This window comes from Diadema antillarum, unplaced genomic scaffold, assembly GCF_040938485.1.
Source record: "Diadema antillarum isolate AM-2024a unplaced genomic scaffold, OU_Dant_1.0 seq00000886_RagTag, whole genome shotgun sequence".
In the NCBI taxonomy this organism is placed as follows: domain Eukaryota; kingdom Metazoa; phylum Echinodermata; class Echinoidea; order Diadematoida; family Diadematidae; genus Diadema; species Diadema antillarum.
In genome coordinates this window covers 125179-235836 of record NW_027271750.1, presented here as the reverse complement: position 1 = coordinate 235836, position 110658 = coordinate 125179, and the positions used below count along the sequence as shown (strand labels likewise).

The 110658-nt window shown below is 39.1% G+C and overlaps 4 protein-coding genes and 1 non-coding gene across 5 annotated transcripts in view; 2 read left to right on the top strand and 3 right to left on the bottom strand.

Annotated features, from left to right (window-relative positions):
• Positions 1-22991: 22991 nt before the first annotated feature.
• On the bottom strand, positions 22992-46202 carry LOC139740816 (low-density lipoprotein receptor-related protein 12-like). The gene is made up of 11 exons (XM_071651388.1): positions 46074-46202; positions 44814-44870; positions 43828-43984; positions 33528-33736; positions 31156-31299; positions 29644-30014; positions 28397-28559; positions 27489-27605; positions 25638-25736; positions 24787-24933; positions 22992-24199 (listed from the first exon to the last, which is right to left on the bottom strand). Exons 1-11 carry the CDS (start codon positions 46141-46143, stop codon positions 22992-22994), a joined length of 2742 nt encoding a protein of 913 aa, XP_071507489.1. The 5' UTR covers positions 46144-46202.
• Positions 46203-51948: 5746 nt separating this feature from the next.
• Positions 51949-52026, bottom strand: Trnat-cgu (transfer RNA threonine (anticodon CGU)). Its single transcript has one exon. It is a non-coding gene; the product is annotated as a tRNA-Thr (tRNA).
• Positions 52027-54064: 2038 nt separating this feature from the next.
• Positions 54065-78338, top strand: LOC139740815 (engulfment and cell motility protein 1-like). Its single transcript, XM_071651387.1, has 20 exons — positions 54065-54137; positions 55398-55581; positions 57549-57710; positions 58671-58840; positions 59506-59605; positions 60365-60453; positions 61542-61610; positions 62085-62163; positions 63180-63230; positions 63604-63723; positions 64728-64829; positions 67739-67843; positions 69065-69173; positions 70118-70254; positions 70909-71138; positions 71946-72061; positions 73584-73688; positions 75762-75826; positions 77209-77286; positions 78141-78338. The coding sequence occupies exons 2-20, from the start codon at positions 55456-55458 to the stop codon at positions 78336-78338; spliced, it is 2211 nt and encodes a 736-aa protein (XP_071507488.1). The 5' UTR covers positions 54065-54137; positions 55398-55455.
• A 27162-nt stretch (positions 78339-105500) lies between these two features.
• LOC139740827 (V(D)J recombination-activating protein 1-like) lies at positions 105501-109948 on the top strand. The gene is made up of 3 exons (XM_071651399.1): positions 105501-105983; positions 106611-107121; positions 108091-109948. Exons 1-3 carry the CDS (start codon positions 105805-105807, stop codon positions 109876-109878), a joined length of 2478 nt encoding a protein of 825 aa, XP_071507500.1. The 5' UTR covers positions 105501-105804; the 3' UTR covers positions 109879-109948.
• Positions 109923-110658, bottom strand: part of LOC139740814 (uncharacterized) — a 3861-nt gene continuing 3125 nt past the window's right edge. The window contains exon 3 of the mRNA XM_071651386.1: positions 109923-110658. This exon is cut by the window's right edge and continues 179 nt beyond it. Coding sequence (XP_071507487.1) covers positions 110002-110658 — 657 coding nt within the window. The 3' untranslated portion in view covers positions 109923-110001.

Below are 110658 nucleotides of genomic sequence, written 5' to 3'. Positions count from 1 at the left end.
TAATCATTACAGTGAATCACTGCTCTGAAGTTCGATGAGAAGCATATAATTTCTTCTTCGTATTTCTTGTATAAAGGAGGAAATTAGGTAAAGATAATAACATATATTTGCCGTAATGACACGACATCATCAAATCACCATAAATGTCTCTGTTCAAATTTTCACATTCAAAATAAAATCTATTTCTTTCACAAAACTTTGATCAAAACAAGCCAAGATACAAAAACTGATACAAAATTAATGACTTACAGAATACAAAGATACAAACACACTTGAAAGAGAGAGTAAGAGACGAAATAGAATTATATCAACTGTAGGGGGCAAACAAAGGCCAAAATCCTTTAAATAGTAATTTTTATTCTAAAAAGATTTATAAAATGATTCTTACTAAGCAATTACAAATAACATGAAAGACAACACATACTGGTAAAAGAAGAAAAAATTGCAGCAAAACAAACGGGTGACTAAATAACATACAACTGAGTTGATTTTACATCTAAATTCTATTAAAGTATGGCTCAAAGAGAGGCATGATTTTAATATCAACCCAAAACCATTCCCTAAATTTCAGAGTATTTCAGAGTATATGCGTTGCTTACGACACAATTTAATGTCATATCTAGAGATAATTGAAATGTGAAAAAAACACACGTTACCTTACATTTCATAATTCAAATAACACATACAGAATCGCCAAATCTAGAGCATTTGGAGCATAGGTCCTATACTTTCCTTTACAAAAATTCCCCAAGATACGGCCGTACGCATCTTGTGAAACTTCTTGTGTTTTTTTTTCAAACAATTTGATTCGACCAAATTTATAATATGTGCTGATTATTTTTTTCTAATCATAATTCAGTTGTCTGTTATCGTTTAACATCAAATAAATTTCAAGCAAATATACAATTTCATTAGGTTAGCAATGACATTGAACATAAGCTGTCAAACCATGCACTTGTTTACTGCCACGAATTTGAAAAATAATCACTTTCATAGTACATTTCTTTTTCATTTTTTTTTCAATCGCAGAAATCAATCATCTGTATAATGTAGCTGTTCGTAAACAAATCCGGGTACAGAATCTTTAAATAGGCCAATTATAAATATTATTAAATTTTGTGGCATTGTTTTCTCAGTTTCACTATTTGATTCTTAAAAATTTGTGCATGATTTTGTCGGTACTTCTCAAACTATTTCCTAGATGTAAAAAGTTTGACAATCTTCAAAAGAGAAATTTCACTTGCGAATCATTATCTAGAGGTGTCCATAGGTACAACTTTCCCTTATGAGAGAACGGTCATGATTACTAAGTCTAACCAAGGAGGTTCGAGAAATGGAGTCACAACAGTTTTATTCGCTTTGATCCCATGCTCGAAGCCGCCACTCAAAAATATCTGAAGTATGAGTCAAACTGGATCTGCCGCTCAGATGCGAAGACAATTGACTCGTGTCTCATTGCATAATCACCAGCCACTTTCCAAGGAAGATATGTCTTTGTGATGGTAATTATTTTTCGCTATCCCTACTTACAAACGATTGGCGGTAGACAATGGTAAAGGCACGGGGGTGCGCGAATAGAAATTGCTCAAATATTGCTGAAATAGATATCAAAATTACTCGAGAGTACGTGCTTGTACGCTAATCTGACATATTAATTTATAAAGAACTATACTCGAAGATGATACCATATTAGTTTCATTTGGCGGAAATAAGGAGAAAAGTGATAAAACCGGCTTTCCATGAGGGTAAAATTTCAAACACTTTCACAAAATACAGCTCAGATTTACACTTTTGCACATATTTTCGAACGGAATTGACTTTTGTTTTATATGCTTTATCATTAGGTGAAATTTCATTGCATTTGATATATAAACGAGCAGCATATACCCGATATTATTTTAGCGTTAAAATGATGAATCTTCAGATTGTTCAGAAAGATGGTTAGCGTTAAAAATGAATCTTCAGATTGCTCAGAAAGATGGCGCCTTCAAGCATCGAACATCAAAGGCACAAATGCACCTGTAGAATTTTTGTGTCCATCCATAGAAAACTGACAGCTGATTGAATAATTATAGTCTGTTGTAACTCCATCTCTCGAACCTCCTTGGTCTAACCTTATGATGCAAATCACAGAGCTGATTATATTTCGGCAGTGACTGGATGCCAAAAAACGACTATTCGTTAGAAGAGTTCGCTGCTGTCGGACTTGCCGTCGCTGGCGTGTTTGAACATATCTCTGACGGCCGCGCGAAATTTCGTGCTACGTAATGTGTAAATAATGGGATTTACGCAGGAGTTGTAAAAACCAAGGGTAGTCAAACCCTCATAGATGGGTGTGTTGACGACATCAGTCAACTGTATCTTCTGAAATCCGGTCAGTACGAAATAAATGTAGAGCGGACTCCAGCAGAGAACGAAAAAACCCATAACTACAAGCATCATTCTTACAAGGCGCGTCTTGGCAACGTGATGGAACGACGGCAGCGTCGTGTTGGTGCTCGCGATCGTCTTGAAGCGCCTCGACTGCCGGTGGAGGATGTTCACAATGGCCAACTGTGTCGTCACCAGGACCACGACTGGGATGAAGACACGGGTGGCGCCGAGGAACAAGGGAATGAAGACGACCAATGTCGAGTTTGAGTACGATAGAATACATTCGTTCGTCTGTTCGCCGACCATGAAGACGAACCTCGATGGAATCGGAACCACGAATCCGATGAGCCAGGCAACGCAGACGACCCCATTGACGCGCCGCTTGGTCACCATGCTATGAAAATGTATTGGATGTGCGATGGCAATGTATCGTTCAATGGATATGGCGACGAGGGTGTAGATGGAGGCAGTCACGCAGACCCACATGAAATACATACTGAAGATCAGCCGGCAGTACACCCAACCCCACGGCCCATTTGCAGGCACCGTTCTCGCCAGGGGCACTGGTAGCATGAACAGGGAAGTGAGGAAGTCCGCCACAGCGAGGGCATTGATGAGGAGGTCGGTCGAGCGTTTTTTGTGCCGCCGCTTGTGAATGACTACAATGACGAGTAGGTTGCCTACAATTCCCACCACAGCGGACACGGTTTCAACGACGTTCCACACGCTCCACGGAATAGGCGCCCAAGAGAACTTGGTGTCCCCAAATGTTTCACCCGTCGAAGACACTGTGAATGAAATGAATGGCGATGATGGTTTAACTCTAGCTACACATATTATGTGCCGAATATTATCTACACTACGTACATACATGCACACGCAATCAAAATAACCTTCATAAATACTTATAGTACCTTTACACGATTTGTTTTTATTATGTAATGAATCTCCGTTACGAAAGTCAAGTCAAAGCCTTGAAGCTTTAACATGCACCACTTTCAGAAGCCATATAATGTCAGGTTTTTTATTCTCTTTTCCATCAAATTGTAATGATGAGAAGGATAATCTCACCAAGCATTCAAGTTTGTTTGTTTTTTCATTGGCAGGCTGCTTTCAAACTAATAATGCACTACTAGGCTTTCGACTGCAATCGAGGGAATAAACAGCCACATAGCACTCCGGAGCCTCAACAGAATAGGAGGCATTGGGTCGCAAGAGTCAAAGATTAAGAGAAGGTCTCATTAATCATCAGTGTTTTACCTAAAAATTGAAAAGCACAACGGTTGTCCAATGTGGTTGTTCATATTTGAAGGTGCATTTTCACTGGTTACACAAGAGATATTCATACAAAAAAAATGGTTAGCATTTCTTTAGAGTACAAAAACGTTCTAAAGCAATATCATCAAAACAGTTCGTAGATGGCAACTTCCTTCTGTTTTCTACCAGTGAAATGAAAAAAAAAGCAAAACAGGAAGCAGTCATGTTTCGGATGAGCAAATGAAAAGTGTTGCCATATGACGTTCCAAAAGTATGGCAATTATTAAATACGTGTAAAAGGAAACGACATACTTTGTCCAATTCAGATTTGAAAATATTCCGAGGCGAAAGAAGAAGAAGAAGAGGAGGAGGAAGAGGAAGAAGAAGATTTGAATGAAAACATTGACCACAGGTATCTGGTGCAGTGGGCTCGTAAAGGTCAAGTGTGCGGAGCATTTTTAATCTAGGTGAAGGGGGGGGGGGGGGGAGTGGTAAACTCCGGGCAATCTTTGGTTCGAAAGATCATGGACCCCATCATGATAATGATGATAATAACAAGGTCTTATCTACCCAGGGTAGCCTCTTCAGTGTTGCCTCTGCTCTACCTGAGGGCCCTGCCATTATCATTATCCTAGCCTATCCTGGATTACCGTGGGTTGCACGGTACCCACTTATACACTTGAGTCGAGATGGACAAGGTGGGTAAAAACATCTTGTCCAAGGACGTTAGCACTGGGCGGGAATCGAACTCGGGTCCTCCGATTGGGAGTCCCAGGAGTCTTATCCACCCAGCCATTACAGCGCACCCAGCGCGTAGGTTCCATACGGTAAGATGCAAGTGTTTTGTTTTTATTCGTCTGCGCTTTCTGCGGCGTAGAGTGCAAAATAAAAAAAAAAAAACACACAAACGAAAAAAAACAAAACACACACACACACACACACACACACACACACACACAAAGAACTAGTGGACGACTGTTCAATGATCAGGGGTACGTGAACGGGATTTCAGGATATGACGTCATTAAGTCTCCGTCCACAAAGTCCACTAAATCTACAATTCCAGGAGAGTGCCCGATTAGCGTTTGAGCCAGGAATTTAGTGATGCAGTGAATTTCGCTTGATAATAATTATGTTTGGGAATTATTTATATTTCAATTTAATGCCCTGACATAATTCAAATTTCGACGGGTTAACAGCGATCACTGTGAGAGCATTTTAGGCCCCTAATAAAGTGTTATCACTAAAATAGTGGCTTTTGTATCACCTCTTCACAAACAGTATTATATTATGGTATCAAGAACAAAGTTCAATGGACAAGCCCTTTGGAGCACGAAGACCTTTCATTGATCATCAGAATTACACTTTCCACTTTATACAGGAGAGAAGACTTTACTATACAATGACATCGTAATGTGCAACATGTTATTAGCATTTTTTATTTTTTTTTAATAATTGCTATTAGTATTATCATTATCATCTCTTATACACATTCATTCATGTTCTGCCTACTGATACTTGATGCTATGTACTCACTGTAAAACGGGATAGATGGATTTTTATAATTATTTCAAATATAATTTTGACAACACAGTAGTAAGGAGGTGTAACCTATTAACCTTGGTGTTCTTAGCACTGTGGTTGTAATTTTGATTGATGACTTTGCAAACACGTCGTAAAAAGGGCTAATGCGGTATTTATCGTGCAGGAGAGTGAGGTGAGAGTGCATCGAAGACTCGGAAGAAATATATCTAATTGTCTAAATATAGCGGCACCAGACGAAAGTTAACATAAGCTTTCACAATCATCGGCAGGCACAAAAGGGAGAGTGAAATGCGATAATACAGTGCTAATACATCATAAAACAAGGCAAATATTTTCACCGGTTGTTATGGACTTCAAACATGCTCTTATACGGGTATATAAAGGGAAGGAAATTGTCCTCGTCACAAAAAAAAAAAAAAAATATCAGCTCAAAGTTAATTCTGCACGCTATGCATGTTATTGTAAGGATAATCATGTGTGTGTGTGTATGTGTGTGTGTGTGTGTGTGCGCGCGTGTGTTTTGTCTCGAGAATTCATCGACGTATATGATCACCGTTTCTGCCTGAACACCTAATTTCATCTGAATAACTGATAATGCAGTTGATTTCTCACACACTTTTAGATTTGGTGTTATGGATAAACTCCTTTATGTCGATAGCACTATATGATCATGTAGATAGTTATGTCAAAACGGTTTACTTACTGTGAAACAAAAACAACAACAATGAAAAATGTTGCAAAATTTGTGTATACGCATTTTCATACAAAAACAAATAAGAATATAGCTACAAGTATATCAAGTACATTACGTGAAGTGTTAAATGCAAAACCGATATATCCATTTCATCAACTTGAAGAATTTGAGATTGAAGCTGCTGAAAAACGAAGAAAAAAAAAAAAAAAACTAGTTATGAAATGAGTGTAATATCGAAAAAGATTGAATTTTAGTCTATGTGATGGTACCTTACATAAAACTTTGAAAAAGCAATACTTATGAAATGCGTTTCGCATGTAATAATGTGCTCCATAAAGTGAAGACATTTTATGGAAAAGCTGTTGAAGACAATACAAGCGAACATGTGCGGAAAAAAAAAATGAAGAATAGACGAAGCATACTTGACATCTTAAATATTTTGACTTTGATTAGATGTAAAAAGTGAAATATATTGCAGTATAATATGCAATTTGCACAGTATAAAGAGCTTGAAGTTTCACATCGAAGAGAATATATAACATGGAATCAGTATATATCGTCCTCCTCAGAGATGCCTTTTTCATCTCTTGTATAGATTCGTTATTATGACTTCATGTTTGAACGTTTATTATTGTGAGCAACAGTTTCGTGCAATATCACTACATTGTACAATTGTATTCCCTTTACACTGAATTTGAATCAAATGTATGCAGAAATCTCTTCAAGATTATATGTACTGCTTGATATTTCAGTAACACCTGAGGAAAAGCTCTGGAATGTGGATGATCAGGATATTATGTTAGGTGAGGAATAACAAAATGAAATCCGAAACGTCTAATGGATTTTTGCTTCATTGACTACAGTGGATAAGTAAGTAGGTGACTGCGCATTGCTTTAATGTACTAGTATAATGCATAAGCACGAGTGAAACTTTGTCGCCCGACTACAGTTGCGCAGTGATATTTATGTAGCAATTCAATTCAACGTGCTTATTCATCCAACTACTTGCAGACGTAGATTAAATATGAAAACACCGCACAAAGTCATATTATGGCTGGATACGGTGCTCTCGGATCCGGTAATAACAAAAGCAAAATGGCACGTTTGTAAAATGTGACAAAGAACATACATATAACATTCATAACGCATGGCAAACATCATGGTTCGACATTGAAAAGACACCCAACGTCTGTACTTCGTCGTACAATGAAAAAAAAAATGCTTCACGTCTGTACTTCGTCGTAATACAAAGATGTCACCCCATGTCTATACTCCTAAAGAAGAGCATACAAAAAGAGCCAGTTACACACACACACACACACGCGCGCGCGCTCGCGCGCGCATACACACATACACAATACAGATAAAAGCGCATAAAGTCATAATAATGAGCTATTACACTGTAAAAACATCGGTGTTAGATTTAACACCACGGATGTTAAAATCTAACACCGATCAAACTTCAATAAAGGACCACACCCACAGGTGTTAAAAATGCACTGTGATGGTGTTGAAAAGTGTTCACCTGACACTTCGTGATGTTAATTTGACACTGTACCTGGTGTTATTTTGACACTGTACTGGTGTTAATTCAAAAATGACACCACATGGTGTTGATTTGATATTTGTTGATGTTAATATCAATGGTTTAACGCCCGTCCAGCTTCAATAAGAGACCACACCAGCTGGTGTTACTTTGGTGTAAATTTATTTTCAAATTTTTTCAAAAAGTTAGTATTTTAATGTAAAATTCTTGATCGTCTTGTTTAAATTAAAAATCAACAAGAAGTGCAGATACTAAGAAACTCTTCAAAAAACAGTTTAAAATTTGGAAATGACACCCGGAGGTGTTAATTTAACACCATAAATGAGCACCGAAAATCTAACACCAGTTCGGTGTTCACTATTTAACACCGGACTTTTTGCAGTGTAGAAGAAAAAAAAATGACAATGAGAAGACACTTCGGTCAATAATGAACAAAGGGCATGGAATGTAACGAAGACCAACAATATTACTCAAAACAATATTATATGGCTTAAATCACGGTTCATTTGAAAAAAAAAAAAAAAAGATGAGATGAAGTTGAATTAGCATCTGGAGTGTGCTGTTTCTAACACAATAACTAAATTGCCTGAATTGTACTATTACATTGCTTGCCCTCTGGAAGAACAGTGATTATAGTGAAGAAGACACGCAGAGTAAATATAACACATTGTTGCAAATTCGTCGAAGCAGTTTTGATTCCTTCAGCCATGCTCAGAAGACTGTTGAAAACTTAAAGAGACTGCTGAAAAAAAAAATATATATATGCTTGGCTCACAAATGGTAATTGCCCAAGAAATATTTACCTGGAGGGAACAGACTCGTGGAGCTCAATACATCACTCTCATTGGACGTAAACTGAGTCTGAGTGGACAGGAGAAACGAGCTCTGGTTCTCACTCTGGAACACAGTACCCAACATTACGGCTTGGTTATTGGTCGTCATGGTATCAGTGCTGGTAACTCCTGTCCTCTCAAAGTCTTCCTCATCAGCGGTGGACGGTGATGCCCGAACGAGGTTTCCAGGACAACGCCGCAAGCTCACAAGGACCAGCGTCACCATAGCTCTGGTGAGGAGTCGCACCGACAGGTGGTTTACTTCTGGGCGCATGATTCTTTGCTAAACTACAACAAAATACAGTAAGTATTATGAGTAATCTGCATATTGGAGGAGAAAAACCCACCCCACCCTCCACACACTACTTTAAGCCTACACACTCTGTAGTTGAGATCAATGCCGCTTATTATGATTAGAGTTGGACCTACTGTGGGCATGATGTTGACGCAGTATTAGGCATATCTCTCTCTGAGACATATTATTTGAAGGAAATTGCATCCAAAGTGATGCACGATTTACATCGCATGATCGCTCCTGAAAAAAGATCGGGAAATTTAAAATCTAAATTTCAGCAATATACTTGAAGGACCACTTCATGCATTTTTTAAAATCCACAATTGCGTTCAACTGCATCTCGAAACGGCTGCCTTAACCAATGCACATGACGTCCCTCCACTGTTTAACACTTATTACATTATGCGCGAAATGTTCGTAATTCCACATTCTCATATGGGAAGAAAGTCTTTCGCTACTGTTATTTCAAACCTACCTTATGCCCGCGGAATGATCTTTTCGCAAAGTCAGAAAAACCTGCAGGATCTGAGTGTAAACAAAATACTACGGTTGAGATTTCACAATCACCTAAGATAATTATGATATATGCTATGATATGAAGTCTTGTTCCACTTGCCGGTTGGACGCCCTGTCAGCAGACGATGATTTTCAAAGGGGTCCAGTACATATCAAATACATACATGCAATTTATCTACATAGATAAAGACAATGTATTATACAAAGTATACAAAGCAAATGCAAAGTAAGAAATTAACGCATAAATCAAATAAAACGCATCGCAATCATTGTCAAAGCCAAAGGCCCTCCTCCCTCAAAAAATAACAAGCCATGTCATGTTCACTATGAATTATGGCTTAAACATTTCTGTCCATTTTCATCCTTTTATGTTGCTCATCTATAGGGTGGTTTGATCAAAGAAAAAAAAAACTTCAAGAAATGCCATTCTTTGCAATTGATGAAAACAAAGGACACACAGAAATGGTATAGTTTCTGTGCAGGCAAGATCTCGGTCACGTGACGGAGAAGCGCTTTTTTTTTTGAGCCTCTTAAAGGTCGCCATAATACAGGCTGCCATGTGAAATGACTCAATAACATTCAACTCTCCTATATAGCCTTTCAGTATGATATATAACAATTATCATATCTTATTTGTTGTTTTAATTTACTCAATGTACAGTCAAGCTTGTCTATCGGTCATAGATTGACTCTCCAATATCAACAGCGGTCAATAAAAAGGAGCAGAAACAATAATTATCCAAAAGACGGACCATATTACTTGTCGTTCCCACCACATATGACGCAAAGTGTCATGATCTAACAGTCAGACTTTGTAGGACTCACGCAAGTTCGAACAAACAGACATCAGCCATGGATTTTTACGTGGTGACAGAAAAAAAAAAAAACACTCATTACAGAAACGCATATATAATTATGTGGATGGATAACACAAATTATTCCATACTGTATACATGCGCGCTCACATATACCCAAATATTTACTATGTACCAAGACGGACAAACGATATTGCAAAACTTAGCATTGCAACTTACCACCATGTCGTCCTCGTAACAATTACAGATTCTATAGGTTTGAAAGACTACGTCAAAAGATAAATCGTTGAACTGTATACATACCCGAGACGTTGCCTGAAATTTTACCAACCTCGTGCTGTAGCAGAGTCAAAGGCTCTGATAGAAAGAGCTTTAAACATCTACTGACTCTGACAGAGACGAGAGGTGAAAATGATATTCTGACCATGACGAGTGGTAAAGAATGCTTTCTACATCCCACCATCACGACGTTAACCATAATTTATCTGTTTACTTATTGTCTGTCCTTGCGCGCGCACAGGCTATGTGAGGGAAAAGGGAGAAAAGCGTGCTCTTTTGCAAAGAATATTTTTATCTCTAAGAGTGACGTCATCTTCGACAGCCTATCGGTGAAAAAGAAGAAGATATTACAAATCTGGACACAGGAATACACTCTAACCTGTACAAAAGAAAAACATTAATGAAGATAATTTCTTTGTAATTTTTTTTTTCGGCTCTATTTTTCTGGGTTTTCACTCATTTTTGCCAGCCACACCCTTCCTAACTTCTCCAATTTGATTCGGTACTGTATGTGGCAGCGACTAGGAAATCTGGTTGCCGATTCATTTCTGCATCTCGAACATCAATATAGTCATTCTGATCAGAGTGAGACTTAGCGATATCGAATGACATAATTCAACAAAGTGCAATTTTGTACCAAAAAATTATTTCAATAAGGATTGTAAAATGTGGCAAACTGTTCTGACATCGTATTATCAATAAAGACAGGATTGCACAGCATTTACTGTTCAAGAAAGAGAAAGGGGACAACCGTCATGGCCATTGGTTTTGAGAGTAATTAGATTCCGGAAGAATTATTTTCTGAAGTCACTAAAACATACGTTGCTAGGGTAACGAGGAATCTTGGTATGCGCATTATACGTGGCTATCTCCATACATGATGTAATATATTCTCGTTATAATGTTATATTTTCTTATTTTGATTCGTTCTATCTTCTTGCTCTCTTTTCCCCTATACGTCCCCCTCCTTCCTTCCAACGTCCTCATAGTTGCATGGTGTTTGTTTCACAAGACTCTATAGCATTCTCATTTTTATAGGGACCTGTTCAATACAAACTTTGCTTTTTAATAGGTACCTCACATTCTATGATTCTAATTATGGTCGTATCTCTTGGTTACGACGTTATATCCTGTACTGCCCATCGACTGTATTGTTATATGCATGTGTGATATTATGTAGAACAACAATTAATCGAATCAAATAATCGGAAAGATAAAAAAAGTGTATAATTGACTTGAAAATGAAATGCGAGTATTATTTGCATGTGTGAACAACTCCATCTCCTGACTCATAATAACTTTGCTTTCTTCATCCCACCCCCTTTCTAAAACGAAAGATAACAAGGGGTGTAAAGTTGGAATACCTGGAATACATATTGTGAGTTTATAACAGGCGTGTGAACAGCTCCATCTCCTCGTTCATTATCATTTCACTCTCTCCATCTCCCCTACTCTATTTTTCTCCGTCTCTGTCTTTCTCTCTTTCTCATTCTCTCTTTATTTTGTTATCTGGCTCGTGCCTTGTAGGGACACTTTCCATTAAAAAAAAGATAAACCCCCGAGATGAGTATCACGCGAGTTTGCATAAGACCTGTCGCAAGCAGCTGCTAACCGATATAATTTCAGCTTGTAGGCTAATATTGCCCGCGATGGTGGTATCAAGTAGATTAGGAAGCAGCAGCAATTGCATACCTCAGAAAATGCATGCAATGAATCAAAATAATCAATGAATAAAAATTAGAATAAGTTGGATAACTCGTAAACCACTACTTCTACAAGGCTTTTCCACGTATCTATGTCGCCATGGGATTATTTCGAGAGAAGTATATCGTGGTTAATCACCCCGGAAATCCCGGAAGATGCCCATTGTATATGTAAAAATGTATCGAGTCTCAACAAAGGCAAATAGCGCGTACGTTGTGTTGTGATATATACTCTAAAGCAAATTAGGAAATCTAAACAAATATACATGTATCGCTAATTCTAACAGATGTAAGTTTGGCTATAATGTTTCTTTAACAAACTGTAGAAATCGCAATTGATAAGGATATAAGGTCTGTATACCATTGGCACTATTCTTCTTCCTTCCCTTGTGAATTCGTGTTATTTGACACAAAACAAGTTGTAGGCGATGAATGAATTATCTTGAGATCTACTTATTTGGAAATTGTTTTGTTTGTTTTTGTTTCGTGTTTTTGTTTTTGTTTTGTTTTTGTTTTTTCAAACCAGGTAATTATCAATTCCATCATAACTTTGTTCTTCTTTCGTTGCATGTGCGGTACATGTATGTATAGTTTTGGATTTAGGTGAATCTAAATACACTCAGCAAAAAAAGAAAGTAAACACTTTTTCCAGTTAATATTTTTCATAGAAGGCTTTGATAAAAATCAATGTGTCATATACCATATCAAAGATTATTTAATTGGCTGTCAACCTGGTAGGTTTAAACAAAGGGAAATTTTACGCATGAGTGAACACATTCGTTTTTGTCCTCAAAGGCAGAAAAGTAAAAATTGCAGAATTGGACATATTGAAATTCATTTGCAAATGCCCTCCAAGATAGCAATGATAACAAAAGACCAACTTAACGCAATGAGAGACATGAATGAAACAGCAGAAATAAGTTTCCGTTCCCTTGTTTGCCTTTATATTCAAAACAAAAACATGGTGGGGAAACTGAACCGGGTGGAACATAAGCACTTTCCATCAATTTAAACTTTAAATGACATAGGGAGAAAGCCGTAAAGGTGATAAAATCGACAGAATTTCTTCATTTTACCTTTCAATTAAGGAATTTCAGAAAGCATGAGACAAATTCAAGAACCAAATATTATTCAAATTTTCTTAATTTGGAATAACGTTTCAAATTTAACTTTCTTTGTTACCATAATTTTTCTTCTCTTATGTCATTTAATTTTGGATTTGACAGAAGATTGTTCATTTTCCTCCATTATTTTTGCCTTTCTTTATCTTTGGAGGGTTACAAAGACATTATAGAGATCATAGGTTGATTTTTGCAATTTTATTTGCATTTCTATTGTGTTGCAATTTGTCTTTTGTTCTCATTATCACATGGAAGAGCAAATACGCTTGAATAACAACTTGTCCATTTTGCAATTTTTACTTTTGTGCCTTGGAAGAGAAAAACGAATGTGTTTACTCATGCGTAAAGTTAACCTTTTCATTGACCTACGAGGTTGATAGCTAATTTTGATTACCTTTAAGATGGTATATAAAACACCATTTTTAGCCAGACAGTCTATGAGAAAAAAAAACTTGAAAAAGTGTTTACTTTCTTTTTTGCTGAGTGTACTACTACTACTACTACTACTACTACTACTACTACTACTACTACATGTACTACTACTACTACAACTACTACTATTACTACTACTACTACTACTACAACTACTACTACTACTACTACTACTACTAAAACGGGCAGTTTAAAGAGTTTACTGTTATAGATGGCGTGATTCGTGTGGTAGATTTCATATTTCAATCAAGGAAAAGAAATCATGAAAGATTTAAGCCAAACGGGCGGGTGTTTTACTGAAGACATTAGTCCATCGTATTTATGAAATGTCAGAAGTATTGTTGCACATGCATTTCTTATTGTTTTTCCAAGTGCCTTAATGCCAGTTTCAATATCATAGTCATCTGATTCACATACGTAATTCAGTAATCTAGGAAGCATGTTTGTGTAAGACACATACTGTTGTCTTTTTTTTTTTTCAGTGGGGTTGCATCTGTACTCATAAAACACATTAATTCTTCTTGTTATTCGATCATAAAAGATATTTGGTTATCCATGAAAGTGTTGGAATTTGTATATATTTATGTTTTGTTTTGTTTTCAATTGCACAATTAATTATGATCGGGCACGTGAGAATGCAGGCCTACAGACCTGGAAGGAGGAAAGAAAGTGAAATACATGCACATAAACATGAAAAAAAAAAACAACAACAACTACACACACACAGACAAAAAAAAGTCTTTTAAAATTTATCTCAATCAAAGTTGTTTTATTGGTACAGAAATTTCCAAAACTTTCTATTTCCGTAGACCATCACACTGATACATCACAATATTCTACAGCAAATATATAAATATATACTCTCTTTTTATCCTCTGGTGAAAGGAACCAAAATCCCATAGTTTCATCCATGTGTACAAACTTTATAGCTATGCAAAGCAACTCGGTAAAATGATGGACCTAAAACAAAGCAAATCTTTAGCAATCACGCGAGCTTTACACAAATGAGATAAGAAAACACGTACAATGTCATATTCCATTTGATCAGAATACATTATGGAACATGAAGTAGAGAGCTCTTCAAGAATAAACAGCATCTCAACAAACTCCTCATTCGTTCACTCAGAGTTGTGCAAATAACATAAAATCATACAATGTCAAGAAAATGCCATTGGCACCTGATATATATCTTGCGGAAATTGGAATTCTTGTTTGATAGTCAATATAATAGTGCTCTTACTCTCCAGTTCTGCTGCACAGATATCCTGGACGATGTATATCACTTGAATTGGGAACAAACACATTTTTAGCAATCTTTATTGGTAATCTTTAAGTGTCTGTGTGTAAAACTCTGTAGGACCTACATTCTACTACATCACATTCGACTACATCGCTTGGATCTTTTTTCTTATCTTTCTGCTTTTCAATGGGGTCACTTTTATCACTTCATAACCATGGAAATGGATTCATGAAGATAGTTGGCCATAAAGGGACATAAGAAGTGTGTCAAAGTTTGGGTCTCCTAACATTTATTATACAGAAAAGCCCTAGCACCCAATCACTGCAAACGGATGCCTGGATGAAAGTGGTGATAGAAAAAAAAAAAAGAAAAAAAGAAAAAAATGTTAGCATACAAAACGGTTAAGCAGATTTTGATAACTGAATAACGCTGAGATATGGGTTTCAAACAATTGTGAATACATGCTATGCTCTCAACTGTGTAGCTTGGTATTGCTGTTAAATCACATTTTCAAAATGTTGTACACAAATCTCACATTATTAATTCTGTGAAAAAAAACACAAAAAAAAATGTTCATTAAAGGCTGCATCTAAGGCTTGAACAATCTACTAAGGGCAAGAAACACTGCTGAAGACTAAAACAAAAGAGTCAAGGAATCCACTGCTAAGTCTCTGTAACACTGACCTGGAAACTTGTTTCAGGAAAATAACTCCACCACAGAAGTGTTTATGCGTGCATTCGATGTTTAGGCTGTGTATCTTGCCCACTAAGTGCATTCTTCTTTCTCCAAAGCAGTGTTAGTGATGAGCCAATCTCATGATGTGCTCTCACTCATCAATGTTTACCCCAATATCAGGGGGGTAATCTGTTGAATTCTTTGGGTTGAAATTGTGACTCTGTAAGGGTGGGGTGGACTTGCATAGATCGTAAGTAAGTCATGCAAGCCTCAGAAAGAAACGTATATGAGAGTTGATCACAAAGTACACGCTGGTGTAGTTTTCACCTTCATCGTATTCAAACCAAGTGGGTAGTCCACGACTTAACTAAAAAAAGAAGAAGAAATTGTCAACATTTCTGAGAATTTGAAAATAGGACTAAAAAAAAATAAATCCATGTAATATGACTATTTAATGACAAAAAAGGTAGGTAGGTTTCTGACGAGACCAATTCTACACTTGATTCATTGAGAAAAAAACAATTGTGACTTGTACATCTTGTGTATCACAAATGAATACTCATACTTCAAGCAACGTCAAATCCTGTTAGATCCCCCCCTCAAAAAAAAAAAATAAAAAAATAAATAAATAAATAAAACATGAAAAATTAATAATAATGCCTGAGCATGGAACCACTTTACACCAAGACATTGTATTCTAAATTAAGTACTGCCAAAGAATTTTGGAGAATGAAAATCACTTTTATTCTTCTCTGGACAGAATGTATAAAAGCAATATGTCATTTCAAAATCACTTTTCTTCTTCTCTGGACAAAATGTATAAAAACAACATGTCATTTCAACCTTTGCCATGAATTGCAGTATTTTGAATTCATTACCCCACTTACTACATTGTACTACTGCATTTATTCAGTAATCATGTGTAAGGAAATACTATACAAAAAATAAGAGATACTCAAATCTTGCAAACGTCAAGATTTCTACTTCAATTTTTTTTTCAACAATCAACCCACTTCACACCTTGATGGCTAGTAGATCTTGGGAGAATCTAGAGGAAAAGATGAGGACATTTTTGAGAGGTAGGATATATTCAGATATATATTATGCTTTGTAATAGAAGTGCATAAGCAATATCAATACTGAATTTGGGGGGATAAAACAAAACAAAAAAAGTGTGGAGAAGATGTACTGACATTTGCATGGCCTCCTTGGCCTCTGCTGAGTACTTTGACTAAAGCGTTCATAACTCGTATATTTTATCAAAGATAATGTCACAAGTGAACGGAACAATATAAATCCATTGTCACCCCCTGTCATCTGCACAATATGAAATCAGCTATGTACATTACACTATACATGCAAATATAATAGAATTACGGATGGATAGTACTGTTGATCACATATGGCTGGGACGTAGCGTGGAGGCCTCTCCATTGGACCTCGAGTTCATATGAAAGCAAATTTCCATGTATTTCATCACCAGCACCACTTTGAGGACTTTGACACCAAGTAGACAGCAACATTTTCTGTTTTTCTGGATTTCCAATGACCAGGGGTCCATTTCATGAAGTCATCACGTAAAAGTCTTTACATAAATCTCAGAATGGCCAAGGTCGCTCATATGTAGCTATGAGAGACTTTCAAAGAGAAATAAAGTCCATTTAATGAAGTCTCTCATATTAGTGAGTCTCTCATAAGACTCTCATGAAACGGACCCCAGGATGTTTTAACATCGTCCATGCAAGTTACCTCCGTGACAACAATATCACTGCCACATCATGACATTTGCATTAGGAGGATATCAAGAGCAAAGTGGTAACCACACGTTAGGTACAGGTCACAAAAAGAATAAGCAGAATCCTATAGATCAGGAAGTTGTATATGCAAGAATATGCAATTATATTAATGATTAGAGTAAATATACAATGTATGCATGTATAGGTAATGTAAACAAAAACTGTAATTTAATAAAGATAGAGGAATCTGATAGGTCACAGCATCACACTTGTAACTGAGAAGATGTAATATGAATCATGACTGGAGTACACTTTCTTAGGAGAAGCAGCATTTAAATACAATTTGAATTTTCATTGGGGGGGGGGGGGGGAATGAGGTGGGGTAATAATATACAATGTGAGCTCTGGTTAGACAGTGTAAAAAGTGTTGTTGCTTTTTTCAGTACACATAACAAGTTATGTTCAATAGTTTAAAAGCATATATGTAAACATAAATTTTGAAAGTGAAGATGAATGTCAAATCCCATACTGCATACTCCTTACAACACTTTCTGCATCAGCTTTTAGACATTAGAAAGGTCGCTGCCAAGCACTATACAACCTTGCAATGTACAATGAGTGTCCACTGGTGTGTTTTAATCTGAGGCAGCTTTAGTGAGTAACACGGCCTAGGACATTGTTCGACAAAAAAAAAAGTTAGATGAAAGGACACCTGGGCCCTGTTTCACTATTAACATGGGAGCTACATATATCGAGCCAAGCAATGAACCAAAAGTTAGGATAGATTCAGATCAGGGCCCTGTTTTATGAAGAGTTAAAATTGATTATATAGCTGATTTCAACTGTAAGTCTATGGCAGCCTGTGTCGTAAGGAAATTTAAAATTGATTTTATCTTTTGATAAAACGGGGCCCAGACCTAGTTGAGGATACATAGACATTTACAATGTATTCTAGAATGAGTCAACGTGGGCACAAAAAAAAATTGTTCCCAAATACAGGGCTCCACACTAACTTTTATTTTTGGTGGCCCAAAGGCAAACATACGACCTTTTTTGGTGGCCCGATCAGGCCACCAAATTCTTCATTTCTGAAATTTTGGTGGCCCGACGTGCATTTTTGGTGGCCCGGGACCACCGGGCCACCGTTAGTGTTGAGCCCTGCCAAATGGATTAGTGAAACAGTTCCTAACTTCTGAAGACTGACTGATCCCAAGATTGTCTGCAAGATCAGTTGAATTGAACTTAGGATTGACTTTAGAGCTAAGTGCAACAGCCCCCAGCTAATACTATAAGCTCCTCATTCTGTATTTCTCATCGCTTGGAAATGCACTCTAGTGGTTGTGGAAGTCAAACATATGTTTCAAGCATATCGTGTTTGAAAATGTGAATTCCCTTTCCATGTTGAAACATTCCTCCATCATAAAAGCATGATGATCAATATCCCAACCATCCTCCAATTTAAAAAAAACTAGAAATGTCGCTATGGCGACTGGTATGCCTCCGCCATAATGCATGATTCTCCTAATGGGTCTATAGTACATGTGGACAATGTGTGATTACATTTTCACAAAATTGGCAAAATATCAAAATGACATGTTTGTCACAAATGTATTGAATGTTTACCTTCCTTGACCTACACGTGTATGTTTAATTGGATGAATTGGAGGAGAGCATGTATTTGGGGATTTAAGAACTTTAACTTGACTTTGACCCTTTCATAAGTTTATGCACCGAGTAATTTTCAAGGTATGGAGAAAAAGTGCCATTTCTGTATTGAACAGTAAATTGTTATCATTTTCATCTGGCCTTTGATTTATAAGAGAATCACTGTCAGGCAGAACATACATAAATATGTATTAAGTTTCAAGATAACTTGAGCCACTTCCGAGATATGGAGAAAGAAGTAAGTTCAGCACTTTCACTTTGACCTTTTGACCTTTGACCTTCTTGGCAAAAAAAAAAATCCCAGATAATTTCTATTGGGTTATACATGCATACATCAAGTTAAACAAAATAATCCTGCTGGCATTGCATAAATATAAGGAAAATAGTAAAATTTTGAAGTATTGCCTTGACCTTTGACCCCTGACCTTTTACCCAATGAACCCTGAATTCCCTAGATAACCACTGCCAGTCAGTACATGCATATACTATGTTTCATGAAGATACCTTGAACAATTTCCAAGATACAGAGAAAAAAGTAAAATTTTAACACTTTACTTGACCTTTTGACCTTTGACCTTTTGACCTCATGACCCCAAACTTTCACCAGAGAATCTTAATTGGGTAATACATGTATACACTAAGTTTCAAGAAAATATCTTTAGGCATTGCATAGATATGGGGGAAATAGTGAAATTTTAATCATTTGACCTTGACCTTTTGACCTTTGACCTTGAGCATGTGCACCCAAAAGTTGATAGGCACAACTTCACCCCCTAATACACATACATGCCAAGTTTCATGAGGATACCTCAAAAGGTTTTGGTAGTTACCCTGTCCACAAAATTCATTACGGACGGACGGAAGGACGGACGGACGGCAGGACAGACGGACGGACGGACGGACGGACAACCCGAAAACATAATGCCTCCGGCACCACTTCGTGGCGGAGGCATAAAAAATCATCACCATGTTTCTATACAAGTGTAATTTGTGTGCAATCTTTAACACTACACAAAGCTGTGGAGATACTACATGTAGTGCTGTATGAGAGAGTCTTAACAACTTCTTTCCTCCACAAACCCAACAGATAGCCAAGCATTTTGTGTCGTCATCTTGTCATATTAACCCCCACACTTCCCTCCATCGACATCCCCTAGTAGGAAAAAATGTACAAAAAAGGCTTATACTATCAATAAAGCAATATTCACTCAAGGCAACATCTCTCACTACCTTATTGCTTAAGAATTATGAGCACAAACATTCATCGATTGCATCCTAACATTGACATCCCCCCTTCTCATCGTATAGTAACAGCACAGAGTCTTAATTTGCTCTTTACACAATTAGGTAAAGTATCACAATCATTGGCAGAACATGTCTGTAAAAGTGTAACAAACACAATCTACTACCTTTTGTTTCCTTGGAATTCTTCATATGAATGCCTCCTGCAACCCCTCTGCCAGTTGGAAAGGCACTTTGCACGCTCTAATCACAACTGCACTGCACCTCACATAGACTACCCGCAGATTGCAGTGTGCACACTCTACAACATGTAGGGGAGGGGGCAATCCCCTTTACGGGGGGGGGGGGGGGGGGGGGGGGGGGGGGGGGGGGCACTTAGGAGTGGGTGGGTGACGATGTATCTGGGGGGGCATTTCATCAAGTGTTTTGTGAGATAACTTTTCCTGACAAACTGTCATAAGCTACAGAAATACTTGCATCTGATTGGCTGACAGCAAATTTGTCAGAAAAAATATCTGACCAAACATTTGAATGATGAAATGCCCCCAGGAATCCACTCTGCATGGCGCATTACATCCAGTGCCGATATCTTACTGATCCACATGACCAGTAAAGACATACAATCTAAGATCACAGTGTTTCTATCAATCAAGGTGGCTGGAAAATGAGTTTGGAAGGGGGGGGGGTGGGGCAGGGAGGAGGCACCTGAGCAACTTTGTTTCACTTACACGGCCACCTGACACCTGTTTTTGACACCTCTACCTTGCATGAAATATAAAACTCTCTTTCCTTCCCAGAAGTCATTGCTATATACTGATGACTTCTATGCGAGGCTAAACATACAAAAAGTCTACAGTTGTAAAAAATTCATGGATTTATGTGTGGCTGTCTCATTTTTACATTGTCAATGCATAAGTACTTCTGGTATGAACTGGATATAAAATAGATCTTATTACAACACACTCACACATTTCAAAGTGAGGATTCTGGGTTAAGCTCAGATTAAAGAGAAATATAACTACTTCGTGACAGCACCTGCAAAAGAATGTACTCTATTATCATAAAAAGCACCAATGCATTCAAACTCCGCTGACTTTGATGCTGTTTCCACAAAATTTGCTGCTTGGCACCCTTCTCTGGAAGGGTGTTCCATGTTTATTATTTATGAAAGTCTATGTGAAAGTGCTTGATTTTAAAAGCAGCTGTGGGACATATCACCCTACATAAATACAAAAATAACTTCTGGGTAGAATTAAGATTTGCATTTTATAATATTTGCAGGGAAGTTTCAGATACAAGTGTTGGCTGAAATAGTGGGTCAGAGAAAGTTTCTCCTTGCTGCAAATTACCAACGTGGCATCAAAGCAAATGGTAGAGTCCCACAGTTTCACTTTGCTGTTATTCCATCCGCTACTTCGATAAATGCTCTGCATTTTCTCTGAAGTTTGGGTGAGACATTCCCGCGAGGTTCCAAGGGGGGACTTGTTTTGTTATTGTTAAATGGCCAAGATGCATCAGAGAATACAGCAAGATAAAAATTCTTTCTATTGCATAAGGAGGCAACCAGTGGATATGAGCCCATCCCACTTGTACAAGCTTATAATATAACATTATGACAGTGTCAAATGCTTTAACAAACAAACAAACTGATGTTTTACACCACATATTATAAAGCATTACACATTTTCTTGCGCAAAAGAAATTATACTCGTGGACAGCTATAGAAAACATTCTTCATACCCAAAACGGTACCAAACATACATACTATACATAATTTGAAAAGTTTTCTAGTACTCAAGTTAAAATGATATCCTGCTGAAAATGCATACTATGACATCATTTACACTTTATCACAAATAATAATCAGCGTGTTATCGAAAGATATACATAAAAACTTCTCTCACACTAATGACTCTTGGCAGCAAGGCATGTATGCCTCCACTTATGCAGGGGTTTTCAAAAAGACAGATACGTCTAAGTGTGCTGCAAAAATGAACATATGAAAGAAATCTCTCCATCTACTCTGTGATTGTCACTCCTTGTCTTTATGGCCTTTTCATTCCAAAGACAGAAAACATACCGACAAAGACTGGACACCTTGTGAGTTCCCTTAGCATGATGAACAAATGAGAAAGGCAGGAGGGGGATAGGAAAGGGGAGAGATATTGGCTACCAATATATGAAATCTTCTTATATTGCTCATTCTTGGTTGCCGCTAGTCTAAACAACATTCCCCCCCCCCCCAAAAAAAAAACAAAAACAAAAACAAAAACAAAAACAAAAACAAAAAACAAAAAACAAAAAACAAAAAACAGGGGTGGGGTCAGATGAGTATGACAATACACAGGTTAGTCTTGAATAACACCAACAAACATCGAAAGCTTTTGACGTAAAGCCTGCCCTGTGATCAGACTGTTCCACAGTGAGAAAGCACAAAGCCATGCACTTTAACATAATGACTCAAACATTTTTTCAAGACTCTTATTTTCACAAAGGAGTGTGGACAACATGCTTTTCTGGAGTCAACACCTCTTTGACAAACAGGTCTTCAACTGTTACAAGATGTCTGCAAATGTACAACATGTCCATTTGAGTTTCACTCTGACGGCTAATCACAAGGCAAACTTTGGACCACCCACATGTGTGTAGAAGACAACAAGACAGCAGGATTCGAAAAAAGATGCAGTGAGTATGCTCAGAATGAATGTTGCGCCCAATCCACAAAATTGTGAGTGAAAAAAAATCCAAGTATCAGCAAACTTAATTGATGGGTGGAAAGAAATGCAGAAGAATATGGACTTATACACATGTTGGATACACACATAATCAATTTGTGAGAACTTTTCATGATCCATGCACACTCCTTCCACACTATGAATTATTCTGTACTTGAAAGCACTAGTATATATCTGAAACTATTCGCAAAATGGTTCAATCTTTATGAAAGCATTGTCTCTGTCCTGTATGAAAATAAGTTTGAGGTTCATCTCCTTCCTAGTTTCACATCACACATTATCCGTGTTCTACGATAGCAGAGCCGCATCATCATCCTCAAAGAGGCCAGAGCCACTAAATTCAACGGAGTCTGAGTCTGACAGATTTAGTGGAGCATCGTCCTCACTGCTTGCTCTTGCACGGGTAGCCTGCTCCTCGGAGGTGTGGATCATCGCAGCCTCCTCAGCTGCCTGCTCCTCATTGCTATCTGGGACTTGCTGGCTATCACCATTGCTACTGCTCACTGGCTCAGTGACCTCACTTGGGGACGGTGATGAAAAGACCGCATCTTCAGAGCACTCATGCCCCTCGTTCTCCTCCGCCGAGCCCTCGAGTGGCTCGTCGTTCTCCTGGTTTGCGACCTCCTGACTGGTGCTGGCATTTGCATCTGAGGTTGTCTCAGGCTCACCATCCCCTCGAGTCTGGTTCTCTCTGCCGCGATTTATCCTCTCCATGATGTTCTGCAAGCCACTGCTGGATCGCCTCCTGGTCTCGCCCTCCCCATTCCGCTGACTTGCATCCCCCCTCTGCTGCTCCGTTACCCTATCCACAAGGTTCTGCATCCCACCCGCCAGCCGGATGCGGCGTATATTTGTCGCTGCCCGGATGATGTCCAAGTCCCGCTGCTCCAGCTCTGCCTCAGCATTGGTGTCCGAGTCTGTGTCAGTGGTGCAGCTGCTGGCGGTGTCGCCGACTGGATTCGGCTGGCGCAGCTCCGCGATCTCTGTGTACGGAGATGAGTTGTCTTCACTCACAGGAGCCACTTGTGTCTCCTGCTGCAAGTCTCTGCCTTGCCCTTGACTGGCCACTGCACTATTATCAGCAGATACTGTGTCTTGTGCGGTATTTCCTCGATCGGCACGGCTTTCATGAGGCTGTGGCTGGCTTTCTGGCAAAAGCTGAGAGACATTACTCGAAGGTTGACCTGGAGGATGAGAGTTTGTCCTCCTGGCATCCCTCGCCTGCCTCGCCTGGGCGGCTGCTTGCAAACTCTCTATGAAAGCCCTCTGGGCCTCGTCGAAGTGAGGTGACGACATTGTGGCAGTGTAGGAAGGCGGGGCCTCCCGCCTCATCAGCTCGTCCTCAATCTCACGCAGGGGCGATGTGTGGGTCGGAGGATGGGGGTCGCTGTGATAGAGCTGGTAGAGCTTACAGGTGCAGCTCAGGGCAGCCACCAGGAGCAACCCACAGACTATGGAACCAACAACTGCTGCAGTGATGACTTTGGTTGACATAGCTACAGAAAGACAAACAAACAAAACAGATATCAGTACAAAGCGATCACACAGAGATCAGATGCACTGTGTATCTCACATACACTGCACTTTTCCCACAGGACATGTTACTATGAAAGCCTCTTTTAAGTTGCGGAGCATCACATCCCTGAATGAGATTATGTCATCCATGAATATGTGCATTACAGTCAAGTATATGACCTACTGCAGTCAGGACTTTTCCACAATATTGTTGCGTTGTTCATTTATCCGTAGTCTAAATCATGGAGGATGGGCTGAACTCAGACACTCCAGGTTTACAAACCTAAAAGTTTTCCCCCAAAGCGAGTTATTGTGACGGTACTTATTGAGCACGATTCAGCATCTCGCTCACTTAATTTGCATATGTTGTTTGCTACCTGTATCACTATGACATGAAAAGACATGCAACTTTGACATTCCACAACTGCCTGGTTTCAGGTCCAATATTACTGGAACTCACACCATTCTGTCACTTCAATTTTACTCTATCTGTAAAGGTATGCTTAAACACAGTGTTGCGTTGCTCTCTATATTAGTGCTTTCAAGACAGGACAAATTCACTACTCACGGCAGCCCTGTTCGTCAGAGCCATCCTCACAGTCCACGTTAGTGTCGCAAATCCAGCTCTCCTGAATACACCTGCCTCTGCGGCAGAGGAAGAGCCCTACGTGGGAGTTGCACAGAGTCGCTGAGCAGTTCATCTCGTCATAGTTTTCTGCACAGCAATGGGAAAACATGCAGAAAGTGCTGTCAATCAACAAACTTTCCTTCCTTAAACCATACACAAACAGTGTGCAGTCATTCTCACATGCCAAAGCTGTATCTGGCAAGCATTCTTTAATGTGATTAAAATCTTAAATATATACGATCATAAATCCATGGGTAGGCTATGGTTTTTTTTATCAAAGTTGATAAAATGATTTTCAAACAGTTTAGACCTTTATTGCTAGTCAAATCTATATCATATGATTACTAAAAACGAAACTTGAGTTTTAAACCATGTTGTTCAAGTTTTGATCTTTATAATTTCATGCAGCAAATTCTGTAAATTAAGAAATGTTCGTGTGCATTTTAATTTCATGAATTTCGCGAGCCCCAAGATTCTCGAAAAACAAAATGCATGTGAAAGTTCTTGTCTACACTGTATGCATTGAACGCCATTGGCAATTGGCGAAAATTTCATGCCACCAAAAAGGCCGTCGGTTCCAATTTGCAAAAATTTCATGCCACTAATATATCATGTTTGACAGATGCTAACCTACCATTTGCAATTTAATTACTGGTACTCTTACTAAAATCTACTGTAGCATAATTCACTGGTCATCAATAAGGTGGACTAAATAGAACATTCGCATTTGTTTCAAAGTGTTCATGCGCATGTGTATGCATATGTGTGTCATTAAAAGGCTGAGTATTTACCACTGCACTGTGACTGCCCGTTGCACCGGTCATTTTTGGAGTAACACTTGATGACCTGGTCGTGTGGGTTGCATGGTATCTTGTCGGCAGGGCAGTTACCTTGTGAGGAATGTGGCAAAGAGACGACAAATCCAAATCATGAGAGATACACATTGATGGGTGACACAAACAGCAGACTGAGACTAGATACCATGAATGAAGTTACACACTGCACTTTGCCTGATTGGAAATCTTAAGACACCTCCTATAGACCTAATCAAAACCACCATGGAAGGCCTTCAAAATAAAAGGGAATCGACAATCTAGCTGTAACAAAACTAAACTTCCTGACATTACGTTGGGTGATATCTGACGAGCACGCTCACCCACACAAGAGCTATAAATATTTATCTGCAATTTTTTCATAGCATGAGAAGAATGGTTTTCCTTTGCAAAAAGCAAGCTTATTGAAACTTCACCAGCATTTAGAAAAAAAAAAAAAACTCAAAAACTTACAGAATGCAAAATGAATGATCTCTCTTGTCTATATGAGCAAGATTCACAAGAGCTACAAAGCAGGTGAAAGAATCAGAGATTATACTCAGATAACCTCCAAGAAACATTCATACATCAGTCCTTTGTTGCTTTAGTATTTCTTCATGCATCTTAACATCCTAATACAGCTCAGTTGGCAGAGTTCTGACAAGTTCAAGACTCAAGCCATGGCAAATTTAAACATCATCTTTAAGTTGTTACATGAAAACTGAATTCACAAGAAATTGCAAGCACTGTCTTCCAAGCTGATACTTTGACTTAAAAGAGACCTTCAGATTGATTTTTAGACTTCTGCATTTGAACATCTATAGATTGGTTAAAGTAAATAAATACTGGGTACCAGAATTGAAGAACTTACAGTGATTGGGATGAGGAATATGAATGTTTTCAAAATTCATAACAAATGACAATGAACAAGGACGATGACATGGCAGCTTCACATAAGAATGCATAATTGGATGCTCAAGGAAACAAACCAAAGCATACACAAATTCCGCACAGGTGAACGAAAGCAAGCAGTGCTAGTTACATACAGACTGTGATCCTTGACCTCAAGGATAGCCATCTTCGAGGATAAGCTCGTAATTAAGCACCATGTAGACGCACCCATTGACAGCTAACTTGGAAGTTAACTCAAAGATAGCTATCCACAAGATCTCTCAGGATTAGTGCTCTGTCAACGAGCCGGGGGGGGGGGGGGGGGGGGGGGTTCCCACTCATAGTTAAGCATCGTGTGGACAGAACTTGTTGATAAGAAGTAAGACTCACTCAGAGTTACGGGAAGCAGTGAGCCTACCCTTTAGGGCCCCATTTCATAAATAGCAACTCTTGCTGGAATGCAACTTTCCATAGCAACAGCCAATCAGGAAGCTGGATTCTTGTCATTACCATGACAACTGCCATTCCAGCAAGAGTTGCTTTCATATCAACTTTTTATGAAATAAAGCCCAGGATAGCTACCTTTTAAGACAAGCGTCATCACTGTACTCAGTGATCATGTGTCGTATTTAGGGGGCCAGAGCTTATCTTCAAAGTCTTGTAGCTATCCTCGAACTTAAGGATCACCGTCTGAACGCAACTATCATAATGGAATTACATTGCTGCATTTCTGGAATAGGTGAGCCTCCTATGTCATCATCCTTGTTCAGTGTATAATGTCTTGGGGGCTTCAGAGTACTGGCTTATCTGCTCAAGGACCACAAAAAAAATTCACCACTCTACACATGGCACTATTGACGTATGTGTACTACATGATGGGAAATTATATAAATTGCCTGGAATGCCCCTTTAATGCACAAAGAATCTGTGGGTACTCACTGCATCCCATCTCATCCTCCCCTCGCAGACAGGTCAGAATGCCGTCACAGTGCTGGTCTGGAGCATAGCAGTTCAGATCATCATCTGCACAGAGCCGCTGCTCGCCAATGCAGTGACCTATCACAAGTCAACAAAGCACAACATATTGAGGACGGGAAGAGGCCGAAGGATTCAACTGGGCAAGACTTCTGTTAAAGCGGAAATTTGTAAACTTTAAGGCATTTTGCGCACATGAAACTAGCGTGAAAATAAAAGCACACAAATATTTTGCTTGTTGAATATGAAATACTATTTCCTTTTTTGATCCAACGGAATTAAAAAACAGCTGACCGTGCATACCAAATCATTCATTCCCTATCCACCAATTTACATCACTACTGGACATTCCTAGCTGACAAAATGGCTGGAAATGGCAGGTTTTCTTGGCAAGAGTACAGTGACCCCTGATCTTAACATTTCGCCAGTACAATTTTACAGAAGTAATTGCCTATTCATTTCTACTTTTAATGCCAAATTATACTACTACTGGACATTTCTACATGAAGTGGAAGCTGAAATGTTAATTTTGCCAAAGTTCTGTGACCTTTGACCTCTGACCTTGAGGGATTTTTGCCCTAAATCCAATCAGCCCATCTACATTTCATGTAGCATACCGTATTTGGGAGGAGAACCACAAAATTCATAACTGTGGTTTCTCCACAATCACAATAACGAGCTGTGGGATGGATGGATGAACAACCTAAAAACATTATGCCTCCTGCGCCCTTCAGGTATAGAGCTAAAGAAAAGACGAGCAGAATTGGAAAGACACAAATACAGAAACCACAGAAGGAAACAGGAACAAAGCAAGACATCAACAACTACCTTTTTTGGCATTATATGTCTCTAACAATCACTACGTATCTCACCTTTGGTCTGGTAGGTTGCATTAAAGCCTGTGTTAGGGGCAGAACCGTCGGTGATGAAGACAATGTGAAGGCGGTTGCCTGTGCCCTCTATGACAGCAGGGGGGTAGTGTGTGCTGGTGCTATCAGTGCTGGATTTGTAACCGTAGTACGTGCCAATGAGGTCCTGCAGTATCAAAGAGAAAGGACAGTCAGATATTTACACTGCAGGGCATGGGTCTCACACTGATGTAAATTGAACTGAAATGAATTTATGATTTGGGTGAAATGGCTGCTGAGGAAAAAAACGGATGTTCATTTTAAAGCAAGTAACCACATAATCAACAGTTGCAGGTCTCTTCCACAGGACTATGCAATGAAGAGAAAAGCCTTGCCTATGGACACAACAGCTGCCGCCACAGGACTCCAACTCGGAACTTTACGATTGATAATGTTCATAAATTTCTGTGTATATGACACTTGTTTAAAAGGTTCAACCAAACTTTGAGAGTTCAAACACACACAAAAAGTTGCAAACATTTCAGCCAAAATCTCTTGTGTGTTTGCACACAAGAGGTAAGTATGCCAACTGCATGCATCCCACACAGCACACATTTTCCTAATCTTTCCCCTTTCCGTTTATACTTTCATTGGTGAGAAGTGGTTACTTTCAAAGTAACCACTTCCGAGTACCACTCATGATGTACGATAACAGGAAACTGACAAACTGATAGGAATAACAAAGTACAGATTTCCATGTAATGAATAAATTGACCACAATAAATCTAAACATAATTGAGCAATTTATGAAGTCTTCACATACAAAATGTACATGATTCTCATCAGGTGTATTACAAGGCATGATTTGAAATTGTGAAGAGTTAGACACTCCCATAGCATGTTGTGCAGCTGCCTGAGAGGACCTGTTGACCTGAGAAGCTACACACTCAATACTGCACATCATTTGAGTGGTCATACACACCCACCCATCCCCCCCCCCCCCCACACACACACATACACTACATACAGGGATGTGCTGGCAGTATGAGAAGTGTCGCATTACCAACTTGGAAGGAAGATGTAATTGAGCGGCAGCTCACATTCATGCACTGACAATCCAGCATTGTGGCGTAAAAATGACCCCCCAAAACTCAGATAGGAACAGTTTTGCATCATCGGCTATACATCACTGGAATCAAACTCCTGTCTACTAAAATGATTTCCTGAAAAATCAGTCAATCAGGAAACAAAATTTCACACTTTCCACTCACAGCATTGTCGGAGCTGCCATCATACACAGAGACATAGTCAGTGTGGTAACCCTGCTCTAGGTCGAACCTGACGAAGCGCAGTTGAACGATGTTGCCCGCGGAGACCACGATGGTCCACCTGCACTCCAGGTCGTTGGGATAGGACTCCGGGAAATTCGGGGAGGTGAAGAAGCCGATGTCGTTGCTGAGCTGGTGATCGCACACGGTCTCGCAGTCGTGCTCGTCCTTGCCGCTCAGGCAGTCCTGGCTGCCGTCGCACTTCTTGTCCTCGGGCAGGCACTGGTGATGCCTGGTCTGGTCAAGGCAGGACATGGTATGTGGTGGACAATCAGCCGCCGTCGTGGAGCCTGTAGCTGGACTCTGTGACGGCTCTAAAGATTGGAATTAGAAAAAGAACAAGAACATCAGCACCTGAAGCTCTCTCAAGGGCACAATATAACATCTACCGGTAGGCACAGAGTGTGTACTTTGATAGCCCTTTAAAGGTAGGGAATCCCATTTGCATGCCTTAAATGAAGAGTTGTATAAATACAGTGGTATGTTGAAGAGAGTATCATTTTAGAAACTCCCACAAAGTACTGAAAGTGGAAGGTAACATTTAGTACATTTTTATTGACCGTTACATTTTGAATTGAATTTTTTTCGGGGCTCACCGTAAATTCCAGTACATTACTAGGCTACCTTTGCAGACCCATGCACTGCATGTGTGTCCATCATGTATATTTTGTGAAGAAAGTTCATCAAAACTTACAAACATTTTTATATACATTCTTGCCACACACTCTATATGCTATTACATCAGCTCTTATACTTTTAGATTTGTATTTATAGATAAAAAATACAGAAGACTGCAACAAAAAGGCTCAAGTGTGGCTGACACACAGAACTACTGAGTAGTTGAGTTTTGTGCATTATTCAAATTGTAGATAACTGTTGACTTCCAAATTTCTCAGCAGTGGCCTAAACAAGTCCCCTGAGGTTCATATTTAATGTTTTGCTGCATTTTGGGAGGTCTGTAAAAGGTATTCCCTACCTTTAATACAAAGTGCTCTACTTCCTAATTACCAATCTAGGTATGTATGTGTTAACCAAACACATTCAGTAGTCCTCAATATACATGTACAACTGTTTGTTGTTGTTGTTGTTGTTTGTTCCTCAAAGGCATAGGAAAGACACAGAAATGATCATGCTTTCAAAACACTGTAGAATTTCATCATTTCATGTTGTGTTGCATTAAAAAAAAATAGTAAGTGCTTCTATCTAATAAAGAGCTTTCCTTGGCTCTGGTGGGGTGAGTGATCGCTGTTGCCATGGCAACACAGTTGACACTCACAAAAAGAGTGTCTTGCATAATTACACATTACATTGATCGCATGTGCCCAATTTCAACTAAATTGCATTAAAACTGAGAGAGCAATATAATGCACAACAAAGTGTTAAGATTTTTATGATATTAGCCGTTATAGAAATCATGGCAACTCATTAATTGAAACTGACAAAAAAATGCCCTACCTTGATGACACTCCATGACAGATTCGTCACTTCGATCACCACATTCATCTTGACCATTGCACAGCCACTTGCGGGGGATACATTTCTCTATAGTTCGACACAAGAACTGGGTTTCGATGTCGCAGGATTCCGCAGGAAAGACACCTGTGGAATTTAATAGTAGCAGAAAGAAAACAACATAACAGACATTTACAATGTATGCCTTTATGTACATTGAAAAAAAAAAGTTTGTTTGTTTGTTTGTTTGGTTTTTTTTTGATGGGCCTTTCCACCATTTCATGACACTTATGTGTGCTGAATAATTACATCCAAGACTGTCAGTCCACTGCCTCTCAATCCAAGCATCAAGCGATGCTGCCATTCTATGGCAATTTCCAGGCATGTGAAGGCCAACCAAAATGCAGTTTGAACTTCCTCATGAGAACATAAATATTATAGGTTGCAAGAATGGAGAGAAAATGCACCAAGGTGCCATAATGGGCATCACAACATCTTTTAATTTGCTTTGTGTCATGTAACACACTGAAAAATATACATAAAGAATAGAGATACATAATGTGTACAGTGTACCTACAATGTCGAGTTTTGTATCACATAACACCTTGTACGAACACATGATTTGCAAACATCAACGGCAGAACATCAATGGTACTGGTACTATGCTAGTGAAGGGTGCTATCAGGGGTTTTCCCCTTTCTTTTTTTACATTTCACAAACTGCACAAAAGTGATCACACAAGATTTTTTTTCCTTCCTGCTCTCCCGATATATGCACAGGACTGCCGATTCAATACACATTGGGTAGCTGCCATAGCTTATTGAACTCCTCATACATGTAGCACAAGATTTCCACAACATGCAATGAAGATAAATTGGCAGCAGACTTTCATATTATATAAATAGTGCATGCTCTATGATGCGCTATACTGGATTAGAGAACGACAGAATGCGGCCTCGGTGAAACAAAACTGCACTCGGGATAATTTAGTATTTGGAGTTCTATAGTCCAGTACTGGTGCATCAATAGAACATGCACTAATTATTATAGTAAATAGGTCCCTCGATCTACATGTATTTCCGTAGGTCTAGGCCCTAATTTAGATCTAACAAGACTCACCGTACCGCCGGCACTGCACTTGTTGCACGCAGAGTTAACAACCGCAACCTACCGTAGTTTACGTACAAACTGTACACAGCGTGCGACGCTAGTACAGCCATGTATGCATATTACACATCACAGAGCAGACTCGGTTATAAACTCCTACATTCTGCATCCTGCTGGCAGAGCTCTACGCGCGCATGACGTTGAAATGCTTGGCCTTGTCTTACTACGTCCATTGGCCGCCTAGCTCCCTAGGCCTTGCGCGAATCTCTTCGTACATAAAGCGTAGGCACGCACTGTAAGCGTTATAGTGGCACGGTCGTGCCACTATACCAAATTTTTGCACGATCACGTGATACTATCCAACCAATCGCATCGCAAATTTCACTCTACCTATTTACTATATAACAATAAAGCACATTCATGAATAGTATTATAAGCACAAGCACACAAAGATAAAAACCTACAATCTGGTACTTCATATATACTTAACATTACACGACATTCTGTAATGTCTATCTCCCCACCATTCTATTAAAGGAGACCTCTAGATAATTTGTAAACTTTTGAATTCAAAACTCTATAAATCTGTTACATTAGGGACAAAATTTCAGAATTGATTTGTACACTTTGTAGAATTTCATTGACTCTTTTGACTCCTCTTGGGGTTCAAGAGTACAAACGGACATGGAATATGAATACAACAACGTTGTGAATATAATCCTTGTAAATCATACATACTGACACCGAGATTTAAAAGATGATATAGTGCATCTAAGTACAAACATGTGAAAGTTAAAAAAGAGAATGTTTTCAAAATTCATTACAAATCACAATGATGCTGATACAGCAGTTCCATACACAAGTGCATGATCGGGTGCTCAAGTAAACAGCACAAAATAAAACATGCATAAATTCTACACAGATGAACTTGTTGAGCAAATTGTATTGTAATGGAATAACAACACTGTATTACAGGAAGGTGCAAACCTCCTAGGTCATCATCCTCGTTCAGTATTATGTTTTGGTTTGTCAGAGTACAGGGGCTGGTTTATCTGCTCAGGGACCACAATGAATTCCACAAATCTGTACATGGTGCTATTGATTTATGCACTACCTGATGTGAAATTATATAGATTGCTGATTATCTGGAATGCCGCTTTAAACAATTGCACTGATGGTTGTTGCCTGCTCTGATGACTCTCCTTTCATTCAGAACAAGCATTTTCTTCTGATCAAGCCCACCATAAAACAAGAAAACACACTCTCACCTTTAAAGTATGTTAGCTGGAAGCCTTTGCGTGTGTTTGAACTGTCCGACTCGAAACTGATGCGGAGACGCTTGTTCTCCGACAGAGTTGAAATGTAGGGGGTAGGCAGAGAATCGCCACAGTATGCCTTGGACTGCTTGTCCGTTATCGTTAAAACATCGGCTGTGCACTCTGTACCATCTTGCCCTTCAATGTCGAACGACGTGAAGCTGGACAAAACAAAGCAGATACAGATAGAATTGATGAATCAAGTTATTTGATTCTTTCCATCATATTCACAGATTTATGAATTTGACAATTTTGACCAAATATGGATCCAATGATGTACCGTACACAGTGAGCACTTTGCCATACATGTACATCACAGATTCCTGTGGGATATAGACACAAACATGAGACAAACTGTGGTACTTGGCACTCAACAAAAGGGTTTGAAATAAAAAAAAATAAAAAAAAAAAATAGAAAAGCACTCTGAGAGCGCAGACCTCCGCCAAGCAGTTACTTTCCACCCATGGTCTTGCTCTTCCCAAAGAGATTTTTCTCCTCTCCACCAATGGAGAAAAGCTTTTTGGGTTCTTCCATAGAGATCAGTCATTTCCACCCATAAGTATACATGCTGAAAAATCGCCCGATTTCCCAGTATAGAAGCCTTTGTTACGTCATAAACCTTCAGCTGCGTGGCGCGCGTCTCGCCCTAGCAGAAAACTAGAGCACGCACTTTAGTGCGCGTTTGAAAACCTCAAAATGCGCAGCTTGAACTCCCTAGTTCATTGACTCTACCTGTCAAAATATAAAAAATCCTTCATAAAATCCCCCCAAAATTCTCGGATCACTACCAAAATTTAATTCTTTGTTACTTGTGTCATTCTCAACCTTTCCTGTAAGTTTCATCAAAATCCGTTCACTACTTTTGGAGTTATTTTGCACACGGACAAACATACAAACTAATTAACAGTGTAACAAACAAACCAATAGTAACGAAAACATAACCTCCTCCCTTGGCGGAGGTAATAATAAATTTCTTGTGGTATCAACATTAGGAGATGAATCACAAACATGTTTTGGGCAGAGAAATATAAATCTTGCATCAATAGATAATGCGAGTTTACCAGGTACTGTAAAACGAGGAATTTTCGCGTGCACTTTAATTTCGCGAATTTCGCGAGCGCTAAGATTCGCGAAATTAAAATGCACGCGAAAGTTCTTGTTTACACTATATGCACTGAACGCCAGTGGCACTTCGCGAAAATTTCATGCCACGAAAAAGGCTGTCAGCTCCAATTTGCGAAAATTTCATGCCGCGAATATATCATGTTTTACAGTAATTGTTTTGCATGCATGAGAAATAAAAAACTGGATACATTTGCATGTAATATCTCAAGCAATTTGATTTCTAATTCAGAAGAGCAAAGCAGGGCAGAGACTTGCTGGGGGTACTTTCCCTCAAAAGTATGAATGCTGCATTTATACATGTACCACACCACCAAAAATTGCAAGTGTACAGATCATGCCCCATGGCAAGATTTTTGTTGTACTACATAATACAAGGCTGTGCAGGGAACTACATGTATAATGTATTCTTCAGTGCATTTGTTCCAGATTCAGTTTCGATGATCCATTTATAGAATATGTTTATTTCTATTGAGGTACATGTAATATGAAAGCATTGAAGTGTGGTAGCCAGTTGTTTAAAAAAAACATTAAAAAAGACACACAAAAAAAAACTGGTGGGCGTGAGTTCACATTAAATTAGGAGATCATGTGACTCGTGTGTGATGATACAGCAGTTGCGATTCACATTTCCCCACATCTACATATAAGTATACTTTTTGCATGCCAAACATAATGAATAATAAAGCATCAACAGCCCTGTTGTAATTCTGAAACTATACCCTACATGAGGCACTGGGTCACAATAACGCTCGAATTGCTATGCTACCAGCAAATAGATTCCTGTCTAATTATTCAACTGAGGCATTTGAGATACATACGAATAGCTTATAAAGTGACATGTTTTGCATCATTGAATTACAAATTCTCTGTAATACTGTTACCGCACTGGCATCTTTACACACACTCCATTTTAACAGAGCCTTATTACCGCAACAACGTCCAGGTAGCATCCACGCAACTGTTTTTTTTTACCATGCCTATTAAAACGGTCCCTTTAAAGTTGAACACTGCTCGGACATTGTCGCAGTAACTTCTGCAAAATTGTCTACCAAAATGGTACCCCCGCTCTCTCCTGCAGTTTTCCTGCCAGAGGCAGAGATATTCGTTCTCTGAACATTGTCAGGGTAAGGTTTATTAAAGCAGCCCTGGCATAAGACACTCAAGCAGCATCTATTACATTGTACACTTGGCTGCATTTTGCCTTGTCTCTGTGGTGCATGTGCAGAAGTTAACAACTTTTTAAAGGACAAGTTCACCTTCATAAACATAAGGATTGAGAGAATGTAGCAATATTAGTAGAACACATCATTGAAAGTTTGAGGAAAATCAGACAATCCGTTCAAAAGTTATGAATTTTTGAAGTTTTTGTGCAGTACCCGCTGGATGAGAAGACTACTGAAGTGTATGAATAACTTAGATGTCACATGCGTACAACAATATAAGGAAAATATAAATAGAATTTCACAAAATTCCATCTTTTGAAAAAAGTACACATTCCCCTCCCTCGTTACCGACAAATGTTATGGGTAATATTATTCCCCCTGCCTTTAGAAAGAGGCAAGTCAAGTGCTCTTTTATTATGCGAAAAAAGTGAAAATATGTTAAATTTTCTTTTACATTTTCTTTATACTGTTGTACGCATATGACTCACAAGCTGTAGTAGTCTCCTCATCCAGCGGTTCCAACACAAAAATTTAAAAAATTCATAACTTTTGCATCGATTGTCCAATTTTCCTCAAACTTTCACTGATGTGCTCTACTTTTATTGTTGCATTTTCTCAATCCTTATGTTTATGAAGGTGAACTTGCCCTTTAACAACTTTTTAAGATGGTTACTCCTCAGAGTCTCTAATACAGGAAATATTTCAGTTCAAATATAAATCAAATCTTTAAGCCAGTTTCTAGGACAAGGGCAATTTGAACTCTAGAAAAATTAAAGAACTACCCAAATTACTCTACTGTTCATGAAGAAGCAGGCTAATCCAATCTGTCACTTTTTTAGTCCTATTCTCAACACATTGTAAGGTGTGACACAATCGCATTAACAGCATGAAACTTTCTGTGGAATTTTGATGTGTTCTCCTTAAATTCTTATGTAAATACTGGAACAAAAAAAAAAAATGATATTGCATTTTTTAATACATGAAATCCTCATCTGTCCAATTACCATGGGTACTTGTGATGTTTTACAATACACTGGCCTCATAAATTCGAATGACTGATGAATACTGGATGAAAAATATTAAATCAATGAATAAACATGTACATAAATGAAATCTACATGTATACAATCAAACTGAAAGGGGATTTGTGAACTTCCATTGTTCCATTTCAGCTCTATCTTCTCGCTAACTCCTCCTATCTCTGACCTATCATGACCTGCAAGTTATGTACTCTTATTCCAACAGTACATGTAACCTCTCTGTGTACGTGTCACTGTGTACATGTAATTGGATGATATATGTCTAGTGTTAAAACTGCAATCTCTTGCATACCCTTGCTTAGTGCTCTTTGTTTATAGACCTTATCAAAGGCTTTAAAGTGCTTCTCAGAAGTCCAGGTCATTTATGTAATGATTCTCACACATTGTACTTATTCCCAGTTTCTGTATTTTGTTTTGATTCGGTTTCAATTACCTGTGATGTTAACAAATAGACTTGATCACCATTGGGCCTCCCTCGTGCTTGATGCCAAAGTTGTCAAAACCTGGCTCTATACAGATAAAGTGAGATCACAAGCCCATACTTGACCAATCATATTCAAAGATCAGTTGCATTTCCATACATCCACAACCCCACTCAAATAGAAATGTACACACACAGACATCATGTGTTTCTTCAAAAAATGTGCATGAAACTGACCACTTTACTGTCAGATTTATTCTTCCTCCCTATGGGCAATTCCGCGGTTAGTAACGTTACATTTGAACAAATTCAGATATTTATTTTTACTACTAAATTACCATTTATTCATTTCAAGTCAAAATTATGTCAAAAACATGTTCATCCTTCCCAGGTTTATGATACAGAAAAGAATGAATACAATCCATGAAATATTAGAATTGCTATGGCAACTTAAAGGGCAGGTCAGTAACGTTACGAAAAAAAGGACATGACAAAAAAATCAATGTCTTGTAACAAAAAGTGTGCAAAAATTCAAGTCACTTCAAACAAAGTGTTGCATTAATTTTAATTATTGCATCATGACAAATGTTCACACAAATTTTTTTAGCAGTTCGACCAATTATTTTTTAGCCAGACCCCAAAAGCATGGTTAGTAACGTTACGGTTAGTAACGTTACATTTGTCCGGAGTAATTCCGCAGGTCATTTCACCCTTTTGTAATTGACAAAATGTCACATGACTTCTGGAGTATTCAAATGTATTCATCTTTTACCCATTAGCAAAACTTTGAGGAAAAAATTTCAAAGGAACCCACTGTAATTTGCATTTAAGTGAATTTCAGCATCCCCAGTCCCACATGTACATTTTAAATGATGGTTTTAGATCTCGCGAAATCAATAAATACGAAAAATAAAATGTACTGAATTTGAAAGACCTTAATGATTGGTGAACACCCATGGCATTAGTTGGTACCTAAATTAAAGAGTAAGATAAAGAGGCACATTTCTTTTATCCATGTCATGTCCACCTAACTGCGGAATTGCCCCTATGTAGCTTGTGCAGCATCAACCACACAGAACTGCACAGGCTGTCCATCTGGCCCTCGCCCAGTCGGTCAACGTTCGCTGCCTCTCCAATGAGAAAAATCTGGACCAGTCAGAGCTTTTGGGCCAACATACAATATCAAATACAGTTCGACCTTGATTATCCTGCCTCCTTTTATCCGGAAATCTCTATTATCTGGATGCGTTCACGCAGTGAAGGACTTTTTTTTTTCATCCAAAAATTGAGAAAAAACAGTGACTTTAAACTCCATTAAAATTTCTACAAAACTCACAGGATTTACCTACAATATTCCCAACAGAACTAACATAAAGATATACTTTATTTTTGTGAAGAAGGGACGACAATTTTGCACAGGCTAGCACAGATTACACCACCGTTGCGGGGTGCGCTACCTGCCTAGCTGCCAGTGCACTGGGACGGCAGCTTGGACAGCAGCTATATACAATTAACATTGTGTCTCCCATATCCGGCCAATTCGCTTATAAATGCGGATGAGCGCCGGTCCTGACATGGCCGGATAATCGAGGTCGAACTGTAGTTGGAATTCTACCTACAGAGTACAGCTGAAACTCCTACACATCCCTGTAACAAAAGCTATGAACTTGAATACATGAGATACACCTTCCAAAATGTTCAGCACATTACAATCTCACAGACTGTATTTGAATAAAATGCACATGAAAGAAGTATAGCCTTTGGCCCCATGGAAAGGACAGAATCAAACACTACAGAGGAAATACAGCACTGAAAGACTACTTAATTGTCTTTAGAACAACTAGTATACAAATATACACAAGTAGTCAATCTTTGAAAAGACTGAAACAGAAAGAAAACAGTCTGAAGGGTATGACATATATATATTCCATTTTTATACAAATCAACTATGCATGACACAGCCTTTTTTTTTCCTTTTGTGACAGAGCTTTATAGTCTTCATGTTTCATTTGTGTTTTGCCAATGCTGGCATGGCACTGGACTTTGATCCATACAGCCCACATAACCCATACAAATGAAGTTGAATCTACATGTATGGCGTGTCACAACAATGAAATTGCTGGAGTGTTACTTCCCTGACATGTGAGTCAAGCCTACAAAATCCTGTATTACAATAATACAAAGAATCTATGTCTGGATCAGCAACCACTAAAAGTGAGAAACTGAGAAATAAATTGATACAAGAAGACATCATAATAGACAGGCAGATGTACACTATGAGGTGGGGGGATGAGGGTTTCCTGTATTCATGTTCTTTCCTCTGATGGTAGACTATACTATGCACAAAACTTTGGAGAAAACATTGTACACAAACAGAGTGCATAAATTTGCGCACTCCTGTGCTTGGGGCACTGCATAATTGTTCACAGAAAAATGGTCCCACACCAAGCCATTTTAGGCAAGTTCTCTCCAACAGCATAGCACTTAACTACCACTTGCACACGACACGGGACAGAATGGCTGCATCCATCTACAGCTCAAATTTTTGTCGGGAATTACCCTGACAAATATATACTGTTTATGATAGAATGAAACTTCAACTGTTCTACACACTGAGTACTTGTATGGGACCTGCACAGAAGTATCACATACGTGTGTATAATACTCGTACCGGTAACTTTTCATGGCATGCAATAAAGGCTCATGAAATTAAACACTAATAAGAAACAAAAGAAGGAGATGATCTGTCACAGGACAATATCAAAAGTGTGTCTCTGCCATAGCTGTGTATCATATCTAGACTGATGACAGACAAGACGCGTGCGCTGTGGCTCTATGCTGACATGGCATATCTCTGTCCCATACTCATAACCAATCCTAATTCACTCTGTCATAACACCAACTGCGTATACTGTCTACTGTTGTCCCTTTATTCAAACAAACTCAGCTTTAATACTGTAATATCTTTTGAGTAGGATAGGGGGCGTGAGTCTGCTATCTACTCCAGTGCCACCCAGTGCATAGATGTTTCAAACTGATACTGTTGTCAAAGGACTTGTAAATAAAGTAAACTTCTGGACCCTCTTACCACCTCATGTGTTTGTTTAGCTCTGATCTGTCAGTATTTAAATAGCCAAATACTGCCTCCTGCACTATTTACCTTGTTGAATGTTGTAATATCTGGACAACCCACTTAATTTTGTTTGAACAAAAATACTATACATGTTCATTGATACACACTATTTGTAAAAACAAAACAAAACAAAGCAAAACAACAACTACTGAAGACCTAAAATGTATGCAGAACAAAAGTTAGATATACTTGTACACTCTTAAAACACAACTTAAATGATGAGAAAACTAAAACTATGAGAAACAAAGAGATCCTCAGGTTTAGCATTCACGAGAGCAGTGCACTTTGCCTTCTTGGCACTCCACCTACATATATATGTTAAGGCAAACTTATTGCAAAAATTTAGAGATTTGGGAATTGCTGCATGCCCCTTGGGCAACACCTTCTTAACTTAAGACATTTGGGCCCTCACCACCATTGATACAAAAAAAAAAAAAAAACCCTAACAACAACAACAAAAACAAAAAATTAAATAAAAACAAAACTATAATCCCCTCCTCCCTTTTGAAGATTCCAGATAAGCTTGGTCAATATCTATCAACCAATTTTTAAGAAGAAGAAAATGCGTAAAAAAAAAAAAAAATGAAAATGAACTAATTTTGGGTATTTGGGCAAAGCCACCACTTGTACAAAATATAATCCCCTTCCCCCATTGATGATTCCTGTCAAATTTGGTCAAACTCCAGCCACATTTCTTCAAGATGAAAATGTCAAAAATCATGACCAAAATTTGATAATGTGGGGTATTTGGTCTGGGCCTATGATGATTCCAACCAATCTCAGTCAAAAGCCAGATGTCACTTTTCCCAAGAACAATGAAAGTGAAACATAATGCACACAGGAAATGATAAACAATCGCCAACAGGTCACCTGAGCCACTTCAGGCTCAGTGATAGGGTGCAATTAAGACCCCGTTTACAGTGCGGGGCTGGGCCGAGCCGTGGCCGAGCCGCGGCTGAGCCCAACCTCAATTGCAAGGTCCAGCCCCGCAATTTTGTCCGTTTACACTGCCGGCTTGGCCGCGCTTTTGATTTAAACCTTTCAATATTTTGTCGTAGTGGCGCTCTGCTTGTAAACAAATGCAATTTGGTATTGTCTGGTTTTCAGACCCTTTGCCAACTGAATTCCGTGGCGACGAAGTCGCTGTTCAGGCAAAGGCCTTTGCCGAAGGAAAAAATCCTTTGCAGGACAAAACCAAATGCGCGGCCAATTTTGGCCTCGCATTTGGCCTTTTGTGCATTTACACTGAAATGAAGGTTGGCTCGGCCGCGGCCGAGCCTCGCACTGTAAACGGGGTCTAACTCTGCGATAAGACGCAAAAGCTTTTAGATTCATAATGGTCATCAAAGCACTGTGTGAAGCAAAGGAGAAAACATCTCAACAGTTCACCTCCGCGTATCTCCCTTACTTTACCATCAAATCCCTTGAAACTTCACACATAACCAATATGGATATTTCATCCTCCATATGAATTTTTGGCAAAAATGTTGATGTATCTGCTAGTCCGTATAGCCCAGACTCACAACCTGCGAAATTTTGTGTTTGCGCAATTAGTAGTTAGGTCATAATCAGAACAGACAGACAACTGAGTTTATGAGAAAATACTGGATATGCACACCTAGATTTTCCGTCTATGCATGCATTCTCTGTTAATTAGCTCACGCTCAGCCATTCAGTGTTGTCAGGTTTAGTGATTGGGTTCTGTCAGGGAGTTGAGAAGAACTCGGCAATGTGTCAACTGTTGCATGCATTTATGCCATGGATTTTACGTGTGCATAGCACGAAGATTTGATAGGTCACGATTGACCGTAATCTTGATTTTTTTCCCTGACATACATGTAACTGTGCGACACAAATTACAGAAAAGACATTTGGAACAGGGAATGGACATACTACAAGTCATTCATTTTGGAGCAATAAAGAAAATGTGAGAAAATAATGCTTTTCTTACCGACGAAATTTTTCTTTTTTTGTAAGCTAATTTTCAACATTATTTTCACAGATATATCCCCAATAAGACCCAAAATAACTAACATTGCGAGTTAATGAATTGTTTCTCCTTCAATTTGTTGTATAGATTATATCATTTGATGTTCTGAGGTGAGGGTATTGTGATTGTCCTGTAATACTTCTCTTACAGTTTTGCCTACACAAGTTGTTTACTTTATGCAAATTAGTCAGTGAGGGCAAAAGCTTTTGGAGAGTTAATTGCACCATATCGCCGAGCCTGAACTGGCTCTTGTGAGCTAAATAACAAAGTACTGTAACCTGTAAGTTGAATTGACAAAATCCAAGAACACATGTTCAGTGTTGTGCACTATCCTAAATAATTTGAATGTATTTGTCCCCTTTTCCCTCTTGCAAAGGTGAGAAACTAAGGTAACAAAAGACAGACTTTAAAATAAGTAGCATTAAAAGCCTTCCCAGACCACAACAAAGGACTTATATACCATTATTGGAAACATAACAAACCACTATTTATTTTGTGTGTGATTTTGTTATGTTTACTGATGCTATATAAGCAACAACTAAATAAACACTTAAAGAAGAAACCAACAAAAACAAAACCAGACCACAAATCGCTTCCGTGTTACACTCACAATGTATGGTAAGCCATGGTGAAATAAATGCATCAGACAGATTTGTGGATAGTTTTTACTGGTTTCAAGAGAAGAATTGCACCAAATAAACTTGTTCAGCAAGATGCAGAATAGCTGGGAAATTTACAGTCTGTAGTCTCAAGTAAAATTTTGTTGCACAAATTCAACAGTGTTGGACGCAAAGCATCATCAATTCTGAATTATGAGGACTAGAAATTTGATGACCTTATGGCACAGTGTAAAGTCTTTGCCACAGTATATGTGTGATGAATACAGCAACAAATATACTGTAAAACACGATATATTTGCGGCACAAAATTTTCGTGAATTGGAGCCCACAGCCTTTTGTGTGGCAAGAAATTTTCACGAACTGCCTCTGGCGTTCAATGCATATAATGTAGACAAGAAATTTCGTGTACATTTTAATTTTGCGAATCTTGGCGCTAGCGAATTTCGTGAAATTAAAATGCACGTGAACATTCCTTTTACAGTACCTAGGTATGCTGGAACAGCAGTTAGAAATAAGGTGTCATTTTCAAAATTCAGTTTGTGATTTTCATATGGTTATTTTCATTTCATGCAAACCTTAATTACTCATGCGATACTTTAGTTTCTTTTTTATTTCTTAATTCATGATTCCAATATAAAAGTGAAGCACTGTGTTTGTCTATTTGTTTGTTTGTTTGTTTGTCTATGCACCTCTTTAAGTCAAAGCTGTACTTTTCAGCTGATGGCACTATGGCCAGGATATATGAGAAAGGTACAGTACCTTATGGTTATCATCTCATTCGACTCATGATAGATATGCCATTTGCAGTTGATATCGTTCGGGTAGGAGTCAGGGAAGTTCGGACTGCTGATTTGACCCTCCTTCTCGTAGCGGCCATCAGTGGAACACAGGGTTTCAACTGAAGGCTGGCCAGGCACTGAAAAAACAATCAAACAATACAAACAGGTCAGGTGTACAGTGCAAACATAACATTATGAAGACGATAGATGACCTTGCATTGATCAAGACACACATACAGTAGCTGACTCATGGCAAAAAAACCCAACAGTAATAATAACATTATTATCATTAACAATAATAATAATAATAGTAATAGTAATTGTATAGTAGTAGTAGTAGTAGTAGTAGTAGTAGTAGTAATAATAATAATAATAATAATAACAATAACAATAATAAACACAATAATAATGATGAGAGACAGATATCATTCAGAGGGGTGAAGGTTCATGTGCGAGTTTCTTCACTTTGTCTCCCTCTACAAATTAAATTTGTTAAGATCGCAACTGCTGATCAGTAAATAAACAAACATGTTGGAAAAAAAGGAACCAGTGGACTCGAACCCGTCATCTACTGCTGCTACTGACATGTTTGTTAATTTACAGATCAGCAGTTGCGATCTTAACAAATTTAATTTGTAGCTCGTAGGGAGACAATGTGAAGAAACTTGCACCTGAATAATAATGATGTCACTAATAGGATGATATGGATCTAAGCAGTAAAACAGACATCTGTCAGCACCAGAAACAACATAAAATCAAATGTACATACTATTGTTGTGAGAAGAGGGAAAAAAGTTAAAGAGACATCACCTACACTGTACACAAGATCTGAACATTGTCAGCTTTGTTAATTTCTATTCCCTGGACCACTAAAGGTTTCCTTTGTGGTCAAAACAATACAAGCATGTGACAGGACGGTGTGCGTACTGAAACTTGAACTGATAAGCTAAAGAAGGTCAAACTCACCTGACAGGCAAAGAATTGATGTAATAAGGAGCTGGCACACAATCATCTGATACAGTCCTGTTGATAGAGCACAACAATAAAGTTAATCCTGTACATGAATCGAACATTCTATTTTCAAGAATGACTCACAGACCAAGAGTTGTACTGTATTATGCTTGAAACTCACTTCATTGTCTGTTTATATCTGAAATGCTAGAAATGCTTCTGATCAACAATTCGCAGCAGTTCAATTGTCTAGATGTGAATTTTTTGTCATTAATATTAATTTAATCAAAGTTCAGGGAGACTCCAGATGCACACTGGCTTGCCTTCCTAGGGGACAGAAAAAGAATCAAAAGGCGAGCTGGTATTTATGATGGAATCTGCAATTACTAGCAATGAAGCCTGCTTTGGTCCAAGGACTTCATTTCTCTAACCCTCTAAAATTTAAGTTTTGGTAACTTGAAAATAATTTTTGAGACACTGTCAAATGCCTCTTTTTTTCTTTTTGTAAAAGTGGAGACATACATGGAAATAAACACATATGTATGAAAATTAAGCTAAGGGTAGTACTGGAGTAACCAGCAAGAAATAACATCAAGATTAGCTGGATCAGGAATTCTAGACAGAAGTTAACATTAAGTACAAGTAAAATCTTGTCAGAAGCCACAAGCTCTAAACCTGCAAACATCAATGTTTATACATGGGACAATGCAAAATGTACAAGTGCAGAATATCCTATGGAGTTGTGTGTGTGATTACACACACGATAAAGTGGAGGTCATTGATGGCTCACATATTGTAACATCTGTGTTTATACAAGTAGTCCTCAGTTTACAAAGTTGTAAGTTTGTATAGAATTTACATAAAAATGATTGCTATATTTATCTTTGTGGTGGAGTAAATTGTTCCAGAATCCATGTACTGTACTTTCTCTTCTTCTTCCACTACTGTACAGTTTCTTTGTAGAGTATTGCTGAACATGAATTGGCGAGGCCAGAACCACAAAAACAGTCATGACCATCGCACTGGGTGCAGTATAAAGAACAAACTACAGTGCAAGTAAAAAGCATCTCAACTGGAGAGCTAACGAAGGATGAGTGGTACTAGGCAGCTCCAGAAACAGTCAATAGATGGAGCTGAAACCACTATTGCGGGTAGAGAATTCCACAGGCAGATGGTGCTGGGAGAAAAAGCTGTAAATAAAATATTTCAATTCTTCTCTTTTTTAGACTCGACTCTACTACTACTAGATAGACTCTACTAAACACTATTACTTACGTGTACAACACTGGCCGCAACCTCTCACAGAGATGGGTAATCGAAAGCTGTCCATGAAAATGGCCATCATTCTGGAGGGCTTGTGAAGTTAGTAACTGGTTGCTGGAAATAAGATAAACTACGACAATGGTGGCACTGCTAGTATCACACCTCTTGGAAGTTCTTGAAGCTATCACTCCGTTGTTGTCGAGGGGCAGCGAGCTGTAACACTTTGCTTGCGGAAAACCTTTCGTAAGCACCGTGCTGAAGCCTCTTCAATTCAGCCAATTCTAATTCTAGTTAATGCCAGTTAATATTCACAAGTGAAACTGCCAATTGTGCATGTAATTCTCAACACCGATGCAATGGAGAGCAGTATCGCAGCTGTAGGCCTACCAGTACTGTAGTTGAAATGGACATGGACCCACACTTGAGCTGCATGTTCAGAACAGAACTTGACAGAGGAGTCCAGACACCACAGCTATTTCAAACGAGGTCATATCATGCAATCGATTGCCCACTCAATTCCAGTTCATGTAAAAGTAAAACCATAATTTAAAGCTTTGTTTTTGTTGTGTGTTCATACCACCGAAACATTCGGTCATTTAATTTGTCTACTTAATAATCACATGCATAAGGCTTGCGCTAGATTGAGTCGACAAAAATTACTAAATTTACATAAATTTATCTCCCTAACATTAGACCAGAAAACAGCTTGCTTACAAATGTCAAATCATTGACATTAACCTGCAAGACAGTGCAATTCTAAGTCAAACTCAAAGAACAACGGCAATTAATGTGCTGTTGTGAAGTAACCAAACAAAGGTAACGTTTCAAGTTGTTATAAAATGAAAGTACGGACGGTGTCACGGGATCTATCTGATCAAATGAAGAAGTTCCACCATTCAACAAATTTTATGGTCCGAGTCTGTCATTCGGCTGTTCGCTCGAGAAGGTGATGCCCTGATGGGTAGTAAAACGGTCCTTCTCCTTGCTCTTGCGACGGCGGTAGGTTGCCCGACGACATAGATACTAGTTACTACTTAGTAGTGCATGACTGACGTACATAATCAGGGGGAGGATGTCCGGATTCTGGTGGAAGACATCAAACTCCGGTAAAAATGTCAGCAATCGCCGCAGAGTAGCATAAGGTAGTTTGCATGAGAAGAAAATTATACTGTTTTTCCATGTACGCAACAGTCTATTGAAAAATCAGAACCACACATACACAAACACAGGCAAAAACAGCTCTTTCCCACACAGATGCACGTACTAATTCGCCTGAGTCAATCATAACCTGTGTGTGTATCCTAACGGTACTATCCTATCCCCACGCTCGCCGAAAATACACATCGGTAAATTGTGCATTGTATAACACGTAGGTTACGCTACGCGCTGATGGTATGGTGGCAGTGTGAGATCGTCCTGTATCCACCACACACATACATAGGTCACCATTTCTCCGTCAGCCGAACCTTGCCAATATCGTCATTACATAAAAATGTGACGTCATTCAATTCTTTTCGACTCGGAACACAAGCGCAACCTGCTTGAGCGAGCATCCAACCATGAACTCTTTGCCGACTTTGGTTCTTTTGTGAAACACTATTTGAGTATTCCCAAATGATTTGGTTCTATCGAAATTTTGAGATTAAAATCAAAATCTTTCTTCTAACTATGAGGACCAGTGGCGTATCTAGGGGGGGGGGGGGGGCAAGGGGGGCACGTGCCCCGGGCGCCACTCCTTGGGGGCGCAAAAAAAAAGAAGAAGAAAGAAAAAAGAAAAAAGGAAGAAGAAAGGAAAAAAGAAAAAAAAAAGAAGTAGAAGAAGAAGAAGAAGAAGAAGAAACAACTCACCGGAAGGGGGGGGGGGGGGGGAGGAAGAATGGTGTGTGTGTGGGGGGGGGGGGGGCAGAAAACCAAATCAAAAAAAAGATAAAAACAATACATAATGATGTCTCGGACAAAATGACAATGTTTATTGTGTTCACACAAGAATTCCATGTTATGTAAGCTGAAATACAACAATTTTCGGCTCGCTCGCTGCGCTCGCTCTCTAAATTTTATATAGAAGAAGAAGGTGAGAACAAAATGTGATGATGGCGAGGGCCAAAATGACAATGTCTATTGTGTTCACACATGTCATTTTATGTTTAGGAGGCAAAATGTTTCACGGAGCAGCGGCTGCAATTTCTTTCGTTCTGAAGCGATCGCCAATTGGATCAAAAGAAGGCGGCAACGGTTTCGAAAATACGGGGGGGGGGGCGCCAAAAAAATCAAACAAGATAAGAACAAAACGTAATGATGACGTGGAAATATACAAATTTTGGCTCACTCACTCGTACTAATTTAGAGTATTTCTTCAAGTCCTCAGTTTGTTGGTAAAAATCGTTATCTATAAGGCCGTCACTATATCTTGATTAGAATTGTAAGATTTGATAAACAAAAAATGACAAGAGTTCCATGTTTTGTAAGCTGAAATACAAAAATTTTCGGCTCGCTCGCTGCGCTCGCTCGCCAAAATTTATCAAAACAAAAAGGAGATAAAAACAAAACGTAATGATGACGCGGAAATAAAAAATTTCGGCTCACTCACTCGTACTAATTTAGAGTATTTTTTCAAGTCTTCAGTTTGTTGGTAAAAATCGTTATCTATAAGGCCGTCACTATATCTTGATTATAGAATTGTAAGATTTGATAAGCAAAAAATGACAAGAGTTCCATGTTTTGTAAGCTGAAATACAAAAATTTTCGGCTCGCTCGCTGCGCTCGCCCGCCAAAATTTATCAAAACAGAAAGGAGATAAGAACAAAACGTCATGATGACGCGGAAATATACAAATTTCGGCTCACTCGCGCGTACATGGGGGACATTTTCATGAAGCAATTTGTCAGATATCTCGTCTGACAAACAGTTAAAAGCTACTGAAATCCTTGCTTCTGATTGGCTGAGAGCAAATTTTGTCCGACAAGTTGTCGGACAAAATGCTTCATGAAATGCCCCCCCTGATTTAGAATATTTTTTAAAGTACTCAGTTTCTTGGTATAGATAAATCGTTATCTATAAGGCCGTCACTATCTTAATTAGAATTGTAAAATTTGATAAGCAAGAAATGACAAGAATTCCATGTTTTGTCAGCTGAAATACGAAAATTTTCGGCTCGCTCGCTGCGCTCGCTCGCCAAAATTTATCAAAATTCATTACATTTAAATCACTTTCAAAAGACCCCTTGTAAGGGCTTGAAAAGCATATCATGTGGACTTTGCTTAAAGTCCCTACCGGGACCGGGTTGGGGTTGAACACTTAGTCTTTTTCAGAAATTAGGGACGCAATTTTCGCGCTTGCCCCGGGCGCCGTTTTCCCTAGATACGCCACTGATGAGGACTGGTTTCAAAGGGCTCTTTTTTGTGAAGTATCTTTTGAATCCTCCTCACCCCTATTGCGATCAAGGAATTTCGCAAAGGGGAGGCGCCAAGAAGGGGGGGGGGGGGGGGAGGAGGAGGCGCCCCCCCATTTTTCCCCTTTTCCTTTTTGTTTTAAATAGCACAAATTTTACAAAGGGGTGGTGGCACAAAACTCGAATTTTCAAGTTGGGGGGGGGGGGGGGGGGTGCCTCATGTGCCCGCCTTGAATCCGCCACTACAATACACTAGAAGGAAACATTAACTACTTTCTGATGAAAATATCCCTCGCCTTTGGCTAGAAGGTTTAACAACTGTTAAATTATACATAACAGTATATTGCCTGGATGCGACATACTTGAATAAAAAAGTATATATGTTAAGCACTGTTGTCTTGGATATAAAGTCTTTAAAATTACATTTAGTGTTGCTTTATATAATCTTGGCATTGCCTTGTTTCTTTTTGTTCAATTAAAAAAAAATTGAAAATCTTCAATTCGGTGCATCCCACAGGGCATGCATCCACTGAACCAGTAATTGCAGGCTATCCCTATGTAACCCCATAAATAATTGCAAGGATCAGTTAAAAAACAACAACAACAACAACAAAACTGAATAAGTTTTTCATTACAGTCAGGCCTTCTGAGCAGAGGTTTCTAACTCTGCACGAAAAGAATTAAATCCCAGTTATATTACTTGCACGAATTATGAATGCAGAAATATTAGTCAGAATATAAAGTAAATGAAGTATGAGGAATATTGGACTCTCAGTTCTAAAGTTGGATCTTTGCAGTTTTGGTACTATCATCGCTGGAAAAGAAGTCGTCTGTACAGCAAATATCACAATTGGACAACGATATAAAGAAAACTTCAAACTAATTCAACATTATATCTTATAACTAGCATATGAAAGAGCACTTGCTCCCTCATTCAGATGACAAGAGGGAAGTCAATGATATTATTGTGTCAGTAACAGGTGAAAGGAATTTTCCACTTTGTAGTGTCGTGTTGTCCAACTGTGACATACTAATACGAGTTTATAGTTGTAGACTTCTTATCCAGCGGCGGCTGTATACCGAAATTTTGAAAATTCATAACCTTTGAACGGAATTCAATGTTCGATTTTTCTCAAACTTCACTGATAAGTATAACTGTTTTACTGATAATATATGCAGTCACTCAATCTTCACATGAATTCAGATTTAATTCTCCTCAGAAAAGACACCTTTGATTATACAGTACATCTTTTTTTTTCTGTACATCTTTTTCTGACTCTACTCACAGCACGACACTGTACTCAACTTAAAATAAATTACCACTGCTATAGCGAAGAAAATTTTCTGATCCCATGCAAGGCCTCTGAGGCAGTAGTTTTATTTCTGAATGCAGAGCACAGCGAATTTTAACTTTGCGCGAACGTAGAAAAACCTTTGATCGCAAGTTTTATCTCTGCATACGCACAACAACTGCATCATGGGTCATAGGCCTAATTTTCTCTGTTCATATTCAACTCATACAAACCATGTCTTGAATATGAAGACAGGAAATGGATAATGGTTACTAGGATAGCCTGATGTGTGGGAGCGACTAGTTATCGACAAAAATGTGGCCATGTTGAGGTTATGGGCCATGAAAGATGAGAAGAAACCCTAAACACAAACCTGCAGTCGTGCAGGCTGGTCTGTTAATTTGACCACTTTCATTGACAGATCTCATAAAGTCAGTGAGACATTGCTCCTTTAAGATAATATTCAAACTTGGAAAAATTGCAATTTGTCATTCTGCTGTTATGTGCTCAGTCATGCATGACATTTGTCAACATCATTAGTGTCAATGAAAAGAGGAAGAGTTCCCCTATCCTCACAACCAACATTGCGCTCTCCATATTATAGCAGACAACCCTGAAACAGTATCCCTCCAAAGTTGGATTGCCTTTTTCTTTTATACGCATCTGTATAACCGCTAAAAACTAACTCCGTGAAAAGAATAAAAACAAACAAACACCAACGTCATATGGGCAGTCAGATTCCTTGCAAACAGATGCTGCACTATGTTATGATGTATCAGGCCTTATAGTCTTCATGTGGACGCTGTTTTCCGGCATTTTCTTTTTCTAAACTGCAATAAATCTTGTGTTTTCTCCATTTCAGTGTGACCCCCAGCTTTCTCTTTGTCTTTTCTTGCTGATATTAAAGCGCTAAGATGAAACCACCGATTTAGTTTTGGTGTGCTTGCAGATCTAATATATTATATATATATATATATATATATATATATATATATATATATATATATATATATATATATTATATATATATATATACATATACATAAATTATATACATATATATACATATATATATGTCTTTATATATATATATATATATATATATATATATATGTATATATATGTATGTATATTTAAATTGAAACAAGAAAGGGAAAACTGACCAGAAACAAATAATAAATGGCGAGAACTTTGAACAAAGAAAATGGGTTTTCATCGGGATTCGAACCCGAGACCCACCTCCGGATTACGAGACCGGTGCTCTACTGACTGAGCTATTGAAAGCCCTAGATCGGTGTTCGTCCCAAACCCTTAACTCTCTTTGCTCGGGTGGTCAGAAGCTATAGTGTGTGTATGAGTGCCACACACACACACACACACATTAACCTGACATAGACCCAAAGGACGTAAATCAACTTTGGAATAAATGCGAGGGATTGTATGTATATATATATATATATATATATATATATATATATATATATATATATATATATATATAGTGTGTGTGTGTGTGTGTGTGTGTGTGTGTGTGTGTGTGTGTGTGTGTGTGTGAAAGGCGTGTTTTCAGTTGTTAAACCCCTGGGCCGTCGCATCTTATAGTAGTGTGTAGGTGAGAGAAAGGATGAAACGATAGACGTATATATAGCTTTAATCCTCACAGTTTGATTTTTAATCTCAAGTTTTCGGGCCCTACCCTTTATCAAGACTGAGGATCAAAGAAATCGGACAAAATAATGATATATATATGGTAATGGTATATATATATATATAGATATAAATAACAGCAATAAATAGTTTCTGCTCGGAGTCATAAGAAAGTATAGATTCACAACAGTAGGTCAATATAAACTCCGTTGAAGACGTAAATTTGACGAATTTTCGCCCATAGGGCTTTGTCAAGTCAATACATTTGACACTTTATTTTGAAGCAGATCAAAATAAAAGACGCGTCGTCACTGTGATGGTAGCGCGTCCATAACAAGATGCGCACAAACACAAAAAGCGCACAAGGGCGCACATAGACAAATATCGCACAAGGTAGGACGTCACAAAGAAAACTAGGAAGGTAAGGAAAATACAAGAAGCGTACAAAATAGGACGTCACAAAGAACAAAGAGAAAGCACGTCACAAAGCAAGGAGGTAGAAAATTGCAGATGAGAGAGAGAGAGAAAGAGAGAGAGGGAGAAGGAAACGAAGATAAAAAAAGAAGGATTATTCCCTAACGGAGAAAGAACGGAAAGAAACATTCAGTCCATTGGGGTGAAGGCAGCCGAGGCGATAGATTAGTTGCTCTTCTCGTAGTTTGCGGATTTCGTCTGGGCCATTATGACAGGTCGTCATTACACCGATCTTCAGGTGGTTAATGGTGTGCCCGGGCCGGTTGAAGTGCTGGGCCACTGGAAGTCCCGGTGTATTGAGCTTTACTGATCGGAGGTGTTCGGTTGCGCGGTCTGCTAGTCTCCGTTTCGTCTCACCTATGTAGATCTTGTGGCAGGCTGTACAAGTGATCGCGTAGACCACATTCTCAACGGTACAGGTGAACCGATCGCGAATATATATATATATATATATACCATCACAGACGAGCATTACAGTAGGTCTATATCGAGTTGAGATGACTCGCAGGCTGTAGATGCTTCTTCAGTTCATTAACCAAAACATTTGATTGATTGAAGGATTATTGTTTTATTGTTTTTGTGGAAACCACTGCAAAAGATATGACCATCGTCTGCACGTTCTGCGTATAGAATTGTTGCTATCTACAGTATAATATACTGATCACTGTTCCTCAAAGTAAATATGTAAACGTTTGTAACCACTTTTGCAGCTTTCTTATTTCAATTCCGACTCTTCAATTCTGTTTGATTGAAATCTATCAACTCAGATAGAACACGGAGTGCCCTTTCACATCAAATTTTCCAAAAAGTTCAAAAATTAGAACATAGAACACTTCACAGATTTATCAGTAAAACATGTTTGTCTTTATGTAGATCAATGGCCACTTCAAGATGGGGTTCAAGATGACTCTTGAGATCATGTGAGGATCATGTGAGGATCTTCTTTCTACCTGTTGCCTGTATAGGCCTATAGGTCTGGCGGTTTGTGAAGTAATTTTTGTAAATCTTGCAAACTTTCAATGCAGTTGCAAAACTTCGGACCGAAGGTCACCAGTGCATTTCAATGATGATGATGATGATGATGATGATGATGATGATGATGATGATGATGATGCAGCTGCAGCAGCTCATACTCGATAGCTAGCGCCAGCTGGTGCTGCTGTATACGATCTTTGCTATTGTACAGTGTATGTTGTGCACTCGCTTTTTATCAGCTAGCGCGCTAGGTATCATCTGTGGAGAAAAAAAAGACAACTTCCGCGTTTCGTAGGACGGGTAAGTCAGTCAGTCTGTCATTATTTTGATGACAGAGCATTGAGGGATTGATAACTTCCTGTGGCAAATTGTAATGTAAGATTCTACTGCAGAAATTCTCACTGGACTATAGAATCCAAGTGTTATGTTTTCGTATGTGTCCACTGAGTTGAAACTGTCAGAGAAAATACACACCTAGCTTGGTGCAGTCCCACACGTGTGTATTGATGTTAGTGATGCCCCTTTTCGATACTGGGTATGTGGCGGCTTTCGAGAAAACATTACAACACCAACATTGAACAATAAGAAGCCTACCAAACTTTCTTAAATTCAACACAAATAAAATCAGATGAAGAATGTTAGCCCGAGATTTCCAGGGGCAAATTTTTGCCTTTTCTTTCCCTGTTATGACTAGGTTCTAGACTAGATCTAACCAAGTTACTACCTCGGTATGTCACTTTCGTTTAATTTTAATTTATCAGCAACCCCAACCCGTAAATTTACTGGTTACACTTACAGCGCCCCGCGCCGGGGTTAGGGTCTAGTTAGCATGATGTTGACGTGATGTAGACTGTCTACTAATATCTAAGCTATTTCATAAAAGATTCTAGTCAGGAAAAGGCTAAGTATTATTGTTTAGTGCAGTGAACCTGGCCTGTGGGACTTGCCAAAAAATTGAATTGATGACGGGAGGTCTTGAAATTATAAATTCTAAATGCAATTTCATATCTAAGCATATATTTCACAGTGCTCGAGTGATGCTGGACAAAACTGCATTGACAAAATGACACACAAAAAATCTTTTTCAATAGGCCTATGTGTGGGACATTGATAATTAAAGCACATGAATTTGTAGTTAAGTTTTTACATCAAACTATGGTGTTAAATAGGATAGGAAGTATTCTTGTTTTCTGCTTAGATGTGGGATTGGCCGGGCATCATTGGCTTGCTGAGTATTAATTTCATGTATTTTAAAAAAAATTCACGAATTACGAATAACAGTGCAGTAGCACCCAACTCATGACATATTCAGCATATATTGTAATTATATAGTATCTGACGGCCACTCCTATTAGTATTACCCACTGTCCCAAATTGGCATTAAAATGGACCTCTGCTTATTTTTCCAAATAAGAAATGTGATACTTTCCTCAATTATTGGTTATTTGTTTTATTTTTGAGGTACAAGGGGAAACTGGGTTTATTAGACATGCCAATTCTCATAAGTTGTTCTGTTGTTCTTGTTTTGTGTGACATTATTCATTTGTTCGATCGTTGCAGCTTTGTCCACAGGAGAGGAAATTAGTGCTTAGAAAGACAGAGACGAGAGCGCAAGAAAATGACCATGCAGGCGCAGCCAGTGACCCTGACTCTGATTGACCCCAACCAGAGGGCCGATCCAAACATCATACGTCTGGCCATTGTCATGGATGGGAAGAGTGGCACGCTGTATTGTTTAGATCAGGTAAGACAATGATGTTAGTTAATCTGTAGCGTTGCTGCCCATTCAAGCCAGATGATGACAACTTTCCAGTGTTACCAGAATTCCACATGATGGTTGCCTACTTCTGCACTCCATACCTTGATCCACCTTCCCCCCCCCCCCCCCCCCCCCCTAAAAAAGAAAAAAGAAAAGAAAAAAGAATAATGCTGGAATAATGAAATACATAAAATCCAGCATGCAGAAATGCATTTCAACATGTAATGCCTGTGGCTGTATTACAAGGCAGCCAGAGTAGAATGTGTACATGAATTCTGCTATGAAATTTCAAAAATTTCCAATGCATTTCACTAATTGTATGTTATGTTAGACCCCGTTTACAGTGCAGGGTTGGGCCAAGCCCAGGCCGAGCCCAGGCTGAGCCCAGCCTCAATTGCGGTACTCGGCCCCGCAATTCTGTCCGTTTACAGTGGTGGGCTCGGCCCGGGCTTTTTATTCAAACCTTTCAATATTTTGTTGTAGTGGCGCTCTGCTTGTACACAATGACTATTGTTGGGAGTGCGCCGGTTGCATTTGGTACTGCATTTGGCCCAGTTTGTGTTTACAGTGAGAGAAGGCCGGGCCGAGCCCAGGCCAAGCCCAGGCCAAGCCGTGGCCGAGACTACCTCCAGAACTTGGCCAAATGCGCGGCCGATTTTGGTACCACATTTGGCCTTTTACAGTGAAATGAATTCCGGGCTTAACTGTGGCCGAGCCCATCCCTTACACTCACTGTAAACGGGGTGTTAGTATAGAAATGATTGGACAAATAGGCCTTTTTTGTGATGTTTTCAAATTCATGGATGTTTCATTCCTGAGAACATAGAGATGAACTATTCCATTGACCTGCCCTTATTATTAAAATAAAATTCAAAGCTTTCAGATTGTCCAGAATAACGTCTGTTTATAAGGTATGCATAAAATTTGAATATGTTCTGAAAAATCACCTATTTCTGCAAGCTATGAATACTATTACTAAAGAGCTAGTCTGGCTTCTGGATTGTCACATTTATAATTCAAATCCCCACATTTTAGATACCAGATACTGGTTGCCTGATGCTTGTTTGTAGATGCCTAAGCCCATCAGGCGACTGCTATGAAAGTCTTTAGTTCTTTTTCTTTTTTCATTAGAGTGCAGGCTTCATTCTTGAAGATAGATACACTGTTTTTGTGTGGGTAGGTGTTGGCTAGTTCCCCGGGTTAGCACCCTGCTCTTTGCGATGAACGATGTGGAATGCATGTCCCCTCACCCTCACACTGAAAGAAGTGGCAAATCTCAAAGTTTCCTGCAAATTCTGAACACAGAATGCCCTCTTTAGCTCGCACTTCATGATAAAGGAAGCATCTCAGACAAGCTTGGCTTTTGAAGTGGTCTCATCAGAAACACGTACATTGCAGTTGATATTCAGTCTGACCATTTCTGGTCTTGTTCCTACTTCTGCATTTCCATGTACATGTACTCTATACACCATTATATTCCTCCTTGAATGTAAAATTTGCGTAAATTGGGACTTGCAGTGAGGGACTGAGAAATAAGTATCATCCCTGTTTGGATTCCACTTTGGATTCTGATATACAGTGCTTTTGTGATACAGGGAGCAGTATTTTTGCAAGTTGTCTATTTTGTAAACCTGAGTTGACTTGCAAAATATGCCAAAAATTGCCAAAAAACAAAACAATGCAAAAAAAACAACAACAACGAACCAAACAAAAACCAACCAACCAAACAAACAAACAAACAAAGAAACGAACAAAGATAAAGCATTGCCAAAATACAAGGCATATATATGTGTATCTGTGTATGCACATCTATCTCTTTGGTCTTCCAGACCATCAGTATGTTGCTGTTTCTCCCTGTCCATCTATCTCCCCGATGTAGATATTTTACACTATGTCATCTCATCCCTAGTCATGTATCTGTATCCACCATTATGTGTTGTAATTTCTACCAGAGCAAGCCCCTGAAGGAGATTATTGAGGAAGTGTGCTCCACGTATAACATCAGCACCGCCATCTCGGACTACGCGCTGCAGGGCGAGGGCGAGAAATACATCACAGAGACGAACCGCAAGGACCTTCAAAATGGAGAAATGCTCAAACTCACAGACTCACCGGTGAGAATATTCTTTTCCTGTCTTTCTCTACATGCAAACATTTCCTTGTAATGTCAAGGGTGTGGTCATGTGCTGTGTTTGTGTTTGACGTGCTTGAAACTATACTTCACATCAATAAGAGGTATACAAGTCCTGTTCTACTAATGCCCCAGTTGTTTGTGGTATGTCTTGTTGCTAATTTTTGTTTAAATTTCGTATTTAAAAACATTGAACTAAAAAACAAATTTACAAGTAAAAGGCATACAGGAAACATTGACAATAATGAAACAGCATTGGAGTAACACAATGGAACCTGTCTTTAGCAGCCACCTTAGGGAGATGAAGTAAGTGGCTGTTGTAGACAAGTGGCTGCTATAGACAGGGTCTTTAACATGCCTTTTCTTTGGGGAAGTATTTATTTAGTGGCTGTATATGGCAGATGGCCACTGTAGACTGATTTGCCACTAAGGCTGGTTCAACTGTGCATGAGCAGTGCATAGTCCTAGACAAGACGACTCAACACAACACCCAGTACAACAAGATGTTACAACACAATACTAACACACAGTGCCTCCTTGTAATTGAAGTCAAGTCTTTTGCCTTCAATAGCACTGTTAGTTAAGTCTTATTTGCTGTTATGAACCATCGCCATATAATACCACTGTACCAATGTGTCCAAACACGCTTTGTAGTGAGTGTTGTTCTTGATGGAGAGAAAGCATGCATGAGGCTTGCTGGACAATGTGCAAAATTGTTGGTCTTTCCAGTAGGCAGATAAAATCATCAGTAAAAAGTTGCTTCGACTGCATATCACATTGACATATGAAGGAGAAGATACCACTGTACATTAACTCTATACTACTGGTATATGTATGTTCATTCTTTGTGACCAACACTCTGCCCTTTTGGGCAGGTCACGAAATGCGTCTCACTGTTACCACTTTCTTCCATGTTGTTGTGTGCGTGTGTGTGCTCGTATAGAACAAGGCGGCGCTCGATATCTACAACAAGCTGCAGTCCAACACCCCAGAGGACATCAAGCCGGCCCTCGTCCGACTCTCAACAGCCTCCACTGACCTGACGTTCGCCATCGAGTTCATCCAGAATCACGGCATCGACCTCCTGGTCAAGATGGTGGAGGAAGGTTCCCAGTAAGTTCTGTTTTTACGTCGTCAACCTTGGTGAAATTTGCTCAATTTGTTGCTTTCAGCCAACCTTAAAGGGAAACCCCACACTTTGCCTGAGTTTTCTTTAACAAGAAAATATAATGTCAAAGAACAAAATGTCAAATGATAAAGTGTCAACATTTTTTTCTGCCAAACAGTATTATGTTAGTCGTAGCAACATAAACAAATTGTGTGAGGTGATGTTGTCATAACTAAACAACTCCTCCACTATTTTGGAAATAAAAGTATAGGAAAATTCATTCATTTTGTTAGCGAATCAGCAAGTATAGCCTCCTTCCCCTTTAAGAAGTCGTAATTGTCCATACATTGAAACAATCAATGTGAGGGATGTAATTTGGTGGAAAAGGCATTGAAATTTTTGTAAATTACCTATTTCCCATTTGGATGAAACTTTTGCAGTTCTGTCTGCCTGTTTGTACTTGATCAATAACAGTCATACATGCTCACTGTGTGGAATAGCACTGTGCGGAATAGCACTCCGGAAACAAAATTTCCGGACGCTAGTTTCCGTGTGAGGATCTAGCCTCTAGAATCTCCAGAGATGCCTGAGCACATTGCCAGTGATAATGTCCTCTCTTGTCAGAAGCTAATGCCGGAACCCCATTTTGATTTTCTATTGATGATAACAGGAGCGGGGATCAGCTAGCCCTGACGCTCCAGTCATTCATTGAGCTGATGGATCACAATGTCATTTCCTGGGATACACTCTCGCCTAACTTTGTGAAGAAGGTAAGTACCAGCTGTTGTATGAGGTGTCTTTAATACAGTGAGCTTGTGATGCTTACAGCAGTTTAAGGTTCTTTGTAAAGCATCATAGCACATTATGTTGTCATGAGCATTTTAATGAAACCTTACAACTGTGGTTATTTTTTTTTTCATTTAATCTTTATTGTTATTATCAATACCAGGTAAATCCAGAATGTTAAAATGAATTATGTACTTTCTCTTGTATCTTATCCCTACCCCTTGGAAAGAAAAATACTTGTTTACCAACGATTGATTAATGTGTTTGTTCAATTTATAAGAATCTTGCCCCTTTCCCTGGAAAAGAAAAATACTTCTTTACCAGCTATTGATTAATGTGTTTATACAATATATAAGAATGCAAAATATTAATGAGCTATGATATTGTTTAATGAACTGTTAAAGTACAGGGATATTTTCTTGCATGCATTTATGGTATCGGTTCTAAAAGCATTTTATGTGTGTTGTGGAGTGTACCTAGATGACCTAAACAGTGCAAAGAACCAAATCTACAGACATTCAAGGACAGAGTTTCAGTATTAAGTTTTCATTGTCCTCTCCTTAAGATGCTTCACAATCAGAAAAAAAACAAATGTGAAATAACAATACTCCATAATGTGCTTTGTGCTTAAAATGTTTCTAATTCAAAGCCAAACAAACCCATATATGTTGGGCTCTCTCTGTAGAATGCAAATTGACTGTGAATCTGTTAAAATAATTTTCCGTGCTTTCTTGTTTGCCTAGATTGCTTCATTTATGAATAAATCAGGTAGTGCTGATGCTCAGGTGACACAGAGGGCGCTCAACATCTTGGAGAGCAGCGTCCTCAACAGGTATGCTGTATGACAGAAAGGAGGAATGGCTTGTGGAACACACACACAAACACACACACACACACACACACACACACACACACACACACACACACACACACACACACACACACACACACACACACACACACACACACACACACACACACAAGTTTATGAAGCCATCACAATGAATTAAATCACTTCATAATTACTTCATGTGTGTATTTATGCAAATGGCCTTTTCTTTTTATTGGTTAGTTAGCCCTTCACTCTTTCTCAAGGTGACATACCATATAAACTGTTATTTTCATGTGGGTTCGTGAATTTCACGAATCACTGTTGGACCGCGAATTTAATAACACGCGAAATGTCGCCATACGCTAGGAAAATAATGCACTTTCATGATAGCCTCGATGTCAAATCGCGAAAACAACATCTCGCGAAAATGTATGTGACCTCCTCATTCGTGAAAATACCTGTACGCGAAAATAACAGCTTATGCAGCAGTGCATAAGCTTGCTTAACGGAACATCCAATAGAACACTAGATAGGCAGAGAATACATCAACAAACTTTTTACATTGTATATTAATATTGCCAAATACTAGGCTTTTGTGAGCACTTTGTTGCTGTGAGGCAGATTTCTGGCAAAACACCATTCATTCGAATTATATAAATTATCTTTACGTCACAGATGCTTACTTCAGTGAATTTAAAAATCAACATGCCTGTTTAATAGTACAAATGACCTTTTATTTTTGCTTGTGTGCTAAGTGAAACTACAAACTCGCATATTAAACTTGGTGTTCTTAACATTGCTGAACAGGAGTTGTATAATATGTTTGTGTCAATGAGATTCAAAGTGAAAAAAGAGTGTTTGGTTTCATCAGAATACAATGCAGCTATTACTCTTGGGTGGAATGCAAGGTGTTAAGGGGACATTTACAATATGTGCCGAATCATGTTATTTGGCAGGAACAAGATTTAAGGATCAGTCACATTTGAGCAATGGTAGCCCAAGCAGCCATATTACTGTGTATGCAAGATCTACCTCAATACATGTAGTTGTGAGATTTACTGTGAAAACACTTCTTTTTTCCCTTGCAGTGTAAAGCTCTACAATGTGATTGCCAATGAGATTACATTCCACAACATGGCCCCACACCTAGAAAACAGGTTTGGTTCCATTTCTTGTCATAATTTATCCATTTATTCCTATTTATATGATGGTGAAGATGATAATGATGACGGTAGCAGTGGAAATGATGACGGACAATACGATGATGATGGAATGTTAATACCATTGATAGTATCTTATATTATCATTATTAATATCATTATTGTATTATTATTATTATTATTATTATTATTATTATTATTATTATTGTTGTTGTTGTTGTTGTTGTTATTATTATTATTACATGTATTATTATTATTAGTAGTAGTAGAAGTAGTAGTAGTAGTAATAGTATAGAAGTAGTAGTAGAAGTATTTGTTATCATTAAGTAGGAGAGACAAGAGAAAATGTGCTGTAAAGAATATGTAGGCAATTGTGAAAGAATGTTTCATATTTTAATTTAGAAATGCAGGTTGGTGTATGGGCATCTTTAAGCAATGACCTTTTTGTCCTGTCTTTTTTCTTTGTTGTAGCCAAAACCAGGGAATTCAGCAGAATTGCCTGGCTCTGATGAATGCCCTGTGCCTCAAAGCACCAGAGGACAAAAAGAAGGTAACCATGGCAACAGAGGAATAATGTCTTGTCCTGTATTCATGGCTGTAAGAAAAGCTCAACACACCTTTTCATGTGAAATTGTGCAGGACTTGCAGTGGGGTCATTTCACACGTTTCATGTTGTAATTGCAAGACATTTTGGTTATTGTAAATTATATATTTTTTGTCCTGACCATCTTATGGCTATCAAATTTGCATCAAGGAGAGGTCTTTGTATCTCACCTCAGCCAAAGACTCCAATGAGCTGTGTAATTATGTCACTGTCCAAAGCTCCTTCAATATCATACACAATTATTTCTTCCATATTGTTTTTAAATCCTTTTAAAAGACTCCAGTGTAGACATCTCTGTGATTTGGTGGGAAATTGGATCTGAGGTTGCTTTTGTGTGAAATTAAAGTGTGTGTGATTCTCTGATAATTTGCTGTTGTGGCTGAAAGTAAGGAATCCTGCAGTAATACACCCTTGTTGAGATCCCCTTGTTCAGTCATTGTGCACTTAGACTTGATCTACATGTATGTGCATAAAGTTCAGAAGTCAGTTATGTGAAATTCTTCTGCAGGCACACTCTATTTCAATCCTTGAATCAGTGTTTTGATAGTGGTAAAACAAACAAGCAAACATATCGTAAAATATGTGCTGGTTTACTTTTCAGAGTAGTAACACGTTTTTCTGCACGACTGTATCAGATTGGTGAACATCTCTGTTGAGATGTGTGTTTTTTGCATCCATGTTTATCCTCAAGGAAATGTATACCATGGGCCATTAACTTCAGAGGCTCCTGTGACTACATGTGTTTGAGAGGTTTTTGTTAGTTTGCTTGTTATTCCTGTAAGTGTATGTGTGTGTGTTTCCATCTAGATCAGTTTTGCAAACATGATCATTCTTTCACATTCACCCTCCCTCTTTCTCACTGTAGCTATTGTCCCACTCTCCTTGCCCATATGCCTACAAAGTTGCATTTATTGCATATAGTTCTTGTTGCTGACACTTTAATTTTTTTTCTTTCTCTGCAGCGCTTTGAGGAAGCTCTGTCAGCCAAGAATATCAGGGTTGTGATCATGGAGGTAACATATTGTCTCAAATAGTGAAATAACTCAGTTATTTTGCATAATTTCACTTTCAATCTGTGACACGCATTTAAAATCATCTGCAATTGCAAAGTGATGCACTAGTATTTCATTACCATACTTATTTCATATGATTACTTCATGATATGTTAGTAGAGCAAAGGCAAGCTATGATTCAACAACAGAACTCTCCATTCTATTTCTTCAACAAGTTGTGAGAATCTTAAATTAAACTGTATGAACGTATTATGGACTTCTTCGTATGTGTCTTTAAGTGCGATGTTATGCTGTTGTTATGAATATCACAGTAAATGTTTTATTCTTAATCTTTTTTGTTTGTTTGTGTGTGTCTGCTTTTTTGACCTACCAGAAAATAATTCGATCACAGAACATCGGAACCGAGATGACCCATCAGCTCTACGTCTTCCAACAGCTGTCATTTAACCTCTTGGAGAAGCGACGTATGACACAGATTGACCCCGGCAGTGCAGTAAGTTGAGACATGGTGAAATGTAAAAGATGAAATGGATTACCTATTTAAAACTGAGTTTGAAAAAGGTCTTCATTAAAACCTAAATGGCAACCAATGGTCAACTTGCACAGATATACATACAAAAAGGTGTACATTGACATAAAAGGAATAATTTTATATACATAAATATGAAAATCAAGACAATCCCATTTGGATTTCCATACAAATATTAATACAACTATCAAACTTAAAGGAAAATTGTTTGGATACTTAGAGGAGAGTTCAAAAAGCTGGATGCTTGCAAGATTTGCATCTCTGTATGCTAACATTTCATAAGTATCAGTAGCTCAGATGAAGTGATATTAGTGGTTCCATTGATAAGAGTGCTTAGGTTGCTTAAAGAGTTGTGTGAATTGAAGCCAGCAGGTGCAATACATATTTGATCAGAGTTGGAAATTGGCCGATATTTGATGCAGTTTGCATGTCAGTTAATCATTTGATAATCTGTGACTTTTCTGAAATAAGCTCTCGTACTGAACTATGTATTCAACTGCTTGCAATTAACTTTCATTCTGTTTTCACAAAAAAAAAACAACCACAACCAAAATATGTCTTTGTTTGAAGGTTGGAGAAGAAATTAGTGTCTTCTGTTTTGCAGGATGTCTGAGGATAAGATTGTTTATAGCTCTATAGATTCTGTTTAAAAACGCCAGGTCTCTGAATCCTTATCTGATCCGTATTTAGAAAAGTCACAAGATTGTCCTTTCCTTTGACTTAGGCAAAGTCTGTCTGTTGTGTGTGCAGAAATACTGATGTGCAGAGTCGTATCTCACTGCTTAATGAGGTGTACAGGTCTGTTAATTTTGTAGAGGAAGCCGTGTGTTGCACTGGCATTGCACATGCACCTCAGGGATTTTTTTATTCTTCTTTGACATGAAATTATAATTCTCTGTCAAATGTTAGAACCCTTCATTGTGTTGTTGCTTTTTTTCCCCTTCTTTTATTCCCTTTTCCATGCATAGAAACACAAGGACTGCATTGAAGATTTGAGGTCCCATGCCTTCGGTCATGACGCAGATATAACAAGGGGCCCATCCAACGATTTCAAACGTCTTGGTTTTGTGGTGAGCTGGACAAATATTTACATGAGTGTCTCTTTATATCGCAGTTAATGTAGTTACTTCCAGAAAAGTCCCGCAAAGAGCACACATTTGCGGAAAACTTTTTGAGAAAAATAGGTTGAATGTGGTGTCTGATTTCCTATAGAAATTTTCTCTAGGTGTTCCTACATTATATCATATTTTATCTCATATTCTATTTCATCCAGAAACTGTAAAGTTTTACATATTTATGGATGTGTTATTATTATTATTACTGGGTGAAAGAGTGCACAGCTCATGTCAATTCTAACTAAGTGGTTAATACTAGCAAAGTGGTGCCAGGAGTAGTACGCTTGCAGGTTCTCGGTTCATTTCTGTGTACATGTTATTTTATGACTGTCCATGATGACTTGAAATTGAGAATTATCTGTCACCATCAGGAAGTAGAATGTTTTACAGTCAAGGGATAAATTCCACATCTTCATTAGAATACCTTGGTCTTGATGAATGCTAGGATATGCTGTATACTCGGTCATTCATGTGTCCAAAGTTTGTAATCACAGGATATGGGGCTTTCATAAATACAATGCTGGGGAGTACAGCGGAATATAATTGCTTGAAAAATGAAAAGCCCTTGAAAGATGCTTTTGAATTGCAGGTTATTTTAGTGTTCCTTGGCAATTTTTTTTATTTGGTTGGTGTATTCGAATGGTATGAAATGCTTGGTTGAAGCCATGCAGAGACCATCACTCGTTACCTTGGGCAAACCGCGGGCATCATGTCCCTGTTTTTTTGACGAGTATGTGTGTGAGTGTGTCTGTTAGTGCATGTGGGGATGGAGGTGAGTGTCATGTCTCTATTACTTGAGGCGACACCATGGTTACTGACAACACTGTAGCAAGACTCACTGGGGGACTTGAACCCAAACCAAATGATTGCAACATGGTCGATACACCATGGTCTATGAGCCACTACCTCCTAAGCCTTACCATTTATTTTAACTTTAGTATATGAAGTTTATGTTGTTGGAAGTGAGAAAAAATGAGTTTTTAAATGAGTTGCTGTTAACCTTTATTCAAGGCTAGTTTACATTACCGGTACCCAATGATATCCAATGATTTCCCTGTGACCTTCCCAAGAATAGAGTTGGTGCTGGTCAATGTGATGATCAAAAACTCAGTGAGAAATCCTTGTTCTTTAAATTAGTATATGAAGTATATATCATGGGTATAAGCATTCAAAAGGCAGGAGACATTCACTCAGTGGTTGCAATTACTAGACTGACTTTATTCCAGTATTTCACATATGTGACCGGCGACAACGGTTTCAGGCAAAAGTCGGAAATTTTTAAAATTCATTTTTTCACTGAATCACATTGGCCATTTCGTAAGCTTTGCATTGATATAAAACACTTGTATTCTTCGGCACCATAAGTGGGCATAGAAAGAGAAATAAAATGCACTTTTTAAGATGTTAGCCTGACAAAATTGCGAGAGAACAGGCTTTGAAGATTCACCTCTTTCTCAAAGACAATGTCGGAGCGGCGATGCGAGGGGAGAGTCACCCATCCGTACGATGGTGCCAATCGATGTTAAGCTCCGCCTCTAGCAACCACATCGCCTTCTGATTGGCTCACTGAGAGAGTCAAATTTCCCGGGCACCTTCCTCGGAGCTCAGCGTATGGAGCTGAAAAACAATGCGTTTCGCTCGGGTTTGTTTACAGTACGTCTTTCAAGATGGCGAATACGATGATTGCACGTACATCTGTATGGTGTACATGTACATGTGTATTTGGTGCACGCATTACGCAATGGCATCCACACGCCATGACCGTGTGCATGTAACAGGAGCGGTGGCGAATCCACACATTTACAAATCGCGTTTTCATTGTGGTTGATTTGTCTATATCATTCGGGCGACCCTTTTGAAGGCAGAAAATTGCCAGTGCTGGCAAAGGTCACGCTTCCTGTTTGTGTTACTTTTATAAGACATGCATAATGTTGCTTTGTTCGGTGGTGCTAATTAAATTAAAACAAACAAACACGACTCGTTAGTTTGGTGCGATCTTGACGTGTAGTATTTGAATATAATTAGTCGCATATGACCGCTCCTTTCCTCTCATCTCCCTTCCATTGAGTCAGTCTGCTGTCATAATTTTTACTACATGTACAAGTAGACAAATCTGAGAATATCTAGTTTTCTTTTTCCACGGTTATTTCATGTTACATGATTTTTGTTTCACTTCCGTTGTTGAACATTGCGGTAGAATAGTTTGGATAGAAAGCCAAACGAAGAGCACGCACTACAGAGCGAGCGTATATAAACCACCATAGCAAGAACAATGGAATATGTAATCGTGCATGCGTGGACAAAGCATTCCCCAAACGCTGCAACTGGTGTCTCCGAAAGCCGAATTATGTAAATGTATGCGACGCAACAGCCAATCGCATGCGAGACCCTGCGCCGTAGCAACGCCTTGGGATATTGGCGCGACGTTCGAAAGAAGCTCGAAACTGACGAGTGCGATCTAACATAGGGTGCTTAAAATTCCATTTTCGATAGGAAAAACTTAGTCTTATGCTATGAAATTTAGTGTAGATGTAGAAAAGATATCAAAGATTCGATTTCTGCAAAAAAACTAAATCGACAAAAATAATGGTCAAAATCTTTGTACCCCGCCTAGGAGGGAATTTGCTCTTGCGACTTTTGCCTGAAACCGTTGTCGCGGGTCACATATTTTAGACACCATTACTATATTGGAGAAACAGAGAGTTCCTTTTATTGGAAGGGAGAGAAAGTTAGGGCTTGAAGTCAAGTGGGTGAGAGCATGAGCAGAAGTAATGAAAGTAGTCTTTAACCTCAGACTGTAAATAACGTTTATCACACTATTGTCTTCCTACTCTCCCCTGCCATCCCATGCTGTCTGTAACCAGAACTACCAAAACCCCATCAAGGACTTCCTCGATGTACCTCCCGGTCTCCTTGCTCTGGAGTGCATGACTCACTTTGCCAACTTCCAGAATGAGAACTACACTAGGGTAAGACACACGCCTTAAAAAGTAAAATAACAACAACAACTTCCATAATGCGTCAAAGCCATAGAAGTCAGTTGTGCCACGTGTACATCTCAGTGCGTCTGACTCAAGAAGATGATTAGATGCCTTCTGTTTATGTGTAATGATGTTGTTAGTGATGGCATGTGATGAAATACCCCACAGTTTTTTGAATCCGCAGAGCTGCCATTAGCCTTTATTCAAGGCTAATTTACATTACCCATTGATAACTCACCATTTCCCTGTGACCTGCCAAGAATGGAGTTGGTGCTCGTCATTGTCATGATTAAAAGCTCAGTGATTACATCCATGATAATACCAGAAGAGATAGTGCAAGATTCGGGTCATTGCATCTGTGGTGTTTTGTGTGGCCAGCAGTGGTATATTGCAGAGACTCCAACTCTCTCGCTTTCGACGGGAGATCTCCCGCTGAAAGCCCATTTTTGCAGAATCTCCCATTCTCCCGCTTGAAATAATTTCTTACTTAATTTTATCGTATGTTAAAAAATAAGCCTTAGATACAACAAGAGAGCATCTAGAACCCTAAACTGCAAGGAACTTCGTGCTCGTGATGTGCGCTTCGTGCACATCAAGTTGGAGTCTCCCGTTTGCTAGGGGTTTCAGGCGGGAGAATCTCCAGATCAGAAGGTGCTTAGGGTTGGAGTCTCTGATATTGTGGAGTTCACTTGCTGTGGAATCATCAGATTCTGGGTGAATACCAAGTGTACTTTTGGTGTGATATGATACAGAAATCTTTGCTTTACATATGTAAAGTGGTGTTCAAATAGAGGTGACAGAGATGTATGTCTCGATACTTTACATTTTTAAGAAACATTGTCCTCAACAAATTTTGATAGAACAATAATTCAGTTCTGTGTTAGCATTAGATGGCCTTTTTGTTTTGTCAAAGTATTCAACATGTTGATGGACAGAGTGCAAAAATGAAAATCATTTTTTTTTTGGAAGTGGGATAGATTTGTTTGACATGAACCTGGGCATGGTCTCTTTGTCTTCATTAATCCTCTTAAAACCATATCCTTCAAATAAAAAAATTACAATCCTCACAGATATTTTGACAATGGTAATTACAGGGTTAATTAAAGAAGAAGAGCAGTAAGTTGAAGTGCCATCAAATGTCCTGAGGATGCAAAACCATTCAAACTTTGTTTGTGTCATTGTTGTTGTTTATTTTTTTCTACGTCTCAGTTTGTGCTGGAAAACTGTTCTCGGGCCGATGAACACGAGTGTCCGTTTGCAAAATCCAGCATCGCTCTCACCAAGATGCTCTGTGAGATTCTTCGGGTCGGTGAAGCACGTAAGTGGGTGATGATTGGAGGCAAGGGTAATGTGGGTGTGTACTTTACTGTTAACACAGAAATATTCGTGGCACATTAATTTTCATAGTGAATTAATAATATGCATGGAATTGTCAAATCAAAGTCTGCCTTTTTTTCTTAGATTTAATAAAAACATATGAGTAAGCAAATGTGCAGCATGAATTCAAGAACCCACAAACAAGTCTTTGAGATGTTCAGTGCAAAAAAAAACCCCTGCCAAAACACACACACACAAATTACTGGGTATTCGTGCAAAAATATTGCAATGCAATTATTATAGTAAGCACTGTTAGGGACACCTTTAGCAAGACTTTTAGTTGTGCATGTTGTGTTGCTATTTTGTGTACTTCTGGCATGCATATAGAGGGAGAGGTTATGTGGTGTCTCATTTTGTCTTATATCAGGGGATCAAGGAGCTCAGTTTTTGCCAAAATAGTCAAAATTCATCTCCGACAGCACATGTTTGCTAGTATGGCAAAATTTGCATATTTTGGCAAGAACTGAGCTCGCTTGAAATATGTAAACTTTTTTTGACAGCATTCTTTAGTCCATGCCAGTAACTAGTACTAAACACCCTGTCACTCAGTGATTTCCACAAGCCACTTCACATGTTTAGCATTCGGATTGCAGTTTAAAACTTATATAGCATCATATAACTTACCAGGGGGATTTCTTGATATCAATTTCTTTTCACACAATCTGATGTTGGCATGTCTAGCGAGCGTGTGGACAATAAGTCAACAGGATATATACATGAAAGTAACAATTGTCATTTTTGGAAAAGAAATAGAAATGGTCGTTGTATGTGGCAGTGCAGATAGGCAAGGTGAGGCACCCATACAAAAAGATGAACATATGAATAAGCTCACAAACCTGTTACTGCTTCTCTTCCTGGTCTGTGTGGTTGACTTTTCTTATCCAGCAACTGAGACAGGAGCGGAGTACTACCCAATGTTCTTCTCGTGCGACAACGCCTTTGAGGAGTTCTTCTGCCAGTGCATCAAGCTCTTCAACAAGACGTGGCGGGAAATGAGGGCATCTCTGGAGGACTTCCCCAAGGTAGGAAGGAGGAGGAGTTGGTCTCCTTCACTGAGGGAATAGCACCTTTTATTACCATGATTATATGGACCGTAATCAAATGATTGGCTGAGAGCAATTAGTGACCAGTCTTTCATTTTGCCTAACATGCCCAGTGGGCATAAGTTTTCACCATTGACTACATACTAATTACCTCTCAGAGATATGTGCTATTGAGCTGGATACACCCACAGGATGTATGCACTCTACACATGCATACATACATACATACACATGTGAATGTATGTGTGCATATATATATATAATAATGTGCACTTGTAGTTGTATGTACTGTGCTAAGTATTTATCACACTTCTCTATATGATCTCATGGAAACCAAATAAGTATTGCCGACAAAAATTTGTTGTGCAGTCTATTTTGTACACAATTCACATCTCACAGAAATTGTGTCATCACTTTGTCATTGATCTTTTTGTCAAAACACTGATGCTAAATTTTTCATTAGTCAATGAACAATTGACAAAACAAAACAAAAAATATACTTCAGTAAGTCAAATAATTACACTTGATTCTGTTTTATTTTGTTGTGTTTGTTTGTTTGTGTTTTTAATTGGTAGCAGTCACCTAGAAAGCACTAGATATTTGACACCAGTTATGTCGTAACACAAATCACAGGTGATGAATGTGGTCCAGGACCAGATCGAGCGCTCGCTGAAGGTGAAGCAGAGCAGCATGGAGCAGATGAAGGAGGGCCTGAAGACGCCCTCAGTGGAGCACTACAAGCCCACCACCATGGAGAACTTCTGGACCAAGCTCCAGCACTTCAACTACAACGAGATCCTCAAGCTGCGACACCAGGAGCGCTACGACAAGGAGGAGTGGAACTCGCACGCCACGCCTGTCGTGTGAGTATCGGGGGTCCATGCCTTCTTGTAGTTAAACATGGGAAAGTCAAAAGGGTCCCAAGTTGACATCCATAAATTGGGTAAATTTATTGACATAAAAAACTGTAGAAGTTGTATAGATGTACATGTGAATATATATAAATATATATATATATTTTTTCTTTTTTTCTATCACAATTAGTATGTACTGATGTTCTATTAAAAGGCTGCTAAATGATTGTATTATTGGCATACTAAAAGTGCTCAGAAAATCCTTAACACTGACAGACACAAACACACACACACACACACACATGCACACACACACACACACACACACATACACACACACACACACACACACACACGCGCACACACACACGCACACACGCACACACACGCGCACACACGCGCACACACACACACACACAACAACAACAACAACAACAACAGCAGCAACAACAACAACAACAACAGCAACAGCAGCAGTAAAACAAATTCTTTGTCCAGATTACAATCTGGATTACCACCAAGAACTGATTGACTGTTCCTTTTATCACAACAGACCTATTCTGAAATGTTTTCATGTAGTATTGTTAAAGTAAAAACAACAAACCAATAAACCAATGCAAAAGCAAAACCTCCTTGGGGGAATATATGTTCAGAGTCAATACAATTTATAATGGAAGTACCAGAGTCTGCACTACATGACAGTATATGGGGTTATGTCAGTAGATGTCCAGATGCTATTAAAGTGTGACCACTTAAACTTGTGAAATTTAAACAAAAAACAAACAAACAAAAAGCATGTTTCCTTGTTTGTGACAGTGAGCTGCGAAACCAGATCAAGCCAGACATTATGGAGCTGATCAGACAGCAGAGGTTGGTGTACCTGGTAGAGGGAACCATGTTTAACCGCTACAACCAGAGGGGTCGCGCCCAAGGTAGGTCTTCGCTTGTACTCATTTCATACATACAGAAGTCCATATTCAGTCAACATCAACTCTGTATAAAGCCAGGATGATAAACCCTCTGTGAAAAATGCCTTTTGTTACCAGCAATGCATGTGGGTTAAAAAAACAAAAAAATCGATGCTGAGGAGATAGATAAGTTGGAAAATGTAGTGAAGTTTTTGAAGACTCTGAAGGAACATGCAAGATATCAAGGCTATCAATGTTAAATATGCTGTTTGTATTCAGGACTGTGCCCTTCTCAATAATCCACTAGATCATGTGTATAATGCTCTCTTCTTCTTTATTTTTCAATAAGAATAGCCTTAGATCAATCTCACTTCAGTCATGCTCGTGGACCATCTTTCATGAATTACTTTATTGCAGTTCTTATTTCAATATAGATGACAATAGCAATAGCACTGGCCTGTCACTGATACACAATTGTGACCATTGTCATGTTAACAAACTGCAATTAGCCAGTTCTGTATTTTTTCCTCCTAGCAACTAGTGAAAAGTTAGTCCATCTGTTTGCACACAATTGCATTTCAATACTCGGAATGCACTTTGCGTGTACTCGTTGCTATATCTTGCAAACCCCAAGCGAGCTTTCAGTGGTATATAGAGAGATTCTGTGTTGTGAAGGTATGCATTTAATTTTGAATATGTTGTGAAGCTGGTCTGTTGATACAGATCACACTTTTCATATTCATGTGAGTTTCCAAGCGTAGTACATCTGTGAATTGAAGTATTATAGCAAGTGCTTGCAAATGTAATTGTCAAGGTGTAATAAACCTATTTATGTTTGCGATGGTGACACGACATTTACTCTTGCAACAATTGCTGCGGTGTAATTTTCTCCAAGGACGTAGGGTTAGGGTTAGGGTTGTGATAGGGTTTCAGGTTTAGTTTGATGTGAGGATTAGGATTTGAGTTGGGGTTATGTTTATGGGTAGAGTATATGTGTGGTTTAGTGTGCAGATATTTCATGGGAGCAATTGTCACAGTCGAGCAAATGTCATGGAACCGTTTGGGTCATCCTACAGCACTACATGGATATATATATATTAAAGGGATGGTACAGTATTGGTGGAGATGAGAATTGGGCTTTCTACTTTTTGCGAGATACCAAGAAAACACTTATGATATAGTATAGAGCATACCATTTTAAGAGGAATTCAAAGTTTATTTGATGAAAATCGGGTTTGGAATGACTGAAACATCCAAAAACAAAGTAAAACAAAGCAATCATAATAAAGTGTGGGTCCCACACTTTATCAGAATTGCTCTTTTTTGGATATCTCAGCCATTTCATAACCAATTTTCATTAAATAAACATTGAATTCCTCATAGAATCACATGCTCTTTCATATTTCATAAGAGGTTTCTCATTATCTCACCAAAAAAATGTTAGAAACCTGAAATTAGGTCTCAACCAAAACTGTATGATCCCTTAAAAAAAAAACAACAACAATACCTGAGGGGACATACAACTTGTCTGTTCTTGTGACTTTAGATCGGTACTGGTACTGTCGTCTTTCACCCAACCACAAGATGATCCATCATGGAGAGTCAGAGAACCCTCAGAGCCAACCAACGTACGAGTCACTGACAAACAAGAGTGAGTTCTCTTCAATACTGCTCTCATATACTGTATACGCCGAATATTTCGCGAATGTCATAGAGTCAGGTGCTATTCGCGAAATTAAAGACACGCAAAAATAATGACTCTGATCCCAATATGAATGTGACGCACGCATATACATTTCTCGTTCAGTACAGTACTCCATGATCGCGAATTCAACCACTCGCGGATACGTCGGGAAGTCCCGATTCATGAAAAATTAGACTTGCTAAATAAATGGCATACCTTTCTTTTTGGGGGAGGGGGTATACCAGGTTCCTGTAAGGAAGGGTTTAACAAGCTGCTTGGAACCACCAAAATTTCCCTGTTGTACTGGTTATCTTGTTATACCAGGAATAAAAACCGAGGAATATAAAAGGGATAGGACCCGCAAAATTACCTTGTTACAATGAGGTTTCACTGTGTAGTCAAATTTGCAGAAATCTGCATTTTTGTTGACAAAGCATAATGTAGTGATGCAACTGTCAGACAACAACTGAGGAAAATGGTCCTTGACAATGTGTACAATAGAGTGTAAAATCCTTTGTTTGTGAGTTCATTATTTCTTGATGTCCACTTTTCATAAGTTAAAAATCACAGCACTGAGAAGCATAGTACAGTGGACTTGCATTATAACAAGATCGGATATAACAACATTCCTGTTCTAACAATTACATAACAAATATTTTGTAAGGTGGGTGAACAAGGTCATTTATTTTTGGCATATACAGTTAAACTCGCATAAGTCGATCTTCTCGGGACTGAGCAAAACACATCGACTTAGGCGATTTTCGACTTGTACGTAAGTCGAAAAAAATCGACTTAACAACAGTTACACCACACGTACATTATGTATAAATGTACATGTATGTTGTCTACTCTGGAGCCGAGAGCTGGAGAGGTGTGCCGCAGCATGGGTCGCCCGGCAGGGCCGCCGGCTAACTTTGCATGGACAGTGCATTAGTATTGGCACAGGTCCGATTACTTATACCTTGTTAAACCTTGGAGAAATGAATATGAACGATATTTGAGCAGTGATTGATTCCAGTTTACCATACCGTGGCTTGAAATGCGTGTAGAGGTGTAATTCTGATTTACCCGTGCCCGTAACTTTCCCCCTACTTTCCGCTTTGAAAACTCTGCAGCTTCATCCATCCACTGCACAGCGCAGACTGCAAACATACACAGACTATACACAGCCCAGTCGCTGTACGCACAACTATACACAGCCCAGTCGCTGCACGTATACGTAGCGCGGCTGTACCAGCGTACCTCCAAACACGAAGAGAGTTCAACAATCGCATCATCGCTTTTAATTTTGATACTTTAGATCATTTTTTTGTCACCTGTCTGGTCGGGCTAGGTCTTATGTAAACAAAAACTGGCGTCTCATGATTTTGACAGTGATTTATTGTACAATAAAATCTTATTCGACTTAGGCACAGTGAATTTAATGGTTTTTCCGTGAAAGTGTTCTTGGAATTTCATCGACTTAGGCGAGTATTCGACTTACGAAATTCGACTTGTGAGTGAATTAATACACGTAAGTCAATGGGGAAAAATCGGGACTTTTTAAAATCATCGACTTGCGCGATTATTCGACATATGCGATGTCGACTTAGGCGAGTTTAACTGTATGTAGCCCCCTTTTGTTCCAGGATGTCCTTTTGTGTGTGTGTGTCTATACCTCATGGTAGGTTAGGGTGCAAAGTTGCGCTCATATGTACACATATGATATTTATGTGTAAAATGAGACTTTTATAATGGAATCTTGTATCTCATATTCTTTAACAAGTGATGTAGATTGTATTTGCTTGTAAATATTGCAAATGCTCTTTTGTTAGCTGAAAAATAAAGGAATTGCCATAGATACAGACACATTGGACAAAATGTATAATTTGAAGCAGCATACAACTTACTGACATGATGGATATTTTATTGATACGATTATTGCTGTTGACCTACCCTTCATGTACAAGGGTGTAGGTTAATGAACTTCAGCAGTTTTGAACCAAACCAATTAATGCTTTTGATGGTTGTTGAGATGTTTGGTTTCTTTTCCCACCACAGTTCCTGTTGCTGACATCCAGGGAATACAAACAGGGAAGGAGTGCCAACATGTCAGGAATATTAGAGTGAGTCAATCTCCCCTCTCTCTATTCCACAATGCCTCAGATTTATGTACAGGTGACTCCTGTTTAAAGGGGAAGGCTAGTAACTGATCAGTGGGAATCAGTGGAAATACGGGGAGATGATTGTTCCAATCCTTATGGGATTCATTCAAGAGTTCATTGTATATCTATTGTTGTGTGAAAATGATTTGCTTCAGAAAGGTCTCGTATTCAAGTAATGTGCAGTTTAATGCTTCCAGGTTAGCGTCCCTGGTCAGTGACGGAGCATTAATCTGCACATTACTTGAATATGAGACCGTTCTGAAGCAAATCATTTTCACACAACAATAGATATACAATGAACTCTTGAATGAATCCCATAAGGATTGGAACAATCATCTCCCAGCATTTCCACTGATTCCCACTGATCAGTTACTAGCCTTCCCCTTTAAGGAAGTTCTCGGGACCGGCAGTTCTCTTTCGTCATATCAAAACGTTCTTAAAGCCATACAATATAGTATATTGAAAGATGGTATGGATGGTAATTTTGGAATCTGAATTTTTACTTTGTTATATGAGATTTTCACTATAACTGTGTTTGTTATAACAGGAGTGCACTCTGTATTTCAAAATCAAAATCAAAACAAAGTAAAATAAGAAAATAAGATAAAAATGACACAAGTTTACATAATCCCCAAACCCTCTTCATGATCAGTGTACTGATAAGAAGACTGTACTTGCTTTCAGTAGGTATTTTGATGCTTGTATTACCTGTACATTTGGTTTTTCCTTGACAACATTTTAGTAGGTGAATATTTCCCTGAAAATCTGATAGTTTTGCCAGATTTTGTGGACCTACATGGAGAATGTGAATGCACTCCATGTTGTTTTTGTCAATTTGAATGACTATTGTGACACGAAAATATAAAAACACAGTGGAAAACATGACAGTAATAACTGCAACAAATATTTGTCATGTCATTCAGTTGGTTAATCTTGTCAAATGACTTGGTTCATTCGGTCTTGACTGCATGAAGGACAGTATGTATGGAACTTTGTTTTGTTTTGTTTTGTTTTACCAAACACACTTGATCCTAAACTAAAATTCAAATTGTAACCCCTGAGGTGAATACCAACCCTCATGTAGCACTGGTTTAAAACTCCCACTTGAGCTGTAAACATCAAGATCTGGGTAGTTCTCCTCGGCGTGATGTGAGAAAGACTGAGGTGGAAAAGCACTTTACTCTTCAGTTATGGATTAATGTCCATGTGAACCTATGCATCTTGTTAAAGACACTTTGTTTCACACCATACCTAATGGAAATACTCTGCACATAGTCTTGATGTCTTGAGTGTCTGTAGTTTGATATATGATTGATAGACATCTTGGAATTGTTCTTTCTCAGGGTGAAGGAAACCTGGCGTTCTCAATCCTGTACCATCCGGACCATCGCCTGGATTTCATTGCCCGCAATCAGGAAATTGTGAGTTGGTAGCAGCAACTGAATTCACCCCAGTCAAAACTGGTGGCCAGATGCTGTAGCTGATATCATCTTTAATGCTAGGCCAAGGGGGATTCTAGACACTGTTGTCATTTTCTAATCATTACACATTCCATTCTGTCAAATCTTAGAAAATATCTGTTATTGTTTTTGTGTTGTTTTGTTGTTGTTTTTGATGTGTAAGATGTAAGTTAGCCTTGAAAAAAGGCTAGTGACATTATTTGTGCAGGCATAAATATTCACAACTGAATGACATGCACCCTAAAGATTTAAAAAAAAAAATGATATACAACGGTAAAACATATTTGGGTATTATATTATTGCAATATCCACTTGTATGCTTTTTTAGGACTGCAAACCTCTGCAGATCAACTACTAATAACATACTTCTATACAGTAAAATGATAATCCTTAAATGAGAACCATATTTTGGTTCAAGGTGGTAGAATTTCTTATGAATACTAAATATGCTATTAAATGAAATTCAGAAAAAAAAACTTACTTTTTATTAAAAAGACTGAAAACATGCTAGTTAACAATGCAGGAAGAATCCTAATTGGGGGAACCACTCTAACCCCTTTCCCAGTATGGTTGTCAGATGACCGAAGTAATCTTCTACTATTAAAAGGGTCACAAGGTGTCTTTAAAGACATTGATCCATCATTTCTCCTGGAAGGTTTTTGATGTTGTAGACTCTTACTGAATCATTGCTTTATCTTGTATCATCTTATATTATTAGATTTTATGTTAGTGTTTTATGTCCCTGATTGACGGCAACACAGAAGACTATATTGAATATTTTGGACCTTGCTCTTATTTTGTTTCACCTGGCACAGTTCGATATGTGGACGGATGGTCTCAACGTTCTGCAAGGCAAACCGATGGCCAGCAACCAGATGGAATCCGACTTGGAGGCTCTCCTCAGCATGGAGATGAAGATCCGCCTCCTGGATACGGCCAACATCCCCATCCCCACGGAGCCGCCCGTCATCCCCCCACCCCCAACGGACTACAACTTTTGTGACTCCCAGTGAATGAATGGGGAGGGGGGAGGCAATGCAACTCTAGTGTATAATTGTCAATACCCCCATGCACCCATTCACAGGACTATGGTTATGTCAAACACGGACTCAACAAACATTCTGCACAGGACCAAATATGCATTCTTGTGATCTTCTGTATTTTGTGTTTGCAATTGTGGCATTATACAAATGTAACGCAACTTTACAGTAAACTTTTACGGAGTCACAAACACCCTGAATCACTGTATACTCTTCATGGCTGAGAAGCCAACCCTTTGTAGCTACCACTGCGAGCGAATGTTGCTGTTCAGCTCTCCCTATTTTATTAATCTTCTCTATAGCCACAAATTCACATTTTATACCCTCGATTTTGCTTTATTATGAGGCACGTGTCTAGCAGAGAAGGAAATGACTGGATGGTATAAAGCCATAATTCAAGGGATAGTGGTCAGTTTGAGTGACTAGTATATGACCACCCAGGACTTCATTCCTGGTCAGTTTTATGCGAAATCAAGCAAAGGCATTGCTGCAAAATTTTCCAAACGCAAGATAACCTGCACTGTTACATGCATTGTATTTATTGCTTCATACGCGTGGGTTTATCCATAAGGAGAGAGGTTATAGAAAGTTGGGGGGCATTGAATTAGGTATTTTACTCTAAAAGTCTATGCCCACAGTTGCCATGACTCTTACAACACAAATCATTAAAGGCTAATGGTACTTCATTTGATGGTCACTGAGTGGTCAATGTAGACCATAATGTCGTCCATAAGATATTCCTAATTCACAAGGACTTTGACTGAAAAAAAAACTCCTCAAAACAAAACAAAAGAAAAAAAATGACCTGCATGACGATTTATGACGTTGAGAGCTTGGGATTTTAAGGGTCACATGTTAATGAGGTTCACCCTCCCAACCTTACGCAATGTGTTGTTACGGACAAATGCTTGTGAGAATTAGGCATAGATGAGATTTCAATTTGTATGATATATTGATAACAGGTCAAGAAAAAAAAAGAAGGTATTTGCCTACCTTGTGTCTTTTTATTTCAATACTAATGTGTAGCTTATTTCATAGATATATTTACAGGTATATATTTATTTGAACAAGAGTGAAGAACGAGTATACACTTTATCTATCTATCGAAGGTCTCGTTGCATTTTAATCAAGAAAAGGGTACTGCGTAGCCGGTCTACACATAGATTTTACAAAGATCCTGGCGTGGAAGAAAGCATGTTGCAAAATGACTCCAATAATTGAGCATTGTTGGGTCTATTCTTTCAGTAAGAACATTGTTGTACATATTGGTCTGTTATTTATTCTGACCAAACTGACCGATGAGCAGTGAATAGCCCGGATTGCAACCATTTATATTTCCGTTGCCTATGTCTGAATATAAATGTTGTAGTAATTCCCTCCTCATTTTTGTCATGTTTTGAAATACACATAGTGGTGAGTGCAAGGTTTAGTAATCAGTTTCCAGTACCCTGGTATTTTTCTTTGTATGTATCTAAGGTACATGGTTGACCACTTATGTTCTTCATACAGTCAAACCTGTCTATAGGGGCCACCCAAGGGAGACAGAATAAGTGGCCATTACAGACAGATGGCCGCTACAGACAGGTTCTTTAACATGCTTTTTCTCTCGGAGGGATTTGGTATTGGCTGTATATGGCAGGTGGCCACTATAGACAGGTGGTCATAAAAACAGGTGGTCACTAAGACAGGTCGGACTGTACCAGTTGTTGTCTGCGTGATTCATGCTGAAAGCTCAGCCTCCAGCCTATCGAAATCTATGGAGTGTGAAAGCAAGTGTAAATTTTTGAGGAATGTTGTAGATTATGTGTGAAATGGGACTTCTGTGGTCTTCCATGACTCCAGATAGCAGTATTAATATTATAGAGGATGTGAACTCAGAATTCAAAGTACTGATGTGTTAAAAATATGTGCATGTCAATAGCACAATCAAGATGCTGCAAGATAATGGGAGCTGATTTTCTGAACACTTCAAATATCACAGAAATATCTGACAGTTCTTCCTTGAAGAAACCTTGGGGTTAACCACATCTTCAGCTAGCTCTGTTCTGCCATTGCTCTCTATCCGAATTTTGCCCTCTGATATAAGTTCTGCCAAAGTCTTGCCTAGATAAATTGTGTTTCAAAGTGCTTATATTTAGCAGAACTTGTACCATTTGCTAACTACAAAAGCAAACAGAGGGATTTTCTGTAAATTCTCGTGTAATATTTTGTGAATGGCATTTTTGACATTCTGTGTGACATGTTGAATATTCTGTGCTGCGGAGAAGAGTTATGGACCCCATTACACAAAAAGTTGCTATGATGGCAACTCTTGCTGGAATGGCAACTCTTGCTGGAATGGCAATTCTTGCTGGAATGCTTGTCATGGTAATGACAAGAACCCAGCTTCCTGATTGGCCGTTGCTATGGGAAGTTGCCATTCCAGCAAGAGTTGCTATCCCAAAAATCTTTCATAAAATGGTGCCCTGATGTTTACATTACACGTAATTTCTTCATCATGGAGGTTATTGAAAAATTTGTAAAATAGCAGGGCTGAAAACACAGACATGAATTTGAACATGGCTGCAGGTATGTTCAGAATAATCTTGTGTTGACTAATTCTTCTACACCAATTGCCTCTGGGTAATTATGATTATGGTGAGTCACAGCAATTGTATGGGCCCATTTTATATCTGTTGGTATGCATCAGTGTTTAATCATGACTTAGGCAAGAAATTTGGGTGAGGCCTTGTGTAGGACCTGTCAATATAGTTGGTATGAATCTTTTGAAGATTGGTCATGCATTTCTTCACAAACCACTGTCAGACCTTTTTTTGAGATATATGTTTCAGCATTTTACTCCAGGGCTTTACAAGTTTCCCTTCTCTATGTTCAGTTTGTTGATGTCCTTTGATGATTCATACTTTTGTTGTTTTTTCTTTCCTTTTTGTCTCTTTAAAGGAAGGGATAGGTGTAAGTTGAGAGGATATTGTTTTCTCCTTTGCATCAGAGCATAGTTGAATATTCAGATTTTTCACAGTGGATTATAACTACCCTGGGTACACCTTTTGTGAATAACTATACCCTGTCATATAAATACACACACACACACACACACACACACACACACACACACACAAACACACACACGCCCACGAACAAACATCACAAACTAAACAAACTGCAACAACACCCACATAAAATGGATTGAAATACATTCATAATTACCTTTGTGTGTCTGTTGAGCCATGTAATTTATATACCAAGTATATATTATATATGTCTATCATCGCAGGTGAAACCAACTTTTAGCACTCAATCTCCACTGTGTACATGCCAAAGTGTCTGTTTTCGGGCAGGGGGTTATTTTCATATGTTGACAATTGAGTTAATTTTTACAGCCACCTGACCTCAAAGAGTATGCTTTGCTTCAAAATTATGGCAGTCTTTGTCTCAATGCACCTTGTGATAATGATGTAGAACAAAACCAGTTAGAATGGAACAGCTTATGAGTATTTCAGAAGTTGTTAGTATTTGAGCACAGAGGAACACTGAGAAAAAAGCTCACACTTGCTTTGAAAGTCTTATCAATTCAATTAGAATATAATGTACAATGCAGGGATTAGGGGTTGCATGCTAGCACTGTCTGTCTTGAAAGTTGATGTAATGTGATATTGCATATAATATGCACATAATGTTTCAATGTTTTCTTTTTGTCAAAATGTTTTCTATGTTTGTACTGAAAAAAAAAAAAACTCCAATTTCATTTTGTGACATGACAAAGATTAAATGATATTGTACATGTTACCCAAGGTATTGTAAGTTGATTTTAATGTTCCATTTTTTGGTGTCCTCTGTAGCATGCAACCACACACACACACACACACACACACACACACAAAACACACATACACACACACTTACACAGACATCCTCAGCACGATCCACTGAGCTTGTCAGGGCAGAACTACCCATACATATAATTACTTGCACTGAAACATCACAAATCAGAATTTCTCTCAGATACAGGAAACCCCTTTTATAATGAGCGTGCTCACTAGAACATACAGCTTTTAATGAGATTTTTCATTACTGTTTGTAACTGGTCTTTTGTTTATTTTTTATTTTTTCATTTGTAATGAGGTACTGGCTAAATTGAGGTAAAAGTGGTGGTCCTGGTATTCCAACATTGTTGTAACGGGTTTCCCTGTATAGTGAGACATTTCACATACACGTCGTTATAGTATATTTAAACAGTATTGAACACCAAAATACATCGGGTTGTGTTTTTTTTTTGGTTTTTTTTAATTACTGAATTTCCCACTATCACAAAAACCTAGTTCCAGTGTCATAGGAACAGGAAATAATACTGGAAGACTTGTTTATCAACCAATGATGTCATAGAAACCACATACAGGTACCCTGTTTGGTGCTGCATCTGTTTATGATATTTCTAATATGCATTGATGGCATTTTTTCAAGGTAGAGAAAACACTTTCTTTTACCCTATTTGTTGCTCAGTATTTGTTGTTGTTTTGGATGCAAAATTTTCACAAGCCTCTAAATTGATATATATCTATAAATTAGTGATTATCAAATTTGCAAGAAATTATTAGAATTTCCTGTTACTCTCCAAAACTGACAAATGTTTGTAAATCTCTCTGATTTTAATGTGTAAGCCAGTTCCATCCAATATTTCACAATACAAATTATCATAGCCGTGAAATTCAAAGGTGCCAATTAATGAGATGATTTATACAGTAAAAACTCCCCAACCCTGGACTTGATGGGTTAAACTGTGCTCAAACACACAATATGAGGATGTTGTGATTGTGAGTAGTGTTCAGTCTTCCATGCAAATGCCATGTAAACAGATCAGTTGGCTATTTATTGTAGTCTTCTTGCAATTTACATCACTTACTTTTTTTTTCATTATCATACAATTATGTGTACATACAATGAATTTACAATCATATATTTGTTGCCCACACAGACATGGATACAGGGTTTTTACACATGCAAACACATTTAGATGAATATACGGTAGGCATTATAATACACCTTTTCACACATCAACATACATAGAGGTAAACAAATATACAGTACAACAAAAAGTTGCGTATAAAGCCATGTTGAAGTTCACTGGTTCGGATTTATTTCACATTTCTCATTTCAGTCTCATGTCAGTATCGTAACAACTCTTACAATGATTTCAATCCTCAAAAGGAATGTTAAGCTGATTAAAAAGATACAGACGGAAATAAAATTCAGTCCCACATCAAGTTAGCAGTAGATGAGGACTTTTACAATCACAACCCCCCCCCCTCAAAATGACATTTCTAGTACTACATACATTTCTTAAGTCTTCAGAATTACATGTAGTCAAGTATTCATGCATCTCTTCTTTATCAGGGGCGGATCCAGGAATTCCGTAAAGAGGGGGCGCGTTTACAAAATTAAAGGGGGGGGGGGGCGCACGCACCCCTCCCCCATTTTTTTCTTTTTATTTCTTTTGTTTCACCAAAAAATAAAAGGAGGGCATGCGCCGGTTGTGGTCCTCCCTGGATCCGCCACTGTCTTTATACCCGCTGCTAACTGTAACCAACACTGCACAATGCTGTAACTTCTGTGTAACAAACACCAAGGTCCATCAATGCAAAATGCAACTCCCAGAATACTCTTTCATCTGACAATAGGTACAAATTACACTTTCATGCAAATTAACAAGTCTATAACATGAATGACATGCATACAGTGCACTCCCGTTAAAATGAACACGGTTATAACAAAATTCTGGTTACAATGAAATAAAAATTCAGGCCGCAACATTATTGGCTCTATGTTTTTTATTGTTTATTTGTTTGCTTATAACAAAATTTTGATATAACGTAAGAAAACTGCCCATCCCGAGGACTTTGTGATAACGGAAGTCCACTGTACTACATGAATATATGTATGCTATGTAGGAGAAATGAATACAAGGTCAAGCTTAATAGGCTCCACCCAAATTATAGGGTCAGTAGTATAGGTGTACGTATAGCGTCATAAAAATATGATTCATATTTCTATTGTTCTAGAACAAAAGAAATATGAAAAGACAAAAGAATTATGAATTATGAAATATGGATTATGATATGATTTATGATAAAAAGATGGATTATGATATGATTTATGATAAAAATATGGATTATGATATGATTTATGATAAAAAGATGGATTATGATATGAATTATGATAAATCGATGAATTATGATAATAGATATGAATTATGGATATTTGCATAACAATAGAAATTGGAAAGAACAAAAGAATGTATGAAATATGAAAAATGAAAGATGAATATTCATGAGATATGAATTATAAATATGAACGATGAATGATGCTTATGAAATATGAATATTTATGGATCGATATGAAATATGAAGAATGAATTATGAAAAATATGCTATTGTTTTAAGAATCCGCGTCATTGTTTCATCATATTCTTTTGTTCTCACATCGAGAGATATTTTCGAATGCAATGGTCGAAATGGTCATAATGACGATTGCAATCGTATGCATGACATTTGTTTGATTTGATGACGTCACTCCGACAAGTTCGGACCTGTCCTCTGACCGACGCTCGCCCGATCGAAAACAAAAGAACTTTAAAAAACGAAGAAATACATAAAAATGGGGGCGTGTCCTCTGACCGACGCTTGCGCAATGCTTGCGCAATCGAAGACAAAAGTCAGGGCGTGTCCACTGACCAACGCTCGGGGACTTAAAGACAAAAGACTGGAAAAAACAAAGAAATACATAAGACTGGACCTCAAGTTCACGATAAGTTCGGACTTGTCCTCAGACCGACGCTCGCACACTCAAAGACAAAAGACTAGAAAAACAAAGAAATACATAAGACTGGACCTCAAGTTCACGATAAGTTCGGACTTGTCCTCTGACCCACGCTTGTACGCGAGCGAAGACAAAAGAATTTTTAAATAAAGAAATACATAAACTGGACCTGGAGCCAGTGACGGGTTCGGACTCGTCCTGCATAAAACAATAAATGCCTCATACATATTCAAAGAGATGGTGGCGTCCTTTGGAAAGCAAAAGAATAAAAACTCGAAGAACATGCGAGAGGGACACATTTCAATTTGAAACCTTCCGAGAGCATCACATGTTACAGAATGTCTCAGCCGAACATCGCCAACACCTGGTGTCCCGAAATGCAGAGGACGGTGGAGAAGGTGGACTTGCTGATGTTGACGGAGTATCTAACTCTCATCGAAGTCTTGAAACGGGTGCAAAACGTGCCAGATTCTCCAATAGACGGTACTCCCGAAGATCCACAGCGCAAAGTGTTCCAGGCGGTTCATCATTTGGACCCAATGACTGTGGAGAGAGTGTACCCTTACGTTGGCAGGGTGCTCTGGATGAGACCAGATCTCGTCGAGTGCGGTTTTTTCCTGGAGTACATCAAATTTATTCTGAGGGGAGAGACTCAACAACAGCTGGAACAAAGAAGAGTCAACATAGGGAGACACGTGGAGGGGATAGAGGCCGCTGTGAGAGTGGTCTACAGGGCCTTGGGGCTCGAGACCGGCCTGCCCGACATCGTCTTGACGGACCCTCAGTGGAACGTGCTTTAGACGAACGACTGCTATTAACGGTGATAAAGGACACATTTCCTTCCGACTTTCACGCCGTAGACACCGAGACAATCTTACGCGCATGTCGGACAATTGCAAGCGAGGAACAATTTTCCCGTGTGCGACGAATCAAGCTTCGAGGCAATGAGAGGTTCGACGATTGTATAGAGGCCCTGCTCAAAAATTGTATAGAGAACCCCAATCATCCCAACAAGTACAAACGTTCGCTGATGGCTCTATGCTATTTTGTCAACGTCTACCAACATGCCTGCATACCGGACGAGCGGAAAGAGGAATTTCGCGCGCAATTCGTGGAAGGACTCATTGCATGGATAGGGAAATGTCGGCAGACACCTGCTGCGAACGATGCGGCCCTCCCGAAGACCGTGCCATAACATTTCAGGGAGCGAATACCCTTGATCTTTTCACAAACTGGTTGTTTTCTATGGAAAATCACAACTCGGTAGCAATCGCACATAACTCAAAGGCGTATGATTCGTATTTCTTACTAAACAAACTAATAGAACAAGGGATCGAACCCCACGTAGTGATGAATGGCGCTCAGATCATAAGTCTCGAAACACGGGAGCCAAAAATTAAGGTTAAAGACTCTTTAAATTTCTTTCAGAAGTTCCCCGAATGTCCCTGCCAACCAAGATATTCCGGGCCCGTCTCATCACCAAGGCCCTGGCACAAATTACAAAAGAAATCCTCGCGATGCACCGCCACCGCCGGTGAATTACTTTTCTTCGAGCGATGAGGAAATGTTTTCTTCTCCCGAAACGAAAAAGAATTCAAATAGGAAACGTTCAGGAAGCATTGGGAATCAGAGAGGGGGGAACGTGCAAAAGAGGGGTAAAAAACGGGTCAAGAGATCTTCCGAGAAAAATGAAGAGGGAAACCCAAAAAAGAAAAAATCGAAAGAAAATCACATTCCAGTGGAAGAGAATGAAGAAGACATGTTTTCGGACATTTCAGCTTCACTTCCCTCATCCCCCACTTGGGAATTCATAGATCAAAGAATGTCTAAGAGATTTGGGGTGAGGGAAGTGTGGTATGACTTCAAAGCAAACACAAAAGGTATTTCTAACATACGGGATATGATTGACTACATTCGCTCATCGCTCGATGAACTGAAATCCTTACTCGTGTCTAACACTTCAGAGCGCGATTACATGCGTCTCGTATTAGTTTCGGAACAACTCAACGTTCCGATCGCTTTCCCTTGGGCCCTGGTAAGAGATTTTGACGTAGAACTGATTCTAGAACGAATCGAGCAAGTGTTGAATAGCAACCAAGACTTTTTCATCAGTCCGGGATTCACTATAAGATTCCATCATGTGGTGAATCCCGCCGGTGGACGGGCGTCGAAATTCGACGGCCTTCCATCGCGTCTCGCGGCCCTCAAGAAGAAGTCGATAATCACAGTGCCGAGGGACGAAGATAACCTATGCTTTGCAAAGGCAATTGTCATTGCAAAACTGCGAAAAGAAAACGATAGGAGATACAGACTGTGGTCAAGAAATGACCGTAATACCACGACAAGACTCCGAAATGAGGCGCGGGAATTACACAGGTTGGCAGGGGTACCTGAGGGAGAAGTAGATCATTCACAGTATGACTCCTTTCAAAAAGTGCTCCTTCCAAAGTACAAACTGGTCATTTATAGAGGACGATATGAAGAAGCGTTAATCTACAGCGGTCCTCAGGCTTCTGATACCATTTATCTCTATCTGTCAGACCGTCATTACGACGTGGTTGCCAATCCATCGGCGTTCCTGTGCTCCAAATTTGTTTGCGACGAATGTCACGAAACATATCGCGATCCCAGATATCACGAGTGTTGCCACATGTGTCGCGATTGTCAATCGACCGATTGTGATCGCGATAGCTTTGGTGAAACCGATCGCACGCTAGTATGCGAGAAATGTAACATGACGTTTCTAACCGTGAAATGCTTTCGAGCACATACTGTGAAATTATTCAACGGTAAAACAGCTTGTCAGAGGAATTTCAAATGTAACAAATGCAACAAGGTCTTTGACACGGATCTTGTTGATGGCGATTCCAAGAAACACAATTGCAACGAAATGAAATGCAATGTTTGTAAGCTTGTGGTCGACGGAAGGTATCACGATTGCTACATGCAAGTGACGAAAGAGAGTCCCTTCCACTCAAAAAACGTCAAGAAAAGTGAATCAAACCCTCCTCAACAAGATCAAAAGTGTGAAAGTTCTGAAAGTGACTCGCAGTCCCAAGACAGAAAAGCTAAGAAATCTCCTACCAAGTATATATTCTTTGATTTTGAGTGTACTCAAGAGACAGGATTACACATACCAAATTACGTGCACGCAACATGGGAATGCACGAATTGCATGGATAGGGAAATGTCGGCAGACACCTGCTGCGAACGATGCGGCCCTCCCGAAGACCGTGCCATAACATTTCAGGGAGCGAATACCCTTGATCTTTTCACAAACTGGTTGTTTTCTATGGAAAATCACAACTCGGTAGCAATCGCACATAACTCAAAGGCGTATGATTCGTATTTCTTACTAAACAAACTAATAGAACAAGGGATCGAACCCCACGTAGTGATGAATGGCGCTCAGATCATAAGTCTCGAAACACGGGAGCCAAAAATTAAGGTTAAAGACTCTTTAAATTTCTTTCAGATGCGGTTGGCAAAACTGCCCAAAACATTTGGCTTGCAGGAAATGAAGAAAGGTTATTTTCCCCATTTTTTCAACACTCCCGATAATGCCAATTATGTAGGATCACTGCCAGACAAACGTTTCTATGGCGTGGATTCCATGATGAAAGCAGACCGAGAACAGTTTAATGCTTGGTACGATGAGCTCGCGCTAGCCAATTATGTCTTTAACTTTCAGGAGGAAATAAAAGCCTACTGCGAGAGTGATGTCAATATCTTGCACCAAAGCTGCAAGATATTTAGAAGACACTTCAAAAGTGTGAGCGCAACAGAGGCTAATCCCGAAGGAATAGATCCATTCATGCGCTGTCTGACGCTTCCCAGCGCGTGCAATCTTTTGTTTCGAACGAACTACCTTAAGCCCAAGACAATCGCGCTCATTCCCCAGGAAGGGTATGGAAAGGGGAAAAGACAGTCCTCCTTAGCCGGAGAGTGGCTTCATTTTGAGGCACAGCTTTCAGGATTTCACATTCGACATAGTTTCAATGGTGGGGAAAGAAAAGCACACGGACGTTTCGTAGATGGCTATGCCGAAAAAGATGATGAAAAACATGTTTGGGAGTTTCTCGGGTGCTTTTATCACGGGTGTCGCGAATGTTACGGTCCCAGTGTCGAAAACCCAAAGCTAGGCAAAGCAATGGGTGTACTGTTTAATGAATCCATGAAACGTCTTGATGCGCTCAAAGAGAATGGATATATTGTACACTATATTTGGGAATGCGAATGGAAACAATTGCGCCAAATGGCTGATGTACATCCACACATTGCACACCTTCAAATGGCTTTTAATCAACAATTAAATCCACGTGACTCGTTCTATGGCGGGAGAACTGGAGGGTGTTCGCTCTTCTACGAGGCGAAGCCCGAAGAAAAAATCCTTTACTATGATTTCACCAGTCTTTATCCCTTTATCAATAAGTTCGGCAAATATCCTGTCGGCCATCCCAGAATTATCTATTCTAACTTCCCTTCACTGTCTCGAATTTTTGGACTCGTCAAATGTAAAATATTACCTCCTAGACGTCTGTTTCATCCAGTGCTCCCCCATCGCTCAGGGGGTAAACTTACTTTCCCTCTATGCAGGACCTGTGCAGACACCTTGAATCAGGGGCCCTGCAAGCACGCAGATAGGGAGCGTGAGTTAGAAGGCGTGTGGGTATCGGAGGAACTGAAAAAAGCTGTAGAGATGGGGTATACACAACTCCGAATGATCGAAGTATGGCACTTTGACAGGTATACAGTGTACGATCCCAAAACAAGAACGGGAGGACTGTTTGCGCAGTATATAGACAGCTTTATGAAAATAAAGCAGGAAGCCTCAGGCTACCCCGCCCTATGCCAGTACTGAAGAAGAACGTGAAAAATACATTCGAGATTATTTGGCCCATGAGGGAATTCAATTAGACTCTAAAAACATCGCGAAAAACCCCGGTTTACGCGCCATTGCCAAGGGCATTGTTAATGTGTTGTGGGGGAAATTTGCTGAGAGAGACCAAATCTGAAACAAACGCGCTTTGTCAAAACCAGCGCTGAGTTGTTAGATTTCTTAAAGGATCGCACTATCGAATTACAAGACATTCTCGTTCTAAACGACATGGTAGAAATTCATTTCAATCAAGCCGAAGGCTTCGTGGACCACAACGTCAACACAAATATCATAATAGCCAGTTTCACGACGGCATTGGCGCGACTGAAATTGTATTCTGTCTTGCAGAGGCTGAACGATAGGGTCTTGTATTACGACACTGATAGTGTAGTCTTTAGAACAGACCCAACAGTACAACATCACGACCCCAAAACCGGCGATTTCGTTGGTGACTTGACGGATGAACTTGGTGAAGGCGAGTTCATTCAAACCTGGCTTTGCGGTGGTCCTAAGAACTATAGTTATCGCACCAACAAAGGCAACACCGTGTGTAAGGTGCGTGGATTTACCTTGAACGAGGCAAACTCCCTCGTTATAAACCATGACTCTATGCGCGAATTGATACAAGGTGAACCGGGATGTCTGAAGACTATTGTGGAAAATAGAATTCTCAGAGACGTAAAAAGCAAGTCCGTGTACACTTCCGAGAGAAAAAAAGACTACAGGGTAGTCTTCACGAAACGAGTTAGATTACCAGGTGGCACGACACTGCCCTATGGACACGCGGACATTCCTCGCTTATAAAGACCTCAATGTGTCTAATTGCCAATCATTCGCTGTTTATACATTGTCGCAGAAGGTGGTACTTTCTCATCAGCTCTGTACCTACCGCTGGCATTGTCGTTGCTAGGAAATCATGGATAAGTCGCGCGCATCATATATGTCCACAGTGCTCAGAAATGTACTGAAAAGTACCAATGCTGGTACAAATGTATTTTGTTTGGCGCTTTTTGTATTTCTCTTCTTTCTATTGTTTTATCTCGAGTCTTTGCTCACTAGAGATGCCCATTTGTCAAATGGAACGGATTGGTTTGATTTTTCCTTAAATAAAACTGACGTTATCACCGATGTCAGTTCTTTCGCGGGCGCTTGATTGCAGCGCATTATACCGTTATGTTGCTCTTGAATATACCGCGTAGTTTTAACAGTTTGCTTCATATCGTCGTCTTATTCTTTTAAGAAACTTAACTGAACCCACATCTCACGTATGATAGAGTATTCCGTTCACTTGCTTCGTTTGACATTTGCTCTAATTTCATTTACAGAACTTAATATCTTATTGTGTTATTCATATAGCTATATTTGTACTATTTAATGCCGTCAATTACAATGGATGCCCGACTCAAACATAGTTTTTCATGTATGGTGGTCGGACCGAGTTTTTCAGGGAAAACCGAATTCGTGAAAAGATTACTGAAAAATGCCTCGGAAATGATCGATCAACCTCCTCGCAAAATTATATGGTTTTACGGGGAGTATCAACCGTGTTACGCGGGCAATGACACGATCCTTTCCGAATATTGAATTTCATGAAAATTTACCGGCAGATTTCAATGATTTGACCGACCCCTCCCGACCAGTGTTATTTGTCATCGATGATTTAATGGATGTGGCTGGTGATGACAATGAGAGTAGCCGCCTTGTTTACTAAAGGTTGTCATCATAGAAACGCGAGCGTTATTTATATCACTCAAAATCTCTTTCATCGTGGAAAGGAGTCTAGGACTATTTCATTAAACACGCAGTACTACGCTTCTATTCAAAAATGTAGAGACAAACAACAAATTGCTTGTTTAGCTAAACAGATGTATCCCTCGAAAACAAAGTTTTTTCAAGGAGGCAATTTATGGACGCCACAGACCGATATATGGGGTTATTTATTCGTAGACCTTAAGCCAGACACGCCGGAAGAATTTCGGTCTCAGAACGAAAATATTTCCCGGTGAAGTTCAATATGTATATGTTCCTAAGATATAAATTGTCGCGTTCGTGTATTAAGTCATTTATTAGTTAAAAATGTCGCGCCGAGCATGAAGACCCACGCAGTCCTAGCTCAAGACCCTCGCACACTGCTCTCCTGATCAACGGAAACTTCTCATCAAGACAGCTAACAAGAACTTCATTGACGCCATCTGTGAATGTGTTTTGAACGTGATCTGCGGTAATGTCAAGCTGTCGCAATCCCACAAGAAAACTTTGACTAAGCACAAGCGAAAACTCCGTAAATTAGCGGATCGTCGTACATCTCTGGCAGAGAGAAAACGAATCTTAAACCAATGCGGAGGATTCATTGGTCTCATTGCCAGGTTGATCACGCTGTACTCGGAACTCTCGCTTCTAACCTCTTTGCATCGGCAAAGTAGACGCTGTATAGAGGTACCGCGTTGATAATGGAGAATGCTGCGCAAGATGGTGCTTGTGCCACAAACTATGCTTCATTCTCTCAAAAGTCAATCTTCAACACCTACAGAGCAGCGAATCAACGAATTGGACGATCAGATTCGTTCGGTGTTGGACAGGCCACGATCTACCAGAGTATGACAAGGCGTTGTTGTATTCGCAATACTTACAGCGGTTTTTGAAAGCGACGGACAGCGTTAAGAAGCCATTGTCTATTGAAGTCGTTAGCGACAGCTCAAGAGACAATGACAGCACGCATCTAGTAACTCATGGACAGAGGGGCGCGCCAAAATCTGAGGACGCAGGTGGAGCGTGACATCTTGCAGCACGTGCCTAAGAATTTTGTGAAAAGAGCTTCGCAGGTTGCTGGAAAAGATGAAAAGGTGCGACGATGTGGGAATGGACGGACAAAGGGGAGCTGATTGTGAGCGGGGAAAGTGTGCCTGGCAGTAACATTTGCGACTTAATGTACGACATTTTCAGAGAGCGAAGTGGTTATATTCCTACTGGTAGTGAACATTTTATTCGTGCGCTGGCTCGTTTGAACATTCCAGAGACTGCGTTGACCAATCTCAGCCGACGTGACCAACTTCAACGTGTTAAGAGGGGGAAAGATTTGGAGACCCCGATTCATCGTCGTTTAGATTCTCCAGACCCCAAAATGTACACAACCCCTACTACAACTAAAAGTTATACACGTACAAGGCGTACAAGAGCTAGTGATGCTAATGGTTCTCAAACCCCAAAGTGGCAATCTTTTTAAAATACGGCTTAAACGGTATGACCACAATCCTCGTTAACCCGAGCTGTTCTCGTTAATTCGTGTAATGATTTTATTGTATGTTAATTTACTACTCTTCTATTTCAAACAGTTATGTACAATTTTAAATAGTAGCCCTTACCATTATGATCTGCGTGTTGATCTAGGTGGGTGTTGAAGTACGCCATCGATGTTGCGTATGGGGTGATATGAAAGTGTGTACACAAGCATTTACATACTTAATATGTATCATTATATTTTACGAACGATGATTTTTTGATTGTATTAACGTTAACATCGTTACATATCCCCAACCAATTATTTCATCAGGTGACCCGCAATGTGTATATAAGATTGTACGGTCTATGTTCAGATGTGAAGGAGTGTATACATACATAATATTCTGTTTGAATGTATTTGAAATTTTGATGCTAGCTGTTCTTTTGAATTTGTCCGCATGATATAGCGATTGACTATACTATCTTAACGTTTCTCCACTTCAACATTTCATCGTCTGAACATTTCGACTAGTTGCTATGTAAATATTGTAAATATAAGTTCGCGTGACGTTTGATTTTATCTGTGGTGTTTACCGAATGTGTCATACATTTTATCTCCTGGCGTAGTTGTACATAATATGTCTTACTTCATGAAACGATGTAAATAGTCAAATCCTGCCTGGTTTATGCATTAGTACATTCAGTGGTGAAAGTAGTTGTTTTTATTATTATTCGTAGTTAATTCCATAAAGACCGTCATATTGTACATATATCCACCACTTCGACGTTTCGTCGATTCGTCATTTTGTCATTTCGTCATTTCGTCATTTCGTCATTTCGTCATTTCGTCATTTCGTCATTTCGTCATTTCGCTGTTTTAAATCTGTGCATGTAACGCATGCAAATTTCTTTTTTTTTAATGTCTGTTTACCTAGAATTAATAACTTTGACGAAACGGAAATACACTGTAAAATGTCTCACGCAGATTCTGCAGATTGATGACTACATCACCTCAATGGTTTATAAGTTGTTAATTATTCTTTCATTACCATGTATGATTTAAGCCATGCTTGAACATCGAAACATAATTGAATAATGTATTGTATTTTTTATATGAGGAATAGTTCTTTACGTATCCAGTGGAAATGTATATAGTTTGTTCGTTGCACGGTGTAATGATTTTTTTCTCACAATCACAAAACGTAGAAGGAAGCAAAGAAAAACAAGTACAACAAGGAGAAATTTATTTACATATTTATAGTCTGTTGTTTTATTGGAGAAAATAAAACGGGTACCACGTACAATATTCTTACGATACAAAACGCACTCGTTACATCTTATTTTTGTTTTGTCCTGTGTGATATGTGTTATACAGCGTGACTGAGGAAAAGAGAAGCGAGAAAGAAAACGAAGATCCAGACACCTGCCTCGTCGGTTCCAGACGCTGTCTTGTCTTTGTCAATTTGTCCATTTCCAGACGCGTTGATTGTATTGCCATCTCCCCTAAAATCACGATCGCGACGTTGTTCTTGTTCCATTATCCCGACTGGTTCGGAGTTGGCCATAGTGTCTATTTGAAGTTCACCTCTGTTGGCTTCATTATCCATGCCTGGCAGTGCTGCCGTTGAACGAGTATCGTAGGCATTGCCGTAGTATGAGAACATGTTGACAGCTTTTCACGTAGCAATTCCTTCAGGGTATTCGAATGCTCCGTTCTTTTCGGAGCTGAGTTTTTATATCCCCATTCCGAAACTATTCTTAGTAACTGCACGTCGCTTTCCAAAGTTATGCGATGATGTCATACTTTTTAATATTTCTGTTGTCATTATGTATTTCTCCATTTTGTATACATTACCCTGTGATTGTGCAAGGATCGGTCAGAGAGCATGTCCGAACTCGTCACGGGCTCGAGTCCCATTTTTATGTATTTCTTTATTTTATAAGTTCTTTTGTCTTTGATTGCGCAAGCGGCGGTCAGAGTGCACGTCCGAACTCGTCACGGGCTCGAGTCCCATTTTTATGTATTTCTTTATTTTATACTGACTTTTGTCTTCGATTGCGCAAGCATTGCGCAAGCGTCGGTCAGAGGACACGCCCCCATTTTTATGTATTTCTTTGTTTTTTAAAGTTCTTTTGTTTTCGATCGGGCGAGCGTCGGTCAGAGGACAGGTCCGAACTTGTCGGAGTGACGTCATCAAACAAACAAATGTCATGAATACGATTGCAATCGTCATTATGACCATTTCGACCATTGCCTTCGAAAATATCTCTCGATGTGAGAACAAAAGAATATGATGAAACAATGATGCGGATTCTTAAAACAATAGCATATTTTTCATAATTCATTCTTCATATTTCATATCGATCCATAAATATTCATATTTCATAATCATCATTCATCGTTCATATCTATAATTCATATCTCATGAATATTCATCGTTCATTTTTCATATTTCATACATTCTTTTGTTCTTTTCAATTTCTATTGTTATGTAAATATCCATAATTCATATCTATTATCATAATTCATCGATTTATCATAATTCATATCATAATCCATCTTTTTATCATAAATCATATCATAATCCATATTTTTATCATAAATCATATCATAATCCATCTTTTTATCATAAATCATATCATAATCCATATTTCATAATTCATAATTCTTTTGTCTTTTCATATTTCTTTTGTTCTAGAACAATAGAAATATGAATCATATTTTTATGACGCTATACGTACACCTATACTACTAGGGTCAAACTTGATTGGAAAACTTTGTAGCACATTTCTCCCACTTTTTATACATATATCCTTTATATTTTCTTGCTGTTTAACATTATGATTTCAAGAATACTGGCATTTCTTACTTGTTAAGAGTTAAAGGTTCAGCTCTAGTCATAGAACCCTCTGACACCTCAAATCAACAATGGCCAAGCACTTGAGTTAATGAAGCTTTTTTTTTCTTTTCCTGTCAAAATAAATGTGTATTTTTTTCTTTTCAATAAAGCACTTCTTTTTTTTTCTTTGGGAAATTTATCTTAGCAACACCCCCCCAAAAAAAAAACAACAACAAACAAACAACAACAACAACTTTGTCATAATCATTCACCAGCTCAGTTGAAAGGACCAGCCTTCAGTAAACAAACCCTTTAACAAAGTTTTCCATGTGTCATGATGAAGTTCTCAAGCATGCCAAAGTACTTGACTGCAGTAGTGAGACAGGGAGAGAGGTATTTTTTCCCCCCATTTTTATCTGTCCATGTTTTCGGTCAACCGATTCCAATGTCTCATGTCACAGCATCCTAGTTGCACAATTGACAATTTGGAAGAGGAATTTTGTGGATATCAGATTGATCAGGGGACTGATGCTGTTGCTTGTGACATACATTTTAGACAGGATTGACAAGCAATGGTATATCATCAGTCAGATGAAGAATATAACAATGGTTCTCCTAAGTACTGACACTTGGCAGAAGTCATGCTTGGAACACTTGTGATTCCACACAGCAATGCTGATTGTGAAAGAATCTCCTCCTTGGTTCGGAAAAATTCTACAGATTTCAGGCCAAATCTAGGGATCAGACACTAGAAAGCATCCTATTAGTCACAGCCAATTGCAGGGAGCTTTGATGAATGAACAGAAGCTATCTGATGAAATGTTACGCCTCATCAAAGGGGCAACCTCCAGGGCTCTGACAGACCAAGGAGCAGTTTAAGAACAAGTATGATTGACTACTTCATCCTGATTTGATTAGATTTGATGAGATTAGATGTGCCTGAAGCATTCATGACACACCAAGATATATTTGAGTACATCTTTAAATACTATTCTGTATACAAAATGATGTTTGCGTGTGTTTGAAATTATGATACTCCCAATCAATTGCATCCAATGAATTTTAAACTGTATAAAATTCATAAATTTTTCCCCCCAAAATGTACAATCTGTTCTTTACTTTTGCTTGAAAAGCATTTCATATCAAACATCTTTAAAACCTTTCACAAGTTTCTGTGAACCAGTGCAACCATGACATTCTATTTTTTTTTCCTTTTCTGCCTCTCTTTTATACATGTCTGGAGGTTCACGTCTATGGTGATTCAATGGTACAGAATCTGGAACTGGACCTGTAACAACATTATTGATGCACAAGTATTTTGTTACCCTGGAGCAGAAATCTCTTCTTTAGTGGAAAAGATTGAACTTTGTGACATTGACACTAGTGAAGTTAATGCAGTACTTTTACATTTAGGTACAAACAACCTTTCGTCTAGTTGTGGAACATTGAAAGACATTCTTATCAGATGTTATGATACTCGGCATGTGAAATATATGCAACTGCAAAGATCCTGTCTAGTGGAACTCTTCCCAGGTAGGACTGTGATTATTTGCATGCTAAATGTAAATATTAATCTTAACATCGTTACAAGCAAACTGTTTAACTGCTCTTTCATCAACTTGTGTAATTACTTTGTTTGGACCGACAAATACTGCTGCTGGGATTATTTACATCTCAACAAGGAAAGAAAAGTGAAATTTGCAGGGGAGTTTTCCGCATCAACTGAAAAGAGCTTCAAAGCCAGAACAAAATGTAACAGTCGCATACCTGCTGAACTCAAAACTCTGTATGCATGAAAAATCAAGAGACGGAAAAGAGAAAGTTCTAAGACCGACAAAGACTCAAGGAGTTCGTGTAAAGATCCTGGATATTCAGCAGAGGAGAATGAAAACTTGTGCAAGTGAGGAGCAAAACTTGAATCATGAAACACAGGACAAAGTTGAAAAAGAAAGATGTAGGAAGGAGGGTGAGGCTGTTCATGAAAAGGTAGCCTTTAGGAAGTGTATAACAGAAGAAAGCAGAAAAAAAAAAACAGAAAAAAAAAAACCCAGAAAAAAAACAAAAACAAAAAACCAAAAAAAACAAAAAACCAGAGTGGACAGTGAAAGCTTTGTCACCCCATGAAGGATGACTCCTCCTCCAAAGCCTCCTGATTTTCAACTTATTAATACAGCCACCCAACCCCTTCAAGGGGTTGACATCCCCCATGTGTATATTTCATCTGGGAGGACGGACTGTTGTAATAATTCTAGAATTGTATACCAATAAGCTAAAAGATGCCAAGTATACCCCTATTGGTAGAAGAGAGGAATGAAGCATGTTTTTCTCTCGGGTTTTGTCACCCTTCAGAAGTAGATTCTCGTATTCCGGTAGACAAATTCAATAAGTTATTTGGTACACAATATGATAAGCTTCAAGATGTAATACCTCTGTGCATGATGCACTGAGAACAGATTTTCAATTTCGTAGACTGTCAAGAATGTGCTGTCTGTGGGTCATGTCATGAGACCTGCTGTGTTAAGAAAAATATAAAGAGTTAGTGAATTGATAGATTTACAGAAAGTTTTCATCATAAATGAAAGCTATAGTCAGATGATGACATGCTGTGCTAACAATGCTACAATTCTTGCATAAGGGGAACAAGTGAAAACTTAACCACAACTGATATCGAAGCTCAACTTGAGATTAATTAAACCAGCTGAAGGGAATGAAGAGATTGATTCAGTCCTGAATAAATTGTGTGTCGTTGCTTTCAGAGAAATTTGTTCATGGTGTAAGAATCACTGGGCATATTTATTAGTAGATGCATATGATCAGTACTAGTGAATTAGGAAAAAGGTATCATGAAGATTCAGATGAATATGATGAGTTTTCAAAGTCTAGCTGCTAGTTGTTTGCCCCAAATTTATGCACAGGTGGACTGGTCCACCATACTGAGCTTGAGTGAAGAAAAATTCAGGCCAATGCATACCTGCATGCCAGCACAAGACGGAAAAAAAAAATCACTGTCGTATGCACAGGTAGCATCGTGGACACAGTCAAATCAGGACAAATCACGAATTGGAGCACCACAGGCTGACAGTGGAACTAGAGAACCATACAGCAGTTGACATGGACGGGTTCACCGAAGAAATTTTCAGCTTTTCTTTTCTAGAGTGGATACTATACAGACATGGGTGTGCGGTGGACCCAAGAATTACAGCTATACAAAACCAATCATGGTAATACCATGTGTAAAATCCAGGTCTCATGCTGAAATTTACAAATGTCCTCCAACTCAATCATTGACACTTTGAAAGGAAATTGTGGGTGGTGATGAAGGTTTGGTTCTCACCATAAAAGAAAACAAAATAGTAAGAAGTGAAGACAAAATCTGTGTTTACTACATCCACTAACACGATAGTACAGTGTGAGACTCTTCAGAGACTATCTTGAACTATATTTTCATCAGTTTTCAACCCGGTTTCCAACCACATTCAAAATATTCGAAAAAATGACCAGTCCACTTTTCAAAATTAAGCAAAAGAAAGTGAAGTTATTAAGCATGGTCTACGTCTTGAGCCAAGTTTTTACACCGATCCAAAATACACACCAACTGAGAAATTACGTTTCACCATCTCAAATTATAATGCACACAAAATATTGAGTGTCATAGTCTTTCGTGGTCATCTCTTCGCACACTTTTGTCAATTTAATAGACGCAATAGTGTGCTTACGAGCTGGGTCACGTCAATGTTTCTGACGCGAAATGGCATCGAAAAACTTTTAGAAAAAATGGACATGGTGTGCCTGACCGTGAAAACTCATGAGGAGGTACGTCAGGACGGTGAGGACAAGGACTTGGCACGATTTCGACTAGAAATTGGGCCTCTGCGATTCCCCTCTCTGAAAGACAAAACAGGCATCAAGATGATCGTGAGTTTGCACTACATGGGACAAGTACTTATTCATATGCGATGCTACACACGATCAAATGGCATCAAGATGGGCAGACCGACTGAACAGGGTGTTGCCATGACAGCCGCTGAATGGCGATGTCTTTGTGAAAGGAGAGAAAACATCGCGGAGATTCTCCGGACTCATCGCGAAGACGATGAAGGTGCCCTTCTTCTTCTACTCTTAATGGAGCTGACAATGCAGCAGAGGAATGAGGGAAGAGGACGGCTTCAGCGCATTCATTTCAAGGGGCCGTGGCAGCGGATTAAAGTCATCGAAAAAGAATTGCGCAAGAACCCTGACGTGTTGGGGAGGGCAAGCTGCATGGTGCCCTTCCACCGCCAGCTATGTGAAGCTGAAATCGAAGAAGTCATTGAGAGTGCCTTTGAGGAGAGGTTGAAGGGTCTCAATAAGCCAAGGTAATGAAATGAGAAGTGAAAAATGAGTTATATCCATAGATTTCAAATCCCTTGCATATCTTTTGGCAAATAAAACGGGGCATTTTTCGTTACTAACATAGTGCACATGTAATAAGGACAAAACAGGCATCAAGATGATCATGAGTTCATGCTACAAGGGACAAATACTTATTCATGTGCGATGTTACACACAATCAAATGACATTGAGATGGACAGACCGATTGAACAGGGTGTTGTCATGACGGCCGCTGAATGGCGATGTCTTTGTGAAAGGAGAGAAAACATCGCGGAGATTCTCCGGACTCATCGCGAAGACAATGAAGGTGCCCTTCTTCTTCTACTCTTAATGGAGCTGACAATGCAGCAGAGGGATGAGGGAAGAGGACGGCTTCAGCGCATTCATTTCAAGGGGCCGTGGCAGCGGATTAAAGTCATCGAAAAAGAATTGCGCAAGAATCCTGACGCGTACGTTTAAAGACTGTCTATTGATCACTTTACACAATGTCTTAAATTGCATGTGACGTTTTCACAGTTAACACCACAAGCAGATATTTTTTACTCCATCTTCACCCCTCCCAGAAACATATAAAACCCTCCATACAACGCTTCACACGCTACATTTTCCACTGGGTTGAGACTAGAGGCTGTAGAATGTGTAGCCCCTGTTAGGTGCAACATTAAAGATATGGTTTGTACCTTTAACCACACAAAAGCTATTTGCATTAAAGGGACTGTACAGTACTGGTTGAGGTGGGGATTCATGTTTTGAACATTCCTAAGTGAGATAATGAGAAACCTCTTATGAAATATGAAAGAGCATGTACTTTTAAGAAGGATTCAAAGTTTATTTGATAAAAATTGGTTTTCAAATGGATGAAATATATAAAAAAAAAGTGATGATAATAAAAGGCGACAGGACACGCCTTTTATTAGCATCTTTTTGTTTCACCTTGTTTTGGGATATCTCAGCCATTTCAAAACCGATTTTCATCAAATGAATTTTTGATGCCCCTTATAGAATTGCATGCTCTTTGACATCTCATAGAGTGGTTTCTGAATATCTCGCAAAAAGTTAAAAGCTAAATCTTCACCTCAACCAGAACTGTACACACCCTTTAATGTGCCAACTCCAAAGTGAAAGCTACTGTGCAGTGAATGGACATTCCACTTTGGCCACTCATGCCATGGTCAGTCGACAGTGGACCATGCACACTCTAGTGCTCAGTGCGGTTCCCATGGCAACGCACACATGATATATGCCAGACTGGACCATGGGACGGTGAGTCAATGCACCACTCCCCTTCTCTCTCTCCCTCTCTCTCCCTTTCCCTTTTCCCTCTCCATCTCAAGTAACTTTTTTTGTCTGTTTCCTGGAAACAAAGGGGAGAGAATAAAGCTCTGAAGTTGGGCTCACACTGAGGGGTCCAATTCCACGGGGGAGGTTTGTGTTGGGAGAGTTTTCTTTTTCTTTTGCGAGGCCCCCTAGTAACTCGTGCAGGGGTTTGGCCATTTGAGAGAAACCGGAAATAAATTTCCGATAATAGCTCGCAAATCCAAGGAAAGCTCTCACATCACACACGCGTTTAGGTCAGGGCCAGTTTTTGTTTTTGTTTTTCAATCTTGTCCTGGTCAATCTCGATTCCGTCTTCAGAAATTACATGTCCTAGGTACTTTATTCCGGGGCATCTGTGCATGACATCATAAGCAAACTTGAGGGACTGTATGGCACCGTGGAATCGGGCACTGTATTACTTCAACAAGTATACGATTCGAAACAGGGAAGCAAAGAAACGATTGCAAGCTTTAGCGCTAGGCTAGAACTTGCAATCAATTGTGCTGAACAAAGGGGAGGCATATCCCCACAAGCACGAAACGGGACATTAAAAGTGGTGTTTTGGAAGGGGCTGACCAACCTGAAAATCAAACAGGCGATTCAGCATAAAATCAAGTCAGTAGTTGATTTCGATGATCTTGTCCGCGCCGCTCGTGTAGCCGAACAAGAATCAATTGATTTTGCCAGCTTCCATATGCAGACTAACCCACTCCCATAACTAAACCTAGACCCTCTCACCCTACTAACCGTGTTGCAGCTGCCTTTGCCCACACCAACCCTAACCCTGGTAGAGAATCTGACTTAGCGTCAAAGGTCAGAAATTACATAGACTAGAGTGTGAATCAAAGGCCGAGTTACCCCGTCGTTCGAACCCCACACGAAATTTACCAGGTCCCCCAAATGCACCACAAAACCCGTGGCACAATAGGTGCTATAACTGCGGTGAAATAGGTCACTATGCTAGGCACTACAGCTTCCCCAGGAACTTTCCTCGCCCCCCTAGAATGGGCCCACCTCGTTCGGGTCCCCCAGGCCTAGCCAACCCTCCCCCTCCTTCACTACCTCATCAGGTCCCACCCCTCAGAGTGATATTGATGTTGTTTGATGTTGCATGTATGTGAAACCTTCCCGTAGACTGAAAGGTGGGGATGTGTATTTTGAGTGTTAGTGTATGTTAACATAATACCACATACACATAACAATAAGCCCAACAAAAATTCTTCCGCTGCATATTAATATCTGTGTTTTATGAGAGGTGGTCCCCCACCCTAAAAGTTTTGGCGCTACAATTGGTAGCAGAGCGAGGTTGTTAAATTGTTTTAGTGAAATGTTTATTAAGTGTTGTTGATTAATGGTTGAGTCAACTTGTTGCAATTTTGTTCACTTTTTCCATGAGAACTACTTGTTTCTGACAGAGAGTGCTATAGTTTCACGGGTTATGAATTAGGGCTACTTGCCACAGTTTCCCTAGTTTTACAACCGCTTTTGTTGACATCATAACACTTGTCAGCCTTGGCTGCTGGTAGCTGGCATTGCCCTGTGGGAACTTTGGACTTACTCTTCCTCCTTTTTTTTTTCTCTCTCTCTCTCTGCAAAGAGTCCCCTCTTTTCTGAATGGGAGAGTGATTTTGATACTAAAGGCATTTTGTTTACTCTCTTGCTTTGTTTATGCTCAGATATTTTTGTGTGTGTGGAATTAATACACTGAGTTTTGATTTGTGTCCCTACTGATTACACAGTTTGTTTATATTCTTTGAGATTGAATTGAACTGATTGTGTAGGGATTACTACAGCGTTGTAGGCTAGATTTGTTGTTAATTCTTTTGTTTTGAGCTATCTTCTCTGGTGTATTGATATTCAAAATGTCTGAAACTGGTGAAGAAACTCTAGGTGCAACTATTGCACCCCCTGAAGACAAGCTTGCACCACCTGAAGACAAGTTAGACAAATTTCTGAAGGAAAGTGGCCTTACAATAGACCAGCTAGAAGAGTTGGTGAATGGCAGCTCCAAACCCAGTCCTTTGCCAGCTCGACCCCCTGCTAGCAATGTCATGATGGGAGTTAGTGCCCCAACTGTCCCCAGACTCCCCCACTTAGGGATATTTTCGGGAAATACCCCTGTGAAGCAAGGGGAAGTTGAATGGGAAACATTCATGGACATAGCTCTAGAAATCATTAGTGTGCCTGGCTTGGATGAGGCAACCAAGAGGAGGGAAATTGTGACCCGCCTTGTGTCCCCTGCCCGAGACTTTGCCAAGCAGGTCCCTCACGCACAACGGCAAATCCCCTACACACGCTATCCAACAATCACCGAGAGAGGGCGTCAACAACTTTACGGCGAAACGCGTACGATACTGGGTGAATTTTATGAATGAAACTGCCGCGCATGCGTACACGTTGCATATGTACCAGCGTCTCTTCCCACGGTCTGATTCGCCTTGCTATATCGAACATCACACTACCAAAACCTTCGTAGTTTTCCACTTTTATCGATTTCTAAAGATTTTTCTTTTACGGCACAAGGAGAGCAATTTTGTCACCGATAGTCCACTGTATCGCAGGATTCTGTAAGTAGTTTTGTTTTCATTATTTTAGAGTGCATTTTCGACGGTGTCGTGTTGTGATCTGTGGGGTTTGTAGTTACGATCCATGCATGTGTATTGTGTATAGGGCGAGTCTGTTGACTTCGACGCTTCTTTGTGTGCACGAAGTACGTGTTCTGAGGTGTGATCGATCATAATAATTTTTTCGTGCGTGCGTACCGCCGGTGTAATCGATGTGCGTACGTTTGTGTCCGTTGCAATGACGTCATTTTTTATTTTAGTCGTATGTGTACGTAACTTAACGGCTTTATAATGTGTATGGAATCGAATGTGAATTTTCTCGTGCTCAAAGAATATATGCACACACGTGCATCACGTTCAAAATGCATGCTCAGCTCATTTCAGGTCAGGCACATAATACAGTACTCAGTAATGCATACTTGTATTATGCAGCTGCGTTGCATGCATCATGGTGCAGTGTGCATGAAATGTATTTAGACGCATATAGCTGCACTGTAGATTATGTACATAGCTGGAAACAAACAAAAGAAAAAGACTGAGCTGCAGCGTTAGCCTTTGCTGTTTTGTGTTTTTATTGAGAGTGTGCAAAGTAATGCACATGCATAGACATGTTACAAAGAATTAATTATTGCTAGGTCTAAAGTTAGCTCTCTAAAACTGAAAGTAAGCTAAGAGATCGATATTCAAATAAATATAACTTTATTATAAATAAGATGACAATGAATTCAGTCTTTTTGAATTTTAAACTCTAGCTCTCTCTATAGACGCCTACCATCCATTTGTTAAAAAAGCTACGAGAACTCTACATAATATATTTTTTATGAAAAAAATTAGGAAATTAAAATCAATGTCATAGTCACTCTTACAGAATTTCCTGATTTTGCTCAGCTCAAGTGCTCAGTACGCAGAAATCACACTCATGGTACGATAATTTAGCTTTTTACGAGTGTGTGATGTTCGTAATCTTATCATCATGCATCAGTGAACTATCATTATAATATCTGTAGAGACAAAAGTAAAGTGGGTTGCTCATGCATTTTTAATATTGTAGTGTAAACGGGGTAGAGTGTACAAAATTTGCTTTTCAGGAAATCTGCCATAATCAAAAATAATGTCGACATGAAAAAAAAACACACAAAACAGATTGATGGTCATGATGTTAAATAAACTTTAATTGTTTATCCATCTAAAACCACATTATACAGATTTTCACTCGGTCTTTTACCATGTCTTCGATGCCTATGCAAAAAGAGTCAAAGTTGTTACTTTTATACAGGTAGCATTTTTCTGGGGCACCCTCTTCAGACTAAACTTATTAGAAAGTGGAGCACTGATTTTACAAAGATGGTAATCAATCATTTTCTTGAAAGTTGGGAGAAATAATCAGCAATTGACCTCTCTTCTTTACACTAATTTCCTTCTAGACTACAGATTCATGATGGAGGATCACGAGAAGGCTCTTCGAAGGGCGTGCAGGATTTGCTGTAAATTCTTCTGCGACAGGGAGCTTACGAAGGCAAGCAAGTACAGGGATCAGATTTTGGCAGTGTATGGAGTGAACGTGAGCGATGATGATCCACACATCCATCCTTCTGTCATATGTGACAAGTGCAGGTTAGCACGATAAAACTTTAAACCTGTTTCATTTTTTCCTCTTAAATTTCCTCAGTACCTCAGTACCTGTGCATTTCTCTGCCTTTCTTTGTACACTCAGCCATTTTAAAGGAAGGTAAAATAAAAACTTATATCTAAAGGCCTACAATTCAGTATTGAAAGTTTTAATTAAAATTCCATTTAAAAAGTCAGAAGGTTTCTATGAGAGAAAAAAATCCGTCACTTAAATTAATGTTTATTTTTTTACAATAAATGCTATTTTTTACTTGACAGTTATTCAGTTCAGACCTGCTGATATAAAATCCATATGTTTCAAAAAGATAAGCTGCAACTTCAAAAATAAAATGCCAATATTCTTGATAGAAAAATATGCATGTATTTCTTACTGTCCAGTGTCCATATCAATATATTTTTCTCTGATGCAGTGAAAAACTGAACTCATTCAGTGTTTGAATTATACATGTATGTATTCGAGAAAATCTAGAAATTCAGGCAACGAATGACATCCTAAATGCATAAAGGACTTTTTACTTTTATAAATTTTTTTTTTACTAAAACCTATTGCCATATATCATTTGTCATGAGTTTCCCCTCCTTATGATTTTATTTCTTTTCTCTTAATTTCAGACTCTCTTCTGGACGTGCCTACAAGAGGATCCAAGAAGGCAAACTGTTCAGAGGCAAACTTCTAGCCCCACACACCTTTACAGCCCACCAAGATCCATGTCAAGTGTGTACACGCTTTGAAGTCCACAGCTCTGCCCTTCAGCCAGAGCTTCTACCTGAGCCTTCAACATCTCATTCTCAAGCATCTTCCTCGTCAACATCTGCATCGTCGTCCACATCTGCAGCATCGCCGTCTTCTTCACCCAGTTCAGCATCAACAAATATAGAAGTTGCTCGAAGGATGCTGTTTACTGAACCCGTTGAAGCGCTTGACAAATCTGGCAGGAAGAAGGTTTGGAGTGCTAAGCAGAGCCTGAAAGTAGCACGCCCAGATTATGCTCGACGGAGAGCAAAGGATGCAGCAACATTCTTAACATCATTCTGTGCCGAGCGCAAAGAAGACAAAACAGATCTTCTGTATTTCCTGTTAGCGGAAAATCTCAAGGAACTTGAAGACGACAGGTATAAAGAGGTAAGAAATTTTTTTAGAATAAGTATACAGGGAAACCAAGTTATAACGAGGTCATTGGGACCACATTTTGTCGTTATTACTGGTACCTCGTTATAAACGTATGCATCTTTTTATCATTTTAATATGTGCAAATGAAAATGGGACCAGTAAAATCTCCTTGTGATAAGCGGTATATCGCTATATCGAGCTCGTTATGGGGTTTCCCTGTATTAGCATTAATAAAGATAGATCTGCGTAAAATTATTTCTGATTTGCTGTCTTCAAGCAAACAGTACTCATAAACTTTCATTGCTTGACTGACGTAATGGTTCTGTGATAATTATTCATTCTCCAACAAAGTTCCCACAGGGCTTTAGCAACACTGAGACCCATTCTTCATACGTTAAAATCTTATGAAAGCTCCATGTGATTTTGATTAGGTTTCCATTTGCTATCCTGGGCTAAGTTTTTACACTGAAACTTCATGAAGAGATAGGATAGGAACAAAGCCATTTTTTGACAAGTTATTTCAACTTGTCCCAGCCCAGTCCTTTGAATTTTTTTTTTTTTTTTCAGATCAAAAAGACCTTGTTCTGATAAGGTTTCATTGTATTGTTTGCAAATGCCCAATAAGCCCCCCCCCCCCTCCCTAAAGAATTGTAACATGTCATATAAGATTGAAAATTAAGTAAAAAGTGTATATGATGTGCCCCTTAGATCTTAGAGCAGAGTGAGAAAAATAAAGTCATCATTGTTGAGAATTGTGTAAAAATGTAAAGTCGTTAACTTTTGTAAGATAGTGATGTATAAAATTTTAATATAAAATTATTTGTGAACTGGTCCATTTATTTCATTTAACAACCTAATTTACAAGAATTGTAATTTCAGATATTTTTTTCCTTTTTCTTTAGTCTTTTCTTTCCTTTTTTTAATAATTCTCTAAGTGTTCCTTATTCTGATCATGTGTTGCATATTTTTATTTTCATCCAGATTGTTTCTTCATGGCGACAGGAACAGACCTCTCAAGTGCTCACTCCGGAGGACTGTCTGGCAGCACGCGTCTTTGCAACTCTCACGAAAGGCCAGTATAGGGACATTTACAAGATCACAAAAGATAAGGGGGATTCTTTGCTGACACCCCCACATGTCCTTGATGAGCTGGAAAAGGATTTTATGCCCGGGAGTGTCAGATTCCAGCTCACAGGCCAGGCGAGTTTGTACCACCACACCCCAGTAAGAAAGGGGATTGTTACAGAGTATGGACAGGTCTCCTTTGAGCCAGTGAACATCGGCCAGGAGTTTCAGGAGGGGTTGGAGATGCCATTTCCAAATTTTAGGGCTGTTGCCTGGCCCTACCCTCATGCGGTAGCCAAAACATTGGAAGAAATAGACGAGGACATCCAAGAAGGGATGATGAAACTCGGCCTAGATCCGTCGGAGGACCACTTAGTGCACACCATCATAAAAGACGGAGCAGACGGGATGGGAGACATTTCCATTACGAGAGAAGCAACAGAGCGAATGCTCCCAGACAAAGCCTTTCGTGCCGCATTTACCATCCTACGCTGTCAAGTTTTGCATGAAAATAAATTTGAAACAGTGTACTCAACAGATGCCCCCAATTCAGTTCATGTCACCAGGCCCCTTTTGGAAGCCATAGGGGATGAGAATAATAAGGCATCAGCAAGATTGTTGCTCGAGCAAATGCAGTCCGACATGAAAGTCATGGAGAAAGAAGAACTTAGGGTAAATGTGGGAAATGGATGGAGGAGACACAAGTTAACATTCTACACCAGCATGATTGATGAGAAGCTCGATCGAGCAGAAGGTGGGCTTCAAGGCAGCAGTTCGAAGTACCTCTGCACCCTCTGCCACGCGACCAAGGACACGGCTAAATCACAGCTTGGGACATTTCAAATAACAAGGAGCAGACAGGAAATTCAAGACACAGCCCGCTACATGCAAGTAAATCCCGACAATCTGACTGTGAATGAATTAGCAGATGTTTCAGTCGGGATAAAGTCGCAACCTGTTCTTGCTGCAGAACCTAAACAGAAGCTGCTGGATGCCACCCATGCAGATATCAATATGGGAGCCTTCTTTAAGAAGGTGATTATTTGTGAGATGGCTGGCCTACAAACGTGGGATATCACAGCAGACATTAAGGTCATGTATCAAGAAAAAGAAAAAGAACTAAATGATCATCTGCACAAGAAACTTGGCCTTGTCCCTTCACTGATGATGCCCGGCAATCAGGCAAGGGAGCTGCTCAATGAACATAATCGCCATGTTATCACATCAGAAATTCCCAATGATGAAAGGAGGCATAATGTGCAGGCTGTACTTACCTCCTTTCATGAACTGAGATCAGTGTATCGCGCAAATCAGCCCGAGAAGGAGGAAGTTGCCATGTACAAACAAAGGGCAGTAATCATGGGTGAGCTCCTTCGTGAGAAGTTCGCGTACATCCCTTGGCCCAACTACCTGCATAAACTGATTGAACACGTGCAGGAAATTCTGGAGGATCCCCATGGGCCAGGAAGTATTGGTGCAATGAGTGGCGAGGGGAACGAGGCAGCCAACAAGCTCTTTCGACAGCTGCGGACACATTTTTCGCGTAAACACAGTGCTTTGGCATCATTGCGAGATGTAATTTGGTATCATTGGATTTACACCTCACCAAAATTGCGCAGAATTGGAACTGTACGTACTCGCAAGTACCAATGCTCCAAATGTAAGGAATTTGGTCATAGTGTTCTACATTGCTCTCAAGTCTAGGATGTGAAACAATTTCCGAACAGCTGTTACAATTACGTACCTTGATCATTGATGGATGTCAGCAGCATTCTAGTTGTCCTCTCCTAGGGGAGACTCGCGACTCGGCAATGGCTTGGAGAATGCCTACTTGCAGTTTTTACAGTAGTAATTACCAGATGGGACATGCACCACTTTTGCACAGAAAGTGTGATACCACTTTTTACATTTTGCACTGTCACATTGCACCCATACTGGATTGTCTTTTTCACTTGAAGATGCAATTGTACATGGTTCATATTCGCATGGTTCGGGTTCAAAATCCCGATCTGTGAGTAGCGAGATTTGTTTGGATGTACCACCAAGAACCAGCAACGAGTTGTCATTAGTTAAGTTGTGTAGCGTATGCCCAAATGTTGCGTAGAGCTGCGATGCTTTGGAGGTTTTGGGAAAGGCATGAAATTCCTTATCTGTGATGTTGATGGAGTAGACAATTGGTGATGGAGATGGGGCTTCATCCATTTTCACTTCATCAGAGTATGTTTGGATTCCTCCACTTACTATGATGTTGTCACGGTGTAGCGTTGTGGCATGTGATGAAATGAACACAATCGGCAGGTTGGGGGTCTTTGGGTCAAGTGTTACTTCCTTCAGTTCCTTGTCCATTGTCAGAATAATAACCTCGTTGATTGCTACACGATGAGAGGCCACTCTACCATTGAACACAACGCCTCCAACAATGGCTAATGTGTAGTCATGATCATTCACCAGTATGTTAGCCGAGTGATATGCTTTGGGCTGTAA

What these genes read in the sequence shown, in the direction of transcription:
- LOC139740815 (XM_071651387.1), top strand. Translation starts at nt 55,456, where the DNA reads ATGACCATGCAGGCGCAGCCAGTGACCCTGACTCTGATTGACCCCAAC. An exon ending in AGATTGACCCCGGCAGTGCA is followed by an intron (nt 63,724 to 64,727) that starts GTAAGTTGAGAC and finishes TTCCATGCATAG; the next exon opens with AAACACAAGGACTGCATTGA. An exon ending in TTGCCCGCAATCAGGAAATT is followed by an intron (nt 77,287 to 78,140) that starts GTGAGTTGGTAG and finishes CACCTGGCACAG; the next exon opens with TTCGATATGTGGACGGATGG.
- LOC139740816 (XM_071651388.1), bottom strand. Translation starts at nt 46,143, where the DNA reads ATGATGGCCATTTTCATGGACAGCTTTCGATTACCCATCTCTGTGAGA. An exon ending in CCAGCTAACATACTTTAAAG is followed by an intron (nt 31,300 to 33,527) that starts GTGAGAGTGTGT and finishes TAAATTCCACAG; the next exon opens with GTGTCTTTCCTGCGGAATCC. An exon ending in TGTCATGGAGTGTCATCAAG is followed by an intron (nt 30,015 to 31,155) that starts GTAGGGCATTTT and finishes TCCAATCTTTAG; the next exon opens with AGCCGTCACAGAGTCCAGCT.
- LOC139740827 (XM_071651399.1), top strand. Translation starts at nt 105,805, where the DNA reads ATGATGGAGGATCACGAGAAGGCTCTTCGAAGGGCGTGCAGGATTTGC. An exon ending in GTCATATGTGACAAGTGCAG is followed by an intron (nt 105,984 to 106,610) that starts GTTAGCACGATA and finishes TCTTAATTTCAG; the next exon opens with ACTCTCTTCTGGACGTGCCT. An exon ending in AAGACGACAGGTATAAAGAG is followed by an intron (nt 107,122 to 108,090) that starts GTAAGAAATTTT and finishes ATTTTCATCCAG; the next exon opens with ATTGTTTCTTCATGGCGACA.